Genomic DNA, 144,179 nt, shown 5'->3' with positions numbered 1-144,179 from the left:
TTTTGTGGTCAGGTTTTTTTTTCTCAGCACCTCTACAGGTAAAAAAACAAAACTGAAGAAAACAACAACACTAAGCTCAAATACTGCTGCCCTGTGTGCTTTTTCTGTGTTTGCTGTAATTATTGAGTGGTGACTCCAGTTAGAGGAGCTACTTTTGAGGCACAAGACCAGATTTAAACCAGGACAGCAGGAGCCTCACGGCGAGCTAACTTGTGACTAATGTTTAACACATTAACATCCAGAGACAGAGTTTCCAGAGTAATCCACTGTTTTTTTAATCTTTGAACGTGTGTGGAGCTATTTAGTGTAAAATTCACAGTTTGGCTCTACCTGTGAGTATCAGTGCTTGGAGCTGTATTATAACACCAGCATGCAACACTCAGCAGGGGCCGGGTTCTGAACATAGGTCTGACCTGAGGGGCTAACACTTTAGAGTCTAAATAAATAAATAAAGATAACAGAGCACATATTGAACTATAAAATGTCAACCTTATTTTCACCAGAAATGAATTATGGGGGGAAAAAACCTGGCACTGATGAAAAATGATTTTGAGATTAAAAGGTGAACATGATAATTTAAAAACTCAAAATCTGAGATAAAAAGTCAAAAATATGAGTTTAAAAGGTACAAACATGACATTTAAAGTCAAAATAATGTTTTTAAAAGGCAAAATATGAGACAGAATATTGAAACCATTAATCTGAAATGTAAAAAACTGAGATAAAATTCAAAATCATGATTTTTGAAAGTCAAATTATGAGATAAACATCGAAATCATGAGTTTAAAATGTCAAACTATAAGATAAAATTTCAAATTAATGAAGTTAAAGTCACATTATGAAATTGAATTAAAACTCACAGGTTTTTAAGGTTAAAAATGACATTAAAGTCAAAGTTAGGAGTTGGAAAAAGTCAAAACGTGACGTAAAAGTCAAAGTCAAAAGGTCAACAAAGTGAGATAAAATTAAAAATCATGAGTTTTAAAGGGGAAAAATGAGGTAAAAGTCAAAATCATGACTTTAAAAAGTCAACAAACTGAGATAAGATTAAAAATCATGAGTTTTAAAAATGGAAAAAAGTCAAAGTTAGGAGTTGAAAAAAGTCAAAAAGTGAGATAAAGTTCAAAATCATGACTTTAAAAGGTCAAAATATGATATAAAATTTAAAGATTATGAATCTTAAAGGTAAAAATATGAGATGAAAATCGAAGTTATGAGATGTGAAGGTTAAAATATGAAATAAAAAGTTAAAACCATAACTTTTAGTCACAACTGTGAGATGCAAAATTGAAAATATAGAGAAAACACAAATTTCTTCCCCATGTTCCTGACTTTTTTAGCAAATTATTTTTTCTGTCTGCTTTTTCTAATTTTTATGACTCAACAAGGATGTTTTAAATCATAAAGGTTAAGTTCACATTTTTATACTGGAGGAAATCTGCAGACCTCATACTGGTGGGACAGTCATAATGAAAATATGATATGATCAGGTGGGCCGGGTTTAACTGCACCATGGACCTGGTTTGGCCCCCGGGCCTTGAGTTTGACACCCTTGTTCTAAAGCATCCCATAGGGGAAAAGGATTCTTCAGAGTCTGCGGCACAGTGGATTTAAACTCTGATGCTAATGCAAACAGCTGGCAGTGTCCTAGACTCAGTCATTACTGTTAATCGACCAAAGAGGATTCACTAATTAGCTTATCAGAATCCGGTTAGATCGTTGCCTTAGATTCAGTCAGTGTCCCTGCATTCCCAGTTCTCGTTTTTTGCCTGGTCCAGTTACCTGGTAAGAGATGAAATCACATTCCTTGCAGACATGATGAGTTAAACATTATAGAAATCAACCCAACGTTCATGGATGTGATAAAATTAAAGTTCTCAGGTATGAGGAGCTGACTACATGCAGGTGCATCTCAAAATATTTCATGTTTTTCTTTTTGGTTAAATAATGGTGATTACAGCTCACAAGATATTAGAATTTCTAAAAACATCAGTCCAGAAAAAGGTTAAATGATAGAGAAATGCTGCCCTTCTGAAACACTAGGCCTATTTATGCACTCAGTACTTGGTCGGAGCTCCTTCTTCACAAATTCAAAGTTTCTTATTAAAAACTTCATTTTCCCAATTTTTTGTGACATTTTAACACACCATAACATAGAATACAGTCGTCTAATTTACTGAGGTTACCTGAACGCATCATATTTTCTGTCTTCAGCTGGTAAAGTTCGCCAATTCACTTCAGTTTTGCCGATTCCACCGCAGATTTCTACACTGGATTAATATTGTTAACAAACAGGACTGTCTCAAAGTTTTGGAGCACTTTTCATCATTTATCTGAGCAGCTGAAGAAGAAAATTGTCCTGAAGCAGCTGAACAGAGTGGTATGACCATGGCTCGATCCCGTGTTGTTGTTAGCGTCTTTGCTAACATTAGCACAGATGTGCTTTACCTGAAGGTGGAACTTCAGACTGGTTGTGCTTCAGTGTAAAGACAGTTCATCACTGCAGCATGTACCCACAGTTTTATCTTCACTAATATTCTCCAGCTTTTAAAAAGAAAATCACCGTGAATCAGACCTGGGTCTGTCTCCTCACTCATCACTGCTGGCTGTGTCTGACCCTCTCACCTCTTCACTCCCACTGGGGGACTATGGGGGCAAGATGTGGTCAAACTTAGTCATGACTTTAAAATGTCAAAAAACTGAGTTAAAATTAAAAATCATGGGGGCGCGCCGCTAGTCAAGTGGCTAGGGCGCGCACCATGTACGCAGGCGGCCCAGGCTCGAATCCAGCCTGTGGCACCATTCCCCGCATGTCTCTCCACGCTCTCCTCCCTGTTTCCAAATTTATCCACTGTCCTCCTATCTCTAATAGAGGCACGAGAAAAGCCCAAAAATAAATCTTTAAAAAATTAAAAATCATGAGTTTCAAAGGGGAAAAAGAGATAAAAGTCAAAGTTAGAAGATGAAAAAAGTCAAAACATGAGACAAAAGTCAAAATTATGACTTTGAAAGGTCAAAATATGGTTTACAATTTTAAATTATGAATCTAAAAAGGGAAAAAATTAGATAAAAGTCAAAATCATGGCTTAAAAAGTTCAAAATATGAAAAAAAAAAATAAAATTATGAATCTAAAAAGGGAAAAAATGAGATAAAAGTCAAAATCATGGCTTAAAAAGTTCAAAATATGAAAAAAAATAAAATTATGAATCTAAAAGGGGAAAAAATGAGATACAAGTCAAATCATGATTATAAAAGGTCAAAATATGGTATGAAAATTAAAATTATGAATCTAAAAGGGGAAAAATGAGATAAACGTCAATGTTAGGAGTTGAAAAAGGTCAAAACATGAGTTTAAAGTCAAAATCATGACTTTAAAAGGTCAAAATATGATGTTAAATTTTAAATTATGAATCTTAGAGGAAAAAATGAGATAAAAGTCAAATTATGACTTTAAAAGGTCAAAATATGAAAAAAAATTAAAATTAGGAATCTAAAAGGGGAAAAAATTAGATAAAAGTCAAAATCATGACTTTAAAAGGTCAAAATATGAGAGTAACCCATATAATTAAATTGTGTTATTATTTTATATAATAATTTTTTTAACGTGTTAAAGTTCCAAGATTAATCTCAAGCTTTAAAGTGTTACTGTTAACAGCTAGTTTAAAGCTAACATTTGCAGAATGATCATCAAAACTTAGTCTGTTAAAATGTTTTCACATTTATTTAAAACTTTTGAGTTACCCAAAAAGTTTCACGGTTAGCTGCATGCATGAAGGCAAACAGTAGCTTTTTTATATAATAGCCTTACCTGGGACTTTTCATGTCAGCACCCTAAAAAGTTTCCTGCTTAAAGTTTGGCTAAGCTGATGTGAAAGGAGAAGAAATTTTTTTTTGCTGCAAGCAAGTGAGGGGGTTGATGATGCTTATATCCTGTGACTGGCATGCAACCAGAACTGTGCATGTAATAAAACTGCTTTATTATGTTTTCCTGTATGTCTCTGCTCCTTTGAAGGACATGCTGGACTACACGTCACATTGATATATGTGAGAACATGTTTAAACAACTGACTCAGGAAGATTTCAGGGCAATTTCCTTGAAAAGCTCAGTAGAGCATTTGTGGAAGCAGCTTTGTTATTGCTGGCATGGTTGAAAATGCAAGAAGTAGTTTATTTCTTCCCAGTGTTTCTCAGTGTTAGCACTCTTATAAAAATGTTTAATAGACAGCACTTTTGTGTGTTTTTGTGTGCAGGACTGTCGCCAGCGGTTCCGGGCGGTGCTGGTGGAAGCAACGGTGAAGCTGGACGAGCAGGTGAAGAGGATTGGACGAGCCGTGGATGACTCCAAACCCTACTGGGAAGCCCGCAAAGTAGCGAGACAGGTACACCTCGCATTCACCGGAGTAAGCTGCAGCGACTGGGAGGTCTGCAGAGTGATTGTGAGGGCAAGCTCACTGAGGCTTAGCTGTGAGAAGTTTAAAGAGCTCAGCTTATATCTACTTAAAAGGAGCAGCGTCACGTGACGTCTATTTTTAAACTCCGTCTCACCTCTGTATGCAAAGCTTCATGCACACATTGACTCAGCATGGGGAGGAGGAATTTTGGATCTGCCATATTTTTGCATAGTCTGGCTTGCTTTCCTTTTGGGGTCTGTGCTTCCATGCATACTGCTGCAGGTATGCACTGTGGGGGATTTCCATCCTAAAGTGTCCTGTCCCTGCAGAGGGTCATGTCCTCTACCGTCTATTTCCTCCAGTTTGATCTGATTGGACTGCCGTGGAAATTTGGTGTCCAGCACTCCTCTCTCCTCAGCCAATAACGAGGCAGCTTATGAGTCATTCATCATAAGGCTGACATTTGTGTGTCAGCGCTGAGCTGTTGGGCTGAAATAGACTGTGTGTGTCTTTGTGTGTGTCCCTGCTTATCTCCATATGACAAACGGCTGTACCTGCCAGTGGCTTCTGCTTCTGACAGCAACACGTGAGCATCAGGGATTACTGGAAGGTTTGAATTTTGATGGGAGCTGCGTTCACGTGAAAGGATCGGGAGCTCTGCCCACTTTTGTGACTGTACAAGTGTGTGTGTTTGTGTGTGTGTGTGCATGCTCCAGGGGGGGTTATGTACAGTAAAGCTGGCGAAGGCCTTTGGGTTAAAGTGGCTTATTGTCAGCTAATGATTTATGGATGAATATTTAATATTTAATACATGACCTACTTTAAAGGGATTCAAATGCCTACCCTCACTGACCCCAGCAGAATTAAAACACACATACACAACACATACACACACAGTATATCACCTACCCCCACCCATAAACCCGTCTCAGCCCCCAGCCCTCCTGTGTTTATCCCCCCTGCATTCCAGCAGTCTGGGTGGGGGTGTGGAGGAATTTGCCTCTACTGTCCCATCTTTTGTCCTTTTTACCCAGCATTCTCTTCTGCATGGCTGACTGTCTGTCTGGCTGTCTGTCTCCTTGTACCCCCCTCTCGCTCCCACCCTATCTGTTCAGCCACCTAGAGATGGAATGATGCACTAAATTCACACTAAAATACTCACATACAATTTCACCAGTTATTAACCATTTTCACATTTTCAGAAAGACAAAACTGAAGTCATTTTATGAATAGAGTGATGCTTTTAATTCTATTCTCTGATGATAAAATGCTAAATTTGACTCTGTGCAGGCCAGTCAAGTTGATCCACACCAAACTCTCTCCTCCATGTCTTTATGGACCTTGCTTTGTGCACTGGAACAGAACATGTTGGATACAGGAAGGCCATCCCCAAACTGTTCCCACAAAGTTGGGAGCATGGAATTGTCCAAAATCTCTTGGTATGCTGAAGCATTCAGAGTCTCCTGACTGGAACTAAAGCCAGCCCAGCTCCTGAAAAAAGCAACCCCCACATACACCTCCACCAAACTTTACACTTGGCACAATGCAGTCAGACAAGTACCGCTCTCCTGGCAACCATCAAACCCAGACTGGTCCATCAGATTGCCAGATGGAGAAGCGACATTGGTCACTCCAGAGAAGGCGTCTCCACTGCTCTAGAGTCCAGTAGCAGTGTGCTTTACACCACTGCATCCCACAAGGTTTGGAGTGTGTTTATGGGAATTTTTGCAGCTGCTTCCATGAAAACTAGGGGTGCACACTGATGTTCAAGAAGGCCTGGCTCACCAATCACCGATCTTTAAAAAGCCTGACCTGCCGATTCTGATTTTGGCCGCTACCGATTTTTTTATAACTGACAGCATACACCTTCAATGTTCCAATCTTATTTATTGAATAACATTGAACAATACCCGTGAACCAATACAAACTTGTTGTTTTAACTTCAAATGAGGTAGTTCTCTCAAATATAAATGAAAAGTTTAAAGCATTGCTGTCCAAACTACTAAATTATATCAGTTCCTTTAGTCTTTCATTTTTCACATTTTAGTAGGTAGAAACATATGAAACCGATCTTATTTACAAGGATCGGCCGATCACCAATCTCCTAAAATTAAGGAAATCGGCACAGATACCGATTTTGGCCAATTGATCGATGCACCCCTAATGGAAACCCGTTCCATGAAGCTCTCTACGCACTGTTCTTGAGCTAATCTAAAGGCCACATGAAGTTTGGAGGTCGGAAAGCACAGATTCTCAGCTCTCTGTCAGCGTTGGAATTTTTTAGATTGAGCAAACTTTCGAGGAGTTACAGTGTTGAGAGTCCGTGTAGTGGTCTCGCGATACTTCTGGTGTTTTGCTTTGAATGCCCACATCATATGGTTGTGAATACTGTAATGAATCATATATGTGTGCATGCCCACAATTCTCAGCTTTCCAACGTCACTGGAATTTTTCTGATCAGACAAACTTTGACAGAGTTACGATAATAATACTCTGGACATGTAAAACACAGCGCCGGCGCCGGCTCAGTAGGTAAAGGGTTAATGGCCTATATCTATATAATACAAGGGCAAATCACTGTGTTTAAAGTGAGGTTTCAGCACGAGGGAGAGAGATGTGCATAGAAAGAGAGAGAGGAGCTGCAGCTGCTGCTCTGAGTAGTCAATCAAATGTCTAAAAGACCTGGATGCATGCAGAAAAAGTCAAAATGAACCTATGAACTGATTGAACTTATGTAGTGCTATGCCTGTCATCTGACTACTCAGAGCCTTTCTACGCCACAGGTCCTACCCATTTACTAACACATTCACAGACTGATGGTGAAGCTTGCTATGGAGAATTGGCCATCAGTGTTAGCTAATTCCACGATATAAGGCCCTCTGCTGGTTAAAATAGGATTGCATTATCTGTTTTTGTCGAACTGATTCAAATGTTTATATTTATTTTGTTGTTAATTGCAGAGCTACATCATTACATCTCTACTGCATACTTCATCTGTCTTCATCAGATCTATAAACTGCGATAAAATCATGGAGACAGAAGCGTGAGGCGGTATGACAGAGTCTGACACGGCATGCAGCATTCAGTCAGATGATATGAGCTAGCATCATGCTTATATGAAGTGACAGCATGTCATTGTATCTCAGACCAGAGTCACTGCATTGTTTGCCTCAGGTGGTCACATGCTGTGGGCTTCATGACATCATTAGAAATAAGTGATAGCGATGCTGGTAATAAGCACACTGTCCTGTAAGGAGACAAACAGCATCCTCCACCTGCAGAGCATGCAGCTCAGTAAGGCACTAAACATTTTCATTTGTTCATTCTTTCTCTGTGAAAGCTTTAAATAGTGGCGTGTTTGGTCAGCTCTGCTCTGACAGCTCTATAAAGAAACAGAAGCTCTGTATGAGAAAGGAAACGTGCTGCAGCTCTGTCCACAACGTCCTCTGCACATTTAAGCACGACAAAAAGAAACGATGGTGATAGCATTAAAATCTTTGCTCTTGTTTTCTCTTCATCAAATATCCATCATCCTCCTTCTGTTATCCCTGCACCCCCTCTCTGCTCGGAGCCTGGGAAATGGGTCATGACGGGGATGAAGAGTGAAGATTCATCTTCACCAGTCAAACAAACAGATCACCAGTGAGGGGAATTATCGCCCTCCCTCCTCTCTGTATCCCCACACCTCTCCATGCATATCACATCAAACCACTGCAACTCTCAGATATCATGACACAAAAGATGTCAGCTTTGGGTTCCCGCTTGAGCGAGAGAAGAAGCAGACGTGTGTTTAACTACGTCACAGTTTGACCCCTTATCATAAACATGGCCAACAGTGGGAGGGGGTGGTGTTACAGGGGTTTATGTGACAGAAAGCCCGGAGAGGTCGTGAGAAAATGTGTAACAGCTGAGAGAACCATGCTGACATTTGGGAGTCAGTTATGTAAAGCTGTTTATGTTGTAGCTGCTGGTGATGAACTTTCTTTAGCAGCTTCCCTGCTCTTAGAGCGTCCAATCATGTTTTAACGGACGAAAGACTTCCACTGTTCAAAAAGGAAGCTGATGTGGAAGTGCTCAAATCCAGTCCATCAGAAGTCCACTGGAGGCTCGCTGCAGAACCACGAGGAGAGAGAGATTTTTTTCATTACTTTCCTCAAAGTCAGAAGTTTACAGTAAGATTACTAAACCTTTACACAATAGATCAGGGGTGTCAGACTCAATCACAGCAGGGACCGGATTCTGACTTTGGGTTTAACCTGGGGCCTTACAGGGTTTATATATAACCATAAATATCAACCTCGCTCTCACCAGAAATGAATTATGGGGGGAAAAAACTTAGCACTGATTAAAAAGTCAACATGGTAAGTCTAAAGGCTCAAAATCTGAGATGAAAAAGTCAGACTTATTGGTTCAAAAGGTAAAAAGGTGACATTTAAAGTCAAAATAATGTATTTAAAAGGCAAATATATGATATAGAAAGCTGATATTATGATTTTTGATGGTGAAGATATGAGATAATAGTCAAAATCATGAGTTTAAAAGGTCAAATATAGGATAAAATACAATATTTTTAGTTTAAAAAGTCAAAAAATGAGATAAAATTCCAAATCACAAGTTTTCAAAGTCAAATCAATGAAATACAATTCTTAATCATTAGTTTTTAAGGTCAAAATAAGATATAAACGTCAAGTTAGGAGTTGAAAATGTCAAAATGTAAGAAAAAATGTCAAAATCATGAGTTTAAAGGTCAAGGTATGAGATAAGATTCAGAATCATTAGTTTTGAAAATCAAAATATTGCTCAGAATTTAAAATTGTTGATCTGAAAGGTCAACATATAAGAGAAAAAGTCAAAATCATGAGATGAAAAGGTCAAAATATAAGAGAAAAAGTCAAAAGTTTGACACCCCTGATTCAGACAATTCATACTGAAAACTATGAAAGGGTCTATCTATAGCTATAACATGAATAGCTGGCCTCTGAGTCTGGAGCGGTGCTACAATAATCCATTCAGAACGCTGAGGCATAGAAAAACAAACCAGAGCAGCTGTAGTGTTCAGACGGGCGTTCTCACAGAGCTAACATTTGAAAGCTGATGAAATCTCAGAGTCACATCCACTGACTGTTTTAGTTTGAAGGGTATTGTGTCTGAGTGAACAGTTAGACTGAACAAAATGTTCTCTAGTCCCAAAGATTTTTAAAGGCGGTGAGTTAAAGTCAGTGGGACAGCCTGATGTTGCATAACTGCTGGATGTGTCTGACATAAAGTAAAATGATCTGCCAGAGACGCTGAATAATTGTTCACAGATGCGTTAAAGTAACTCCCACAAAATTTGGTGGGGATGGAAAATGTTGTTATGTTCTTCCTTTTTATCATCCCACTCTTCTTCACAGAATTGTTTTAACTCAGCCATATCGGAGGGTTTTCCAGCATGAACTGCCTGTTTAAGGTCACACCACAGCGTCTCAGTTGGATTTAAGTCCAGACTTTGACTTGGCCACTCCAAAACCTTCATTTTGTTTATTCTGAGTCATTCAGTGTCCGGGCGTTCGCCTTCAGGATTTTCTGGTAGACAGCAGAATTCATGGTTCCATCAATCACAGCAAGTGGTCCAGGTCCTGAAGCAGCAAAGCAGCCCCAGACCATCACACTGTTGGCATGATGTTCTTTTTATCAGATGCTGTTATTTTTACTCCAGATGTAACGGGACACACACCTTCCAGAAAGTTCTACTTCTGTCTGGTCAGTCCACAGAATATTTCCCAGAAGTCTTGGGAATCATCGGGATGTTTTTAGTCAAATGTGAGATGAGCCTTTGTGTTCTTTTTTGTCAGCAGTGGTTTTGGCCTTGGAACTCTCCCATGATTCCATTGTTGCCCAGTGTCTTTCTGATGGTTGAGTCATGAACTCTGACCTTAACTGAGGCCAGTGAGGCCTGCAGGTCTTTGGATGTGGTTCTGGGTTCTTTTGGGACCTCCTGGATGAGTCGTCGTTGCACTCTTGGAGTCATTTTGGTTGGCTGACCACTCCTGGGAAGGTCCACCACTGTTCACAGTTTTCTCTATTTGTGGATAATGGCTCTGACCGTGGTTCTCTGGAGTCTCAAAGCCTTAGAAATGTCTCTGTAACCTTTTCCAGACTGATAGATTTCAATCACTTTGTTTCTCATTTGTTCTTGAATCTCTTTGGATGGTGGTATGATGTGTTTCTTTCTGAGATCTTGTAGCCTACTTCACTTTGTCTGACAGCTTCTATTTAAGGGATTTCTACATTCAACTAATCTGGAGGAAATCAGGCCTGGGTGTGGCCAGAGAAACTAAACTCAGCTTTCAAGAACTGTAGTTAATCACAGTTAACTCATGATTTAACAAGGGGGGCAATTACTTTTTCACATACGGCCAGATAGGTTTGGATTTTTATTTCCCTTAATGAATAAAATCATCATGTAGAAACTGCATTCTGTATTTACTTGGGTTGTCTTTGTGAGATACAAAATTGGTTTGATGATCCGAAACATTTAAGTGTGATAAATATGCAAAAACATCAGGAATCAGAGAGGAGGCAAACACTTTTTCACAGCACTGTATCTGACCTGATTTTATATTTATGCCTGAATCATAGACACAGCTGCTTTAGTTGCTGTTTTGTTCCTTTTAGATCTGTTATCATGCTTTCATTTCTTCTTTTTTTGGCTTCCTTACATGTGAAAGGACCTTCTGAGTGGATTTCTGTGTCTGAGAAAACCACTGTTAGCTTTCCAAAGATAACTTTCTTTATAGGGTTAGAATTTTAAAATGACCACTGTAGCCTGATTGTTTTGACCCATTTCAACCTAAACCAGATTAAAGTGTCTCTAATTGCTTTATCTTGGCCTTCAGCCAGTGTACTGACCTTTAAAGTCATGTCTGTTGGAGTGGAGCGAGTGGGTCCAAATATGTTGAGCATGACGGGAATAAACCTTCTATTGACAGTAATGGTGGGAAGGAAGAGCCCACTGACAAAGTGTCAAATCCTCAGTGACAACGCTTCTGTTTGTCTGTTAAATCAAGGAACGGTTGTCTTTCTGTGAGTGTGGCCAAGCCAGATCTCTTTGTCCCTCTTTGTCTGTCATGAAGAATCAACTATGGTTCCTCAAAGAGGAAATACAGCTGACAAATACACGGAGACACACAAGACCAGCATTCATGACATGTCAGAACAAACGCGGGTTGACATCAGTGACGAAAAATGAAACTGAGAGGTTTGAAGTTTTAACACAGGGGTGTCAAACTCAAGGCCCGCGGGCCAAATCCGGCCCCGGTACAGTTACACTCGGCCCACCAGATCCTATCATATTTTTATTATAACTGGCCCACTGGTTTGAGATCTGCAGATTTCCTCCCGTTTGAAAATGTAAACGTAACCATGACGATCTAAAATATCCTTGTTAAGTCTTAAAAATTAGAAAAAGTTCAAATAAATAGATAAAAAGTCAGGAATGTGGGACAACACATTTCTGTTTTTATTTCATATTCTTAATCTTGCATCTCACAGTTGTAGTTTTGACTTTATATTTTCTATGCTGACCTTTTCAATTCACAATTCTGACTTTTTATCTTATTTTCTAACCTTTACATTCCCAATTTTAAAATTCTAGGTAATATTTTGACCTTTAAAATTCATGACTTTAATTTTTTTCTCATGTTTTGACCTTTTTAGCTCCTTGCTTTGACTTTTGTCACATAAATTGACATTTCATATCTTCAATTGTAAAATTTTAAGTAATATTTTGACCTTTAAAATTCTTCATTATGATTTTTTTTCTCACGTTTTGACCTTTTTAGCTCCTAACTTTGACTTTTATTTCATAATTTGACTTTTTAGATCCTCAATTTTAAATTTTAAGTAATATTTGGACCTTTAAAACTCATATTTTAAATATTTTTCTCACGCTTTGATGTTTTAAACCGCTGACTTTGAATTTAATATTTTGACTGTCAAGAATCATGATTTCAACTTTCTAAAACATTTAAAAATATTATTTTGACTTTAAATGCCATGTTTTGAACATTTTGAGCAAATAACTTTGAATTTCCATCTCAGATTCTGAGCCTTAACACTTATTCTTTTAAACCCTTTTCAAACTCAAGATCATTTATCATCAGTTTATCAGGTTTTTTCACCCATAATTCATTGCTGGTGAAAAGGTTGGACCCTAATTCAGAATTCGTCCCCTGCTGTGATTGAGTTTGGCATCCTTGTTCCAACAGTTTAGTACAGAAACTCTGAAACCCTGAGCTCTTCAGCTTATGTAGGTAGAATATTTATTATATTTATGCTGCCCTGCATTTATGTTTAATTTCACTGTAGCTACCCTTGTGTTTGACCTGCAGGCCCAGATCGAAGCCCAGAAGGCCACCCAGGAGTTCCAGCGGGCGGTGGAGATCCTGCGGGCAGCAAAGGAGACCATCGCCCTGGCCGAGGAGAGGCTGCTGGAGGAGGACAGCCGGCAGTTTGACTCCGCCTGGCAGGAAATGCTCAATCACGCCACACAAAGGGTGTGTAAAAGAGACAATACAGCTGAAAATATTCACTTAAAGATGACGCGTTAGTGAGAGGGATGTTTGGACTTCTGCTGATGTTTGTGAGAGGAAGAAGTCAAAGCTGCCATCTTTAGTTAAAATCAGCCTTTCTGGATTGTTTCAGGTGATGGAAGCTGAACAGGCCAGGACTCGCAGTGAAGCAGAGCACAGGAAAACAGCAGCAAACTACAACTCCTGTATCAGCCACATGAGGCAGCTGGAGAAGAAACTAAAGCGCACAATCAACAAATCCAGGTCCGTGCCTTTGTTTCTTTCCCGATTGTTGCTTTGACTTTTCCCCTCTTTGGGCCCCGCTGTATGTCAGGATGAAGAAGGGGGGGCTACATTCATGTCATCTGATGCAGTCCAGATGTTTCATGTGTGGATTTTGCAATGTTGGGGTGTGCTCCCTTTGTAAGAGCCAAGGAATGTGACTGCTCACAGAGGAGTGTTTTTCCCCCAGCAGTTTCTCCAGCGACAGTTGGAAAAGTTTCCTTTCCTTAAGTTTTTCTTGTTTTTCCCTCCCTGCAGGCCGTATTTTGAACTGAAGGCCAAGTATTATCTACAGCTTGAGGTATGTATGCTCGGAGGTTTTTAAACACTTACAGAGATTGTTGACTGATTTTAAGCCTTATCTATATCTACATGGTCCCAGCACATTCCCCCCCCCCAGCTCCAGCTTATGCTCCTTTTGTGTGGGGCACAGCTGTGCACAGATGCAAAACCAGTGGTTTATTTGGCAACAGCTCTGTCATTTACTGTAGTTTAAACTGTAGTTTAAAAGGGCAACAGGCTCTTTGAGCTTGGATTTTCTTGTGCTGCAAATGAGACACATTTTCAAAGTAAAAATGAAATGAAACCGAACTGAGGATTCCGAAAATGTCACTTCGGATGTTTTTGCATTTTTAGAGTTTCCGCGTACCCTAACATTAGTTATTCACTGGTGGGTCAGGGCCCAAAAATGGGTCACAAAGCTGTTTTTAGTGGGTCACAGGTGTGTAACTGAAAAAAATATGTGGAAAAAAATCTATGACAGGCTCTTATTTTGAAGGATATGTCTCTATTCTTGTTTTCTATCATATCTTTTGGTCCATTTTGAGTCAAACTGCCACATTTTTAATGAAAAACATTTGGTCATAATTGCAGAATGTAAGAAAATTTGGGTTACAGTTTGTCGTGAGGGAGATATTGATTGGCCCTGACGTTAGACCAGTTGAGAACCAGACCAGAGGAAATGCAGAAGACTGAGGCTCCAGATGTTGGCATCCAGTGAATTCTGGCTCATGTAGAATCTGCCAGCATGGGTTTGGAAGCAGAAGGATTGGATTTACTGCATTTACCTGCAACATTGACAAGACATCCTCATGAATTATAATAAAATATTTAAGGCTGTTAGCTACCTCATGGTAACACTTGGGAATCCTTCTAATTTCAGCTCACTCACACAGTCAAAATGTGAAACTCTCATTGTGAACAAATCTTTTCAAGCTGAAAAACTCTTATATAGTGCCTTTAAAATATATTCACCCTCTTAGATGTTTTAACAGATTTTATAAATCAGTCATTGTCGATATGATTTCTTGACCAGAAAAAAAAATGCTTAAATGTCTGCGTGAATACAGATTTTTTAAAATTTAAATAAATAAAGTATTCAATCAAAAAAAGCCAGATTATAATGACCATGATTGATTTATCAAATCAATAAAAGGGTAAAACATCAAAGAGGGTGAAATTTTTTATAAGCACTGTATACTTTCTTGGCGTATAAATACTGCTGCATAATTAGGTTTAATGTGCAATTGCAATGATACTGAATGATATTGCAAATTATGATTGCAGTTACAGTATAATACATGAATGGTGTCATAAGTCTACTTGCAGCATTATCAAGGAAAATACAGCAAAAAAAGATAGTTTGGAAGTGTGTATTTTCCCAATTTGTTTCTTTGAATATTTTACCCTTAAAAAAAAAGATAAATAAATAAATAAAGGTACTAAGCCAGGGATGTCAATCTCAGTCACAGCAGGGGCCAGATTCTGAATTTGGGTCTAACCTGAGGGCCAAACAGGGTTTATATTTAACCATTAACTGTCAACCTCGCTTTAACCAGAGATAAATTATGGGGGGGAACATAGCACTGATGACAAATGATTTTGTTATTTAAGAAGTCAACATGATAAGTCTAAAGGCTCTAAATCTGAGACAAAAAAGTCAGACTTATTGGTTCAAAAGGTAAAAACATGACATTTAACGTCAAAATAATGTTTTTAAAAGGGAATTATATGAGATAGAAAACTGATATCATGATTTTTGATGGCGAAAATGTGAGGTAAAAGTCAAAATTATGAATTTTAAAGGTCCAATGTGGAACAAAATTCAAAATTGTTAGTTTAAAGGGCCAAAAAAGAGATAAAATTCCAAATCACAAGTTTTCAAGGTCAAAACAATAAGATACAATTCTTAATCATTAGTTTTAAAGTTCAAAATAAGATATAAAAGTCAAAGTTAGGAGTTGAAAATGTCAAAATATGAGATAAAATTCAAAATCACGAGTTTTGAAAGTGATGATATTGCTCAAAATGTAAAATTGTTGATCTGAAAGGTCAAAGTATAAGAGAAAAAGTCAAAATTATGAGATGAAAAGGGCAAAATATAGAAGGAAAAGTCTAAATTATGAGTTTTAATGGGAAAACTTTTACTTCAATTTTTAAATTGTGATTCTAAAAGGTCAAAATATAAGACAGAAGGTTAAAACCTTAACCTTGAGTCATAATTGTGAGATACAACATTGAAAATATGAAATGAAAACAAATTTCTTTTCCCCGTTCCTGACTTTTTATTAAATTAATTCTACTCTTTACTATTTCTAATTTTTATGAGTCATCTGGGATGTTTTAAATCATCAAGGTTAAGTTCACAGTTTTATACTGAAGGAAATCTGCAGACCTCAGACTGGTGGGCTGATAATAATAAAAATATGATATCATCTGGTGGGCCGGGTGTAACTGCACCACGGGCCAGATTTGGCCCCTGGGCCATGAGTTTGTCACCCCTGTACTAATACAAAGTACAATAGCAGCACTATTATAAACTTAAAGGCCTTTCCGCAGACATTTTTAACCCTTTCAAGGATTCCTTAATACAAAAACAGCAGCCTCTTATGTATTTATGTAATTGCACAGTCTGCCAACCCAGTTGCAATTGTGATTAGATTTTTTGTGCAGTATACTTTTATACACATTTAATTTCAGTCTTATATATGTAGAGATGTAATAACCTATAAAACTGTTTTGTAGCAACTGAAACGTCAAGTGGATGAGCGCCAAGCCAAACTCGTGGCTGCTAAAGCAGAATACCGCTCAGCGCTGCGCAACCTAGAGAGCATCTCTGAGGAGATCCATGCCCAACGACGGTCGATCGCCATGGGAACCAGGGAGCAGGGTGTTGGTGCAGAGGGAGACAACGAGGACATCTCTAGTTTTAAGATGGAGTCAGACAGTCTGTCGAGTGAGTGAAAAAGTTTGATATTTGATAGTCCTCCACTTCATCCACATTGTCAGTGCTTGTTGTGTTGATGCATCTGTGTGTGTGTTTAATGTGTGTGTGTGTTTCAGTGGTGTCCGTATCAATTGATGAAGAGGGCAGGCATAGTAGCAGCTCAGAAGACGAGGCCGACACTCACTCCATCTCCTCACCCCAAGCCGTGCCCTCCTCACCCTCCACATCCTCCTCCACTCCCACCCCACTGGACATGCCCTGCCCTTACCCCTCCTCCTCACTCTACAGCCCCGACTCCTACCTCTCCTCCCCTCCCTCCGCCTCAGTCCTCTCCACTTCTTGTCCCGGTAGCCTGGAGGTAGTGATCCCCTGTAGCTCTCATGACCCAGACTCACTGTGCGGCTCTGGGCACGCCTCACCTCTCCTGGGCCCTCGCAGCCAGTGCAGCGGAGCTTCCTCTCCAGACTGCGACCAGGAGAGAGGTGTGTTTTATCGTGGGGTACATGCATTGTGAATTCTTCATCCACTGAGTTGTAATGTTTCTAAAATGCTTCAATGTTTTAAATACAGTGATAATTTTCTGTCTAATAACAAGATTAATAGCTTGTAGAGCAAAAAATTGCAATACAGCGAGTGTTCACTTGAGGCTGGCGCAGGAACACTGGAAGTCATGTACACAACATGTGTTATAAAGCTGTTTTTAGACTAGAAATAAACTGGTTTACTGCCTAGTTAAAAAAAACAAACGTGTCTCATTAGCTAACGTCTCCCCGTCCTCACTGTACAGGGGGGTTATACCACAATGGTTTAGATTATAATTTGTTAAAACCTCACTGCACACTGATTGGCAAGTCTACGTTTCTGTCAACCAGAATGTAAGCTAGCTAGCTGACAGGAAGTTGAGCTCAGTGGGCGGGCCGTAAGGTTGATCCAAAGTTTGGTTGAGACAGCGATTTCAATATGGAAGCCATCGCGGATTGGCTTCCAAAGCTGTTTGAGTCGACCTGTTGTAAGCAGACGGCTGACGTCACACAGGCTTTGTCCAATTCTTTCTACAATCTATGGTCCTTTTCTTGGGATATAAACCTATTATTTGTTTAAAACAAAACTGTCTATCTTGCTTAAATGTTTTAGTTTCTCCAAATGTCTTGAAAACAAACTAAATGTACATCTTATCATAGGACAGAGGTTCCCACAGTGGGCCCTGGGACCCCCCCCCAGTGGGGGTCCCGGCCAGTCCAAGTAACACCAGCTGATGACTTTAGCACTGTAGAGAGGAGCATTACATTAAAATCCCCTCAGATTCAACAATATTATTGCAGTTCAAGTCTAAAACATTTTAACATTTGGATTGGAGTGGGAAAGGAGTAGTAGTAGCCAGGCATGAGAGCCTTTGCCACCCTTTTCCTTTTGCAACATGCTGCCTGTGTGAGGATGGTGACAAAAATGTGTGCAAAAATTATTTTCATTTTCAGGGAATTGTTCATCCTCAGAAAGTCAGATTTTAAAACACAAAATCTTTAGGTTTAATGTAGTAAATTCTAAAAAAAGGGAGTTTGTTAGCATAAATTGTGAGTAACGGTGTGTTTGTTGGACTTTTACATGTTTTAACTTGTGCATACGTGTGGTGAGGGGTGGGGGGTGGGGGTGAAAATATTTTTATCTGCCAAAGTGGGGCCTGATAGAAAAAGTTTGGGAACCACTCTCATAGGAAATGCAATATCCGTGCATGCATATCAGTTTAGGGTCTCTGTAATAACAGCTAGCTCTCTTTCTTTGGTCACATTATATTCCAAATAATTCCACATTCATTGCTGAATAAATTTGATTTGTTGAATATCTTTTTTAGAAATTTGGGAAGCGATTGCTTGTTCATGAGGTGATGATGGGTCCTGAATTCAGATCAGTTGAGAACCACTGAACTTTTCAGCCCACAGCCCCTAAAATGATATCTGAAATGATAGTCTGGGGACTCCCACTGTTGCCGGAGGGGCTTGCACACACTACAAACTCACCGATAGGCCTTTCATCACACACTAGAAAAATATAGTCTGACAAATTACTATTGCTATTTGGCCAATTTTAAAAAATAACTAAAAATGTACCATTTTATTTGATCATTTTATGCAAATCTGACACATTTTAAGCAATGACTCCGTTCATTGGGAAAATAAAGTGAAGCCCCTTACAGAGTACCGGGGATGTTAGTGATTCTGTAGCAACTGAATGCTTCAGGTCACTTTCTTGCTTGCAAGTTACCCTCTTACTTTACAAGCCTTAGAAGCATCCCCAAGCATGATGCTGCCACCACCGTGCTCCACAGTGCAGATGGTGTGTTTGTGGTGATGCCAGTGTTCGGCGTCTTGTCTGATGGCTGAGAACGCACCGTTTTGATCTCATCAGACCAAAGAACTTTCTTCTACTTGACCCTGGAGTTGCCCACATGCCTTTGGATGAATTTTTGTCCAGATAAAGCTTTGACTGGTGAAGAGTCTACGCAACAGTTGTTGTCTGCAGAGTCTCTCCATCTCAGCTGCTGAAGCTTGGAACTCCTTCAGAGTAGTTGGTGTCTTGGTGGGCTCTCTCACTAGTCTTCTTCTTGCACAATCTCTTTTCACTCTGACTTTAAGAGTTTTTTTGGGGGTGAAACATCCAAGGGTGGTGAATACTTTTTAATGCTGGTTAAGTGTCCTTGTACTTACATGCAGGTTTATTCACCGTTACGTCTGTTTCTGTGTTTGTGGCAGGTGACAGAGCAGAGGGAGCCGAGGCGACACTAGAAGCCGGTTTGAACAAGCTCAGCTTGGCACAAGAAGAAGTGGACTCTGAGGACGAGCGAGACCCCCCTTACATCAACCCCGACATCTCCTCTTCCACCTCTGCCGCTACCATCCTCATACTCAACAGTGTCTAACAAACGCCTGTCATACGAAAGACTGCGGTCGTGCATGGCTTGGAGCCTCAAACTGACATTTGGCAGAAGATCTGAAGCCGACTTGGATGAAGAGAGCAAACTGCACACTCAAACCTGACACAGTGTCTCCAAACATAAACATCAGATGGTGCTATACATGTTGTATTTACATATCAAACCAGTATCATTGTAAAAGAGAACCCATAAGTATTGTAAATAAGCAGACCGAGATAACTGGATGGTGACAGTGTTATTTAAAGGCTTCATTTCCCGTAAACCAAACTGTCGCTGTGTCATTGGGCTGATTTCACTTTCAGTTTTTCTGCTAAAAAAACATTGTGCCATAAAGACATTTTTATTTATGAGCAGAAAAAGATAATTTCTCTTCTTTGGCATATTTGGGTCGTCGATAACCTCAGCAGTGGTGTAGCTAGTCTAATGTTTTTGTGATGTGTCAAAGACAAAAAGTGTTAACTTCCTGCTCTTGGATCCAAGTGGAAACTTTGTTATTAATGTGAAAAGTCAGCCTGTTATTCAGATATGACAAAAAAAAACCAGTCAGATGTGGGAATGTTGTTATCCTCCTGTAACTCTACACTTCAGGGTGAATGAAATGTAGGTCGTGGAGACGGTGGTTGTGGTTGTGGAGGAATAATCGTCAGAAGGAAATGGAGTGAAACCACACTCCCAGCACTAACTAAAGAAGAGACTGTCTTCAGATGGGACTAGAGACAATAGTGGTCTTCCATTTGGTTTTGTAAATGAGTGAGTGAATGTATTTTTAATGCAGCCCACGATCTGATGTGGTGTTTGTAGCCATTGAGTGAATGCTTTTCCATGTCTTTGTGCATTAGCGTAAACTTACATCCTACCCCGTAGCACAGATATTCTATATTTATAATCCTGTATTCTTGTAAATGAACATTGTTTTGGTTACTGTTGTTGTGTAACAGAAAAAAAAGCATTAAACATGTGCCTGATGTAAACAGCTGTTTTCTAATGCTTACACCCACCTCCATCCATTCTTGTAACAGGAAACGTTTTCCATTACAATCTGTCAAAAATGTCTTAGCAATAACGAATTTTTCTCTCCTTTTATGCCCATAGCAGCCAATGACACAGAGGGATTCTTTGCTGCATGAGATGGTTCATTGTCATGCATGAAGATTGTGTTGCTACAGAAGGCACTGTTCTTCTTTTTGTACCATGGAAGAAAGTGGTCAATCAGAAACTCTATATACTTTGCCGAGGTCATTTTCATATCTTCAGGGACCCTAAAGGGGCCTACCAGGTCTCTCCTCATGATTCTGGCCCAGAACATGACTCCGCCCCCTCCTTGCTGATGTCACAGCCTTGTTGGGACATGGTGGCCATCCACCAACCATCCACTACTCCTCCATCTGGACCATCCAGGGTTGCACGGCACTCATCAGTCAACAAGACTGTTTGAAAATGAGTCTTCATGTATTTCTGGGCCCACTGCAACCGTTTCTGCTTGTGAGCATTGGTTAGGGGGGGCTGAATAGTAGGTTTATACACGACTGCAAGCCTCTGGAGGATCCTACACCTTGAGGTTGGTGGGACTCCAGAGGCACCAGCAGCTTCAAATACTTGTTTGCTGCTTTGTAATGGCATTTTAGCAGCTGCTCTCTTAATCTGATGAATTTGTCTGTCAGAAACCTTCCTCATTATGCCTTTATCTGCACGAACCCATCTGTGATCTGAATCAGACACTAATTTCTGCACAGTACGATGAATCCTGAAATATCTCATGTTTTCATTCGTTGTCCAAGGCATTACACTATTTGAGGCTTTTCAGCAGCAGACATCCTTTTTCTTTCCCATATTGCTGAAACCTGTGGCCTGCTTAATAATGTGGAACGTCCTTCTGAAGTGATCCAAACAGCCCTGAGACACAATACCATCCATGAGTTTAACTGAAAAACAAAAAATTGAATTTTACTACACTAAAATCCAATTTGTATAAAAATTTGGAAAGTGGTGTAGTGCATGGAGCTCTTGTTAACAGGTGCCGGCTCTACTAACAGAGCTAAACTAAGTATAAGTATACTCCATGCTCATTAACTGGTCTGGTAACTCTGAATTGCCCGTAGGTGTGAGCATGCACAGTTGTCTGTCTCTATGTGTCAGCTCTGGGACTGACTGGCAACCAGTCCAGGGTGTACCCCGCCTCTCACCCCGTGACAGCTGGGATAGGATCCAGCCTAGTGGTGCAGAAAATGGATGGATGTAAGCGCTGCAGGCATGCACTAGGAGGCGTGGCTATTCATGATGTGACTGCTGATGGGAGTAGCAAGATGTGTTCTGAGGTGAACGGCATGAACTCTCTGTTCACATTCAGGCACACTGAACCGTACATGGATACTCACTCACAACATACCTGTGCAAAAGCAACCAAAGTGTTTCTAAAGGCAAAGAAATGGACTATTCTTCAAAGCTAGCATTGATCTGATCACAGCCTAACAGAGCATGTCTTTCAGTTTCTGAAGACAAAACTGAGGCAGAAACCACAATCAAGCAGCTGAGTGAAAGCCGGAGAAAGCATTTTCAGGGAGGAAACTCAGAGCTCGGTGATGCTCATGGGCTCCAGACCTCAGACAGGTATTGTCTGGATGAACTTTCCTCCAAGTATTAAATCTGCAGTCGTATTTTCTTGTCCAAGCCACTGATAAAGAAGGTAAAATAGCTGCAACTCCCAAATGGCAGATATGATGACGATTTTAAGCTTTTAGAATTAGACAGACAGTCTGATTTAATCCTGCATGATTACTTATTTTAACTTGAACCCTCTATTTTAATTTTCACCTTAAACTCTGTTCTTGAATCATCCCAGGAGGCGTTTTTGCCGCCAACTTCCACATCTCTGTCAGCTGCTGCACACACTAGTTTTCATGTCCTGCTCACTCAGCTGTTAGTTGATGCCCCGTGACTTCTGCCTGACTGTCAGTGAAACTGTCTTCCTGCCCTTTCTCTTTTCTTCCTGTAGCCACATGTTCCTGACCATATTCAGCTCTTTACTTGTCCTGAATCTCATTTTTGAGCTTCCACTGTACAAAGAAGCTCAATGCTATGTGCATTCTCTGTAACACACTGACATCTAGTTGCAAGTTTGGGTTTTGCACTCTATTTTCTTAGTGGTAGCTGCAGATGGTGAACGATGAGCCAAAAAAAAAAGCAAAGAAAAAACTGCAGAGCTCAGAGACAGGATTGTTGCACTGAGTAGGGGCTTCCATGTAGCAAAGTGCAATAAAGCCCAGATCAGTGGGGGGCTGCAGTGATGGTTGTCCTTCTGGAGCTTTGTCCCATCTCCACACAGGATCGCCTTAAATTAGTGTTACTCAACGCTGCTCAACCAAAGAGCCAAAACATTAAAAAATACCTTTTCAACAGTCACAAAAACAGCTTAAAGTACAATAACAATGAGTTAAAGATGGCAAAAAGGGTCGAAAAGCAACAAAAATTGGTGAAAGGGGTGAGAATGGGCCCGAAATGTGGAAAAGGGGTCAGAGAGTAGCAAAAACTGGGTGAGAAGTGACACAAAGGTGAGTTAAAGGTGACATAAAATGATCCAATTGTGGCAAAAAATGAGTGGAATGTGACTCAAATGGGCAAAAAGCAGTCAAGAGTGGCAAAAATGGGCAAAAAATAGGAAACAAATGGTATTTAGTAGCAAATATGGGTGAAAGGTGGAGAAAAGGGCAAAAATTGGATATAGTGGCAAAAGGAAGTGTCATAAACAGGCAAAAAAGAGGAAGCAAGTGGTATTTAATGGTAACAGGTAGCTTAAACAGGTAAAAATGGCAACAAAAATGGTGAAAAAGGGGCAAAAGTGGGATAGAAGTGGCAACAAGAAGTGGCTAAAATGGGCAAAAAACAGGAAAAAAGTGGTACTTAACGACAAACGGTAGCTCAAATTAATGAAAATTTGGAGGAAATGGTGAAAAGGGGCAAAAATGGGATATAAGTGGGAAAAATGGGTAAAAAGTTGCAAAAAATTGTCAAAATGGGTTAAAAAAAAGGTAGGAAAAGATGTAATTTAAAGGCAAAAGTGGCTTAAATGGGTGAGAAGTGACAAAAAAGTGACTTATAGGTGACATGAAATTTTCCAAATTTGGCAAAAAAAAAAAAAAAAAAGAGTGAAAAGTGAGTCAAATGGGCATAAAGCAGTCAAGAGTGGCAAAAATGGGCAGAAAATAGGAGACAAGTGATATTAAGTAGCAAAAATGGGTGAAAGGTGGAGAAAAGGGGCAAAAAATGGGCCACAGTGGCAAAAAAATGGCAAAACTGTGCAAAAAAGAGGAAGCAAGTGGTATTTAATGTAGCAGGTAGCTTAAACAGGTAAAAATGGCAACAAAAATGGTGAAAAGTGGCACAAATTGGATAAAAGTGGCAAAAGGAAGTGGCTTAAATGGGTAAAACTAGGAAAAAGTGGTACTTACAAAAGCTTCAAAAGGTAGCTTAAATGAGATAAAATTGGGAGAAAAAAATGGTGAAAAGGGGCAAAAATGAGTAAAAAGTTGCAAAAAATTGTCAAAAATGGGTAAAAAAGTAGGGAAAATGTGGTATTTAATGGCAAAAGGTGGCTTGAATGGGTGAAAAGTGAAAAAAAGTGAAAAAAGGGCAAAAAAGTAATATTTTTTTAAGGTTTTCTATGGGAATAATATTTAAAATTCAGACATAAAAGAGCCACATGTAGCTCCAGAGCCACACGTTGAGTATCACTGCCTTAAATGCTCATGGTTTTAAATGCTCAGGGTGACCAGCTGTTGGAAGAGTCCTGGTTGTGCCAAACTTCCTCCACCTGAGAATCACTGAGGCCACTGAGACATTTTCATATAGACTTCTCTGTGCCTGTCAACAGTCCTGTCTCTGTCCTGTTGCTTTGACCTCATGGTTTGGTGTTTGCTCTGATATCTCTGTCAGCTGGGAGGTCTTCTATAGAGAGGTGTGTGTCTTTTTAAATAATCTCCATTTATTTTCATTTACCAAAGCTGTTTTCTGGTCAATTGTAGAAACGTCTCAGGAAAGTTCCAGAGAAATGGGAGGAACCTGAGCTAGATTTAAAGTGTTATAAAGGGTCTGAATACTGGTGTCAGTGTGATACTTCAGTTTTTTATTTTTAATTTATTTGCAAAAAAAATCTAAAATCCTGTTTTCACTTTATCATTATGGGCTACAGAGTGTAGATTAAAGAGAATAAAAATGATTATAATGACTGTAGAATCACGCTATATCATAAAAACATTGAAAAAAGAGATTTGTATACTTTCAGAACACATCTTACTCTAGTCTGTTTCTGCTTTTAAATGACAGACAAGAAATTTCTACAAATTGTTCTGAGTTCTTCTGTCTATAAACTTGTATACCAGAGACCGTTTCTCAGTTTTAAGACTATTTATGTGGAGTTGAGTATTTCTCTCATGGTTTGAAGCTGATGAGGACTGGTCTGACTGGTGGCAGGATAATGTAACATTTTTGCAAGCATGATGGTTATTCTCCAGGCTACATCAGGCTTACCTCACTAAAGCTCTCATGGATGTAAACCAGACCATTATCACCAGGCCTACCCAGTCCACAGGGCCCTCCATGAATGACTCACTAATATCAATGAGTGTTAAATCAGTAGTGTTGACATTAGCCTCCATGCTAACGTTTCACAATCTGGCCTGACTTTAAACACTTTCAGAGCTCTTAGTAAACAAATTTGTAGACAAGATGTTGGGTCAAACCTTATCCAAGGACATTCTTTTAACATCCCAGCTTTTTTGGAAGTCCTGGCATGGTTGACGCTGTATAGATTAATTATTGTTGCAAAACTATTTGCAAATGCGAAGACAGATCTGTACACAAACCTGCAAATACTTAGGTTTGTAAATGTGTGCACAAATCTGCAAATGTTTGCACACATTTGCAGAGCTGTACAAACATTTGCAAATGTGTACAAAGAGCCACAAAAGCGTGCACAAACCTGCAAATGTTTACACCAATTTGGAATTGTGGACTTAGTTTTGGTTTAGAAAACACTCTATTTGGATTTAAGTTAAAATACTCACAAGACATCAATCAAGATTACGGCAGCCACAGTTTGCTGTCTTACACACTTGACTTTTGCAAAACCCAGTCAAAGTACTGGGTTTTGTTGCCCTCAGCGTAAGCTTACAGGCAAGACTGCCTGCCTTATAACATACATATACATCACAGGACCAATATTCAATGCTGAGAAAAGCAGCAGTTTAGACGTAATGAAAGCTCCAAATAACACCAATATGAAAGGAGAAAGATTTTCATATCATACTGTTGAAAGAGTGAAGAAAATCATGATTTTTTCTCCAAAGTTGTATCACAGAGATGGCTGAGTCGTCTATGAGTCATGCTTCTTTGTACAAATTTGCAAATCATTGCATGCTTTTGCAGATGTGTACATGCATTTTTAGATTTATGCACACGTTTGCAAATAGTTTTGCAACTATAGTAGCTCCATGACATTGGCATTACTGGACAGGTACATGCAGAGGGTGCATCCATAATGTTACTGACTTGACACAAACAAACAGATATGGGCTTATGTCACTTTAAGAAGTGGTTTACACTGAAATAGTTAACTTTTTGGGGTAATTTTTAGTGAATATTTTGGTTCTGAAATATCATTTGGTTAGCTTTGCTTAAGTTTAGGATGGACCATGTTTTACTAACCTCCTCCTCTGCTCTGAGAAAGCTTCCCCCCTTTTCTCCCATGATGGGCGGCCCTGGTTATTACTGGTGGATCCCCAAACCCGTCACCTGTTTCAACTGATATGCTAATCATTTAAATGTGTCAGGTGGTTTTTATTAATTGGCTGATTAAAAACAGGGTTTCCTATTCAATTCTAGTATAAGAGTATAAAAAATAAGCTTGTAACAGCTGTAGAAAGTTATTTCATCCATATACTGACACCTAGCTGCCATATGCAGCCATTGTAAAGCAATAACTTAGTGACATAGCTCCCCTGAAGCATTAAAATATAGACTATCTCTGACATTCACACAGAAACATCCTCCTTAGATCTATAACTCCAGTTTAATGTAGTCATATGAATCAGGTCCCATGATATTCTTACTAATTAAACCCATCTTGTATCTGATTGGATCCTACTCTCTCGCGACCTCTTGTGATTGGCTGAGACAGGGAGTGTTTCAGCTGCAGTTAGCTATTTAATTAGTGTTTTGGGGGCATAAGGCTGCAGAGTCATGTGTTTTTGTCGGAGTCCGGTCTGACTGCTTTATTCCCCGTATTTCTGAGCTCTCAGAGGGAACGATGCGTTTGTTCGTCTCTGCTGTTCTAGTGTGGGCTATCTCAGGTAAAGGACGATATTTAAGCTGCCACATCATGTTTACGGTGAGCTAGCTTCATGCTACACCGACAGCTAGAAGTTGGTGTTGTGACAGTCGTTTGGTTTCACAGATTTCAACCATGCTGTTATAGAATTAACCAGGAACTTATGTGTTGTACAGAAACGGCAAACGTGTCCTCAATTAACGTCGCTTTAAATTTCCGCCTGAACTGGACTGGTTTTCCCGCTGATGAAGAAGCTGCCACGCCAAACTTCAGCCATAAATCAGTCAGTTTAGAGTTAGCCGACTTAGCAGGATTAGCAAACAGAGCCTCGGCTGATGCTGATAATCCCAGTCTAAGCTTAAATGTCTTTATTATAATTCGGCATAGCTATAATTATCCAAATATCCTCCTTTTACTAAATAAACACGTATTTGTCATTGCTGCCTCAGTAGGGAACTAGCTAGCGTTAGCAGGAAAACAACATGGCCCATCACTGTCTAATGTTGTCATTTCTACTAACAACTCTGTTTTAACTTTATTTTCCTCACTGTAGATATGTTGATGATAAAAGGAGAGAAGGGCCAGATCAGATATTGTCAGATACTCTTTATTCATACATAACTGTCACATGCAGTAATGTGTGTTTGTTGTAGGTAATGGTAGGTTACGTGACCAGACATGATTTTGTAAGCTCCCTTCTATGTTTGTTTTTAGCTTCAGAGGCCAAAGCAGTCCCCTCTCCTCCAGATTTTGGAAACAGCTATCATGTCAAAGGTGAGCACTGCAACATCAGATAACTTTTAAAGTCACTTTACTTCACTATGTAACCTTTAACATTTCCTCTCCAGGTGTGATTTCTCTTCCCTATGCTGAGATCCATGAGCCATTCGAGGGCTGGTTAGACCTAGCTGCAAAGTCCAGCCGTATAGACTACTATCATGGTAAGAAGGATCTTTTTTACTTTTTTTCTGATTTGATATGTCTCCTTTTTCCTGGTTGATTTAGTGATGTGAAACTGAGAACCCTTTGTTTCAGACCAGAGTGACCAAAGCCGAACATAAGAACAGAGTAGATAAAGAAGTGAAAATGAATGTATAAGCATTTTTGAGAAACTTTTTCTGTTGACTCATGTTTCAGACTCGTGATTTGAAATCTTTAGTGTCTTGTTTTAGCTGATTATGTAAGCTGGGCCTTTTGTTTGCTGACTGCTCTGTTGTCATTGGCTGACATTTGATTTCTTAGTCAACTTGCAGTCATGGACGACAGTATTGGCAACTCAGGAATTTTTCCAGATAATACACCATTTCTTCCAGAAATGGTTGTAATTACAAATGTTTTGGTATTCACGTGTTTATTTCCTTTATGTGCATTGGAACAACACAAGAAAAACAGAAGAAAAAACAAAATTGATATATTTTTACACGAAACTAAAAAAAAATAAACAGGCCAGACAAATTATTGGCACCCTCAACTTAATATCTGGCTGCACACCCTTGGGGAAAAAACAACTGAAACCAATCACTTCTATAACCATCAACAAGCTTCTTACACCTCTCAACTGGAATTTTGGACCACTCTTCTTTTGCAAACTGCTCCAGGTCTCTCAGATTTGAAGGGTGCTTCTTCAACAGCAGTTCTGAGATCTCTCCATAGGTGTTCAATGGAATTTAGATCCGGATTCATTGCTGGCCACATCAGAACTCTCCAGCTTTGTCTCCAACCATTTCTTGGTGCTTTTTGAGGTGTTGGGGGTCATTGTCCCGCTGGAACACTCATGACCTCTGACCCAGACCCAGCTTTCTGACACTAGGCCCTACATTGCGGCCCAAAATTTTTTGATAGTCTCCAGATTTCATGATTCCTTGCACACAGTCAAGGCACCCAGTGCCAGAGGCAGCAAAACAACCCCAAAACATCCTTGAAGCTCCACCATGTTTGACTGTAGGTACTGTGTTCTTTTCTTTGTAGGCCTCATTCTGTTTTCTGTAAACAGTAGAATGACGTGCTTTTCCAAAAAGCTCTACCTTAGTCTCATCTGTCCACAAAATGAAGGATTGAGGCTTACTCAGGTACATTTTTGCAAACTCCAGTCTGGCTTTTTTCTGTCTCTTTGTCAGCAGTGGGGTTCTCCTCGGTCTCCTGCCATAGCGCTTCATCTCATTCAGATGACCACGTATGGTCCCCGCTGACACTTTTGCACCCTGAGTCTGCAGGACAGCCTGAATTTGTGTGGAAGTTGACTGAGGATGTTTATCCACCATTCCAACTATCCTGCGTTGCATTCTTTTGTCAGTTTTTCTCTTCCGTCCACGTCCAGGGAGATTAGCCACAGCTCCATGGTTATAAACTTCTTGATTATATTACACACAGTGGACAAAGGAATTTCAGGATCTCTGGAGATGGTCTTTAACCTTGAGATTGCTCATATTTTTCCACAGTTTTGCTTCTTAAGTCCTCAGACAGTTCTGGGCTCTTCTTTCTCTTCTCCATGCTTGGTGTGACACACAGACACACAACACAAAGGCTGAGTCAACTTTTAGACATTCTAACTGGCCTCAGGTGTGATTTCTAGATTGCCAGCACCTGTTACTGCCACAGGTGAGTTTAAATGAGCATCACATGCTGGAAATAAAATGACTTACCCACAGTTTTAAAAGGGGGACAATCATTTTGTCCAGCCCATTTTTTGAGTTTTGTGTAAAATTATGTAAACTTTGGCTTTTTTTCTTCTGCTTTTTTGTGTTGTTCCAATGCACATAAAGGCAATAAATGCATGCATACCAAAAACATTTGTAATTGCAACAATTTCTGGGAGAAATGGTGTATTTTCTGGAAAAATTCCAGGGGTGCCAATACTTTGGTCCATGACTGTATGTGTGTTAAATAAATGTACCAGGGGAAAAGGGACTTGTAAACTTCTTTTCTTTTTTGCACCGGGGAAAAAAAGAGGTTGGGCTGCTTAATTCGGGGGAAAAGCACTCCAGGTATAGGGCTGAACGACTTGCAAAAATAATCTAATTGAGATATTTTTTGTTTTCCCAAATATAGTGATTATGATTTAATATGCTATTATTATTGTTATTATTATTAATATTAGGTTCCTCAGCTTGTGCATTTTTCAACAAATTCAAGAAATAAATCAATCTATATAATAACCTACAGTCAGGAACACTCATCATACATTTAACCATTTTATTGCAAAATGGATATAGTACATTTTAGCTTTGCGGAGAAGACTCTGCTCTAAAGATGCTCCCTGGGTTAGTCAAGCAGCTGCTTTGACTTTTCAGGGAGTGTGTAGCTAGAAACCCCCATATGAATAGGTACATAAATGACTGTGCATTGAAAACAAATTATTTTAGTAGCAATTAATCCATAGTAGCATGAATCTGAATATGAGGGTGAAACAAGCTTTAAGCTATAAAGGAGGCGGCTGGGGTGGAGGAGGTGAAGCTGGCTATAAGCTGACCGCAGCTGGGGGTATGAGCTAATGCTAAGCTTCATTAATATTAGAATGAACTAGTTATTTCTGCTCATATTGCAAATTTGATACCCATTGCTTTATTGAAGGGAATTATCATTTTTATGTCACTCATTTTGACTAAAACAAAAACATTCATAAAACACGAAAAAGAGGATTCTTGTAAATTATTTTAAAAAATCGACTCTTGAATTTTTGCATCATGTGCAAAAAATGTATGCATTAAACTGATATTGACAAAATTCAAGTTACAGTAATATTGCAACTTCTGTGATTTGTAAATTGCAGCAGGCCTTATTGTGATTTAACTTAATTTGCTATTAATTGCCCAGCCCTAACCAGGAACCAGCAGATAATCTGTCTGTAAAAATGTTTGAATGAAAAATTCAGTCAACATGCACAGAACATGTTTAACTGTTCTAATGCAAAGCATTTTATGTAGTAATAAATCAGGGTTTAGGTGTCCCCAGCAGAGACTATCATGAAGGGTTAGTGCTGCTGTAAGAACTGCACCCAACTAGTTCTCCTCTTAAAATTAAGCTGGTGCTCTTGGTACAGTAATTAGTGCCAGGTTAGATGAGAAATTAATGTCTTATTTCACATCTCATCAACAGGCCAGGTTTCCACATTCCAGCTGGGGGCAGAGCAGCCGTGGGGAGTTTCTTATAAAATCTCTCCTGAGACCACAGAGGTAGAGCTGAATGTGATGAAGTGTTTCGAGGTCAACGGAACAAAGAATGAAACGGTGACGCCACAGGCATCGCTGCCTGATGTGCAGGGCTTCCAGGTCTGTAAAGAAATGCTTTTTGTTGTCTTTTAACATAAACTGCACTAGTTTCAGTTAGGTTGATCATCAACAGTAACCAACATGAATACCACCATTTACACTGATATTTTAGAAATCCTAAGTTGGAGTACTGCACCCCCACACAGAGAAATGGGGTAAAGAGCTCAGAGCGGCAGGTGCAAAGACAGACCAGTCTGAATTATGAAGTTATAATGGCGGCATTTGATTTATTGACTTTAACAGACTTAAACGACTAAGACCAGTATATAGTGTAGACTTAAAGCAGCGGAGATAATTTCAATGTTGACGAGGCTGCATTCTGTATTAAGATATTTTAATGAGTGCACCAGCTGGCCACACGCCTGGTTGTGATGTACGGTTCAGCTTACAGCTAGAAGTTACAGCTAACTTAAAGTTGTCCCCTTTGCACCAGCTGGATTTGTAATTTAAAGCCCAGTTTAGACCAAAGATTCGCGACCAGACAGTTCTAGAATATCTCTGGTGAGAGTCGCAGCAGTCTGAACTAAGTGTTGCAGCTCGAATGAAGCCGTCTGATGTAGTCACCAGGGATTCAGCTTGTCAAGTCAGAGAGATGGGCTTTAAGAACCCAGCAAGCTGAGAAATGTGGGAAGGGAAATATAGATCTAGTTTTGAAAGGCTATACACCTATTCTGTCAGATACTCGTGCTTTTAATTTTAGAAATGTCTCTTTTCGTATCGATCCTCCTGATAATCACTTGTCATCACTATCACAGCGCGGCAGCAAAATTTCACGGCATATAAACACAAAAATGCTACTTTATAAGCGCAGCTAAGTGAAGTAAAGGGAACCTTTTCTAAACAATCTTTCCATTTCAATTTTTCACATTATCTGCTTCTTGGGAATAATTAGGCTTCCATCGACCTCTTTAATAATTTAACACAGAAACCTCCTGCCTCCTCCATCAGGGGCACACCAGGCTTAACAGGTGATTGAGGAGATGGCAAAGATTTCAGACTGAGATTTAAGTGTGAAAACTAAAAAAAATAGAATGTAGAACTACAGTCATTTTCAAGGAGTACATATATGATAAAGGGAAATGGAAACAACCTTTTTGAAAAGTCTCCCATTCTCCAGCTGTGTTTGTTAGCAGGACGCGCTGCCCTTCATGTGATCATCCATGAAATCCAAGGCTGTAGAGTTGGTGGTGCACACGTCCCCAGGACTGATAATCAAATAATTTTGTTTCTTGTCCCTTACTTTTATACTCGCATGTCTGAACAAGAAAGCTGAGCTTACCCTTTAAAAACAAGCTACTTCATGATTATACATTTAAACAACCATGACTTATAACTGATTGGAATATACTCCCATGTTTTCTGTCTGAATGCTCACAAGTCGAGGTGTTTATCCCCCACAGTTCCTGAGGATGGAGTACTACGGAGGTTCCTTGTGTGAAGTCTGGCAGAACGTGACCACCGTAGGTTACAAGAAGAATACCTACACACTTTGGGTGACTCATTCAGAAAAAGGTGAAGATGGCATGGAAGAGCCTCCGACGCCGCTCCATTATGAGATGATGGGATACAACACACTTCTGGGGTCTCATTATGACAAGTACTTGGTGGACTACAAAGAGTTCAGCACTCATGTGGATCCTAAAGTGTTTACCCTTCCTGACGGTTTGTTTTCTGGCTTGGTTGCTTTCATGCTTTTTTTTTTTTTAAACACAATGCCATTAAACAGACACTTTTTTTTTATCCAAAATGACTGTGATGGGTGTTTAGAAGGACCTTTAGGGTCTACACCGGATACTGATTGTGCCCAGGCCCAGTATCCTGTCCAAAGTTGGTGATATAAACCACTGAGCGATCCTTTAGTAGGGAATTAAACCTGCTCTTTCCTTTGCTTTATTTTTCTCCTGCAGGGATGAGCTGTGGGGGATTTCCTGGTCCAGGAGTGGAGCACCACATGTTGGCCAATCCAATGAAAGATCTAATCCACACCTCAGCATCAGGCCACTCACAGCGCATGTTCAGTCATTTCAAGGAGAAGTTCCAGCGTCAGTACAGCGGGGAAAGAGAGCATGAGAAAAGGGAGCACGCCTTTGTTCATAACCTCAGGTGAACAGAATATCAAACACTGCCGTTTTACTGCTAGATGCCTGCTAACTACTGCTGATATTTGGAGGCTTTAGTTGCTGATATCTGTGACTGTTTTTTTGGTTCTGTAGGTACGTCCACTCCAAAAACAGAGCAGGGCTTCCCTTCTCTCTGGCTCTGAACTCTCTGTCAGATCGCACCATGTCAGAGCTGGCTGTCATGAGAGGAAGGAAACGTGGAAAGACCCCAAACAGAGGGCTGCCTTTCCCTAGAGAGGTCTATGAAGGGGTGGAGGTACCGGATTCTCTTGACTGGAGGCTTTATGGTGAGTGTAATTAATCAGAAATAATTCACAGGATGTATTTTCCTTGTGGGATGTCAGTTTGAGTGTATACTCTGATTCTTTAGGGGCTGTAACTCCAGTTAAGGATCAGGCGATCTGCGGCTCCTGCTGGAGCTTTGCCACCACTGGAGCAGTAGAGGGCGCTCTCTTCCTAAAGGTAAAAACGATAATGTCACTGGCCCCATTCCAGTGTTTTTTAATTGCCAGGGTACTTTGCTGTTCTCTTTGAAGCCCTGGATGTTCAATGTGGCAGCAAAAGGTTGCTTTGCATTACAGCTATGTTTTAGGTTAATATCTTTCTGAGGTTTAAAAAACAGCCTTAACACATAACAAAAAATATTTTGTGCTAAAGAGCAAACCCAAACCTCAGAGGCAGATTTTAGGGGAAGTGAGCCAAGATTTTTTTTTACAAAAAGATGAGCAACAAGAAAAACACAATACCACAGATGCCCATCAAATACAACCAAGTACTTTTCACACAATTCTGAATCTGACCTCAGTTTAAGGCTTCATCCTTTTTTGTCTATCAGATATAAGCGAAGCATCTCTGTGAGTGAAAAGAAGTCCACCCCTTTCGTGTGGGGGCGGGTCCGCTCCACAAGACCGTTCATTGTGCCACTCTCACTCACATTAGACAGACCTGACAGTGTGTGTGAAGGAATTAACTGCTGAATGACTGTCAGCTTTGGCCTCCTTCCTTCTCGTGCAGGCAAAGCTCAAAGGCATTCCTTTTCCCCTGTTGCCGAGCAACTTGATCTAAACATTGGATGGTTTATTATGGGATTCGATGGCACCCCATTGTAGTGACCAAATTCTTTGACTCTCACATTCACACTCAGTTACCTGCTACCGATCTCAACACAGCCGCTCTCTTAAAGCCAAGGAAGGATCCTGGAGCAGAACATTGAATGGATGTAGTGTGGATAAGTGTACAGTAAGCACAATGAAAAGCAATATCTGACATTTGCAGGCTGTTATATTTTTGATAAAAAACTGCTAATTGCTCTGGTTTGATCTGTCAGTAAGTTACAGAACTCACTTATAATATGGACTAATCCATTTTGCAACATGTCTAAAAAAAACCTTTGGATTTTCTCTTTCTAGTGCTAACAAAATAGACGAGCTAATAAATGAAACTGGGTCACACAAAGCTTACAGGTGTGAAGGTGTGAACATCTAAACTTGGCCCATCTCATTTAAATGGCACCTTTCATACATAAAAAAGCCACCCAGAGTTCTCCAAACAATACTGGATAAATCAGAAAATTATACAAAAAGCTAAAAAAAATAAGTAAATGAATAAAAGATTAAGATAGAACAAGATTAAATGTCAGATAAAATATACTTGTATTATGAACATTTTTGAAGTTATGTTTAATGCTTTTATTGCTTTTAAAAAGTCAGATTAAAAACACCCAGAAAGCTTGCTATGTAAATGTTGAAGATATTCCTAAGGGTCTGTTTCCCCATTCGGCTAAAAGCTCATTAAAATTTAGTCTAACTGACCAGTCTAAAGAGGAGAAAATCCTTTAGATAGTAAAATTCCTCACAGGGTCCCTTTGTCAGCAGTTGTGATGTGAGCCTGATATGCTCTCTACAGCATGGCTAACATTAAGGCCTCGTTTCCATGAAGTTTCACGTTTACACAGCAACGCTTTGAAAACAATCTCCGTCTACACGAGAACACAGGAAACAGAAAAACGCTGTAGTAAGGTGATTTACTGCACAATAAAACTGTCTCTACAACAAGGACAGTGTTTTTTTTAAGAATATGTAACGTTTTTATCACACACGTGCATGAGAGTCATTCATTACTAAATCCTCCTCATCACCATTGTAGCGCGGCGTTGAAATTTTACGTTACATATTAACACAAAAATGCATTGCAAGCCCAGTCTTATTATAATGAAATCCTGCTAAGACTGTTTGATTTCTCTTGCATTTTCTGCTCAAGTGCTGTGCTTCCTGCTTTTAGCGCAGCAAAAGAATGATGGCCTTTTCAGAACAATATTTCTACTTCCCCTTTTTCAATTTTATCTGCTTCTTGGAAGTGATTAACTATCTTTTTTAACCTTAACTCGGAAGCTTTAATGCTGTCTCCCCCATCAGCTGCGTACTGATATGTAGCCGGTGGAGGAGACAGGGGAGTCTAGTGGCTGAAGTTGGTTATTAAAACTTTTCTCTGTTGTCAGGTGCCAAAACGCCCTTCTCGTGTAAACGGACAGCCAAAACACTACAGAAGTCTTGCGTTTTCACCTGAAAACATTGTTGTGTAAACGGGGCCTAAAAGCTAGCTTCACCAGCCTTCATTCCTCCATGCAAAATAATGTTGTTTTATATGATATGTTTCCTCTTTCACTTTGGTTGGTGTGAGTTTAATCCTCGACAGCCTACATACCCCTTTATTTCTATTTTCTACCTAAACAGTCATATCGCACTGTTCCTATTACACGCTAAGCTACTGCTAAGCTTCTCATAATTATGTCTGGTGAAGTGCTGGGGGAACGCTCAGACGGGACGGCAGCAGCTATTAACTGAAGCTACAGCAGCCTCTATTGTCTGGAGGTTCATTACAGTTTAAAAGAGCAGTATTTCAAGCCCTTGCTTATAATAAATGATAGGTCTATGTTTAATTGGCTCAAATCTCCCACCAGCTAATTTGATGCATGAATAACATTTTTTAGCTTCTTTCTTACTTTGGAGATGCATCTCAGATGAAAAATGATGTTCTTCAGACATTTTTAGAATGAGAGATATGGGCAAACAAAAGAATAAAAATCAACAGTAACCAAAAAGACCAATTCAAATGTTCCCCCAAAGTTTTAAAATGAGCAAAAGAAGCTGCATAAGAGGCTGCTGCGACCAAAAGACCCATGGTATATTCCCTGGGATGGCTGAGGGAAGAGAGGAGTAACAAAGTTAAAGTTGGAGGAAGTAGACAGTTATGTTTTTCCCTTTTAATCAGCAGACAGTAAACTGAAATCAGGCGTCCACCCATTCAGTAAGTGTTTTACACAGATAAGTGAACCATTTAGTCAGTCATAAAACTGAATGTGCCCACAGAGAAGGATGATATGATCCTCTCTTTGGATAAGTACTCTTTTCTAGTATGTAGCTAATGGCTTCACTGTTTTCCTGTACAGTTTGATTTGGCAAGAAGAAAGTACCATTGTGAAGCCTCAGCAGTTCGTCTTTGTACCTTTGCCAGCGAGAGGCTCGACACAAGACGGGGACCTGCTGTGTGGCAGCCCCGGCACCACGGGCAGCTCGATAAATAAAGCCACTCTCCAGGGGCCAATTTTACATTTCCTCCTTTCTGATCTCAAACATTTAAACAGCTGGGTTAAAAGTGCGGATTGTGAACTTCCTGTGCATCATCTTTAATCATGTTTTTTTTTTTTTTTTTTGTCCTGTGGTTTTTTAAATTTTCTGTTCGTCTTTTATCCTTCAATTCCTTTCTTGTGTTTTTTTTTAGGTTTATTCATTGCCATAAAATACTCTGGTATATAATGCTGCTCTGGATTTTCTCCTTGGTACTCCAGAATCTGATTAATGCAGACCAAGGGAGGTTCCTAATCTCTGTGTGATGTGTTTTTCTCATTTTTCCAGACGGGCTCCCTGCAGGTTCTGTCTCAGCAGATGCTGGTGGACTGTTCCTGGGGTTTTGGCAACAATGGCTGTGATGGAGGGGAGGAGTGGAGAGCGTATGAGTGGATCATGAAGCATGGAGGCATTGCTACAACAGAAACTTACGGAGCTTATATGGGAATGGTGAGATAATTTAAGATGTTATTCCTTTCCCTATACAAGTAAAAACAATCCCTGTCTATTCTTCAAATATTTTCATTTGGGACGCCTTTCTGCTAGAATTACCTGCAAAAATAAATAAAGGATAGGAATCTCAGGGCCCCTTTTACATCTGAACTGAGGCAGAAAAACTCGGCAGGGTATTTATTAAATACACAGCATCCAACAAGATCTGTTAAACACGATCTCATCAATTTCCTCCTTATGGTATTAAAGAAAGGTCTACTATTACATCAGGCCTCTGTGAAAGTTGCATTGTCAGATAAGAAGATGGATAAAAATGTATGTAAACGTTTGACTCTATATGAATAAGAACTAACTACATGGAGTGTTAGCATGGACGTTAGTACCCCGATGATTCAGTACAGAGCTTTACTGTCCCACAGAGGGGAAATTTGGTTTGCAGAGAGTGGTACAAGAACAGTTAAACACAAATTTCCACTAACAGGGTACATCGTAGTAGCAGAAGGTAACCAACAGTGACTGAGAAAGGATCCTCCAGTGAATGGAACATGAGTCAAATTCTGTTTATGTTCAGGGGTACTGTGTTTACATGCAGACAGAGAAACCTGGTTATTCATAACTGTATAACATTATTAACCCCCTATGAACCCCCTTCATTGATTTAAATGTATTTCCCAAAGTAAAGAATTTTAAGTGTTTTCAAACAACCTAGTTTTTTTTTTTGGATGCTGAAATTATTTTACTTTGCGCACAGTAATGAAAATATTCCACAAAAAAAACAAAAACTACAAGGATCAAAATTATTAGCCCCCCCTGGTGCTAATATTCAATAGTGTCTCCTTTTTGCTGGATAACAGCCTGCAGTCGTTTGTTGTAGTTTTCAACAAGTCTCAGACACGTCTCTGAGGAAGCCCAGCCCATTCTTCTTTGGCAAATCTCTTAATCTCCTCCAGATTTGATGGCCTTCTGGCATGGCCCTTCGACTTCAGTTCACCCCACAGATTTTCAGTGGGATTTAAGTCAGGGTTTTGTGCAGGCCACTCAATAACGCTCACTTTGGTCTTCTGAAGGTAGTTCTTCACTAGGATGTTTTGGCGATGACCCAGACCCAGTCTTGTTGCTGACTGCTTCAGGTTTTCTTTCTAAATCTCCACATCTCCTTTTTTCTTCATGGTTCCTTCCACCTGGACAAGGCTTCCAGTTCCAGACACTGAAGCATCCCCACAGCATAATCCTCCCACCACCATGTTTCACTGTGGTGACGTTGTTCTTTAGGTGATACACCTCTCTCTTCTTTCTCCAAACATCACCAACGTCTCTGTGGCCAAAGAGCTCTAGTTTAGTTTCATCTGACCAAAGGACACGCTTCCAGTGTTCATAATCCTTCTGCTAAAGGGGAGTTTTTCTTGGTCTGTAACCTCTCAGTCCATTCCTGCAGGGCTCTAGTGATGGCCTTCTTTGAGACTACAGTTCCTGACTTGTCTAAGTCCTTCTCTAGAGTCTTGTCAGTAGTTCTGGGGTCTTTAGACTCATCTCTCACTAGTTTTCTTTCCAGGGTCTTTGAAATCTTTCTCTCCCTCCCTCTGCCATGCTTGTTCTGGACTGTGTGGCTCTCAATCAATTTCTTGATTTTACTTCTCACTCCAGTTCTTGACTCTTGGAAACTCTGTGATAACTTTGTAGATCCTTCTCCTGCTTTGTGAGCATCAACAAATCCTTTCTCAGTCTAAACTGATTTATTTTGGTTTTGGCATGGTGCCTTCTCCAGTGGCAGCTCAAACTCTTTCTGGACTTTTATACTGGGTGTAAACTGGGAAATCACTGCTGGTTTTAGCTTGATTTTTAGAAGCTTTAAGCATTGCAAAGTTAAGGCACATCATTAACCAACAGTGGTTTTTGCTATGGCTCGACTAAAAGGTCAGTCCTCAAGGGGGCTAATAATTTTGATCCTGGTAGTTTTTGGTTTAAGTGAAATAATTTTGTTTCTGTGTGTAAAGTAAAATAATGTAAGTATCCAAAATAAAACCAGGATGTTTGGAAAAGCTGAATTAAAATCTCCCCACTCTGTTTAGCATCACTTCAAATTTTCATTGGGTGCTAATGATATTGTCCTCAACTGTATAGTCTACTTTTTCCAAAAGGCAAATTCACAGGAAGGAAACCGATACGGGAATCAACTGCCATCCCTATCTGCTAAAGCCTTGATAGCCAGATGGCAGCCGTGTCAGTGATCACTACCCCGGTGGTAAAAGGGGAGGAATACTGTGATCCTAACATGCAGGGTAGTTTCCTGTACCTTCAATCGAATGCTTCAGTTAAGATTTTTCTGTTTCTCTGATCAGAATGGATTTTGCCATTTGAACACGTCCCAGCTGACTGCCCATATCCAGAGTTACACCAACGTCACATCAGGAGACGCAGAGGCCCTGAAACTGGCTCTCTTTAAAAACGGGCCGGTGGCCGTGAGCATCGATGCTTCACATCGATCATTTGTTTTCTACAGCCACGGCGTCTACTATGAACCTGCCTGTGGTACGTTTTTATTCCCAGTGCTCTTAATGGTTTTTTTTACTGTCATTTTCTCTAACTCTGTGTGATTGGTGTTTTCCAGGTAACACACCTGACGACCTTGACCACGCTGTGCTTGCAGTGGGATACGGCACCCTGAACGGGGAGCCATACTGGTTGATAAAGAACTCGTGGTCTACCTACTGGGGCAATGATGGCTACATCCTCATGTCTATGAAAGATAACAACTGTGGCGTCACGACTGATGCCACGTACGTCACGCTGGCATAGATCTGCCGTTTGCTCTTTACAGTGATCTTTGTTAATACCACTATGTGAGTGCCTGAGGATGAATGACACCTAATCTTGTCATGGTCAGATTTAGCTGTTTTTTAATGCATTATTTAAATTTGGCGTTGAATTCAGATGCTGTGTAACTCGCTCTCACAACAAACGTGCTTTTTCAGATGTGATTTGGACATGTGGCTCACGCTGTGGCTACAGTGCCTTCATTTCAGTTGTACCAAGTACGCTCTGTGACACATTTCCACTTTAATTTTTATTTGACAAGATTAAATGCACTGGGCTGGAATCATTGCAATAAAAATGAATTGTTTACAATTACCTGTCATCTCTGGTTCGTGTAACATTGTGGGCAGCAGTAAGGCATGCTTTCTAAAGTCATGCAGTGGAATAACGGCTCATCCCTGCTACAGATTCAAGCATTTAAAGCATTCTGGCCTCCCTTTACTATAAGAGTAAATAAAATTCTCAACAATCACGGTTCTTTTTGCCTGAGGAACACAGCATTTTACATACAGGCACAGCAAACATGGCCTGTGCTTCTCATACAGCCCTTTAACACTTGTAAAAGTTACAAGATATTTCACAGATCCAATGCCAACTAACAAATAATACATGTTATGTCAATAACAAATATCTACAAACAATGCTTAAATCACTTAAATCTTAACATGCTGATAACATGTGCATCCCATGGTTTCCAAACAAAACTACAAATAAACTAAATTAGTCTAATAGAAGGTTACAGAAGGCAGAATAAAGTAAACGTGCATGCAGTCTCACACGACTAGCTTCAGTTCTCTTAAAAACGACAACATAGAAAATGAGGCAGTTTCTTGTTCAGTACAGCAGTAGATTAAAACAAATACATTAGTAATGAAACAATCCCCCAGTAATGAATAAAGTTCAAACAAGCAGCTATAGACTGGGCTGTTTGTACTGCATAAGAGGAAGTGGCAGTCTGCTTATGGCAAGGGTGTCAAAACCATGGCCCGGGGCCCAAATCCGGCCCTTGATACAGTTCTACCTGGCCCACCAGATCATATACTTTTATAACAATCGGCCCACCCAGTATGAGGTCTGCAGATTTCCTCCAGTATAAAAATGTGAACTTAACCTTGATGATTTACAATATCCCAGAGGAATCATAAAAATTATAAATGGTAAAGGGTAGAACTTATTAGATTAAAAATCAAAGTTATATTTTGACCTTTTAGAATCACAATTTAAAATTTGAAGTAAAAGTTTGATCTTTTAAACTTATAATTTTGTGTTTTATCTCACATTTTGATTATTAAAACTCATAATTTTGACTTTTTCTGTTATATTTTGACCTTTCAGAACAACAATCTTAAATTTTGAGCAATATTTTGACTTTTAAAACTCATGATTTTGAATTTTATTTCATATTTTGACCTTTTAAACTCATGATTTTTACTTTTTTTCTCAAATTTTGACATTTTCAACTTTTCCTAACTTTTACTTGTATATCTTATTTTGACCTTAAAAACTAATGATTAAAAATTGTATCTTATTGTTTTGACCTTGAAAACCTGTGATCTGGAATTTATCTTTTTTCTGGCCTTTAAAACTAACAATTTTGGATTTTATCCAATATTCAACCTTCATTATTTTGACTTTTATCTAATATTTTCACCATCAAAAATCATGATATCAGCTTTCTGTATATTTGCCTTTTGAATACATTATTTTGACCATAAATATAATTTTTTTACCTTTCAAACCAATAAGTTTGACTTTTTCATCTCAGATTTTGAGCCTCTACACCTCTGTTGACTTTTTTAATATCAAAGTCATGTACAATCAGTGCTAAGCCCCCCCCCCCAAAATAATTAATTTCTGGTGAAAGCAAGGTTGACATTTTATGGTTAAAGGGATACTTCAACATTTTGGCAAATTCACCCATTGCCATAATTCCTATAGTCTTTGTAATAGGTTCATTTCCTTTAGTTGTCGATGCAAGCTGTTTCTAGATCTGGGGGGACCGATATACCAGCTGCACAGCTAACTCTATGGAAGCAGATGGTATTTTTTCTTTCCCTCATCAAACTCATCAAATACACAATCCAACAACTACAAAACGCTCTCATGGACAAGTTGTGACCTGCACATTCACCATGCTATGAAATAATAACATGTAACTATGTAACATAACAACACATGAAGCAAATACTTGGAACTATTTCTTGAGTGAACCACGAGGCGGAGTGACACAGTGCAGCAGCCATGTCTGGAGTTCCGGCTTTGCATTTAACTTTAAAACATCTCCGTCTCGTAATGTTCCATGATTATTTCATAGTGTGGTGAATGTACAGATCACAACTTGTCCATGAGAGTGTTTTGTAGTTGTTGGATTGTGTATTTGATGGGTTTGATGAGGGAAAGCAAAAAATACCATCTGCTTTCATAGTGTTAGCTCTGCAGCTGGTATATCGGTCCCCCCAGATCTAGAAACGGCTTGCACTGACAACTAAAGGAAACAAACCTATTACTAAGACTATAGGAATTATGGCAATGGGCGAATTTGCTGAAATGTTGAAGTATTCCTTTAAATATTGACCTGTTAGGCCCTCAGGTTAGACCCAAAGTCAGAGTTTGACACCCCTGGCTTACAGGCTGCATCAGACTGCATGTTTTAACTCTTTCAATGGCACTGTGTCAGACTATGCAATACAAAGCTTGTCCCGTATTGGCCGACAGACTGGAATACTCCTGACCACGCCGCTGTCACGACCGCCTGGGTGAAGGTGTGCAAATCCATACGGCATGCGTGAGGCAGGTCAAGGAGTTTCAATCATGGCTACAACAGAAGCGCTCCGTGTGATGCTAGCAGTCCTGATGCTCTCAAAAGAAGAAAAAACAAAGAAGGAACTATTGTGGACTCATTGCTGTTTGTCAAGAAGAGGACAATATGGACAGGCTATCTCTCCAAAAGACTATGGAGGTATAAATGTGGTAATGTCAATTAAGTTAGCCTAGCTATGCTAGCCTCTCAGTATTTCAACATAAGATCTAGATATATGTCACTGTGGTGACGTGATGATGTGGTGATCATGGTGCATCTTGGACGCATCGTTGATTCTGTCAACAACAAGAGTGTTTGTTGTTCCCCACGTTCATGTTTGATATCTGATGATAGGTTGCAGCAATACCCGTCACAGCTGAATTTGTGTGGTCTGACCTGGCCTTTAGCCTTTTTGTCCAGTGTGGTTTTACATTTCAGCCCTGGTTTTGCAGTTTAAGCTAGAACGTATGCTTGTATATTAAAAATTAGTTTACAAATATGCAATCTGTTTTTATGGAATGCCTGGTCCCTTTACACGTGAATAAACTTCAACAAAACATTCCTCAAAACTGGGATAAGAATGGTAACATCTAACCCTAACCTGGCACAACAATGGGCTGTTGATTATAGATAGGATCATAAATAGAGACCTGTGCCCATGCGTACCAGTAGACTGGGCTGGTGAGTGATCTGTGTTTGGCTGTGTTGCATAGAGCTCTTGATCAGGTTATTGCATACAGGATGTTTGAGCCACACAGTACGAGAGTCGATATGTGCCATGTGAAAAACAGAAGATGTGCATCTTCTCGCGCAGTTAGGTCTGCCCCGCTAGATGTCGTAGCTCCTGCTCCTCTATTCTGCAAGCTGATTGGCTAATATCCTCCAGCATCTCAGGGTTCTTCTTCATGGAAGGCGAGCTGTTGGAGACAAAACACAAGGAACACACTGAGCTCTTTGCAGAGGTTTGGTCTTCAGGTGGGAACAGACAGGACTGTTACATCCTGTTAGGGGCTATAGAGGCTGAGAATTGACAGAGTTTGTGATAACACTTCAACAACATGCGGAAAATAAGCCGGTCCAGACCAAGCAACCTCCAGTTGTTGAAAAATGAAGCCAGTGCTGAAGTGCACAAAACTGCATTTCCTAAAGTGTTAACTTGAGGTTAGTTATAAAAGTCCCAGAGGTCCCATGTCTGAATGCCCTTTTTGCCTCAGTCAGCTCTTCATGATGCTGGCCACCTTTGGTGAAATCACCATCATCCTCAGCTGAACATGCGATCACCCCTGCAGTATAATAACCTAAGTCAAGAGTGTTTAATAAGCTTTTCAAGATGGCAGCCGCTTCAAAAAGAAAGAATTTCTACCTAGCTAGTGAAGTTGTTGCCATGGTGCAGGACTCCTTCCCTACTGGTTAGTTGTAAGGTTTTCTATAATAAAGGCTAGGCTATAAACGTTGCAGTTATTTAGTCTTTTTAGTGAGTTAAATAGTAGGGCTGACAGCTTCCATTCGATTGGTCGGTTGTGGTCGGTAAGGATTAGATGACTTAGGCCAATTTATGAAAGTGCCTTTGTGACTTCAGCCAAATTACTTCTGGAATAAGTGACAGTGCACTTCTTTTCTCCCCACTACTGTGACAGACCATGGGGGAGGGCGAGACACAAACATTTGAAGATGTTAGTGGAGCACACAGAGACATGCTGCTCCATCTCTTTAACCATGGTCTCATTGTCATTGTCACTGGATGGAGCCCGATGGGGTAATTATGGGTATTTATGTTCTTTTACGGTCCATGTGCCGTTTGTCTGTTCCTTTTTATGATGAAAATAACAGGCTGTGTAGGAGACATAAGTTTTAACACACATGGGCTACTCTCTTCAAATAAAAGTAACAGGAGAGGTTCATATCATCACCTTAATACCAGGTAGGACTAGTCCTGTGCAAATACGCAAGACTAGCTAAAAAAGTACTAAAACTCTGACTCAAAGTAAGTTTAGTTTTCATCAAGGAGACTAAAACTAGACTAAAACACAATTTAGTTTTCATTAGACAGCCAGAATCCAAGATATTTCTGCTCTGTGGGTAAATCCATAATAACACAATACATCTCGATGTATCTGTAGCTCCTCTGCCTCTCAGCTGTAGACAGAAGGGACCCCATGATGACAGAGAGCACTGAATGCACCAGCATGATTTTTTGGTAAGAGATGCACTAGACCAGTGCTTCTCAGCTGTTGGTTTAGACCCAAAAGTGGGTCGCAGAGCGGTTTTCAGTGGATATATGACATTGACAAAGTCAGAAGCAGATAAAAGGAGGAGCTGGGGCGGAGGAGGGTTGAAGAGCAGCTTGCAGAGAGAGCAGCAGAGCATGGCCAGGCAAGAGTAGTTTATATAAGGCAACATGAGAATGACTGGCCAATAGCGTGCTTAGAGCAAATCAGCTGACCACCAGCTGACGAGGGCTTGCATTAGATGCAGATTCAGATTAGATGCAGACAGGGGCAGAGCTCGACTCCGTGGCCTGCCTGAAATAATGCGAAACGCTTGATCTAATGGCTGACAATGCAAAAAAACAATAATTTCCAGATTTTTGGGGATATCAGGGGGCCCTGTTTAGCCCCAGCTGCTACTGGCTCTGCCCCTGAATATTACTGGCACTGCTATTTGCTGCTGAAACTCATCAGGAGGTTAGAAAACAAGAAATTATTATTTGGATTTCCAGTGTTTTTAGCATGTACAGGACTGTCTCACTTTAGTCACAAAAACATCAATGAAGTCTTCCTGCTGAGTGAATGTTTACAGAATTAGCATGGTAGCAGCATCTTGTGCTAAAAATATGAAGTACAGCACATTCAAGCACAAGCTTCATGCTCAGATGTGGGCAATATTTCATTTTATTTCCACAATTTGCTGTGAGCCAATCAAAACTGGACCGCCATAGTTTGGACACCCCTGGCCTAAGTCATCGAATTCTCTTAAGTTACAAAACTGAAGGTTTTTACATGGGCTGTCAAAATTGGCGTGTTAATGCGGATTAATCCATCATCATGGTTAATCTGATTAAAAATTTTAATGTAATTAACCCATCTACAGTGCAGAATGACTCAAAATCCCTGAAACATCTCTGGCAACGCATTTCGGGCAGTTTGTCCTGGTAGGGTTACTGTCGAACATGCGCAGATGGGCCGTTGATCCGGTAGTGACCAACTCAATATGGAAGACGCTAAACAGCACGCTGGCCCTCTTGATGGGAAATTTGAGTACAAAAAAAAAACACGACGGGACAGTCGACCAACATAAAGTATTATGCACATTCTGCAGGAAGGAGTTTTCTTTTCACCGAAGCACTTCCAGCTTAAAATACCTCATTAACGCGACACATACATCCTTTGGGGATTCTGCTAGCACTTTGGCTAACGCGTCGCCAAGCTTGCAACAAACCACCCTCAGTAAGTCTACCTCGGACAAACTGACTGACACAATTGCCAAGTGGATTGCAACAAACTGCAGACCCATTGATAACATGTCTGGCCCGGCTACATTTCTTGATTTAAAAATTTGGCTCAGTTGAATTTGTAATTGAATAGCCCTGGCATTTATATTCCCTTCTTTCTTTAGTCTGTTTGCTTATGCAAAATGAAACACGATTAATATAGATTAAAAATGAATGATATTTAATCATCATTAATCAAAATTAATCTACAGCAACCGTGTGAATAATCTGATTAAAAATTGTAATCGTTTGACAGCACTAGTTCTTACATATCTAACTAGAAAAGCACTCAGAGAGTGCAGACCTCCGCCATTAGTGCTATCTCCCAATACTACAGAATCTTTTAAAAAATTCCTGGATCCAGACAGTGATCCAGATCACTCCCAAAATCTCATCAGTTCTTCCTTATGCCATTTCTGACATTTCCTGAAAATTTCATGACAATCGGTCCATAACTTTTGAGTTATGTTGCTAACAAATGAACAAACAAACAAACCCACCTGATCACATAACCTTCTTGGTGGCGGTAATTATCTTATCGCCCTCATGTAAGTCTGCCAAAATAAACCATAATAATAAACTGATCAATTCTGCCTTTTTTAAAAGGGGACCCATAAAAAAGCCTGCCCCCCCAATGCCATAAATCAACAGCACAGCTCCACAATGCACAAGGACATCCAGCTCTTAGTTCACCAAAGAAAAGCATCAGAAATGTTGATTTCCTGTGGTTACTCTAAATTCATTCAGTTGTAAATTAGAACAAAGTGCATGGAGTAACAGCAACACATTTCATCCTGTTCCTTAAACCTCCCAGAAACCCAGCTGTCTCCTTTGGATGAAGCTATGTGGCGGACCAGTCAGCTCAACATAAATGAGATCAGCAAGGATGTCTACATTTGCTCTGGGTAAGGCAACATACAGTGCCTGTAAACAGTATTCACCCCCTCGGGTGTTTAACCCTTTCAGTGACTTTATAAATCAATCAAGTCAACATAATTTCCCTTCTTTTTGCAACAAAAAAACCACCCTCTTTAGTGTCAACATAAAAACAGAATTCTTCAAAGTAATGTTAATTAAATAGAATTCTCCATTCTCCTTGTTGTCTTTACACCAGTTCAGTGTCTTTTTCTCTCTATGCTTCAGCTCGTTGTCTTGCTGGAAAATAAACCTTCTCCCAAGCTGTAGCTCTCTGTCAGACTGAATAAGATTGTCCTCCAGGATTTTTCCTATTTTTTGTTGCATTCCTTTTACTCTCTACCTTTACAAGCCTTACTGGACCGGCTGCTGAGAGGCATCCCCACAGCATGATGCCTCACAGTGGGGGTGATGTGTTTGGTGTTCTGTCTGAGGGTCAAAAAGCTCCGTTTTGGTCTCATCAGACCAAAGACCTTTCTTCCTCTTGACACTGAAGTATCCCACATGCCTTTTGGCGAACTTTAATCTGAGTTTTCTTCAACAGTGTCTTTCTCTTTGCCACTCTCCCATAAAGCTTTGACTGATGAAGAACCCAGCCAACAGTTGTTGTCTGCAGAGTCTCTCCATCTCAGCTAAAAGCCTAAAACCTCATACATGGTGTTGGAAACTTCATGTATAACATCACCTTGCAGACCCTTTACTGCAAAACATTGGTGTATGTAAGCAAATTGAAAATAAGGACTAAAAGTAGGTCAAAGTCAGCATTTTCACCATCATTTGGTTTCAAAACACATTTTTAGAAACTAAAGGGTGATACCACCAGACTACGTCCATACAGTCTATGCTCCAAACAAAGGAAACACTGTTCAAATCTTAGAATATCATACTCTATTCCCTAGCAAATAGAAAAGAGTGTCCACCTAGTAAAGATCGACCTCCAGGAAAACTGAGTTGCATTACCTCATGTCCCAGTTCTCTACATCCTCCACCGTGTCAGGAAGAGGTCTGCCTGCAGTTTCAGGAAGTGCCAGAGCCAGGACAGCACCCAGCAGCGGGGAGGTACCAAAGATGATCAGCGGTGTAGCGGGGCTGTTGTTATGAAGCATGTTGATAACAGGTGCTAACACGCCACCCATCCTTGCAAACATACTTGATACACCTATTCCTGTTTGCCTGCAGGAGCACATGAGAAAACAGAAGGCAGATGTTTTGAAACAGAACCTGAGATCATGTGAGTCCAAGCAAACAAATGTGGAGGCATGTCTCACCGAAGCACAGTGGGGAATATCTCAGCAGTGTACACATAGATTATAGCAAAGGAAGCCGTGATACCAAACTTCCCCACCATGGCAAGACCAGTCAGGACATTTGGGTGATCTGCAGAAGGAGGAATATTAATACCAGAGCAGTTATCTGCATTTTTAGTCATTGGTGATTGAGATGAAAATGCACATTTCCGTCTGAACAATGAACAAATACACAGTGGTCATCATACCTGCAGGGACAGTGAGCATGAGCAGACATGCAACACCTCCGACAGCCAGGAATCCACTTTGAGAGAGTCGGCGACTGCAGGGCAGGACAAGCAGGACAAGAGAGCGAGCCGGGATCTCAACCAACCCAAAGACAAACTGGGTAAGGTAGAGGTCTGTGCCTAGCCTGGAGACGCCCAGAGAGAGGCCGTAATACACCAGCACATTCACAAACCTGGAGGGTAAATAAAGGACAGTGGCATAGAAGAGAAAGGAATGAAAAGGACATCCATTTTCTACATCGCTCATCCTGGGGGTTGCTGGGGCTGGAGCCTATCTCAGCCGTCACAGGGCGAGAGACGGGGTACACCCTGGACTGGTCACCAGACAATCACAGGGCTGACATATAAAGACAGACAACCAGTCACACTCAAACTCACACCTACGGGCAATTTAGAGTCAACAATTAACCTAATGAGCATGTCTTTGGTGGTGGGAGGAAGCCTGAGTACCCAGAGAGAACCCACGTGTGCACAAGGAGAACATGCAACTCTGCACAGAAAGGCCCTGACTGGGAAGTGAACCAGGGACCTTCTTGCTGTGAGGCAGGGGTGTCCAGACTTTTGCCATAGGGGGCCACATACAGAGATACACAAGGATGGTGGGGCCACTTTCATATACCTCATCTTGATATTAAAGAAAGCAAAACAAATCTAATACAGGTAAAGATATGTGCAGTGATTGGGTATGCTTAAATGGCTAGTTCATGTCTGACAAGGCAAACATCCAGTGATTTTTAAGTATTTTGGGGAGGTCAATCAGATTTCAGGTCAGCTCTGGCTACCACTGGCTCCGCCCCTGGAACATCACTGGTGCTGCTTTTTGCCGCTGTAATCTATCAGAGTGGTGTATATCAAGATATCTTTATTATTTTGGTTGCCAATGTGTTTTAAAGTGTCTCAGTTTAGTCCTTAAAAAATCAGCATAAAATCTTGTCAAAATGTTTGTTTACAGTGTTAGCATGGTAGCACTGCCTTCTGCTGAAACTAAGAAAAGTAATACAGTCTAGCACAAGCTTCATGCTCTGTTGAGGGCCATATTTCATTTAATTTAAAGATTTTTGGGGGGCCAATCAAAAATGTGCCGTGGGCCACATAGTTTGGACACCCCTGCTGTAAGGCAACAACGCTAACCCCTGCACTGCCTTGCAGCCCTGAAAAGGGCACGATAAAAGGAACCAGCTAAAGAGCATATGCATGCACACACACACATTGAATTTACCAGATGTAAAACAGGATGACAGCCCTCTTCCTCATCTGAGGAGTTCGGACCAGATCCACAGCAGAATGGTTTTGCTTGGCTCCACCTGATATCTTCTCAACCTGGACACATGGAAACCCAGTTCTTTTTTTAATATTAACCTCTGATGGATGAGATTGACCAGCTACTAATCCAAAGTCACTCCAAAAATGTCATGTGAGGCACATCTTTCTTTTTCATAGAATAATTTTTTTGAAAAGATCTGTAAATGGAAATGAGTGTGTATTTCACTTTTCTAGTCGTCTGACTCCTCAAAGCGCTTTCACACTGCAGGTAACACAGTGCCGTGAAAAAGTATTTGCCCCCTCTCTGAGTCCTGATGTTTTCGCATATTTATCACACTTAAATCTTTCAGATCATCAAACCAATTTTAATATTTCACAGAGACAACCCAAGTAAATAGAAAATGCAGTGTCTGAATGATTATTTAATTTTTGTGGGGGGGGCAAACCTATCTGGCCCTATGTGAAAGAGTAATTGCCCCCTTGTTAAATCATGAGTTAACTGTGATTAACTACAGTTCTTGGAAAGCTGAGTTCAGTTTCTCTGGCCACACCCAGGCCTGATTACCTCCAGATTAGCTGAATGTAGAAATCCCTTAAATAGAAGCTGTCAGACAAAGTGAAGTAGGCTACAAGATCTCAGAAAGAAACGCATCATGCCACCATCCAAAGAAATTCAAGAACAAATGAGAAACAAAGTGATTGAAATCTGTCAGTCTGGAAAAGGTTACAGAGACATTTCTAAGGCTTTGAGACTCCAGAGAACCACGGTCAGAGCCATTATCCACAAATGGAGAAAACTGTGAACAGTGGTGGACCTTCCCAGGAGTAGTCGGCCAACCAAAATGACTCCAAGAGCGCAACGACGACTCATCCAGGAGGTCCCAAAAGAACCCAGAACCACATCCAAGGACCTGCAGGACTCACTGGCCTCAGTTAAGGTCAGAGTTCATGACTCAACCATCAGAAAGACACTGGGCAACAATGGCATCATGGGAGAGTTCCAAGGCCAAAACCACTGCTGACAAAAAAGAACACAAAGGCTCGTCTCACATTTGCCCAAAAACATCCTGATGATCCCCAAGACTTCTGGGAAATATTCTGTGGACTGACCAGACAGAAGTAGAACTTTCTGGAAGGTGTGTGTCCCGTTACATCGGGCCTAAAAATAACACAGCATTTGGTAAAAAGAACATCAGACCAACAGTCAGACATGGTGGTGGCAGTGTGATGGTCTGGGGCTGCTTTGCTGCTTCAGGACCTGGACCACCTGCTGTGATTGATGGAAGCATGAATTCTGCTGTCTACCAGAAAATCCTGAAGGCCAACGTCCGGCCATCAGTTCATGACCTCAAGATCAAGCACTCTTGGGTTATACAGCAGGACAACGACCTGAAACACACCAGCAAGTCCACCTCTGAATGGATCAGAATAAACTAAATGAAGGTTCTGGAGTGGCCAAGTCAAAGTCTGGACTTAAATCCAACTGAGATGCTGTGGTGTGACCTTAAATGGGCAGTTCATGCTGGAAAACCCTCCAAAATGGCTGAGTTACAACAATTCTGCGAAGAAGCGTGGAACAACATTCCTCCACAGCGATGAGAAAGACTCATCAGCAGTTATCACAAACGCTTAATTTCAGTTATTGCTGCCAAGGATGGAACAACCAGTTATTAGGATCAGGGGGAAATTACTGTTTCACACAGGGACAGATAGGTTTGGACCCCTCCCCCCCCAAAAAAATTAAATAATCATTCAGATGCTGCATTTTGCATTTACTTGGGTTGTCTTTGTGAAATATTAAACTTGGTTTGATGATCTGAAATGTTTGTGATAAATATGCAAAAAAGTCAGGAATCAGAAAGGGAGAAATACTTTTGTGGTGTTCACTCCACATTCACACACTAATAGTGGAGGTTGCAGAGAACAGCCATCAGTGGCTAATCCCATTCAAATGCATCCATACCTTTTACACAGGGGGAGCAAACCGGGGTTCAGTGTCTTGCCTAAGGACACCATGACATGTGACTGCAAGATGACCGACTCTGCCTACTGAGCTAAAGCCCCCCCCCCCACAAAAAAATACACCATTTATGTGCCATAAATTCTCACTAGAGCAGTGGTTTTCTACTGGTCTAGCATTAGGATCCAGCATCATTTCCTTAGAGGCAAATCGCAACCCAAAGTTTCAATCATATCTCAATGCTATTAATGGCAAAAATAGTGCCGTACGGAATAGAAATGGGACAAAGGGGCTGAGACAATTCCCTCAAAATAAAAGCACATCACAGGTGTTTTTGACTCGTATTTTGACCCACTAAAAATGGCTTCCTGACCCACCTTTGGGTCCCAACCCATCAGTTGAGAACAACTACACTAGAGCAGTTTATCTATAATTATTCCCAGTGTCTAAAAGTATGACCAAAAAAATATTTTTTCTACAAACTACAGAGAAATCTAAACTTTCTGTCCAACTCAACCAGATTTACCTTGCAGTAGGTCTGGTTAAAGAGTAGAAAGCAGGGAAGATGAGGTTAAAAAGTGCTAGGACATTAATTTCTATGTCCCTGTTCATCTTTTCTTACTAAAACATGAGTATGAAGAGAATGGGAGTGTCTAGAGTTGTGTATCAGAAGATAATACCTGAACAACAGGAGGTAAGACACGTCCATTCACAAGCGCTGCTTTGCGGAGAAGTGCGATAGCCTCCTCCTTTCTGTTGTTGGCCAACAACCATCTGGCCGACTGAGGAAGCACCCTGATGGGAGAAAGAGGGAGTAATCAGGAGAGAGGAGATAGAGAGGACAGAAATAAAAGAATGTGATGGAAAAAAAGGGGAGAGAGCATTCATATCTTAATGTATCAGTGCACAGCGGATCTAATGCCCAGTCATTATCCCACCATATATAAAAGATGAGCAGGAAGCCAGGGACTGATATGGCCAGTTGCAGCATTCTCCAGTCACGTATCAAGTATGCTATGCCTGCGAGCGTCATGTAGCCGAGGCCAAACGCGTAGTCTGTGATGATGCCTGCTAGCATGCGCCTCTTGGTGCACGTCCACTCTGTGCCTTTAGGGGAATAACACACAGGGTTTGGAGGGAGAGGAGGGGAGGAAAAATCACGGGAAGAGGGTTAAGCTCAGGTGGTTTAGTAGAGGAAAGAGTGGAAAGGATGTGTTTTCTGGGATTGGACAAAAAGCACAAAATTAATGAAACATGAGATCATGACACATGCACGGTTTCTAACAAGCTGTGGTGACATTTAAGTTTTAACACGAGGTACAAGTCAGGCTGACCTCAAAGTTTGTGCATGCAAAAACAAAATGCATTGAGGCTCTTGGACTTGAGAGCGACCTGAGGTCAAAGGTCATTGTGACCTTACATGTAGTAAGACTGCAGTGACCTCATACTATACTGAGGGATATCATAGCTTCTCTTAGGAGCGTCACTTTCCTTTTTGAGCACATACAAACATTTCTGTGTGTTTTCTCCCTGGAGACTAACGTAAACATGAAGAAACCTACAGCAGGACACCATCCATGCTTAGCAAAGCCACAGAGATAAATACCCACATGGCAGCAGCTCTAGTATGAATGCTTAAATAGGTTTGGGAATCATTTAGAGCAGTGGTTCTCAACTGGTTGAGATTTTTGGCCAGTTAGATGTATTTAATTAAAAAAAAAAGTAGAGATTGGGCTTAAGACAGTACAAAAGACAATGAAACAGGACAAACATACATGTTTATAGCCTCATAGACAATTTGGTGCAATTTCTTTCCATGGCTCACATCTGTGACCCACTGAAAAGGGTTTCGTGACTCATCTTTGGGTCCTGACCCACCAGTTGAGAACCACTGATTTAGAGAGCCTAAGAGGCAGCAGAATTTGAAAAGCTTCTATGAAGGTTAAAAGGAAACGGAAGAGTGCTAGATGGATATCAGCTGATTACTCACATTAAATGTTTAAAAACACTCTACAGAACAATTAATAATTCTAAGTTCCTTTCTTCGGAAAATGTTACAAGCCTAATAATAAATAACATTAATTTTTTCATCATTATTACATAAATATACAATAATGCTGCATTTTTCTTACTTTTTAGTGATGCATCTCAACCTTTCCTTCATTTTAAACTAAAATAAAAAAGGAAATCTATGAAGCATTTACATGCTGCTGTTTAAAGAGTGTCTGTTTCATAAGTACCCAGCACAAATGCATTGATGATGACCCCAGAGATGGTGGTGCCAACTATAAAGCGAAGAATCACATAGACTGGGAAGTTGGGTGCAAAGGCCACAGCGACTCCAAACACAGTCTGCAGAGCGATGGACAGCAGCAGGACGAAACGGCGGCCGTACCTTCCACACAGAGAGAAAGCATGGGTTTACTGTAGAAGCACATGCATTAATGGGTGAACCACTGTGACCGTGTTAAATCAGTCAGGCACGTATGGAGGCGTTAGCGTATGAAAGCTGCCACACCTGCAAACACACAGGGGAAATCTCTCCGTCTGCCTGCCTCTGTGTCTGTCCCTGCAGCCATGTTTGATGCTGAGGACTCATATCAGTGCAAATCTGAGGTTACTGAGCGTAAGACTGAGAGAAAGCATCAGCCTACCTGTCAGCCATGGCTCCAAAAACAACAGATCCCACCAGCAGACCAGACATATACACAGATGAACCAAGACTGTTCAGCCCAGCCCGGTCACACACCAGGTCCCACTGGAACAAGGAGAGAAAACACAGACAGCAGGTGTGTTAGCAGAACATGCACACACCCACCCCACGTTGTTTTCCACACTGACACCTGAGAGAAACTCTAAGCCTTTCCCTTATCTACTATTTCTAAGACCTTATCAAACAGAAAGTTAGCTTAGCCTAGCATAAAAAGTGAAAACAGTGTGGGCTGCTAGCTCAGCCCTGTCTGTACCTGCTTCATTAACGTGATAATGTTTGATAAGCTGTATTAAACCAGAGGCCTAAAAATAACATTTTTCTTACAGAGTGTGGAACTGCCTCTCAGCCAGGGGCAATCATTTCCTGAATCCTTCTCTGGTTGCCTAGCAACTGCACAAGACTTGATAAAGTTACTGCTGTAACATGCTCATAACTTTCCCTTAAATTGTTAAATTTAGAGGTTACACTTGGTGGATTTTTCCCCTCTGAGTGGAGCAGGCTGAGTAGTAGGGGAGAGTGGGGTAAGATTAACTGGTGAATAAACTGACCCAACCCTGTTTCTAGACACTATGTTTATTTCTTGTCATGTGACCACTCATTGAAGGGGAACCTTTCACTTCTGTCATGTTGTGAGGCAGTGATGGAAAACCCGAGACCAGGACTGGCCAAAAGTAGATATTTGATTACTAAAATGCTGTCGAAAAGCAATCTAGTTTTAGACATTCACAATCCAGGATATTTCTCCACTGTGGATAAACCTGTCAAAACACAAAGTATCTGTTGCTCTTCTGCCTCTCAGCTGTAGAAAGCTGGGACCCAGGTTTGCTGGGTGTATTTGGTAATGATGTGTACCCCCAGGGGCTCAAAACAAGAGTCAATAGCAACAGCAGAATCAGCTGTTTGGCATTGGCAGAGAAGATCTGATACATTTTTCATGGGTGCAGACCACATGCTCAGCTCTGCTGCTCATCCCACAAATGCATGATCCCTACAAATGTGGCCCCATTTAAAAGGGTAATAAACAGGCTTTCCAACGGTATAAGATTTATTACCAAGAAGCATTGTTACAACAAAGAAATAATGTACCAAACACAAATTTCCTTACTTTTTGTTCTAAGTTTATCTATTACCTCTTATATACTTTTCACCTATACTGAAGCCAGCCACCAGGGGGCGATTGAGATATTTCAGCTGCATATTTTTGGAGCCCTCTTGATGTCCATCACTGAGTTTGATGCTAATAAGCTGTGCTGTGATTGGTCAAATACGCATGCAGGAAAACGATCTTTTGTGTAGATTCTCAGAAAGAAAAATTGCACTCTCAATGAGCCTTAAAACGCAGCTTTAATCAAGACAGGAATGACAAGTATTTCTTTACCATGCCAGATTACACAAATACAATACCTATTTGATTCTTGTTTGAAAAGTTGTTTAGTTTAAGGTCTTATTTCAACTTTAAGAAAAAAGTCAATCAATAGCAAATTTTCCTAATTTAATTATCCTCCAGGGGCCAGATGGGAAGCCATGAGGGGCCTGATGTGGCCCCTAGGCCTCCAGTTGAGGATCACTGCTATAGGGTTTCTTTAATAACATGAACTAAACTTTGCTCCATGGTTTCCAATCAGATGTTCCTGCAACACATTAAGAAAATATGGGAGGTTTTTATGGAAGATTATGGCTGTGGATAGTGCAGAGAAGCCTGTGTTCACAGTGATATTGTTCAGTTATAGGCCATTAAGACAACTGGGCCACAGAAATTCTTCTAGACGTTGGGGATACGTCTAATTGTAGGCTATAACAGTGCAACTCAACATGTGGCTTTTTTGTGATTATTTGTGGCTCTTTTATGTCTTACTTTTTAAATATTATTCCCCCAGAAAACCTTTAAAAGGGGATTTTTTCCCGTTTTCACCATTTTTGCCACTTTCCACCCATTTAAGCTATCTTTTGCCATTAAACATCCCTTTTTTCCATTTTTGGCCATTTTGCAACTTCTTTTTTGCCACCTTTTCCCAGTTTTTTCCACTTTTATCCAATTTTTGGCCTCTTTTTACCATGTTTTTGACACTTTTTGTCCATTTCAGTGACCTTTTGCCATTAAATACATCTTTTTTTCCTATATTTTGCCCATTTTTGCAACTTCTTTTTGACACTTTTCTCCATTTTCCCCCTTTTTTTTCTCCATTTTTGCTACTTCTTGTCCAAATAAGCTACCTTTTGCGTTAAATACGACTTGTTTCCTTTCTTCCTAGATTGTTGCCTCTTCTTTTAGCCATTTTTTTGCCCATTTGCCATTTTTCTCAATTTTTTGCCACATTTTGCCCAATTAAGCTACCTTTTTGCATTATATACCACTTGTTTCCTATTTTGTTTGTCCATTTTTGCCACCCTTGACTGCTTTTTGCCCACTTTTGGACTTTTTTTTGTCACCTGTAACTCCTTTTTGTCACCTCTCACCCATTTTTGTCATTTTCTGACCCTTTATCCACTTTTTCTCCCCATTTTCTTCCCTTTTCACCCATTTTTGCTGCATTTTGACCATTTTTGCCACCTTTAACTTGTTTTTATTGCTACTTTAAGCTGTTTTTGCCACTTGTCACCACTCAGATTGTGGCTCTTACAAAGGTATTTTTCAACAGTTTGGCTCCTTGGTTGAGCAGGGTTGAGTACCACTGGTCTATAGTGAAACCATTGTGATTATTCTGAACTAGTTTATTTTACATTAGTAGATGTATTTTCATGAGCTACATGGAGGCTGATTGTATGTGTTGTATTAAGGTTAAACAGATTATATTCCGTGTGTGCAGCAGCATCTGTGGGTTATTATTATTATTATTATCATTACCTCTGTGACTGTTGTGCTCTGGAAAGTGTCGTTGCTGTACACCCAGCCGTGGCCACACGGGACGCGCTCGGTCCGGTTTTCCTGCAGCGGGACCTCGGAAGAGAAGCAGGAGGAATCCGAGGAGAGGCTGAAGTTCAAGCTGAACGTCCCGGGAAACAAAGACCGTGTCTCGGCTATTGTGTCCGGGCTCTCTCGGCAGTGGTGGGGCGGCGTGGCTCCGGTGAAGATGCTCACCATCATGTGGAAGGCGAGGAGGACCTGGGGTAAACAAATCCATATGTAGAGAATTTTCTGGTATTTCCCAAAGCCTCCGATGGCGGAGAGAAGTTGGTCGAAATTCATTTTGAATGCCAATTTTGAGATTGGCTGTATTCCAGTGGAGGAGCCAGCTGGAGGGAGGAGGGGGTTTCTGAGTGTAAACACCAGGCAGACAATAAATCAGAGCTGTGCTGTGATGTTCAGGGTGAACACGGCAGATCTGGCATGTGCTTATATTCTTCTCCTGTGACCGTCAGCTGTCCCGGAATGACCTGAAGAAATGATGAACCGAAACCATCCTCTTGCTGAGACTGCTTTACACAACACTTCTCTCCATGCCACACACATTCAGGATCCAGTGTGAGATCGGAGTCCCAAAGCTGATCCGAGGCACCATCAGTGTGAAGCACCAGAAAAACAAGCTCCTAGAACCCCCAGCTTACAGAGAAGAGTCAGACATCCACGCTGTTTCAGGGCTGTTGCTGTTTTCCACGCTGATCTGGATGTGGAGCAGCAGAGAGATGGTTTGGTTGGATGCAGCATATGTGTTACTTATAGGGCAGGGCTATAGCCTCATTAATAAATCCCATAAGAGACGCTCCGGTCTGAGACTTACATCACATCTGAAGGCGAAATGTTTTATCACAGACCTCCATTTTTATATAAAATAATGTAAAAGCTCCTAAAATCCCACCTGTCTTTAGAGTGAATTACAGTTTTCTTCCTTTTGCCAATTTGTGTTGTGTTCATGTAACACCTGCTGTAGGCTTGATTTAAAACGGTGGCTCATGTCTTCAGAAACCCTCTGCTGCCCTCTTCTGGTAGAAGAGGGAATTACACACTACACTTCCGGTCTTCGTACGTTTCCCGCCAATGATTGCTGATGCTCAGCACTTGTAAAAGTACTCACCCTCTCAGAAGTTTTTACCCTTTATTGATTTTATAAATCAGTCATGGTCAATATAGTTTGGCTATTCTGGAAAATAAATACACAAATAAAAAACTCAACTCTCCCAATCAGTGAAACAGGAATCATCTGAGTGTTTGGAAGGTCCAGTCACTGGTTAATCAGTATTCCTGGCAACCATTACACCAGTGGTTCTCAACCGGTGGGACGAGACCAAAGTTATAATAGTTTTGGATTTTTCATTAGTTTCTAATGGGCTCTATGCACGGCAGGGGGTGGCGTATTTCCGGTGGAAAATAAGACCGTTCCAAAACTTCCGCCCAACGATAGGTGCTAAACCAAAACGGAATCTAAACCTTCCTATTCTGCCTTAATTTGTCCGTTTCGTTGGTTTTTTTGTTTCAATTGTTGTTTGTGTTTACTCTACCATCATCACTTGGCATCCAAACATGCTAAAATGATTTTTCAAAAACAGGTGAAAAGCACTTCTGGACGTCGTTGCTGCGTGCTGCAGTGTACATCTACAGCTAAATTTAACTCCTCATTGACAGTCAGCTCAGGTAACTCATGCAAACAACGAGTAAACCGCAATGAATTTGCCATCATACGCCTTTCTCTTCTCCAGACTGGAAGTGTGGGAGCGGTCTAATGCCAAATGCAGAAGCAGTTCATGCATAGAGCCCATTTTATTTTTATTTCACTTTCTGTGTTTAATTTTAGTTTATTTTTTATTAGTTTTGACTGCTGGTTTGTTAGTTTAGTTTTTATTTTGCAAAAATGCTTCATTTTAGTTTAGTTTTTAGTAGTTTCGGGGGTTTTTCAGATAGTTGCCGGGGCTAGGTGAACATCACACATTTTTAAAAACATATTCAAACAGGCTACTCTTCACTTATCATTTTATTTATTTAAATATTATATTTGAATACAACTCCAGACATTAAACTACAACTATGTGAAGTCTTAACCAATCAATTCAGGCCTTTTTATATTCCCCAGACTTGTGTGTAGATGCCAGTCAGTCTGGCTGTGTCAAAGACTAAAACTAAGGATAATTTGTCTCTATTTTTATTTTGTTTTAGTTACAGTTGAAACCAGAAGTTTACATACACTATATAAAAAGGCACATAAACTTTTTTTTTCTCACCGTCTAACATTAAATCAGATTAAACTTTTCCTGTTTTTGTTCAATTAGGATTACCAAAATTATTTCTATTTGCTAAATGCCAGAATAATGAGAGAGATCATTTTTTAGACAATTTTTTTATTATTTTCTTGAGAGTCAGAAGTTTACATACATTTCATTAGTATTTGGTAGCATTGCCTTTAAATTGTATGACTTGGGTCAAATGTTTTGGATATGCTTCCACAAGCTTCTCACAATAGTTTGCAGGAATTTTGGCCCATTCCTCCAGGGAGAACTGGTGTAACTGAGCCAAGTTTGTAGGCCGCCTTGCTCACACATGCCTTTTCAGCTCTGCCCATAAATTTTCAGTGGGATTAAGATCAGGGCTTTGTGATGGCCACTCCAAAACATTGACTTTGTTATCCTTAAGCCACTTTGTAACCAGTTTGGCAGTATGCTTAGGGTCATTGTCCATTTGGAAAACCCATTTGCACCCAAGCTTTAACTTCCTGGCTGATGTCTTGAGATGTTGCTTCAGTATTTCCACATAATGTTCTTTCCTCATGATGCCATCTATTTTGTGAAGTGCACCAGTCCCTCCTGCAGCAAAACAACCCCACAACATGATGCTGCCACCCCCATGTTTCACAGTTGGGATGGTGTTCTCAGGCTTGCAAGCTTCCCCCTTTTTTCTCCAAATGTAACGATGGTCATTATGGCCAAAAAGTTCAATTTTAGTTTTGTCAGACCACAGAACATGTCTCCAAAAATTAAGGTCTTTGTCCCTGTGTGCATTTGCAAACTGTAATCTGGCTTTTTTATGTTTCTTTTGGAGTAATGGCTTCTTCCTGGGAGAGTGGCCTTTCAGCCCATGTGGGTACAGGACTCGTTTGACTGTTGATAATGACACACTCTTACCAGCTTCAGCCAGCATCTTCACAAGGTCTTTTGCTTTTGTTCTTGGGTTGAGATGCACTTTTCGGACCAAAGAACGTTCATCTCTGGGACACAGAACCCGTCTCCTTCCTGAGCGGTATGATGGCTGGACAGTCCCATGGTGTTTATACTTGTGTATAATTGTTTGAACAGATGAACGTGGCACCTTCAGGCATCTGGAAATTGTACCCAAGGATGAACCAGACTTGTGCAAGTCCACAGTTCTCTTCCTGATATCTTGGCTGATTTCTTTTGATTTTCCCATGATGTTACACAAAGAAGCAGTGTGTTTCAGGTGTGCCTTAAAATACATCCACAGGTGTGCCTCTAATTAACTCAAATGTTGTCAATAAACCTATCAGAGGCTTCCAAAGACATGACATCATCATCTGGGCTTTCCCAAATTGATTAAAAGCATAGTAATCTTAGTGTATGTAAACTTCTGACTTTGAAGAAAGTCATAAAAATTGTCTTTTCTCATTATTCTGGCATTTCGCAAATAGAAATAATTTTGGTAATCCTAGTTGACCAAAAACAGGAAAAGTTTAATCTGATTTAATGTTGGACGGTGAGAAAAAAAAGTTTATGTGCCTTTTTATATAGTGTATGTAAACTTCTGGTTTAACTGTAGTTTTGTAGTGCACTATACAGTTTTAGTTAGTTTCCAACACATACTGGTGGGGAAAGAGGGTTTAAATTAGTCAGCTTTGTTCGTCTTCTTTTTTATATCAGGTGTGTTTTGTATATTTGTGACACAGACTAATAAACTAAGCTAAGCATGCGCTGTTGAAATGTTTTTGGAAACTTGGGTTGCTATCTGTCATAAGACAGACTGCGGGGTCCTGAGGTCAGACTGCTGGGTCCTGAGGTCGGACTGCTGGGTCCTGAGGTCAGACCAGTTGAGAACCACTGAGGACAAAAGAACACTTCAAGCAACTCAGTGAAAAGTTTAAGTCAGGGGATGAATGCTAAAACATTTCCAAGGCTCTGAATGTCTCCCAGACTTTAGTTTAACCCATCATAAAAAATGAAGGAGTATGACACACGTGTGAATCTGCCTAGATCAGACCGTCCTCACAAATTGAGTGGGCATGCAAGAAGGAGACAGTAAATCCTGAGTCTACACACCTCTGCACTCACCGCTGATCTGAGTCATTACAAAGGAATCCTGGAATTTACAAACAGAGGTCTGTGTGTGTGCTGGTTCATAAGAACAATAGGAAAGGCTTGTGCTGTTTGTTAAGATTGTGGGAGAGTGAGCATTAAAACACTCTTACAACACTCTGTTGGTAAATGGTCTGCCTTACTGAAAGCAGCCGCATAGGCAGCTGATATCACTTCCCATAATGTGTAAGGATAAATTATGTAGAGCTTCAAGGCTTAATAGAAAACAGCAGGCCTGAAAATTAGCCTTAGATCATCCTAACATATAAAGAGCCACTGCCACAGGCTGAGACTGGAGTCAAAAATCTGTGTGTTCAAGAATTTCAGAATTAGAGCTTTCTTCAGTTACGTTTATGCTTTAATAGAATTACAATTAGAAAAGAGTGCGATCATGAAGTTCAGAGTACTGGGCGTGGAGGAACCGCTGACTCAGCTCATCTTCAAAGAACAATGGCTTCTCTCTTCTGCTCAAGTGGGAGGATTCATCGCATATTTATGGATATCAGATTTATTTCCGTTTATTCAGTGTTAAATTCAGTTATGATAATTCTGCACTGAGGACGAATGTCTGTGTTTTATAGAGACACATTAAAGAACTGAGTTTACCCTTTAACCAGTGCATCCTAAAATCTTTATTTATCTTTGTCTTGTTTGCATATTAAGTCAAATAAAACTATTACAATTATCAAATCAGGGGGATTGGGACTACCATATTCAAAGTATTACTTTGGGCTGCCCAGGTGGGACCCCTGATTTCATTGATGAGGGATCATTCATATGCTCGCTGGGTCAGTACAGAAAACAGTCTCTGCTCAATCCATGCATCCATCATCCATCCATCCATGCATCCATCCATCCATGCATCTATGCATCCATCTATGCATGCATGCATGCATCCATCCATCCATCCATCCATCCATCCATGCATCTATGTATCAATCCATCCATCCAAGCATCCATTCACCTATGCATCCATCTATGCATCCATCTATGCATCCATCTATGCATCCATCTATGCATCCATCCATCCATCCATCCATGCAACTATGCATCCATTTGCATGGATAGATGGATGGATGGATGGATGCATGGATGGATGCCTAGATGCATGGATGGATGGATGGATGGATGGATGGATGGATGCATACATGGATGCATAGATGCATGGATGGATGGATGGATGGATGGATGGATGCATGGATGTATGCATGGATGGATGGATGGATGCATAGATGGATGCATAGATGGATGCATAGATGCATGGATGGATGGATGGATGGATGGATGGATGGATGGATGGATGATGCATGGATGATAAATAGATGCATTTATGGATAGATTGATGGATGGATGATGGATGCATAGATGGATGCATAGATGGATGCATAGATGGATGGATGGATGATAGATGGATAGATGGATGGATGCATAGATGCATGGATGGATGGATGGATGCATAGTTGGATGCATAGATGGATGCATAGATGGATGGATGGATGGATGCATAGATGGATGCATAGATGGATGGATGGATGCATGGATGGATGCATAGATGCATGGATGGATGGATGCATAGTTGGATGCATAGATGATGCATAGATGCATTTATGGATAGATTGATGGATGGATGGATGGATGGATGGATGGATGCATGGATGGATGCATAGATGCATGGATGGATGGATGGAAGGATGGATGGATGGATAGATTGATGGATGGATGGATGGATGGATGGATGGATGGATGCATAGATGGATGATAGATGGATGCATAGATGGATGATGGATGGATGGATGCATGGATGGATGGAGTGATGGATAGATGGATGCAAAGATGGATGGATGGATGGATGCATAGATGGATGAATAGATGGATGGATGGATGGATGGATGCATAGATGGATGCACAGATGATGGATGGATGCATAGATGGATGCATAGATGCATGGATGGATGGATGGATGGATGGATGGATGGATGCATGGATGTATGCATGGATGGATGGATGGATGGATGCATAGATGGATGCAAAGATGGATGCATAAATGCATGGATAGATGGATGGATGGATGGATGGATGGATGGATGGATGGATGGATGGATGGATGGATGATGCATAGATGATAAATAGATGCATTTATGGATAGATTGATGGATGGATGGATGGATGCATAGATGGATGCATAGATGGATGATGGATGGATGCATAGATGGATGATGGATGGATGGATGCATGGATGGATGGAGGGATGGATAGATGGATGCAAAGATGGATGCATAGATGCATGGATGGATGGATGCATAGATGGATGCATAGATGGATGCATAGATGGATGGATGGATGGATGGATGCATAGATGGATGCATAGATGGATGGATGGATGCATAGATGCATGGATGGATGGATGGATGCATAGGTGGATGCATAGATGATGCATAGATGCATTTATGGATGGATGGATGGATGGATGGATGGATGGATAGATTGATGGATGCATAGATGGATGCATAGATGGATGGATGGATGCATGGATGGATGGAGTGATGGATAGATGGATGAAAAGATGGATGCATAGATGCATGGATGGATGGATGGATGGATGGATGGCGGATTCATAGATGGATGCATAGATGGATGGATGGATGGATGGATGGATGCATAGATGGATGCATAGATGGATTTATGGATGGATGGATGGATGCATAGATGCATGGATGGATGGATGGATGGATGCATAGATGCATGGATGGATGGATGGATGGATGCATAGATGGATGCATGGATGGATGAATGGATGGATGGATGGATGGATGCATAGTTGGATGGATGGATGGATGGATGCATAGATGGATGCATAGATGCATGGATGGATGGATGGATGCAAAGATGGATGGATGGATGGATGCATAGATGGATGCAAAGATGCATGGATGGATGGATGGATGGATGCATAGATGGATGCATAGATGCATGGATGGATGGATGGATGGATGGATGCATAGATGGATGCATAGATGCATGCATGGATTGATGGATGGATGGATGCAAAGATGGATGCATAGATGCATGGATGGATGGATGGATGGATGGATGCATAGATGGATGCATAGATGCATGCATAGATGCATGGATGGATGGATGGATGGATGGATGCATGGATGGATGCATAGATGCATGGATGGATGGATGGATGGATGGATGGATGCATGGTTGATGCATAGATAATAAATAGATGCATTTTTGGATAGATTGATGGATGGATGGATTGATGGATTGATGGATGGATGCATAGATGGATGCATAGATGGATGGGTGGATAGATGGATGGATGGATGGATGGATGCATAGATGGATGGATGGAGGCATGGATGGATGCATAGATGGATGATAGATGGATGCATAGATGGATGGATGGATGCATAGATGGATGCATAGATGGATGATGGATGGATGCATAGATGGATGGATGGATGCATAGATGGATGGATGGATGGATGCATAGATGGATGCATAGATGGATGATGGATGGATGGATGGATGGGTGGATGATGGATGGATGCATGGATGGATGGATGGATGGATGGATGGATGCATAGATGGATGGATGGATGGATGCATAGATGGATGCATAGATGCATGGATGGATGCATGGATGGATGGATGGATGGATGGATGGATGCATAGATGGATGCAAAGATGCATGGATGGATGGATGCATAGATGGATGCATAGATGGATGCATAGATGGATGCATGGATGGATGGATGGATGGATGCATAGATGGATTCATAGATGGATACATAGATGCATGGATGGATGGATGGATGGATGGATGGATGCATGGTTGATGCATAGATAATAAATAGATGCATTTTTGGATAGATTGATGGATGGATGGATTGATGGATTGATGGATGGATGTATAGATGGATGCATAGATGGATGGATGGATAGATGGATGGATGGATGGATGCATAGATGGATGGATGGAGGCATGGATGGATGCATAGATGGATGATAGATGGATGCATAGATGGATGGATGGATGCATAGATGGATACATAGATGGATGATGGATGGATGCATAGATGGATGCATAGATGGATGATGGATGGATGCATAGATGGATGCATAGATGGATGGATGGATGCATAGATGGATGCATAGATGGATGGATGGATGCATAGATGGATGCATAGATGGATGATGGATGGATGCATAGATGGATGCATAGATGCATGGATGGATGGATGGATGCATAGATGGATGGATGGATGGATGCATAGATGCATGGATGGATGGATGGATGGATGCATAGATGGATGGATGGATGGATGCATAGATGGATGCATAGATGCCTGGATGGATGGATGATGCATGGATGGATGCATGGATGGATGGATGGATGGATGCATAGATGCATGGATGGATGGATGGATGCATAGATGGATGCATAGGTGCATGCATGGATGGATGGATGGATGCATAGATGCATGGATGGATGGATGGATGGATGGATGCATAGATGCATGGATGGATGCATGGATCCCTCAATCCATGCATCCATCCATCCATGCATCTATGCATCCATCCACCCATCCATCTATGCATCCATCCATCCATCCATCCATCCATCCATCTGTCTGTCTAAAGAAGACCCAAACAGATGAATGGACAACATAATTCTCTGAAAGTGTGGAGCTCTACAGCCATTTTGTAATCCACTGAAAAATATCATGTATGTCTTACAATTGTTATCTTGGAAGCGTTGCACTAACTTCATGGAGATGTAGGGTTTAAAACGTTACCTCACCATGGACCAAGTCCAGGGTATGAAATAATCCCCACCAGCCATATGCTGGTATTTTTGAGCAGTCTCAGGTGAATTTGCTCATCCTACCAGCCCCTGGGGCAGGTAAATAAAAGACACATTACAGAATAATATTGTGATTTTTGTAACAGAATGCTTACAGAAAAAAAAAACAAAAGCTTGTCCTCCACAAACATTTTCTAACCTAGCAAATGCAGCTTATGTAGCTTAAGTAGCATAAGCTACCTTGGTCATCTAGCTACATAGCTAACATAGCTAAAGCTAAAGCTCATGAATCTCATAAATATCTATTCTAACAAAGCTAGCATAGCTAATGTTAGCTACATAAGCTGTGTAGCTACATTAACTTTTGCTGTTAGCTTTAGCTACACTTTTTTTGCTAGAGAAAACTACGAACTGACTTTGTTTATAAATTAAGCAGACTTAAAAAAAATTCTAACACTGGAAATACGTGGTACTGGCAAACTACGGCACTTACATTCTGACAGAGACGGTGTCTCACAGCAGTGGTCTGCAAGAGGAACTGTCTCAGATCTACAGTCTGCAGCTGGAAATTGTCCACAAAATATTTAAATTTTGCAAGTTTGACACTCAAAATGCAGTAAAATTCCATTAAAATATTTCAATTTAATGAGCAGTCTTTGATTTGAACTACTGTAAGCCTTGATTATTCTATCGTACATTATTACCTTACACCACTTTCCACATTATTAAACAAATGACATTTTTCTCTTTCCTAAATATTCATGCAAATGACAGAATATTTTTCAAGTCATCAGCCATTAGAGCATAATTCAAATGTTTTTTAACAAACTTCATAATGATAACCATTATATATATTTTTTTTAAATAAAAACCTCAAAATGCACTGTTCCACATTATTAAGCAGGCCACAGGTTTCAGCAATATGGGAAAGAAAAAGGATCTCTGCTGCTGAAAAGCCTCAAATAGTGTAATGTCTTGGAGAAGGAATGAAAACATGAGATATTTCAGGAAAAATTAAGCATGATCATCGTACTGTGAAGAAATCTGTGGCTGATTCAGAGCACAGATGGGTTCGTGCAGATAAAGACATAATGAGGAAGGTTTCTGACAGACAAATACATCAGATTAAGAGAGCAGATGCTAAAATGCCATTACAAAGCAGCAAACAGGTATTTGAAGCTGCTGGTGCCTCTGGAGTCCCACCAACCTCAAGGTGTAGGATCCTCCAGAGGCTTGCAGTCGTGTATAAACCTACTATTCAGCCCCCCCTAACCAATGCTCACAAGCAGAAACAGTTGCAGTGGGCCCAGAAATACATGAAGACTCATTTCCAAACAGTCTTGTTGACTGATGAGTGCCGTGCAACCCTGGATGGTCCAGATGGAGGAGTAGTGGATGGTTGGTGGATGGCCACCATGTCCCAACAAGGCTGTGACGTCAGCAAGGAGGGGGCGGAGTCATATTTTGGGCCGGATTCATGAGGAGAGAGCTGGTAGGCCCCTTTAGAGTCCCTGAAGATGTGAAAATGACCTCGACAAAATATAGAGAGTTTCTGACTGACCACTTTCTTCCATGGTACAAAAAGAAGAACCGTACCCCCTGTAGCAAAGTGATCTTTATAATACATTAATACAATACAAGAACTTTATTTATCTCTGAAGGGAAATTCAATTGTCTGGGAGTCTCATCTGTTTACTTTAGAATTATAAAGTCTAATAGCTGATGGTATGAAAGATTTTCTAAATCTTCTTGTCCTGCAGCGCAGGGATAGGAGCCGTCCACCCCCGTTGTTTCTTTGCTCACTGAGGGAGATATGAAGTAGATGATCCGTGTTTCTCAGAATGGCCTCCACCTTGCTCAGTGCGCGTCTCTCCACCTCATCCTCCAATGAGTTCAATTTGATTCCCAGCACAGAGCCAGCTGTTTTAACCAGTTTGTTCAGACGTCTTGCATCCTTGTGTTTTACACTGCCTCCCCAGCAGACTGCAGCATAAAACAGAATACTTGCCACCACAGACTGATAAAACATCTGCAGCATCTTACTGCAGATGTCTATTGATCAGAGTCTTCTGAGGCAAAAGAGGCAGCTCTGCCCCTTTTTGTAGATGAAGTCTACGTTTTTAGACCAGTCTAACTTATTATCCAGGTGCACACCTAAATATTTATACGATGTCACCACCTCAATGTCCACGCCACAAATGTTCACTGGCTGAAGAGGGGGTTTGGACCTGCAGAAATCTATGATCATTTCCTTTGTCTTTGAGGTGTTGAGTAGGAGGCAGTTTTTGTGACTCCAGTCACTGAAGGCACTTATCAGATCCCTGTATTTGGCTTCATGTCCATTTCTGATACATGCCATGATAGCGGTATCATCAGAGTATTTCTGGATGTGGCAGGACTCAGTGCTGTATATGAAGTCTGATGTAAACAGCGTGAACAGGAATGGAGCCAGGACTGTTCCTTGTGGAGCCCCTGTACTGCTCATTAATGTCCCAGAAACACAGTTCCCCAGCCTGACAAGCTGTGGCCTTCCTGTCAGGTAATCTGTGATCCAAAAAACACAGGAAGCATCCACTCCCATCTCCGTGAGCTTGTCTTTGAGTATGGTGGGTTGGGTGGAGTTGATGCATTTAAAAAAAACAAAGAACATGGTTCTCACATAAACGCCAGGTTCCTCCAGATGAGACAGGGCACGGTGAAGCATGAAGAGGATGGCATCATGCATGCATGACAATGCTCCATCTCGTGCTGCAAAGAATCCCTCTGTGTCATTGGCTGCTATGGGCATAAAAGGAGAGAAACTCATGGTGTGGCCCCCATCCTCCCCTGACCTTTAACTCTACTGAGAACCTTTGGAGCATCCTCAAGCTAAAGATCTATGAGGGTGGGAGGCAGTTCACATCAAAACAGCAGCTCTGGGAGGATATTCTGACATCCTGCAGAGAAATTCAAGCAGAAACTCTCCAAAACCTCACAAGTTCAATGGATGCAAGAATAGTGAAGGTGATATCAGAGAAGGGCTCCTATGTTAACATGAACTTGGCCTGTTAAGATGTTTTTGATTGAAATAGCTTTGATTTCAGTAAATATGACCTCCTAATGCTGCAGATACGACAAATGACCATTTTCAGTTCTTTACAACCAATAAAATGTTTTAAAACTCTGTCATTAAGTCATTATCATTATGAAGTTTGTTCAAAAACATCTGAATTATGCTCTAACGGCTGATGATTTGAAAAATACTCTGACTGTCATTTGCATGAATATTTAGGAAAATAAGAGAAAAATGTCATTTGCTTAATAATGTGGAAAGCGGTGTATATTGAGTGTTAAAATAGAGTGGCTGGTTAAAAAATGTCTGCTAGAATTTTGAATCCATCAGCCGCAGTAGCAGGTAGGCAACGACGCTGTTTTCCAACCCTGACTAGAACATTTGCATCAGATGGTGAACTACAATCCTTCAAACAAATGAGAATAAATTCAAAGTATACTTAAATCCTTAAAGCTGAGACACTTTTAACGACACATCAAGGATTCAAAAAGTTCATCTTTGTAAAATGGTGCTCTTTCTTCAAGAGACACAGTCCAGTGAAGATTTAAAGAGAAGGGTCTCAAGAGTATAAATTCTTTTTTCCTTTATGGATTCAAACAACACTTCACATCCAAACAACAAGTGGGAGACTCAAATCGGCACACACTTCTAATATTTGGAGAGTTTAGTTGGGAAATTTGGACCAGATATTTTAGAGCACCACAAAGTCACAGTTAAATGGAACCAAACAGGGTCAGCTGGAGAATAATCATACTCAGATTTTGTGGTCATGAACAAAATTCCCAGGATCCTGGAGGGATATATCAGATGCTACAAAGAAGTTTTTAATGATAAACCCAAAGACCCGACAGTGGTCCTCCTCGGTGTTCTCACAGAAATGTTGTTAGATGATCAGAATAATCACATCTGGTAGAGTGACTACCTGAAGTAATCCAGGTCCAATTTTGATTGGCCTGCAGCAAATTCTAGAAATAAAATGAAATCTGACTTAGTCAACGCCATTTAACTCGTCTTGTGGGTATTAAGGTGGCCCCAACGTCCTGACACATTTCTGAGTGTGGCCCTCAGTGGGGGACACCTCTGCTGTGTTGGTTATACTGTATGTGTGCACAGGGCACGCTAAAACGGAGAAAATGCTGCAGCTGCAGTTTTAAAAGGAAAAATATGAGCATGTTAAAAGGCTGTATTCTGTTTTTCTCAAGATACATTTTAGGGCTTGTGATGCTTTTATTTACACAGGAGGACAGAGGGTATAAAATGATGGGTTGATTTCAGGTTTTGTCTGAAGATTTCTTTATATTTTTCTCCTTGTCTTCACATAACAAGGCTGTTTTTTTTTCAAGATGACAAAGAAAATTTGGGGTTTTCACACTGTTTGGAGGAAATGGAGTAAAATAAGCTGCATGCATGTTCTTCAGCAATGATGGGCTTTTAAACAGATTAGTTTTGTCCGGCCTCACTGTTCATTTAGCAGATTTGAGAGGTTTAAATTTTTTTAAATTTGGGTCAGATTTCCTCCAGTTCAGGACCACTATAGGAGATCTGAGCCCAAATGGACGGATCATTGAAATGACAAGCATATGGATTATTTTTGTTGCATGTCGGATTTGTTATATTAAATACATTTTAAAAAGTAAAAAAAAAATCAAAACAAACAAACAAAAAAATGTAAAAATCAGAATAGCTACATGAGAGAACTACAGATATTGGCACATGTCGGTCTATAAAGGATGGAACAACTGGGAAAGGAAAATCGAATTATAAAAACAAGATTAACGTAAAAGAGACGGTAGAAATGTCCTGTCTGTTCCCTTTCCTGTTCTAGGTGCTCGTGACGTCACTGACGCTCGGTCCAGAGCCGGATGGGTGCTGATTTGGATGTCTGGATGGCAGCGAGGAGAAAAACCGCTAAACTGGAGAGTTTTCAGCAGGAAGCAGCAGGCAGGAGGGCGCTGATTTCAAAATAAAAGCACAAAAATAACATTTTATAATGTCAGAATATAATCTTCAAAAATGTTGGGAAAATAGATCATGAGATACCTGCTAGTCACACCAGTAGATGCCTCTGTATTCTCTGAATTATAGCAGTGAAGCTAAATGAAATGTCCAGTATGAAGCAAAAGCCCAAATATATTAACAAATCTTTGTTGTTGGCATCGGTCTATATTTACTGTTTTTGGTTAATTCAGAAATTCAAAGGCAGCAAAGCAATGAGCCCTGAGTAAATATATTAAATCTAGACGGTTGCATGGTCAGAAGCTGAATGAGGGGTGTCAGACTCAATCACAGCAGGGGCCAGATTCTGACTTTGGTCTAACCTGTGAGCCCGAGAGGTCAATATTTAACCTTAAAACATCCACATCACTTTCACCAGAAATGAATTATGGGGGGAAAAACTTAGCACTGATTATAAATGATTTTCATATTAAAAAAATCAACATGATAAGTCTGATGGCTCAAAATCTGAGATGAAACAGTCAAACTTATTGGTTCAAAAGGTGAAAACAAAACATTTAAAGTCAAAATAATGTATTTAAAAAGGCAAATATATGAGACAGAAAACTGATGTCATGATTTTTGATGGTCAAAATGTGAGATAAAGCCAAAATCATGAATTTAAAAGGTCAAATATGGAATAATATTCAAAATTGTGAGTTTTAAAGGTCAAAAAATGAGATAAAATTAAAAATCACAAGTTTTCAAGATCAAAACAGTAAGTTATAATTTTAAATCATTAGTTTTAAAGGTCAAAATAAGAAATGTCAAAGTTAGGAGTTGAAAATGTTAAAATGTGAGAAAAAAAGTCAAAATCATGGGTTTAAAAGGTCCAAATATGAGTTAAAATTCAAAATCACGAGTTTTGAAAGTCAAAATATTGCTCAAAATTTAAAATTGTTGATCTGAAAGGTCAAAATATAAGAGAAAAGGTCAAAACTATGAGATGAAAAGGTCAAAATAAAAGAGAAAAGGTCAAATTTATGAGATGAAAAGGCCAAAATGGGAGATAAAATAAAAAAGTATCAGTTTAAAAGATCAAACTTTTTCTTCAAATTTTAAATTTTGATTCTAAAAGGTCAAAAATATAAGAGAAAAAGTTAAAACCATAACTTTGAGTCATAATTGTGAGCTAAAACATCGAAAAATATGAAATGAAAACACATTTCCACATTCCTGACTTTTAATCAAATAACTTCTACTCTTTACTATTTATTTTTATGACTCATGGGAGATATTGTAAATCTTCATGGTTAAGTTCACATTTTTGTACTGGAGGAAACCTGCAGACCTCATACTGGTGGGACAGTTATAATAAAAACATGATATGATCTGGCGGGCCGGGTTTAACTGCACCAAGGACCGGATTTGGCCCCCGGGCTTTGAGTTTGACACCCCCGATTATGGAATCACTCTATTTTATTTTGAAGGCGATGACCGGAAGTCGTGTTTTCGTCCCTCGGAGTGACTTCACAGCTGTTAGGGAGGCTCCGGAGAAAGTGAGAGACAGAGGACAGAGATAGAGGGAGATGGCTGAAGGGAAGGAGGAGAGGGCCGGGTCAGGAAGCAGCCTCAGGTCACCTTGATCATCCGGACTATCAGACTGTTGGAGCCGGGACCCGGGAATCATCACCGGCCACAGAGAGTCTGACAGAGACGGGTTCTGACGGGCTCATCCGAGGGACATTCATCAGTATCTGAACACGGTCTCCCTGCGGGGTAACGGAGCTGCAGCACCGTCTGTTTGGGGTTTTAGTCAGGGAGGACACGTTGGATCTGTGCTGGCTGTGAGTGAAGAGGCTCCGTGCCTGCTGCTTTCACGAATGAATGATTTTAATGGCGATGTCATACAACATCAGGTCAGCTGATCATGCTCTGGCACTTATTGTCTGCCTGTCAGGACGCGGTTTACGAAAAGCCAGATTCGCATCCGTGACGCAGATGAAGCCACGCCCTCAGAGAGCATTCAAATAACATTGTTTATGCCACATGCATGAATGAACTCCGGCCTATTTAGCGGGGATACTGCCAACAGTAGCAGCTAACAGCACTCACTGCACGGTAGCAGGCATATTTCTGAATGTAGGACAAGCAGCGCTGTTTCCCGGCATGCAACTCACAGATATGCTTTTTCTTTAAATAATGTGACAGACCAGCCACTGTGATTTTATGTTTCTCTCACATCCATCTACATTTCAGTTATTATTGCATAAGTATCAGAAAAGGCAGTTGTTTACCTGTAAGACATAAAAAAGGGAATAACGATGAACCTGACTAGCTTTAGCTCATCCTCTTTGCCCTGCAGATCTGAGGAGCAGATTCACAAGTTGACAAACAGATGAGCTGTGTCAGAAAGGGACAGATGAATGACCTTTTATCCCAAATCTGCAAACATGTTGACAGTTTGAACGGTAAATCTTCTTTAATCTGCAGATTATAGTGTTCCACATCTGACCTTTCCAATTTCATTACATGCTAAGCACATTTCCAAACACAGCAGTCAGAGTGCTGCAACCAGAAAGACATCCCAAGGTTGTAGCGCTGCCACACAGAGGACTGAGCATAGGTGAGCTGTTACGTATTGTTTGGCCATGCTTTTTATCTCTCAGCCTCTAAATATGTCATATCAGATGCACTCGTCCATTGCCAGGTGTCTACAATCTGCACGATCTGCTCTTTGTCTCTATTTATATCCTCTAAAGCACATTTCTATCTGTTTGATCTGGCACCTAGTTAAAATTCAGGATCTGTGAAGTGTTCCCTGACTGTCCTCCATTCAGCATCTGCAGCGACACACTGAGCCCTGCAGAATAAGACAGAGCTGCAGAGGCCATGAGCATGCTGTATCTGTGGTCTCACTGGGCTGCTTCAGCAGTTTCTGCTGAGAGGAAGCTCTCTGGGTGACTGTAGTGTCAGGAGATCATGGTTGCAGTGTTGCCTAGTGGTTTGAAACTTTTTCCATGACATCATACCTATGCTAGCTGCTTTATTGTTGCTGAAGTTGTCTGAATAATTAAGCTTTTCAAGCCTAAAAGCCAGTGTTCTGTACTTTAATGTGCAATGCAAACTCCCAAGGAAAAACAGTTCCCCTTCAGCACATAGATCTATTAAGAAGTGAGCTCCCATTATATCAGACTAATATCAGGAGTTGCTTTTAATTCCCATCTACCATCTTCTTTATTTCCCAACAGTGGAAAAGTGATGTCTGCAGAGCTCTGCTGTGATTTATTCAGCGTGCTGGCAGGCAGCATGATGCCGACTCAGCAGCAGCACTTGAAGTTAAAGACTGTAGGGAGCAGACGCATTGATTTGTGTGGAGATCAGGTTCAAAAGTATGTCTAAGGCTGCAGTCATTATGCAAGCCTTCAGGATCAGTTCAGATGTTTTGCTCAGATCTGATTTATTTATCTGTCCACATTTCTTTAAAGTGTGGCGTGTTTGAATCAGACTCCTGTTTATGGATCCACATATGAAGATGTCCCAAATCTGATTCAAAAAGATCAGATTCCTGTTCCAGATCTGAGTTAACCTTGCAAAGACAGATGGATATGCTCGTTTCCTTGTTTCTCACTGGTGAATCTATCTTGCAAAGCTCCCATCTGAAACGTTAGAGAGTGACAGGACCAATCAGCGTCAGGGGCAGTACTTTCAGGGGCAGCAGAGTCGTGACGTTAACAAGCAGCAGCGAGAGCTGGTGCAGTTATGGAGGAAGAGCTAACGTGGATGCTGCTAAAGCACCAGTTTTATCAGAACTTGACAACATTTCTTCATTAAAAGAAGAACAAAGAACAGCAGTGAGTTGTTTTCTTTTCAAAAAAAACGAAAGTCGAGTACTTACATGTCTATAGTTGCCATGTTTTGCGTTATTCCTCAGTAGCTGCGCACACGCAGCTCGATAGTGGCTACATCACGTGTTTTGTTGCTCTGATTGACCTGAAGAGATGTGACAGACAGAAAATTCACCCAATCATACTCTGAGTTTTTTCAAAACCTCTGCCTTTTCTCAAACGTTTCCTATTGAAGCTTTCCCAGATGGATGTGTGACACATATCCATCTGGTGTGTCAGGTTAGATCTGAGTCACGTGGACTAAAAACTCAGGATCAGGTCACTTAAAGTCTCTTCTCCTCTCCCCTCCAGGTTCCTTTGCTCCCTGTCCATCAGGTAGACCTGAAAACCTCCTCAGAGCTCCAGCTCCAGAGGCCCATGGCCGCCGTTGCTCCCCTCCAGTGAGAGGTGAGCCAAGCTGGCCTCCCCGGCCCCCTCCCAGCCCCCCGCCCCAGACCTGGACCCGGACCCTGACCCCGACCCTGACCAACGTCACGCCAACGAGGAGCAGTATGTGAGCGAGGGCGAGCTTCAGCTTGACGCACAGCCGGCGCCCGACTGCAGGGATGCAGAGACCATCACAGGTAGATGTCAGCGTTTTAGGAATCAAAGGAACAAGGCAGTTTTTTATTAAGGAACCCTTTGGATTATCAGAGAAGACGGCTGTCACAGTATTAAAGGACTGTGACTGAACTCAGGAGATGAAAACCTCTAAACTTAGCCACAAAGTCAGCATCAATATAAAACTTATTTTCCTCTGGCAGACATGTGCAGTGGAGCTTCTTTGTTCTTCTGGATTATCTGTGTCCTCAAGTAATGCTAGTCTTATGAAGAAAAGAAAGTGTTTGGTTGTATTTGTTTTGTTCCAGTCTGTCCAACAATCTGGCCACGGTGACAGTTAACATTTCACTCTACTCAGTACAGCATACAAAATATTTTTTGTCTTCTCTAAATATTGGATCAAGCTTTCCCAGGGATGCTGGTAGTAATTATGAAACTTTCAAGATCCTTAAAATTATTTTTCTGAATATTGTGATCAATATTTTGAATATTACATGCGTTGAAAGTGTGCTGTCTTTACCTTATATGCTGGAAATGCTTGTGTAATCTCCGCTCCCCACTGGCACAGTCAGTTCAGCAACTGGTTGATAATTTTCCTCCACAAGCTTTTCAAATTTCATGGCAAAGTCAATTTTGTTTCCATATCCTGTTATAGCCTCATGCCTTGGATGTGCTTTGACCACACCGACTCCTCAGTGGTGCAGTCAGTTAAATAGGAGACTTTTGCTCATGAGACCTGGGTTTAAAGCCAGCTGGTGGTCGTATATTTGCACTAACACCTAACTTCATTGTGCAGGTGAATGAATGCAACAAGCATTTTAAGTTTATTGACAAAAAAGTTTATTTTCATGTTTGATTTGCCTCTTGTTCTTGAAATAGCTGCACAGACCACACTCCTTCAGTGGCTCAGTTAGCTAGGCACTTACCTATCAGTCATGAGATCCACGGTTTAAAGCCAGGCAGTGTCCATGCTTCTGCTCCAGTAAAGGCTCAAGGAATGACGTCAGTGGATTCCAGCAATTTCCTGAAATTGCTGCATTGTAGCTACAAAGAAGGTTTCCAGAAGAGCATCCCCGAGTGCACAACACGTCCAATCTTAAAGGAGATGAACCTGTCAGCTATGAACAGGAAACTGAGGCTATAGTAGCAGAGTGAAACTGTCACCTTGTCTGATGAGTCTCAATTTTTGCTACAATTTAAATAGTCAGAATTTGGCATGAAAGACCGCCAAGACCACCAACAGCCATGGCACCTTAAAAGTCACTTTAAAGACCTGTCTGCCCGTTCTGGTGGCAGCAGCAAACACATTTCTACACGTCTGACTGCATTTGTTGCTGCCATGTGAATGGCTTTACATTACAGAGCAGTGAACAGGTGTACCTAATAAAGTGGCCTGTGATTTTAGAGCTCCACACTACTGTAGATAAACACATCTATATCTCTCAGTGATGGCTTGGGGTCCACATTATAACTCTTATGGCCCCAAATGATGCATTTATAATCATCTTAGATCAGAAAAAGATTTGTCAACTTGAAATCGTGTTGATAAACATCAGCTGATTGGCCGATTGAATAATGTCAAATATTTCAACAGAATCTTTATGGACTGAACACACATCCCTGTCCTGTGTGCTCTCCTCAGATGTGTGCAACAGCACCGACCTGCCAGAGTTTGAGATCATCAGTCTTCTAGAGGAGCAGCTGCCGGTGTATCGGTTGCGGGCTGACACCGTCTACGGCTACGACCACGATGACTGGCTGCACACGCCTCTGGTCGCTCCGGACACCAGGTTTGACCTGACCACCGAGCAGATCGAAGAGACGCTCAAATACTTCTGTAAGTGACCACAGATGGTTTTCTAGATCCTTCAGAATCTATGAAGAGAGCAGAAACATTAGAACTACCTTAGATCAGATCCAGACAGTCAGAATGTAGCAAGGACAACAGGAACACTTGAGAATAAACTTTATTTTAACCATTTTTTTTCATCTTTACAAACATGGGGTTGAGATGACAGCAGAATATACAGCTTCAGGTCCGAATCATGGGTGCCTGGTTAACAAAAACAATAATAAGGTGAAAAATATGCATACAAAGTTAGTATACTAGCATAGGTAAATAAATAAATGTGTCTAACACAGACTCATACATCCAGGTAAATGTTAAGACTAGTTACTGAGATGAAGCCGATTCAAAACAGGAGCAGCAGAAATAAGCAGAGGAGGGTAAAGCTGGAATCTCAACAAGCTAAATAAGCCTGACTTACTTTGGCATATGGTCAGTACTTATACCAGTAATAGAGGTTATCTGTCTGAAAAAATGTTATAACATCTCCCCATTTCAAGATAAACTCTTCTGGTATGCCCCTTTAATCGTATGTTATCTTTTCATGATGCCACTCCATTAACCCACCTCTTAAAGTAGGTGGTTTTTCCTCTTTCAGGTACATTGCTGTGCATTTGTTGGCTGTAGTGAGATCTATTCTTATGAATTTGAGTTTGCTTTTACTGGTTTTATATTAGAAGTGTCATTCAGAAGAGTAACTCTTGGTTCTGAATCCCTGTACCTGATATTGTTAGGTAGAGTAAGAACAGAGGACCAGAATGTACTCAGTAGTGGGCATGCCCAGACCATAGGAATCAATGCACCAGTTCCTGTTTAACATTTTGGCTAGAACTGGGAATTCTCAGGTTTCATTCTGCCACTTTAAAAACACTTTCCCCTCCCAATTTCCCCACTATTATTGGCCACATTTCATCAATTTTGCGCAATTTGGGCATATTTTTTTTTTGCCAATTTTTACCCATGTTTGCCACTTTACACCAATTTTTTTATCCTACTTTCATCACTTTTCCCCACCAATTTTTGCCACTTATAACACATTTTTGCCACTTTAACCCATTTCTGCCACTTTACAATCACATTTCATTACATTTGCTGCCCATTTCTTTCACTTTTAAGCAATTTTTGCAACTTCTTTACAAATTTTTAACTCGTTCCATCTACTTTTGCCTCTATTGACCCATTATAACCCTTTTTCACCACTTCTTATGCCCATTTTTGAAATTTCCTTAATTTTTAGGGGATCTGTGATCGGCCGATACTTAGATAAGATCGGTGGATAAGATCGGTTTCACATGTGCCTCTACCTACTAAAATGTGAAAAATGAAAGACTAAAAGAACTGATATAATTTAGTAGTTTGGACAGCAGTGCTCTAAACTTTTCATTTATATTTGACAGAACTACCTCATGTGCAGTTAAAACAACAAGTTTGTATTGTTTCACTGGTATTGTTCAATGTTTTTCAGTAAAATAAGATTGGAACATTGAAGGTGTATGCAGTCAGTTATAAAAAAAATCGGTATTGGCCAAAAATCAGAATTGGCAGGTCAGGCTTTTTAAAGATCGGTGATCGGTGATCAGCCAGAAAATTGCAATCGGTGCACCCCTCATTCAAAACATATTTTACTATTTGTTATTCCAACTTTTGCCAGTTTAAAGGGATGTTTCGGTACTTTTTAACCTGAGTCTGAAGTAGGTGTCAGCAGTAGTGGCGTTAGCTTCCAGGGATTTCAGTGAGCATTGCTCCTTAAAGAAGAACATCTCTGGTTGTACTGGCCAGAAAGCTGTGCTATACAGTGTAACAGATGGGTACAGTTTCTCCACGAAATGTAGCGAGTTTTTGGTAAAAATGGGCCACGAAACAATGTTGGCTGAAACATACACACTATCAAATATTTTCAAAGCATTTTATTTTATACCCAGAAAGCTTTTGTGTTTTTGTCACTTTCTTGCAAATGCAAGAACACGGTAGCCAAAGCCTGCACTTCAGAAGTTTTCAGTAGTGCATATATTTAAGCCAGCATTGTTTTGTGGCCCATTTTTACCCAAAACTCACTAATTTACACAGAGAAACTGTACCCACCTATTAACGCTGTACAGCCTTGCTTCCTGGCTGGTACAACCAGTGAGACCTTCTTTAAGGAGCAGTCCTCGCTGAAATCGCTGGAAGCTAATGCCACTTCTACTACTAGTTACCTCTAATGGCCCAACTTCAGAAATACTAAAATATCCTTTAAACAAATTTCTGCCATATTCTGCCTATTTCCCTGCCTTAGTTAACCTGTTATTGCCAGTTTAAACCAAATTTTCCACTTTTAAATCCCATTTCACAACTTATTCTGCTCATATTTGCCACTTTAACCCAATTTTGGCACTTTTTGCCTGTTTTTTTTTTACACCATTTTTTGTACTTGTAAAATCCCATATCACCACCTTTTCTACCATTTTTAGCCATTTTTAACCTATTTCAATTCTGTCCTTCAGCAAAAAGTGATTTACATTTTAAGATGGCTATACAGTACACTCAAATGAATAAAAAATATATTTGTTGCTTTGATAAGAGTGGTTGTTGTTCAAAAAAATGGATATCACAGCTTAACTTTACAATAGACCACGATTTTTCAGACCTTCATGGTCCCCCAGTTTAACTGGGTCCCAGAAAGTTCTCCCCTTTATCCCCCTTATGAACGGCCTTGTCTGCACATGACTGTTCTAGAATTTTCATGGCTGTTCATCCACCTTCAGGGACAGTGGGGGTCCCGGTCTCTGGCACCTTTCTTTTAGGGGTCATGGGCTGAAAAGTTTAAGAACCCCTGGTTTAAACAGTGGAAACCTATTTTCCTTACTTTGTTTTTAGCCTGTTTGTTCACATAAACATCTAATGTCAATTCATGAGATGTGAATTTATTTTTAAAAAGCATTCCACACTAAACTATTGATTATGCTTTGTAATGCCTTTATAATGTACCATACTCCATTTTTAGCATAAAAATGCTTTGTGTTGAATTATTTCAACAGTTTCCAACCTTTTGGGTGTGACTTGGATAAATCATTAGGTCAGATGTCAAATGTGATGAAAAATAACGACCCTGATAGCAGTAAAGAACTTTATGACATTAAACCAACAAAGAAATAAACTTTAAAAAGCACAAAAGATGGATAAAGAAATAAAAGCAAAGAAAGAGGTTGCTCTAACAGACCATGACGATGGATTTTGTTTGCTCTAGTTGGCTCTGAAATATCAATATATGCTCTGACCAGGTCATTTTAATTCTCATCCCACCAATTCAGCGCTAATGCACCGGCTCAGCAGATGTATGAGAGAGAACAGAGGCTTTCTCATAGACAGGAAATCAGAATTTTAAAGAACAAATGAAAGTCCTGCTTACCTGAGGTTGAAGCTTTTGTTGTTGTTTCACATACAATAGTTTCCTGTTCTGTGTTTCACTGACATGTTAGCCTCCCTCCATACGCTCCAGTCCACTTTTTGCTGCTTATGTTTTTGGGGTGACTTTATGAGTGCATAAATACACATGGAGGTTCTTCTTTAAAGCTTCTCATGTATGTTTACATTGGGGGCCATTCTGGAGTCAGTCTATCCCTCTGATGGTGGATGACCTGTACATTTTTATTTATATGTTTCTGAAATTTTAACTGCTTTACAAGCGGATTGTTCTGCAGAAAGCACAGGCTTAAACTCCAGTCTCAGTTGCTGTTACCCCCCCTCAGTAACAGTGCTCATGCAGTAGTAGTATTAGTCCTGTTAACAGTCACAGTCTAGGTGGCTTGTACACATCTATATGTGTGTTCTAGGTAGTCAAAACTGGTCAAACTCACTGTAAAACTCAGATGACTGAGAACATTCTGAATGTTTAAGTAGTCTGATTTACATTCTAATAACTGTTTGTTGATATATTGCTTAGAATGCATGTTTATGTGTGAAAGATGTTTTCATTTTACTAGATATAAACTGGGAGTCTCCTACAGTAGATAAGAAATGTATTGAATCTCGCCGAGATTAACTTGTTTCTTATTTTATTGATAGTTTGAAAGCATGCATATTTTTTATTGCATGCTTTCACCAGCTGATCTGCTGTACCACAGCTCAGTGCAGTTTTTATTTTTGCAGCTATTTACGAATTAAATGTCTGAAATATAATTGCACAAATTTCATAAAGATAATTTAATTAACTTACACTTTTAATATAAATACTTTTTTGGGCTTCTGGAGAGACTTGGGCCAGGGATCAGGGAAAATTCAACTTTTTTGGTTCTGTTTGCTAACTCTCAGCATCTTCATTCATCCAAAATGAACATTTTTATCAGTAGTTCTACCTTTTAACATGTATCTTATATTTGATGCAGACTTACGTCAACCATATCATTGGAACATGAGGCCCCAGACAGCTGCCTACAGCCATAAAACCACCTATGTATGTTTATAGTCAATGAAAACTTTTTGGTCCATAATTAAGATTTTAGTTAATCTGGATAAATGTCTTATCATCATACGATGACAGCATTAATTTATTATAAATGAACTCTTAGAGTTTTTTCTCATTCAGTGTTGTAACAGTACTTCTACTGCTACCTTTGGTAAACGTTTCATCATGAAAGCCACAGTTTTGACCAACTAAACAGCTTTTTTTTACATCCTTAAATGTATAAAATCACTAATAATATGACACCACATGGACTCCACTACATCACTGTTTGGGGAGACCGCTGTTGGCCCATTAAAGCTCGATATCCATCAGCTCATGCTCCGTCAGACCCACGGCTTCACACGCTTGTGCAGACACGTGCTTCTCCTGCTCACTGCCAACAGCTGGCACGCACCGCAGAGAGGAGGGAGAGTGTCATCGTTCTTCAGCAACATTTACATTATTGCACATTTTAACTCTTTCGCAAAAGTTAAACAGTTTTAAATCAGCAATGAATCTTCATCATTATGGAAAATAGATGAACACTTTCTGTGAATGAATTTAAATCTGTCTCTCAGTATTTGTATTCAAAGACTTTGAGATTGACTTTATTAGGGCTGTATAATCTGTTACTAAAAGATTCCTGGTATTAAAGGTCACATATTATGCAAAAATCACTTTTTCAGGCTTCTCTGTTAAAAATATATGCCCCTGGACTGTCCACAATCCCCTCAAGTCCTAAAAAAATCCATTCCCTCCTCCCCTTTCTTTCTCAGCTTTCAGAAAATGTCCTGAAACAAGCCGTTCTCAGATTTTACCCTCATGATGTCACGTGGGGAATTGGCCCTGCCCCTAGGTTAGTTGGCCCTCCCCGCTTGGAAGGAAGTTCCACCCTCCTCTCTTGATCAACCAGGAGAGCCCAATCCCTTTTCTGAGAGGGGAGTGGTCAGGGGCGGAGTCAGACAGCCCATTAACATTTAAAGCCACAGACATGGAAACAGCTGGTTCTGAGCAGGGCTGAAACAGAGGGGTTTTTACACATGCAGTAATCCAATACTGGAGTGTTGTTTCACCAACCAACTTCAAAGGCATGTTTTAGGGACCTCTGAGAACAATATAAAATGGTCTTGGTTCATTTTTGGTGATTACATGACAAAATTTACCCCCAAAGTAGAACAAAGAAATGTCATAAGAAGAAAGAGTCAACAAGAGAAAAGTAAATACACCGATAAATCCCAAATCCTAGATTTAATGACACATTTCATGGGTACTAGAAAACAAAGTTTATATGTATAAATTTCTACATTAATGCCAATAGACAGGCAGTCTATCCATAACAAATCAGAACTGTAACATGACACAAAGATTCATGGGAGAGTGGCATTCTGAAGAAGACTTATTTTAAATCTGGACTGGAGTTCACTAAAAGGACTGTGGGAGACTCCATAGTCAAGAGGAAGAAAGTTCTTTGGTCTGATGAGACCAAAATGGAGCTTTTAGGCCATCAGACGAGACCCTAAACACTGACATCACCACAAACACACCATCCCCACTGTGGAGCACGGTGATGGCAGCATCATGCTGTGGGGATGCTTCTCAGGAGCTGGCCCTGGAGGGCTTGTAAAGGTAGAGGGTAAAATAGATTTTGCAAAGTTTAATAAATCCTGGAGGACAATCTTATTCTGTCTGCAAGAGAACTAAGGTTTGGGAGAGGATTTATTTTCCAGCAAGACAGTGACTAGATGCTTACAGAGAAAGCTACACAGAAATGGAGACAGGGGGAATGTTCTGGAGCAGCTGAGTCAAAGCCCAGACCTCAATCCAATAGAGAATTTGTAGCTGGACTTGTAAAGGGCTTTTCACACCTGATCGCTGTGTAACCTGACAGAGCTTGAGAATTTTTGCAAAGAAGAATGGAGTCAAATTGCAGCATCCAGATGTGCAAGGTTTAAACCTATCCACACAGGGACAGAGCTGTGATTGCAGCCAAAGGTGACGCTACTAAACACTGACTTAAAGGGGGTGAATATTTATGCAGTCACTTATTCTGCATTACACATTTCTGTTTAATTGGCATTACTTTTTTACGATGTAACAACAAATCCACACTTAATTGACCTTTTATAAAATCAGTTAAAGGGTAAACAATCCAAGGGGCTGAATATTTCTATAGGCACTGTAGAAAATGGATGGATGGAGTTTGTTTTTTAAGCACTCAGAGATCTACTTGTTCTTTCTATAGATCCTCTTGTTTGTTACCATCAGTCTCTTCACTGTTACATCAGTATAACCAGGATTCTGTGAAGTTAAGAGGAAGTGCGTTTCAAAGAAGTCAGATAATTGCTTCCCAGTCTATTGAGTTCCATTTTTAAGCCAAGTCAATGACATAGGGCTCGACCTATGTGTGAGAGCGTGCGATGGCCTCAGTATGGCGCTGGTTCAATAGTAAAGAGTGCCTCTGTTAGTGGGTTGCCATGGCAACAGTTGCTAGAAGCAGGTAGATGTTTTGCAGCCTTGTACAGAACCAGAGGTGTAGTGAGGGGAGGTGATGGCAGAAAGAGGAGAGTTCTGTCAGGACTTCACATCTCTGATTGGCTCTGCCCTGCTCCCTGCTTTCTCTTTTTACTCTACAACTCTAAAACACTCTCTCTCTCTCTGCCTCCCTCACACTCGCTCACAGGGGCTTCCATGTAGGCGGGTAATCCAGTCCCTCGGGCGTGTTGTGCAGTAGCTGAGCAGTAAGACAGGGAGACGGTGAAAGTAAATGGACCAGTGTTTGGACTGTTTTTTATCAGTGGTTGTGGAGCTCAAGGAAGAGATGGAGAGCAAAAGCGGGATGGAGAGTTTAGCGATGGATGAGTGTGAGCTGAATGACTGGTACTATAAGAAAGGTAAAGAGGTCTTTTCTCATGCTAACTTTCATGCTTGAGTTATCTTTGTAGTACAGCTTCTTTACTTAAAGAAGAAGTAGATAAACTGTGCTGTCATGGTTGAACTGTTCTGGATAGTTTGGTGTGCTTTTGGTGCATTTTGAGGAGAAGAGGAAGCCTGCTGATTTTGAATTGCCTCTGTTTTGACACATCAGCCCTTGGAGCACACGCAAATCCACACAGTCCATTAGCACGCCTGAGAGGATCCCAGTTTGTAGGAACCAAAAGGTGATTTAATGAAACAGCAGTTAAATGTTTTGTGCAGGTGTCAGAGCTAACAGGATTACAGAAGTTTGCACAATGTATTCGATAACTCAGTGCAGAAAGCCATCGATTCCAGCTCTGAAGTCGATGAGAGCCTCGGGGTATCCGAGCCAAATGTGGTGCACCATGGAAAACAATTACTACTCTATCATACGCTAACATTTAATCAATGAGGGTGGATGTCACAGCCTGAAAGCGACCCATGTGCCACCTCTGAGAGGATGACTTTCTAAGCTTTCTGTAACTGTGCATGTAGACATGTTTGCTTCTTCCCTCACACTGATGAAGCTCTCTCATTGTTCTTTGTGTGTTCTCTAAATCTCCACAGTGCTATGTGCAGACAGAGTGGGCCAGATGACGAAGACCTACAATGACATCGATGCAGTCACACGTCTGTTGGAGGAGGTGAGGCTGTCCATTTTGGTTGTCTTAAGCAGCACCAGTGGGGTTGAAATAGTGTAAACTGTACAGCTAAAGCAGAGCATGCTCATAGGTATGACTAGTCATAAAACAGAAATCATCAAATAAGCAGAAAAATACAGCAGCAGTGAATGGACTCGGCTTCTAAATTTAACCACAGTGGCTGAACCTCCACCCACACAGGGCATCAAATGTAGCTCAACAGTGTTTCATAGTGGTATAAATGCTTAACCTTTCACTCCTCTCTTTACTCGACCAATAGAAAGAGAGAGATTTGGAGCTGGCAGCAAGAATCGGCCAGTCTCTCCTGAAGAAGAACAGAACTCTGACGGAGCAGAATGACTACCTGGAGGAACGAGTGGGACAAATCACGGAGGAGGTTTGTTCACTCACACATGAGGATCCACATCAGTCAGACTCTAAACACCGATGCCAGCTCTAGAGCGACTTTCTAGTTTTAATAACAGCAGTTATATAGGTCACTTTAAGAGAGCTACCTAATCCTCATTAAATCAGCAACAAAGCTGCACTCATGTCTGATTTTACATCATTTTAGTGCTGTTCTATGTGCTTTTTTATGTTTCTCGCTGTACTTAGATCACATATTTTACCTTTAACTTTTGATTTAAACCTTTTTGGCTGGCATGGCTCTGCATGTGTCTCACTGACTGACAGACTGACTTGACTTCAGAGCCATACATATGGAGTTGCGCTATGGGCGGGGTTTAGCCATCAGTGATGTCTGCCTCCACTGCGGTGATTACCTCAGATGTAGCGTTAGCATTCTGTCTGTTTTACCACAACTAGACCACGACTCTGTTGGAAATAACGAGTAAAAACAACCCTAAAAGATTTTCATGTTGTGGAAGATGTTTTATCTCTTCTGCCGATGTATTTTGGCATGAGTATGTGATAGCTACGGTGGTGTTCTCTAGGGTATCCAGTAGGGTTGTTCCGATTCCGATACCAGTACCGGAAATACGTCAGATACTGCTTAATATGCAGGTACTGGTATTGGCGAGTGTACGAGTTTATGCACCGTTCGGATGCTGTTTGGTTTAGCTTTATATTTTGCTTCATTTAGCTATGCTAACTGTTAGCACTATAAACCGGAAATCAATTTTTCTTCACTGCCGGAAAGCACGTCATGCATGGGCTACCGTTTTTAGAGCAGCAAAGAAGAACCAAAGGGCCCACTGCAGCAGCAAAGAATGGAGGCTGTGTGACAGTTTTCTCTGAACGTGATCATTAAAACGCCTTCCAGACCAGCGCTGTCGTACTCGACAAGAAGTGACACAGTTTGTCAAAGTTAAAGAACTTTTGAGCCATAAATCGTTTCCTCTTACTTGTTTTTCCTCTTGAAGCTAGCCATTGTTCCTTCCCATTGACACTATTGATGCCTTTGAATCCCGTGCAGCAGCATTTCAGGGAGCCTGGAACTCATGTGACTTTTGGGGACTTTACTGATCAGAGCCACACCAGTAAACCTGATATTGAACATCTTTTTATCCATTTAATCAAATTGCGATTGTTTATTTCCACAAGCTTGAATGCTAACGCGTATGCTAACCGCCATATTGTGCACTCTTTGTGAGGGTCTGTCAGCCAGTGAGTGTGATGCAGCCCCCTGTTTTACTGTTATTTTAATATTTAGCAGTAAAACTCAATAATCAGCAGAAGAACAACTCTAGGATCACAGAGATGCTCTACATTATGATTCTATTTGTTGAGTCAAATATAGGTCTAAAATAATTTTCTACGCTGCACACTGGTATCGGATCCGTACTACGGAAGGAAAAAATGGTCTTGGATCATCGCTAGTATCCAGGAGCTGCTGCCACGGTAGCTGTTAGCTTATGTAGCAGTAGGAAAGCAGCAGTTTAATGGGAACGGGACCCCATTTCTTTATAAAACAAGAGCAGAGAGCCACACCAAAAGCTTGTCTTGACAGAGCAGCAGCCCAAGCGACTTTGACATCAATTTTAGAAGGCAGCAGTAGCCTGCACAAGAGTAGCGCATGCGCACAACGCAACTTGTCGCTCTGACTGTCCGATCATGAATGCGACAGACAGAACATTCGTCTAATAACCATCTGAAGGTTTTCTGAAAAGTCTTGCCCTTCCCAAACACTTTCTTTGGGAGCTTTCCCAGATGAATGTCAAATATACTCATGCAATGGATAAATGAGTCGGTCTGGCGTGTCAGGTATTTCTACAGGCATCCCAGATAGCTGCGATCAGCCGTATACTAGGTTTTAACCTCATCTTGTTCTTCTTATAAAGCCTTTCTGGTGATACGTGCATGGAACAGATGCTCCCAGTGTGTTTATGTATGCTGTTTCTGTCCCTAACCAGTAAACCTTAAATAGATGAATAATTACAAATTCTGATTCCAGGAAAAGTTGCATCAATGTGTGAAATACAATTAAAAACCAGAAAACTGATTTGCAAATCCCCTTCCAACTATATGAAGTCTGATGCAGCACAGAGACAGGATATTTAACATCCAGGCTGAAGACCTTCATTGTATTATTTAGAAATATACCGACATTCTTAATTTGAAGCCTTGTCTAGCATCATCTATACGTTTCTTGATAACAGATGAAAATCTTCACATGCTAAAGCAACATGTGTTAAGATCAAACATGTAGAAATAGAAGCATTTAAGATTCCTGTAACTGGTGATTGTTTTGGATGAGTTTCCATCTGTAGAGGGCAGGAGGATTTACACATACATTATATGGACAAAAGTATTTGGCCACCTGACCATCACACCAACACGGACTGTAATGACATTGTATTAAAATACATGAGTGTCTCTCCACTCATGGTGAACAAGAAGACCCGGCTCACAATCTCCATTCTGTTCATCCCAAAGGTGCTGGATGGGCCAAGTTCTTCCACACTAAACTCATCAGACCAGGTCTTTATAGTCCTTCTTTGCGCTCTGGTGCACAGTCATGTTGGAATAGAAAATGGCCGTCCCCAAACTGTTTCCACACAGCTGGAAGCATAGCATTGTCCAGTATGTCTTGGTATGGTGAAGCATTAAGATCAGCCTTCAGTTCACAGTTGGAATGATGCAGTCAGGCAGGTAATGTTCTCCATCCACAGTTTGGACTTAGTGATGTGAGGCTTCCATGCAGCTGCTCAGGCATGGAAACCCTTTCCATGAAGCTCCTAATGCCAGTGGAGGTTCAGAACTCTGCAGCTGCAGAATCAGCAGAATGTTGGTGACTTTTACAACCATTAGCCTTAGCAGTTGTTGACCCCCCTCTGTGAGTTTATATGGTCTGAGTCAATGTTGTTTCACTTTCTTATAATAACGCTTACAGTTGACTGTGGAATATCCTGCAGGAATGAAACTTCACAAACCATGGTAGCATCCATCACAGTACCACAGAGTCACTGAGCTCTTCAGAATGACCAGGTTAGGATCACAAATGTTTGCAAATGGAGACTGCATGGTTAGGTGATGATACCTGTGGAAATGGGTCTGAATGAAACGCCTAAATTCAGAAATCGACAGGTGTGGCCAAAAACTTTTGTCCATATAGTGTACGTGAACAGCAACATTTTGCGCTGAAGTGTCAGGAGTTGGACACAAATTACTCATCAGTAGAACGTAACACCCATAGGTTTCCAGGGGAAAAGTGGTCTGAGGGTTTAGAAACTCTTCCATGTCCCTCACATGAGTATTAATCCACTTCTAAGTAGACCTCCAGGTAGTTTTCTCTTATCTGTAAATGTTTATCAGTGATGGTTAAATAATTCTCCCAGCCTTCTTGTTTTTTGGCTTCAAATATACCAGCTATGACAAAAACATCCTCCTGAGACCTGGGCTTTTGTTTGGAATGTGTTTAGTTCATCCCACTTATTTGGGATGAGTAAAGGTTCTGAATTTTTGGAAATTTTCATTTCCAAAATCCACACAATTTCCCAAACTTACCTAAAATTTCTGTGAACGTTCCTAAACATATTTTAAAAAATTCCCCCAAAAATGACCAATTTTTTTTCTTTTTTTTCCCAAGTTTTAGTTTAACTGTAAATTCAATAAACCTAAAATTTAAGGCAATTCCCTAAACATTTTCTTATACATTTCTCAAAAGTGTATGGAAGAGCTACCCGAAATTCCATGAAGTAGATGGAAAATTCCTAACCTTTTAAAGCAGATGGATACACCTGTTTCCGTGTTTCTCACTGGTGAATCCATCTTGAAAAGCTCCCGTCTGAACCGTTTAGGCCCGGTTAGAAAGTGACAGGAACAATCAGCGACGAGGGGCAGTACTTTCAGGCACGGCAGAGTCATGATGTAAACAAGCAGCAACAAGAGGCTGGCGTTATGATGGAAGACATTAGCGTGGATGCTGATAAAACGCCAGTTTTGTCAGAACTTGATGACATTCATTAAAAGAAGAACAAAGAACAGCAGTGAGTTGTTTTGTTTTCAAAAACCACAAAAGTCGAGTACTGATATGTCTACAGTCGCCATGTTTCGCGTTATTCCTTGGTAGCTGAGCACGCATACATTGGTAGCAGCTATGTCACGTTTTGTTGCTCTGATTGGCCCGTAAAGATGTGACAGGCACAACGTTCATCCAATCACCGTCAGAGTTTTTTTCAAAGGCTCTGCCCTTCCCAAACACTGTCTATGGAAGGTTTACCAGATAGATGTGTGAAACAAATCCATTTGGCATATCAGGTTAGAAAATTCTCCCAAATTACAAATACATTTCCCAAATTTCAATGAAAATCCATGAAAATTTCTATACAAATACCTACCAAACCAATACCAAACTTATCAACTAATCTCACAAATTCCCATGAAAATGCCCCAAAAAATTCAAAGCAAATTCACTTTTAAACTTTCAATGAAACACTCAAAAATATACAACCATATTCCATAATTTCATATGAAAATACTTGAAATTTTTCTAACAAATTTTCCAAATATCCAAATTCCCTAAAATTTCCATAAAATTCTTGAACATTTCAAAGAACATCCCAACCGGAATTACCGAACAAATTCCTGATAAAACTACATATAAATTTCCCAAGTGTCAATGAAAAAATCTTAAATTATCTTGGCAAATTCACCCTAAAAACTCATTCAAATTCCTTCAAATCACTTTAACTGTCTTCCAAATTTATGTGAAAATACCAGAAAGTTTCCAAACACCTACAATACCAAACGGATTACAAACTTCTGTATTAACGTTGCAGATTCCCATGAAACAGTCTGAGGCAAATTTCCTTCTCCAAAATATCAAACATATCACCAAAAATTCTATGATGTTACTTGAAATTTCCAAGGAATTACCCCCAAGATATCAACATGAAGTCCCTAAAATTTCATTTCATAGTAAAAATAGCATTGCAGATTCTCTCAATATTTTTGATATTTTACTTAAACATCATTAGACACTCTGGACAATTATCTGAAAAATTCTAAAAGCAGAAATTATTACTGTGAAAATGTCGTGTCCTTGTGTGTACACGCCTCGGTCTTGGCTCGCCTCGGTCTCAGGAGGTTAAGATAGAAAACTTCATTTTTGCTGCACGCATGCATGCATGCATACACAGAGGGAACATGTATGTAATCACATACAAGTATTAAACACTATAATTTCTCTTCCAGGTGGCCCAGCTGCACCATGAACTGAACCTGAAGGATGAGCTGCTGCAGTTTTACACCAACGCGGCCGAAGAGAGTGAGGAGGAGTCCGGCAGCTCCCCAACGTTAGCATCCTGTCTTTGTTTATCATCATTCCCCTTTCTGGATATCATTCTGAATATTCATGCATCAGGGATTAAAGCCAAACAAATGTGTATGAAATCACAGCAACATGTAGATAAACACTAAATCTGCACAGTAGGAAAGTAAAAGTGGACTGTTGCAAAGAGTTTCAGGCTGGTTGTGTATTTTCTGTCTTAAGGGGGAAGAAAAGTAAAGTGGAAAGTGCTGCAGGAGGCTTCCTGAGTGATACGCTCCAGAGGAAGCTCAAAGATCTGGAAGAGGAGAATCTGTCGCTCCGCTCAGAGGTATCTGAGTAACACAGACACACACATGTAAATAAGAGCATGTATTTGTTAGGCTGTGTGTTTTAATCATGGATGTGCACACCCAGGCTAACCATCTGAAGTCAGAGACTGAAACCTATGAGGAGAAGGAGCAGCAGCTGGTCAACGACTGTGTCAAAGAACTCCGTAAGCCTATGTCTTCAGCTATTATGTGTTCACACAGGGAGGGTCTCTTGTTCCTGTGTTTTTGATTGCTCTAACCCTCCTGTTTCTGTTCTATCAGGATTGTCCAGTCTCCAGATTTCTGCAATAGCTGAAGAGTTAGCGAGAAAGACAGAGGATGCATCCCGGCAGCAAGAAGAGATCACACACCTCCTCTCTCAGATAGTAGATCTGCAGAAGAAAGCCAAATCTGTGAGTGAATACTCTTCAACTTAAGGCGATTGTTCTTAACCTCTGCTCGTTTTAATCCGGGTGTTGTTTTTCTAGTTCGCAGTAGAAAATGAGGAACTTTCTCAACACCTGCTGGCAGCTAAAGACGCCCAAAGGCAGCTCACAGCAGAGGTAACTTTGTCATGGTTGCTTTTCCCTGCCAAGCTGATTCCAAGCTGTTTGATTTTGATAACTCTAAAATATTAAATTTAATGATAAACAGCTGCAAGAGCTGGAGGAGAAGTATTCAGAGTGTATAGAGATGCTGCATGAAGCACAGGAGGAGCTGAAGAACCTGAGGAACAGAAACTACCCTGCAGGAACGCCTCGGCGCTTCCATCCTCTGGGGCTTTACCCAATGGTGAGAGAATGTGCATGTATGTATGTCTATATCAGTGACTGCATGTGTGTTTGTGTGTATGATCCATTTATTTGTATTCTTCCTGTGTTACAGGATTCTCTGGCAGCTGAGATTGAGGGAACAATGAGGAAGGAGCTGAGTCTGGATGAGCCAGACTGTGAAGAGCAGAAGTATGTATGAACACAAAAAACTGATAAATGCGAGGCTTTACTACTCCAAATATTCTCAGATTTTATACTCTAAAGCAACTTTTCAATGTGTGTGATCCCTGGAGAATGAGTCTTTAAATTTTCTTTAATTAAATTAAAATGATTTAAATTTAAAAATAATAATAAACATTTTTATTATTATTATTTTTATTTTTATTGATTAAGAAATATTATTGATTTTGATTATTAAAATTATTAAATGGTAATATTAATTCAATTATTTAATAAATTAATCAATTAACTAATTAAATAATGAAACATAATAATTTAACATTATTATTATCAATAATTATTTATCATTAAATATAAATATTTCATTTTATTGTCTTTTTTGTCTTATTTTATCATGAATGGACTGATAAATCTGTGTGTTTAACATGCATTTTATTTATTAATAATGGCTAATAATGGTTAATTGTTTTAATCGCAGTTATTTTGGGAGTCATTTTAATAACTCTAGGGAGTTTAAAAAAAACACACATTTTGAATTTGAGAATGTTTTGGAGGATGGATGGAGAAGATATAGAGCCTGATATGACCCCCTTGAACAAAAACTCCCCTGACACAAAAACCCAGGCATCATGATGGGAGGTCTAAGGCTCTGACTGGGCCCAGTGTCTGCTTTAAAATACATAAGTTTGCATCCCACTCCTTATAATAAAACATGACCGACCTTATTACTATTTTAATCAATTAATCAATCAATAACCTCAGACTTGTCTGAGTTAAGAAGCAGCAAATTTCTGGTCATCGAGGTCTTAATGACTTTAAGGTATGCTTCTAGTTTAAATAACTGACTTTTATCATCAGGCTTCATGGATACAGTTGGGTATCATCAGCATAACAATGGAAGTCTATGGCACAATTCCTCATAATGTCCCCTACAGCACTGGTTCCTAATTTTTTCCTGGGGCCTCCTACTTAAATCTTAGGAAAGCCGAGCCCACCCAAGACCCACACAAACTAAAGAGAGATCAATTACTGTTTAAAAATCAACATCAATTTTAATTGTTTCATAAACAAAACCCAGAGACACTAGGTGAATGTATGCTATATTGCCAAAAGTATTCACTCACCCATCCAAATAATGTAAGTCAGGTGTTCCAATCACTTCCATGTCCACAGGTGTATAAAATCATCACCTAGGCATGCAGACTGTTTCTACAAACATTTGTGAAAGAATGGTTCACTCTCAGGAGCTCAGTGAATTCCAGTGTGGTACTGTGATAGGATGCCACCTGTGCAACAAGTCCAGTGGTGAAATTTCATGGCTCCTAAATATTCCACAGTCAACTGTCAGTGGTATTATAACAAGGTGGAAGCCATTGGGAACCACAGCAACTCAGCCACCAAGTGGTAGGTCACGTAAAATGACGGAGCGGGGTCAGAGGATGCTGAGGTCATAGTGCACAGAGGTGGCCAACTTTCTGCAGAGTCAATAGCTACAGACCTCCAAACTTCATGTGGCCTTCAGATTATCTCAAGAACAGTGGTAGAGAGCTTCATGGAATGGGTTTCCATGGTCGAGCAGCTGCATCCAAGCCATACATCACCAAGTGCAATGCACAGCGTGGGATGCAGTGGTGTAAAGCACGCCGCCACTGGACTCTAGAGCAGTGGAGACGCCTTCTCTGGAGTGATCAATCATGCTTCTCCATCTGGCAATCTGATGGACCAGTCAGGGTTTGGCGGTTGCCAGGAGAACGGTACTTGTCTGACTGCATTGTGCCAAGTGTAAAGTTTGGTGGAGGGGGATTATGGTGTGGGCTTGTTTTTCAGGGGCTGGGTTTGGACCTTAGTTCCAGTGAAAGGAACTCTGAATGCTTCAGCATACCAAGGGATTTTGGACAATTCCATGCCCCTAACTTTGTGGGAACAGTTTGGGGATGGCCCCTTCCTGTTCCAACATGACTGTGCACAAGTGCACAAAGCAAGGTCCATAAAGACATGGAGGAGAGAGTTTGGTGTGGATCAACTTGACTGGCCTGCACAGAGTCCTGACCTCAACCCCATAGAACACCTTTGGGATGAATTAGAGTGGAGACTGAGAGCCAGGCCTTCTGGTCCAACATCAGTGTGTGACCTCACAAACATGCTCCTGGCCATAAACACACTCCTAAACCTTGTGGAAAGCCTTCCCAGAAGAGTTGAAGCTGTTATAGCTGCAAAGGGTGGACCGACGTCATATTAAACCCTATGGATTAAGAAAAGGATGCCACTTAAGTTCATATGTGAGTCAAGGCAGGTGAGCGAATACTTTTGGCAATACAGTGTATGCTTATTATACCAAAAAATGTTTGTGTAAACTATTTAAGTAAAGTTTTGCCATGAGCTAGTTAATATATACCAATCTAATCTTGACAGCCTCAGAGCAGAAAAGCCTCCTGCCCACCCTGGGATCTCTGGCGACCCCCCCAAGGGGTCCCGAACCCCACTTTGGGAACCTATGACCTAGAGGAAGCATGTAAAGAGTAAGAAGCACAGACCCCAGAGGAACACCATAGCTAACTCTGGTGTGAGTAGAAGACTGATCATTCACATGAACAAACTGAGATCGATCTGAGAGATAGGATTTATACTAGCTTAATGCTACTCCTGTAATTCTCTGTAACAGGATCTGATGGTCAGTAGTGTCAAAAGCAGCACTGAGATCTAATAAAACAAGGACAGGGAGAAGAGCGCTGTCAGAAGCTAACAGTAGATCATCAGTCACTTTATTAATACAGTTTCAGTGCTACGCTGGGCTCTAAATCCTGATTGGACGTCGTTAAATAGACTGGTATTTTGAAGAAAGTCACTTGGCTAGCACCAAGGATAGTAGAAATAAAATACTGATACTGAGCTGGTGAAGTTAGCAATATATACAAATGTATGACATCTGAGACCATCTCTTCATATCTCTCATCCTTTAATAATGTAGTAATAAAAGAGTCTGAAGAATAATCGCATTATCCCATTTCAGGGTCAACAATGTACACCCCTGAGCTATCTAGCCACATGTAGGGGTGCTTAGGTAGAAAATAAGAAGGTTAGCTTAATTCAGTCACAAGAGTAAAAGTGTAGGGTTTTATGGTGGAGGCTCAGCGATAGCATGGATGCCAACCTAGCTGAGCCATAATGACACACATGAGCAACAGTGCCGTGTATAAAAAATGTAATTCTAAACAAATCACCAATACGAAATAACTACATACATTTTTGGCTAATTCCTCTGTGTTTTGTTGTGTGCAGAAGCCATAGGAAACGGGTGTTTGAGACAGTCAAGACTGTCAACAAGACGGTCCGTCAGCGTTCTCTGACTCCAACCAGCTCCAACATCCCGGGCTCCAACCAGTCTCTGTCCACCCGTACATCCCCCCAGTCCAGTGGCCTCTCCACCCCACACTCCAGCATCTACGGATGTGACATCAGTGGGGACAGTGTGGCCCTTGATAACCGAACGCAGAGCATCCTGATGGAGACGACATCCAACCAGGACAAGTGAGAGGGAGCTTACTTTATACAGTAGCACAGGGGTGTCCAAACTTTTTCCACTGAGGGCCGTATAGAGAAATATATAAGGATGTTGGGGCCACTTTAGTATCAGCAAGGCAAGGTATATGACATTGATTACGTCAGTAGAAGAATAAAGGAGGAGCTGGGGTGGAGGAGGGTTGAAAGAGCAGTTTGCAGAGAGAGCATGGACAGGCAAGGTAGCATGAGAGTGATTGGCCAAAAGCGTGCTTAGGGCAGATCAATTCCAGGTTTTTGGGGATGCCATTCAGATGTCAGGGGACCCTATTTGGCCCTATCTGCCACTGGCTCCGCCCCTGGGATATTATTGGTACTGCTGTTTGCTGCCAAAACTTATTAGGGAGTTAGGAAACAAGATGTTATTATTCCGATTGCCAATAGTTTTACTTTGGACAGTGTTGTCTTAGTTTAGTGGCAAAAGAATTAGCATGCTAGCACCGTCTTATAATGAAACTATGAAGTGAAATACAGCCGAGCACAAGCCCATATGTTATTTTATTCCTAGAATTTGCTGCAGGCTGATCAAAATTGGCCCCCGGGCCATAGTTTGGACAACCATGTGTAGCAAATCCAAAGGAATCAGAGAGTGAAAAGTATTTAGAGTTATTTTAAGTTTATTAACTGAAAAATGTTGATTTCTGTCCTGGCAGCAGCTCAGAGGTCCGAGAGAAGAAGTCCACCGGAGCTGAAGACCTCCGCCTCGCCCTGCGCCGCCTGTCTCTACGGCGACAGAACAACCTGAGCGAAAGACGCTTCTTTGAAGAGGAGAGAGATCGAAGACGGGGAGGTCACGGAGGTCTAAACGATGCCCTGGGCCAGGAGAGCGTTATGACCCCCTCAGAAAGTATCATGTCCCTCGGGAACATCCACGTTTGGGCCTCACGAGGGCCTTACCTCCCAGACAAACTCCAGATCGTCAAACCTCTTGAAGGTGAGGGAGGGAGGGAGAGCGGGAAGGCCTGCAAGGCAGGCAGGAAGTGGGAAGGTGACAGACACAGAGGGGTTGGGACAAAGAAAGGGAGCAGGCGCAGCTGGGGGAGCGAGGGCGAGAGGAGGCGGGAGAGTCGCCTCGGGAGGACACTCGAGGGGGAAAGGGAGAGAATCTGGGGGTGGGCGAGGAAGACGGGAGCAGGGATAGAGAGGGAGAGAGGAAGGAGGTGGGCTAGAGACCGAGCCGGTAGCCAGAGAATGAAAGCAGCGATAGAAAGGAACGAGAGGCCTCTGTCACTGATGCTCTTCAACTCCTTCTGGTCTCTGATGCATCATCACAAGTCAGGCAGTTTTTCCTCTCCACACAGCTATTACAAAGACACACAGCCCAGAGGATGGCTGTAGACGGGGAAGGGTGTAATTTGTGCTGAATTAGATTAAGATGTACTCGTAATGGCTGTTCATTTGTTAGTTTTAAACTGATCAAGTCATCCATATTTACAGGGACTGTTCATGTTATAAACATGACGTTAAACATATGGGATGCTCACATAAAAGAAATGCCAGGAAGTCAAAAATACAGGGAGATATTTCTCATTCTGGGAAATTTTAATGAGACTTTGGGATAGGCTTCTTATTCTCTGAGTGATCTGAAACCATCCCCCTGTCTCTGTGACATCCACATTAGCAGAGGTCGCTTCACTCAGCTGATGGTGGGATGTCCCATGAGTGTATAGGGAGGAATCACATTGTAATTCAGTGTGGGTTGAACCTTTTGAGATTGTCTGTGCTGCCCTCTGCTGGTGTCATCTTGTATTTCACTATCCCGTAATACATCCCCATTATATAAAAACCTTGCCATTTTTTTATTTTAACCCACGTTTGCTTATTTTCCATCTATACTTTCTTATTTATTTTGTATTAAAAATCTTGTCTTTATGTTTTTCCTTCACTATTATTTCAATTCATCATTTATTACCTTTGTTCTTGAATAATTCTCATTCTGTCACTGCTTGTTTTCTGTTCTAAATAAACATTTTGACTAATAAAAACCTTTCTTACTCTCATTACTCCTCCATTTCATTTTTATCACCACTCTCTGCTCACTATCATCTTCACCTGTCCCTGTATTCTTTCTCATTATTTCTGATCACTTACTCTTTCATGGCAGCTCATATTAGACAGACTCCTGGAAAGATATGTTTTTTTTTTTTTTTTTATTGAACACATACGTTTATTTACCCTTGCCTGGACTGCTCTGCAGACTTCCATAAGATCAACTGATTAATTGCATTTAATATCTAAATTATATGAGATCCAACATAGATAATAGCTGTCCCATTGGTCCTGCAGCAACATCTCAGAAGAAAATGTTGACATATGCATAATAGTGAATGAGTAAAGTCTATTTAACTATAACAGCTGTAACAGCTGTCCTGTAAAGTCAGTGAAATATAAAAGTTTAGTGATATAAAAGAGCATGGTTTCTATCAGACACATATGATCACATTTCTGATTTGTCCTCTCCACCAGGCTCTGCCACCCTGCATCACTGGCAGCAGTTAGCTCAGCCTCACCTCGGTGTCATTCTGGATCCCCGGCCCGGAGTCGTGTCAAAGGGCTACAGACCCCTGGAACTGGAGCTGGAACAGGTGTGTGTGGCCGCATCTGCAGTGAGACCATCTTCATGTAAAAACACTTCTATGGTAGAGAGTCATACGTTTCAGTGGGAATTAAACAGCTTCTGTTCTGGCAAATATCTGTGTGATTTAAAGTCTACTTTAAGTTTTAATGAAGTCCAGTCTAGACTGACTAGTGTGCAGGACTAATGGCAGCAGTTTATCACAGGGAAGTAGTCTTTTTGCTTAATTAACCATCCATCTCTCTTTAACCTTAATGGGAGCGGACAACTAAGGAAGAGCTTGTTTGGTTTAATTCAACTTGAAAGGGATGGGTTAAGAACTACATTCGTTTTCAGGGGTGTGCCTGAACGTAGACTCTGCTCTGCAGCAGTTGTGTACTCCCTCCTACCTTATGTAATGCAGTGGTTCTCAACGTGGGGGTCGGGACCCCCTTGGGGGTCACCAGATGCCTTAAAAAAATGAAGAATATTTTTCATTCATCTCATTTTTTTTTATCAATTCCTGTACAATTTGGACCCATTTTTGCCTCTTTTGCCACGTTACACCAATTTTGCCAAATTCTAACCGATTTTCATCACTTTTTCCTGCCATTTTTTGCCAATTTTGACACAGTTTGCCACCTTAAACCCATTTTTTTGTCAACCTCAAACCCTTTCCATCACTTTTTTCTGCCTGTTTCTGCCACTTCCAAACCAATTCTTAACACTTTGCACCTATTGTTGCCTCTGTTGACCCATTGTTACCCCTTATAATCCTTTTTTTAACCACTTTTACTCTTATTTTTCCCATTTCAACCACATTTCACTATTTGTTATGCCCATTTTTTCCAATTGAAACCACTTTTTCCCTCTTTCAAATCCCATTTCACCACATTTCCCACACATTTTTGCTTCTTTTAACCTATTTCTGCCACTTTTTGATCTTCTTTTGCCACTCTGTGCCCATTTTTGCCATTTTAATTATTTTTTGCATTTTTTTGCTTATATTTTTGCCACTTCTACCCCACTCCCATTTCACCACCCTTTTTTTTTACTTTTTAACTGGTTGTTATTCTGTTTTTAAGAAAAGGCATTTACATTTTTAAGATGGCTATATACTATGGCACAAATGACTAAAAAAGATACACTGCCTGGCCCCCCAAAAAAAGTCGCCGCCAAAAAAAGGTCACACACTCTAATATTTCGTTGGACCGCCTTTAGCTTTGATTACAGCACGCATTCGCTGTGGCGTTGTTGCGATAAGCTTCTGCAATGTCACAACATTTATTTCCATCCAGTGTTGCTTTAATTTTCATATTGATGATGGGAGAGTCTGACCACTTCGCAAAGCCTTCTCCAGCCCATCCCAAAGATTCTCAGTGGGGTTAAGGTCTGGACTCTGTGGTGGCCATTCCATGTGTGAAAATGATGTCTCATGCTCCCTGAACCACTCTTTCAAAATTTGAGCCCGATGAATCATTGTCATCTTGGAGTATGCCCGTGCCATTAGGGAAGAAAAAGTCTATTGTTTAAGAAATGAGAAGTTACTCATTGCATCAGCTGGGGTTAAATAACTTGTTGCCAGCTGAAAGATAATCGCCCATGCAGTAATTATCCAATAGGAGGCCCATACCTATTTGCTTAGTTAAATCAAGGTGGCAACTTTTTTTTTGGCCAGGCAGTGTACATTACAGACTGTATTTGCACAATGTAGTGTTGGATAAATGTGAATTAACATAGACCCTACAGTGAATTTTACACTACACCCACACGTATGCATCTGTGATAAACTGAACTTTTCCTCCTTTGCCATCCTGGGTTGTCTACAGGTTTATCCATGGGGGGGCTTAGAGGAGGATGAACCAGGAGAACAGTACTTCCAGAATCTTCCCACTTCCTCCGCAGTAGCCTCACCAGCAGTGCCGCCCACATCCAGCACAAGTGACCCCAACCTCGGGCAACCTCCGACCAGCCTTGCCCCACTTTCTCCACCTTCTCCATCACCATCGCCACATCTCAGCAACACTGACGTCCTGGGTGAGTGCACACCTTACATTTTCCTACACTTGTTATTGCTGAGCCTTTTTTGAACACATGCTCAGTATTGTTTTATTGATGACTTTTGTATCTGTGGCTTGCAGCTGCATACTACCCTGGTAAATGCATGGCCCACACCAGCTCTACCTACACCTTCACAACCTGTCGGATCCTCCATCCAACTGACGAACAGACGCGGGTCACACCAAGGTTGGCAGCATGATTTGTCATGTGTTTCTCAGCGTTTCTCTTTAAATCAAAGTCTTTCATGATGTCCGTTAAAGTTGAGGCTGATTTTATTCAATCTGCAAAACCAGTTGTGCGACTCAAAATCAGGTCAGAATCAGCTTGCACACCTGGAGTGTGTTTATGGGAATTTTTGACCGTTCTTCCAGAAGCACATTTGTGAGGTCACACTCTGATGTTGGACAAGAAGGCCTGGCTCTCAGTCTCCACTCTAATTCATCCCAAAGATGTTCTATGGGGTTGAGGTCAGGACTCTGTGCAGGCCAGTCAAGTTGATCCACACCAAACTCTCTCCTCCATGTCTTTATGGACCTTGCTTTGTGCACTGGTGCACAGTCATGTTGGAACAGGAAGGGGCCATCCCCAAACTGTTACTACAAAGTTGGGAGCATGGAATTGTCCAAAATCTCTTGGTATGCTGAAGCATTCAGAGTTCCTTTGACTGGAACTAAGGGGCCAAGCCCAGCTCCTGAGAAACAAGCCCACACCATAATCTCCCCTCCACCAAACTTTACACTTGGCACAATGCAGTCAGACAAGTACCGTTCTCCTGGCAACCGCCAAACCCAGACTGGTCCATCAGATTGCCAGATGGAGAAGCATGATTGATCACTCCAGAGAAGGCGTCTCCACTGCTCTAGAGTCCAGTGGCGGCGTGCTTTATACCACTGCATCCCACGTGTTGCATTGCACTTGGTAATGTATGGCTTGGATGCAGCTGTTACCATGGAAACCCATTCCATGAAGCTCTCTACCACTGTTCTTGAGCTAATCTGAAGGCCACATGAAGTTTGGAGGTCCGTAGCCATTGACTCTGTCTATTTAAAAAATGTTGACTACATCCTGATCATGACTTACCATGGCATTCTTTTGTTTTTAAGGACAGGTTTTCCAGTTTAAAGGTCCTAACCCTAACCCTAACCCTAGGCACGTTTTAAAATTTACAGCAGCTTTATACTGTTGTTGTGCTTGTTAGCAATGATGGCTCTTCCTGTCTGCAGTAAACTGATTTAGTGGGTTCATCACAGAAGAGACACATAGTGATATTTTACAATATCTAATATTTAAAAAGAGCTCATCTATTTGTTTGACGGTGGTTTGCAAAGTGTATGTTGGGTTTTGTGCTGCATATCTGATAGCTAGTGCTAGCTTACCTGTGTCATCTTCACCTGGCACATTTACATCAAGCTGCAAGCTTGCAACAATAATAAGAAGAAGAAGAGGAAGAAGAAGAAAAGCTTTGCATATTTTGCTGCGTCAGCTTCTAAAGCTTTCCATTTTTTAATCTAACTATTTCACCAGCTTTCCTCTAGTTATAACCCATCATTCTCTCCCCATTATCACCTTGACTGTCTTGGTCAAAGGAGGAACAATGGACAAGGAGCACGCCCAAATATGTTACGGTAGTGTTTCCAATCAGACGGACACTCTCGTTGACCAAGCTAGTGTTGGCCACTGGAGTGGATGACATGGGAGATGCAGGAAGAGAGGGAGACAGAGAAAGAGAGATGCAGGAGAGTGACAGAAGTGGTGATGAGCTTCCCTGCTTGTTTTTATTTCTGGCACATGCAGCCTACATTATCTATTTATCATCACTATATATCAGCCCTTACAGGTCCAAGAACCAGCCAGGACCACCAGGAATTCACCCGGTTCTCCAGATTAGTCACTCCAGGCCTGATATCTGCTGGGTTTAGAATCCTTTTTAAAAATTTGATTTAATCCCAATGGCCATGTAAGATCCAAACAACAGTTTTTGAGGTATTAACATGGCCAAACAACAATATTTGTCTGCTATGTGTTTAGATAGAAATTTAAAAAAATCTGAGCGATGGATTTCATGCCCATGCAACCACAAATAATGCTCCTTTTTTCATTAATGAAAGTCTCTTTTTTCTATCATGTTGTTTATCTTCTTGACAGTCTTAACCCAGTCCCATCATCGTCCTCATGTGTGATGACCAGCTCCTTATTGGGCACTCCAGCTGCTACACCCTGCACACCCCGCAGGCTCAGTCTCAGGCCATCTGAATCCTCAACTAACCTCAGGTAGGGTCCCTTCTTTGTCAAGAGACTTAACAAAGCCAGCCACTCTAAATCACACAGAGTTTGTTGCTGTTTCCGTAAATTAACAGTTAAGTTTGTTATAAAAGGCATTGAAGGGAATTCTGTAGAGTTACCAGTTATTTCGTTGATGGTTCAAAACTTCCCCCCTTTGTTTTTGCAGAGATGCAACACGCACCACCAGCACTTCCCTGGGGTTAGTGCGCCTTCTCCAGGAGAGAGGGATCTCTGCAGCGATGTATCACCAGAGCCCAAGCCTGGAGCAAAGTCAGGGCAACGGAGGCGTCTTACTCAGTACCTCCATCGCTCCTAACAGAGCACCAAACCCTGACCCCCTGCGCCCTTCTACCCCTCCCAATTCACCTACAGGAGAGGGAGCTTCAGCTGCACCAACACCAGCTGGATTCGACTTCAAGAGCCCATCCTATGACAACTTCCTTGCTTCCAAACCGGCTCGCTCGATCCTGAAGGAGGTAACAGGCAGAATGAGGGGCAGGCAGAGAGGGAGGGACTGTGAAAGCCAAACGGACGTTAGCGTGACCGTCCACAACCTCAACTTGCTGGACAAGGTGAAGCGGCTGGGTGTGGCTGGAGCTCCAGGGGGCAGAGCAGTGAGTCCCAGTCCCATCCTGGGGCCTCTCGGTGGGCTGCGCAGATCTGGCTCCCCTTTTGGGCCTGATGGAATGAGGAGGAACCGGAGTTATCCTGGTATGGTTGGTGCCAGCATGGCAATGAAAGCCCCAGGACCCCAGGAGTAGTCTGGACTGCTGCTGGCCATCGGGGTCAGGTAGGAGTCAGGACTGACTGGCTATTGAAGCTCAGACTGATACTGTTCATACTGTACATCTGACAACAACGTGTCACTACTGACCAGTTTTTAAATCACTGCTGTGGTTCCAAACAGACACTGTCCATTATTTAGAGCTTTAACATCAGGCCATGCTTAGATTAGAAGCGAAATAGTGGGTTCAAAGGAAACCACTTCTGATATGTAGCCATGCAGAAAATGTTGGTTTTATGTGCCCAGATTTTAGATATGAAACTGATGAGCTTGGCTAAATGAATAATGGGGAAATCCCTTGACATCCATTACCATTAAAATAACCACAGGAAACTGCTCCCTGATGTAAGGATAGGCACTCAGTCGAGAAAACCATCCCATGATAAGTACTCCATCGCCCTTGGTTGCCACCACTTCTGAAATATCATTGTCATCTTCAACCAGCACTGATACGAGCTTACCTACCACGTGGCCCTCACTGGCTCTCAGAATCTAATGGGAGATGGGCAGCGAGAGCTGGTCCTATCAAGTAGCCATCTCACTTCACTGGTGTTCCATCCAGAGTTAAGCCCACGACGCCTTGGCATGTCTCAGCAGTAAGCTATGGCATCCCAGAGCCACCCCCATGCTAGCTCTTACATACCATTGTATGCCTCTGCCAAAGACATTTGTGCTATTGCATCCTTATGTAAAGACTAATGAAAAAATGCTCTTGGCAAGAGTAAGATCACACATAGAAAATCATTATTTAAAAAATATATAATCCATTTCACTTTGTAACAGAGGTGCTGTTTTCTAAATTTTCTGAGGAGGGTCTAGCAGCCGACCGCCAATCTCAGACGGCAGTTTCACTTATGAAATAACCACTCTGGAAACAGGCTACAGTATTACTATATTAGCCAATGTAGCTACGTTAGCTCTAGCTTTTGAAATGTGAGCTTTAGCAAACATAGCTAAAACTATCAAAGCTAGTGTTGCCTGGTTAGCTTAGGCTACATTAGCTACATAGCTGACATAGCTGTAGCCTTAGTTGCGTTAGCTGCGTCTGAGTATTTTCATGGAGGACAGGCTTTTCTCCTGTTTACTCAGCTTCATCAAACATTCTGTAATTCTGTTTTGCAGACCAGGTTTTTAATGAACGAATGAAAGTTTAATCAGCTTTACATTCAAATGTTTAGCATGTATTTCTGTTCTGACAGAGGTAGCATCTCACAGTAGTGGTCTGCAAGGGGGGGTGTCTGAAATCTGTGGTCTGCAGCCTCACTGTCTTAAGTGTTCTTAAATTGGGAGAAAGTAAGGCTAGCTATTCACCCTGTCTCAGTCTTTATGCTAAGCTAAGCTACATGTCATCCAGTTCTACATTTAATTTAAATACAACAGTTTGGTTGGCCCTCCCTGCTTGGAAGAAAGGTCCACCCTCCTCCAGTCACACTCATTTCCTGAGAGGGGTGGAGTCAGGGGCGGAGTCAGACAACTCAGTAACATTTAAAGCCACAGACACAAAAACAGCTCGTTCTGAGCAGGGCTGAAACAGAGGGGTTTTTAGACATCCAAAAATCCAATACTGGAGGGTTTTTTTAGCAACAGACCTCACAGGCATGTTTTGAGGACCTCTGAGACCAATATAAACTTGTCTTAAAGGATTAAAATATGTGACCTTTAAGTTCTTGTGCAGCCACAGCTTGATCCAGAAAGGGGAAACTGGACATAGTTAAGGTTCTTGAAGATATTTCACGTCTTTAGTCCAAAACTGAGCTATGAAGCCCTTTGGAGGAGAGGCATAGTATCTTCTAGAACCTTAACTATGTCCAGATGCCAGATAGATTTTCATACAGTACTGTGCAGAAGTTTTAGGCATGTTTGGGCCAAAAGTTGAGGCTAGAGTAAGGCGTGTAATGGTGAGTACACCCACCTGAGGGCCCCATCAGGCAGGAAGGAGGATTGACACAACCCTGGTCCTGCTCTTGATGTCTTTGTACATGACCAAGGGCATGGGAAAATAATCTGATGAAAACAAACAAAAACCACAGCTTTAGGGCGGAGTTATGGGTAGATGTGACGCTTAAACATAGCCTAGGGTACTGTTAGGGCAGGTAGGAGGGTTGCCACAACCCACCTGAAAACTGTTAGTGGTTGCTGGGTGTACTACCAGGGGGGCAAAAGCCCAGACAAAAGAAATGCTGTTAGGCTCAACCTTGACTGCTGAGCGACACACGTACATGTCAAATGTGTTGACACTGATTCTGGCTGCTCTCCCTCCTCTCTTCAGCCCGGGGTTGTGGAACATCAGGACCTGTGAAGAACCATTAGCGCTCTACATGCCTAAAACTGCTGCACAGTACTGTGTATCTGTGATTATACAGTGTGGCCAATCAAACTCTTCCCAAGTGGCATTAACATCTCTGAAGACACTGATAAAATCTTGAAACGGAGAAGTGAGTGGCATAGCATAATGTCTGAGTGTCACCAGTTAGTCCAACACCAGTTAAACCTTGACACCAGACGTACACATCGGAGAAAATAACTGATAAAAAGGTGACATGGGTCAACACTTCTGGCTGTGTATTGTACATCTGAGAGTTAAAATAATAGGTATTTAAGTGTTTTATGGTAATTTAAATCAGTGTGTTTCGACCGTTTTTCCTTGTAACCCCCATACATGTACCTAAGAGAACCAGAGCCCTCCCCAGCACCCAAGAGAGAAGAAAAAGTGACACACTGACACCAAAAATCAACATAGATTTGAATTCTTTCACTGACAAACCCTTAAAAAGCCTTTTTTTGCTTTTCTTACCAAAAGATGTTTGTATAAACTTCTTGATAACTGCTTTTTCAAAGTTTTATGCAATATTTACAAATTTAGTCCTGCAGTGCTACTCTTTGCTCTTTATTGTATAAAGAAATGGTGTCCAGTTGTGATAAAACTGCTACTATAGTCAATCAAACTAGCCAAGAGTAGCATGGAAGTTGCTGTTGGCTCAGATTACAACTAAACCCCCGCTAGAATGATGCTGATTGGTCCAAACAGTGTCTGGTTCAAGAGCTTTGTAAGATGGATTTGCGTGGAGTCTGGCTAATCAATCGGCTTTGCAGGGATAATGTCCTGTTGCTCATTTTTGGATCAAGCTTTGCATAAATCTGACCTCAGAGACTGGGAACCTACCCATCTTTAAACTCTAAAAAGTCTCTTTGGTATGATAAACTAAGATGACATTAATGCTCAGGATGTACCCAAAAACGATAATTTCCTGTCATTGTTAGCACACTGATGCACATTTGCTTCCAGTCTAGCGATGTCTCTGGATGGTTCTGGCTCTTGTATCTAAAAGTGTTGGCACATAAAACCAATTAATTGCCATTTCATCTAATTTGACTGGGTGAAATTACCCGTTATGAGGCAAATATCTCTAAAGAGAGCTATCTGTCTGGTGAAAAATCCTCAAAATATATCCCACTGCTGTCAACTTTCATCCCTGCTTTGGAGACTGACTCTGCTGGCTAGATGTAGTACTCCCACTCTTGCCTTTTTGGAAACGTGTCCACAAAATCCCCCACACATCCAGACAAACACTGACATACTCTGTTTAATCTGCCACCGCAATACTTGGCTATTTGTAGACGCTGTAGCACTAAATCATGCCTTTCTTCTTCTCTATTATTGGATAGAATAAGATCCACTTTTACAGAAAACAAAATACTAAAAACATTAAATATGCCATCCTTCCCCTCACTCTGTCCCCTTAGTACGACTCCTAATTTACTAAATTCCACCTGAAGTTATTCCCTGTGAGTCACCGAGTCCTTCCAACCATCATTGAAAGATTTTATGTCAGTATTAAGATGCTTTGGTTGAGTTTCTAATTGGCCATTAGACAGGGAAGCTGATGGTGCTTCCACTGAACTGGACGGATCAATAAGCTGCAGCCGCAGCTCACAGAGAGGGCAGAGACGGATGAGTGATGTGATTGTTGCTAATCAGCTGTCGTGGTCAGAAGCTTTTGGATAAATGAAGCAATATAGTGCCTCGACCATCTTTGTTTGAAGATTTCTGTTCTTCATGTAATGGGTAAAGGGTGTGAAGAGCTGTTTTTGCACTTTCATTTATTTATTTATTGTTAAAAATCCTATAATTTAAACTCATGAAATGATGTCATACATGTGTTCACTGTATATACAGCTCATTTTCACCATACCGTCAGTAATGACTAAGGAAATGTTATGTGTAGTGCATAACCAAGAACATTATTGTAAGTACTGGGAAAAGCATGTAAGAAGGGTTTTTCAAATAAACTTTCAACTGTACATTAATCATGTGTTTTCTCTCTGTGTTCTCCTCTAAAATGAAGTCTTGTGCACTCTTGAAAGTTCCGGACAGGAAATCATTATTCGCCGTTCTCCAGCAGATGGTGCTCATGAATTACTCAGCCCAGAAAACACTTGGTATGTGAAGCACTTTGCATTTAATCCGTCTCCTCATTGACGCAGTCTATTACCATCCACCATCTGTATCTCCTCTGCTTTGAGTGCTTTAATGAGGGCAGCTTATTATACCTCTATTAGCCACAAGCTGAACCAGACGTGAACAATAACCCCAAAAATGCCCCTCCAGCTGCAGGACAGTCTAATTGGAAGACATGATTGAAATGTCAGAGACCAGTTTTAAAGTGGGTATTTCATTCCCTAAAAATAATTTGTCATTTATTATACTGAGGAAACTACAGTTTGATTGCACACTGAGATGATGTATGAGTAATTCCAACCTCAAGTTTAAACAGGACTAAGATAAATCCTTGTTAGGATATTACTAACATAGCATATGGCAGGGGTGTCAAACTTAAGGCCTGGGGGCCAAGTCCGGCCCGTGGCACAATTAAAATAAGATCTTATCATATTTTTTATTATAACTGGCCCTCTGGTATGAGGTCTGCAGGTTTCCTCCAGTATAAAAATGTAAAGTTAACCTTGTTGATTTAAAATATCTTTGTTCAGGCATGAAAATTATAAAAAGTTAAAATAATTAGATAAAAGTCAGGATGTGGAAAAGAAAATAATTCTTGTTTTCATTTAATATTTCCAGTTTTGCATTGCAGTTATGACTCCAATTTATGATTTTGTTTTTTTTAATCTCATATTTTGACCTTTTATATTTAGAGTTTTACATTTTAAGTCATGTCTTGACATTTTTAAGTCATTTTTTCATGTTATTTTGACCTTGTAAACTTGTGATTTCAAATTTGATCTTATGTTAACTCATAATTAACACATGATTTTGAATTGTTGGCTTATTTTTGACCTTTTAAACTCACATTTTTAAAATTTAAACTCATAATTTGACCTGTAAAAATCACAATTTCAAAGTTTTTCCTTATATATTTGCTTTTTAAAAACATTATTTTGACTTTAATTTCATGTTTTGACCTTTTGAACCAATAAGTTTGAATTTTTATCTTAGATTTTGAGCCTTTTAAGTTATCTTTTTTACTTTTTTTAAATCTCAAAATCATGAGCATCAGTTCCAGACTCTATTTTCCCATAATTCATCACTGGTGAACATGAGGTTGACAGTTAATGGTTAAATGTTGACCCTGTTAGGCCCTCAGGTTAGACCAAAATTCAGAATCCTGCCCCTGCTGTGTTTGAGTTTGACACCCCTGACATATGGTAATGTTTTAAAGGGGACATATTTTACCCTTTTAAGACAAGTTTATATTGTTCTCAGAGGTCCCTAAAACATGCCTGTGAAGTTTGTTGCTGAACTAACACTCTAGTGTTGGATTTTTGCATGTCTAAAAAAACCCTCTGTTTCAGCCCTGCTCAGAACAAGCTGTTTTTGTGTCTGTGGCTGACTCCGCCCCTGACCACACCCCTCTCAGGAAATGGATGTGGCACTCCTGATGTTACAGACACTTTTATCCAACATTAAGGACCTGACTTGGATTCAAACCATCAATCTTCCAAAAGTCAGCGGGGTAACCCACTGAGCTATCCAGCATCTCAGCTGGCAGCTGAGAAGAAGACCAGGAGATGAGGGTGGAACTTTCTTCCAGGTGGGGTGGGTCAACCAAAACCTGGGGGTGGGGCTAACTCCCTACATGACATCATGAGGGGAAAATCTGAGAACAGCTTGTTTTAGCACACATTTTCTGAAAGGTGGAGAAAGAGAGACTGGAATGGATTTTTCTGGTACTTGAGGGGATTGTGGACAGGACAGGGACACATGTTTAATATGTTCCCTTCAATAGTGATTAGCAACACTTATCAAAGGAAAAATACTGTCACATTTCTTTTATTTCGTTTTTCTCATTATTTTCCTTTTATAATGGTTTGGATGTATTTGTGTATACCAAACCTTGACCCCTGAACCATGGCGGTTTGGGACGAATACAAAACCCCTTAAACCCCTAGTAACCATAGTGTGATGATATGCTGACTGGGACCCAGAAGAAGAGCATGAGCCAAGGTAGATGGTGAAGGAGTTTAATAACTAAGGAACAAACAAAGGTGAGTTGGCTGGCTGGTGGAAGGCAGATTTACTGGCAGGGTGTTGGAGGCACTGCAATAAAAAGACAAAGTATTAGGAACCAGAAGTTCAAAATGCACGGAAGAACTCACTAGTAAAGGCACAGTGGTGGTTGAGAGTCAGGTTACCCCTCAGTAGCTGAAGGAATACTCTGACGTCTGAAGCCTCAACCCAGGGTGGTAAAGAGGAGCTCCTGATTGCCTCCAATTAAACACCTGATGATGCCACTTCTGCTCTGCCCGACCAGCCTGCAGAGAAAGAGAAAAAAAACAAACCAAGGAGCCTCCTCTCCAACACTAAAGTTCAAAAACACAGGTCAACCATGACACGTAGCTCACACTCCCAGTCATGGCTAATTGCTCTATAAATGTTAGAACCTGACCAACATAAAACCCCTAAACAATACCAAATTTAATCTCAGCTTTTTTGACTAAAATGTCTTTGTTTTTTTATTTGTTGCTGTGTTTATGCATTGATTTTACTGTTTTAATGTATTAATATTTTTGTGTTTGACTGCATATTTTTCTGCCTTCATTCTCTGAAATCTGAATCTTTCTGTTCAACTTGTGTCTGCTTCATTTCTCTGTTGTCTTTAGGCCCCATCCACACGGAGTACTAGTATATGCTAAAGTTTTTTGTGGCATCAGTGTTTCATCCACATGGAAACAGCGTTTGCAGGGGCTGTTAATGCTACTTTTTGAAACCGGGTCCCAGAGTGAAGAAATCTGTAAACTAGAGCTCTGTCTATCCAAATCTCCTTGTGACTTTGAATTAGTTTTAATTTGTGTTTCTTGGGAAAATGTGATATTTAGTTTGTACTGTTGTTGGGATTAATAACACTAAGGAAGTTACAAGTACAGAGGGACAAACATGTACCAGTAGAAACTCATTTTAATATTCATCTCCCAGTTTAATGTCAAAGTAAGACACCTGGGTGTGATGAAAATTTTCTTTAACATAATTTCAGAATGTTAGCACAGGAGGCTTGGCATTTAGTCTGTTTTATAAATAAGATCAAATAAACTTAGATTATCGTGAAATTATCTTGTTTTCCCCTTTTCTGCTATTTTTTGTTAAAGCAAAAAGTTATTTTGATTTTAGAATCAGATTGTACTGGATTGAATTGGACTGAATCGTTCTGTATTTTAATGAATCGTCAGTGAATCGAATTGTCTTGAGAAGGAAAGATTCACACCCCTACTGTAAACGCTTACAGTTTCGTCTTCGTGTGGACAGCCATCTGCATCTTTCTTGAAACGATTACGTCACACATATCGTAACTCACCTTCGCCGCGTGCGCTGTAGAACCAAAACAACAATGGCGGACTACAGGGCTGTGTTGGTGCTGCAGAAGCTACTGAGCTTATCATGGCTTTTACAGCAAAATCTGATGCTCCTTTACCACCACTGTGAAACACACACACCATATGTTCTTAAATCCACAGCGGAGAACAACCAGAAGGGCAACTAAGAGAAGGTTTGGGGCAGTTTGGTGTGATCTTCTTCTCTCTTTTGGTTCGTTTTCGTGACAGCACCACTTACAGGCTTGGCATATGTACTACAGCGTTTTCAGTCGTTTTCAGTAGTTCTGTGCTGAAACAATCCTGTATTTACAGAAAACTTTTTCAAAACGAAACAGCAATATATTGTTTTTGTTTTGTGTGGACAAGGCCTTAGAGCCACTGAAGAGGAGGGTTATCCCTCAGTGTGTCTTCAGAGGATTTAAATACACTGATGAAGATAACTCAGTAACAGTTATTCATTAAAAACTAAGCATCTTAAAGTATAGCAATGCCCTGGCTGCCATAAATGTTCACCTACCCCATTTTGGTGAAAAAACTTTGGGTGCCTCCTTTTCTGTATTGTTTGGAGAAGTTCCTCTAAATCAGGGGGCGTTTCCCTGCGTTTCACACATCCATCAGAGCAACAAAACATGTGACATAGCCGCTATCGAGCTGCACGTGCGCAGCTGCCAAGGAATAACGCGAAACATGGAGACTAAAGATATGTAAGTACTCGACTTTTGTCGTTTTTGAAAAGAAAACAACTCACTGCTGTTCTTTGTTTTTCTTTTAACGAAAAAATGTCGTCAAGTTCTGATAAAACTGGCGCTTTAGCAGCATCCACGCTAAGCTCTTCCGCCAAATGCACCGACCTCTTGCTGCTGCCTGTTTACGTCACACCCCGCCACGCCTGAAAGTACTACCCCTCAACGCTGATTGGTCCTGTCACTTTCTAACCGGGCCCAAATGGTTCAGATGGGAGCTTTGCAAGATGGATTCGCCAGTGAAAAACAAGGAAACGGGCATATCCATCTGCTTTGCAAGGTTAGCGTTTCCCTCTTTAATACTGTGAAACATGTAAACACGGCAGTGGAACAAAAAAAGCTTGAATCACAGAGAAGAGGTGCTCTTGGCTTCAGTCAAACCCTTGTGCGTTTTGGTTGCAGTGAGAATCAATCCAGCAAATAATTGTTGAGTCAGCGGTTGTAGGCCGAGCTGTCAGTAGTAGTGATAGTAGAGTATGTAGTAGAAGGAGTAGAGCTGTAGTAGTATTCACCCTAAGCTAGTTGTATTAAACGGCTATAAGGCTATTATATTAACAACTTAGAATTAGTAGGCAGAAATAGCCCTAAACTGCTAAACCTGTTTACTGTTTCCATCCAGGACAAAACCAACCAGACATGGAAGGATTTGACAACATCAACAGGTCTAAGTACAAGAAATGTGTCCACATCTCAGCATCAACATCCTTTCATTGCCTGGTTTATTGTTTATTGTTTATTGGGATCCCCATTAGCATTGGCACATGGACGCAGCTATTCTTCCTGGTTGGACTCGAGGATGAAGTTCTCAGTTGCTAGGACAGGTTTCCAGATTAGCATTGATGGTTATTTCCTGACATGAGAAAAAATAAAGCAAAGAAGAAGAGTTGGTGACAGCTGCAAATATCAGTTTTTACTGTGGGGCTTATGTAAATGTACGGTGCAGTAATCTTTTACTGTCATTTTGATGTGCCAATCAGAACCTGGTCTCATCACATCCTACTCTTGATGTAGGATGTGATGTGGCTATTTTGGTAACAAATATCTGTTGTTTTGTCCCTGTCGTGTCCAGACTTGCAACAGATAAACGGACTTATTCTCTCAGAGTTAGTCATATGCAGTAGAATGATGTCAGCTTTGACTTTTACATAAAAACCAGAGAGTCCAGTGCTACACGATAGAGGTAAAAACTACCCTTAGAGAGCCAGTGCATAAATATGCAAACTAGAGTCTGGACCCTTTACTGACACCTGCTCTGGCTTATAGGAGGCCTGTCAAGCCGGTTGAGGAGTACAAGTTCCTGGAAATCATCTTTGACATTTGACAAGGTTCTCAGGAAATGCCATCAACAGGAGTGCCTCCTAAGGAAGCCCTTTGGAGTCAGTGTTTTGCACACTCCATCCAGGCTTTTATGCACTGAGGAGAGGCTCCCGTCTAGCCACTTTGGCATTAAGCCCAGATTGCTGCAGTGATGGTTCCCTCTGGTGCCCTCTGCCCCTAATAGCTCAGGCTTCTGGGCTGGACCACCAGGTCCTGGAAGAGTCCTGGTTATGCCAAACTTCTTCCATTTGAGAATTATGGAGGCAACTGTCCTCTTGGCATCTTTCAGTGCAACAGAACTTTTTTGTAGCCCTCCCCAGATCTGTGCCTGTCAACAATCCTGTTGGTGGTGGCAGCATCATGTTGTGGGGATGCTGCTTGGCAGCTGGCCCTGGAAGGCTTGTAAAGGTAGAGGGTAACATGAATGAAGACAATCTTATTCAGTCTGAAAGAGAACCCCAGCTTGGGAGGAGATTTATTTTCCAGAAGGACAATGACCGGAAGCATACAGAAAAGAATAGAGTAAAATTTCGGTGTGAGCCTGACAGAGACCTATCCACGCAGACTCAGAGCTGTGATTGCATCCAAAGGTGACTCTACTAAATACAATCTTATGTTTAAAAAAAAAAACCAAATGATATCGGCCATGACTGAGTTATAAAATAGATGAAGAATAGATCCAAAGGGGTTATTACCTTTTATAGGCACTGTACTTGTTTTATAAAGCCTAATGAGTGAAGCAGACGTCATGTTGGTAGCTTGTCGTCAGAGAGAAGCCTTCTAAACTTGCTGTCGCTGCTGCTGCTGCAAACAGTGCTTTCTCTGGATGTATACTATGGGTGTGAGACTCTAGTGCAGCAGATGGCTCGTAACAACGATACGGGGATGGCAGCAAAACAAAAACATAAAAACTCCAGAAAGGATAGAAAGTGAGTAAAATGATTAATGGGATAGAGAGAAAGGATGAGAGGTGAGCTCTGTGTTCTGAATCTTTCAGTGCTTGAAATGTAATGTGCCATCTGAATAGCTTTGAATATTCATGGGCTGTTTCGTCATGATATTACCAGGTGAAAGCATTAATAAGGTGGAAGAACTGGTCTTCCCATCGAGGCCCTCTATGACCCATTTGGGCATTCATAGAAGATTCATGCTGAATGTAGAAAGTGAGATTGACTTGATAAATTAGATTTAAATCATCCTCACATGGTTCTTTTAACGCTAATTAAGTTTTCCAGGATTTAAAAGTCATTTGTGTCAAATGCTGCTCTGAGATCTAACAGGGCAAGTAGAGACAAGTCCTATCAGAAGAAATGAGCTTTTATTTATGTCTTTGACCAGGGCTGTGGTCGACTGATTGTTGTGAAACTTACTTTTTCACCGCTGCTTCTCATCATTATGGATAGTAGTGAGAAATGGGACTTGTACCAAACGGCCCTACAGATGTTTGCAGTGGTCAGCTCAAGTCAAAAGAAGAAAGAGGGAGAAAAAGAAAAGACCTTTATAGAGGAATGCAGGCAAAACAACCCTTCTCATCCTCACTGATCTGAGCACCAGTGGTCACTTTGACAGAAATCTTTAGTCCACATTTTAGGTGGCTTTTACACTAGGGGCCCAGTCCCAGATCTGAGTGCATTTGAGCCCCAAATCTGGTTTATTGTGGTCAGTGTGAATGCAAACAAACTGTGCCAGGGCCCACTTGGGGAGGTGGTCTCAAGTGGACTCTGGCCCGATTTGCATGAGATGTGAATGCAACCACGCATTGTCATATAGCTCATACGACACTCTGTCTCCTGTTCTTTGTTCTTCGTTTAAAGAAGAAATGTTGTCAAATTCTGATAAAACTGGCGCTTTAGCAGCATCCACGCTAGTCTCTTCTTCCATAATTGCGCTGGCCTCTTGTTGCTGCTTTCTTACGTCTCAACTCTGCCGCGCCTGAAAGTACTGTCCCTTGTCGCTGATTGGTCCTGTCACTTTCTAACCGGGTCAAAACTGTTCAGATGGGAGCTTTGCAAGATGGATTCACCAGTGAGAAACACGGAAACAGGCGAATCCATCTGCTCTGCAAGGTTAACTGGATGCATGATGGGAAATAATCTCAAAAGGAGTCATATTCTAGTCTTGTAGTTGGTGACCCACAGTCTTTGCAAAATCTGAGTCTGAGACTAAAAACTCAACGGCTTGCTGGCTGATTGTCTTTAGATGTGAGAGGGTCTCAGATGTCAGTCTTTTTAGTCTTTAAACAGTTTTAGTAAAGTCCTCTGGTGTATGGCTGGCACTAGTCTCATCTCCCTCATGGTACAAAAAGGTTGTTGACTAGTTTAGTCATACTTTAGTAAACATAATACACATTGCTGTTGGTGGCCTTTGGCACCATCCCCCACATTATAATCCTTGACAGACTGGGCTGGTTTGGAATAACAAACACGCTCACAGAATGATTGAAATCATATTCCTCAGCCACACTCAGTTCACCAAACCAAGTCTTTCCGATCCTAGCTTTTTCCAGCCTCTAGGTGTTCCTCAGGGCTCTGTCCTTGGGCCTCTTCTGTGCATTGCTTATTTTCTTCCTCTTGGCCATAGTTTCCATGAATTTAACATTAATTTAATTGCTGTGCCAATGACACCCAGCTCTACCAAGGCCTGGAATGGCTAATCTGGAGAATCGGTAGAATTCGGGGGATTTGGGCCATGTAAATAACTAGATCATCCAGACTGCACTCACGAGCTGTGGGCATGAGCGCTCATTGTTTGAGCAGTGTTTTCTCGTCTGCATCTCTTTCTCTCTCTCACTGCATCTCCCAACATTAATGTTTTATGTCCATAAGCCAATCAGCGCGCTGAGTCAAGGTGGTCTGTCTGACTGGAAATGTAAGTTTATTTGTTTTGTTTTTTTTGTTTATTTCCTTAAAAACAGCTAATCCCTCCACCCAAAGAAACTAAAAATCATTATAAACAGAAAAGATGGACCATAAAAGAAGAGGTAGATCATTAAAGCTAGATAAATATCAGGAAGCTTTAGAAGCACACTCCCACAATAAAGTGGACTGGACTGAGTCATCCCACTCCTGCCCTGGCTCTACCTGTCAACAGAACCTGGCTTCACCCTGCCACCCGCCTTCCTTCCTGGTTTTCTACTGGTATTATATCCTGGTTTTCCTGCAACTTTCCTGAAGTCAGCACTGATAAAACTGACATTTTTCTCATTGGCACCAAATCCGACTCAACACAATCTGACATTTTTCCCTGACAACAGATCATTCCTCAGCTTTTCCTTCTCAAGGTTAAGGGTCTGGATGTTCTTTTTGACAGCACACACCACTGCTACTCCCATACTTCCAACCATGCAACACTGACGTCTGTCACTTGCATCAACAGTGCTGCTTTTCTACATCACACCCTGTTCACTTCTCTCAACAACTACTGTAGCAGAATTCTGCCACTCCCAACGTCTCCAGAGCACCCTCCAATAATCCACAGATCACGTCTCTGCTATTCTCCAGCAGCTGAGAACAGGAGAACAGGCCAGCTATCCCCTCGTACTGAAGATTCTTCTCCTCCCCTTTAAGGCCCTGCTAAACCTGGTTTCTCTATACCCCTCTGAACTCCTACACATCAGTTCACTCTCCCATACCCTCAGGTCTTCTTCTTCTTCTTCCCTCCACCTCACTGCACCATTCGCCCGCTGGACCATCGTGGGATTTGGAGCATTCGGCCGCTTCGCTCTTGCCTCTGGAACACTCTCCTATCAGACATCCATGATAACGTTTCTCTCTACATTGTCAGACCCTGTCTCCCAAAACACATCTTTAAAAAAATGGCATGTTGTAACCCACATGGGTATCGAACCCATCTATGTCATGTGAGGTAATTGCCGTGCCCTGTCACACGATGGTGCGCTAGCCCTGTTGTGAGTTGTTATCGCTGAGCACTTTCTGAGACTTGCACGAGGCGCTGACGGAAGTCACTGCTCGTGAGTGAGCTGACGAATCCTGGTATGAAACATGATGTAAAACTCATAAACTGATTAATCCTTGAATAGTGTTGACAAATCTCTTGTTATCAGGAGAGAGTCTTGAGGGTTGTAAGGAGGAAGAGGAGCCGTTTCAACCATATAAGATTCTACTGGACTCCGGTAAGAGCAGTGCTACCTCAGAGGCTAAGCCTTGTTATTAGCTTGTTGATGTTAGCTCATATGAAAATGCTGCTTACTGTGATGCTTTCATAAAACCAGTCGGAGTTACAGATATGTTGTCCAATGTTTTAACCCACCGTGGTACTGTTGTATCATTGTGTTATATGAAAATATGACTTTAAAAGAGATCGCTAGCCACCGTGCTAACGCTAATGCGGCTAGTGCCGTTAAGCAAGCGGCGCTAAGCTAGCGCCGTTAAGCTAGATCAGTATAGTATTTAACCTGGTATTCAACACAGGTGCTAATGGTGTAGCTGGCTAAGCTATCATGCCACCACCATATTAATGAGGGGGACAGAGATTGAGTATGATGCCAGGTTATAATAATATTGTTTTGGAGTACCGTTTTGTGTACATAGTGTGATTTATCTCATTGGGGTTATTTCAATACCCATGTTGTGTAATAAAATGGATGATACAGTTCATTTATAGTTAAAAAGATAAATATTGGTTAAAAAGAAGCTGTTAGAAATATGAATACTGCTTATAAAGATAAATAAGTTTACTTAAAATACAAGTTCATGATAAATAATTGTGTTAAAATATTTCTTGTGTAAATGTAAACATCATCATTGACAATGATTGAAGCAGTGCATGTCCTGCAGATGGATATGTTTATGCAGAGAATCAGAGTAGGAGTAGTAGAAAGTCGTGTAATGAATATTGATACTGTAGTAATTGAAATGTTTTTCTGCACCATGTGTGTAGATTGGTTTTATGCTGGACCAGGGATTGATCGGTACGGTTCTGGACCTTTGGCGGTTCAGTGGCGAGCCAGGAAATCGACAGCGAACGGAGCTCAGGATCCACTCCAAGGACTACAGACATCTACTCACTTCACTTTGACACAGATAAGAGCGTTCATCACAAAAACCTACCCGGGTAGTAGTTAGACAAACTTATACACATAACACAGGACTGAACTCTATCTTTTGATACAGAAGAACGGACACTCGTTGAAACTTTTGTTTTATTTTATTTTGGTGTGAAAGAGCTCTATTTTTGTTTTTTTCCTAATTCCATGCATTCCAAGCTAATAGTTGTTGGAAGAAATAAATGATCACTGTTCAACTTCCAGTCAGAGTCCAACATTCGTAACCTAGAAGAATGTGGGTTGCTTTCTTCCTTTGAGGTTAGGGGCGCTACAATGTTATTATTTTTCTTGTTGGTATACCTGCACAATGTTTTGATTCATGGTTAATTTTAGTACCATTTACAATATAGTACGCTACAATGCACCTTATTCACTATGTAGTGTACTATATTCACTAAATAGTACACTATATAGTAAATATAGTAGACTACAGTGCACCATATTCACCATAAAGTGTACTATATTCACTATATAGGGTACTATATTCACTAAATAGTGCACTATGTAGTGACTATAGTGCACTATATTCACCAAACTGTGCACTATATAGTGACTATAGTAAACTACAGTGCACCATATTCACCGCGGTGTGTACTGTATTCACTTTATAGTGTACTATATAGTGAATATAGTACACTATATGGTGACTATGGTGTGACTACGGTGTGAAAGTGCTTTGAGTTGTCAGGTGACTAGAAAAAACACTGTACAAGCTCAAGTCCATTCAATACATTCAAGCATGGCTGAAAAATCCTGTTGTTTTGGTAGAATTGGTTCAGTTTAATCCACTTACCTGTGTTTTTCTATCTTTGGCTAGCTCAGCCTATGACTAAGAATAACATTTATTTATCAGTATTAGTGTTTGGTAACAGATGTTATCTCAGAGATCCAACAATGATCCTTCAAGAGCAAAGCACATAACAAAGTTAGAGTGGAGAGGAAAACACTGCCTTTTATCAGGCAGAAACCTCTAGAAGGACCATGTTAAACAATCATCTGTTGTGACTGTTTGACTTGAAGAAAGAAACATGGGAAGAGACAAACAGACAAACAACAACACAGAAACAGCTGTGACAGATGGATTTAAAGCTACAGTGGCAGTAATAATGGTAAAAGTACAGCATGAGTGGAATTAGCAGGACAACAATCATCAGATCAATTAGATATTAACGACTATAATCACAGTAAAACAGAGGACGGCCTGATGTTAAGCAGCTCTTAGATTCAATTGAACATTACTGAAAAGGTGAAAACAGATTTTTACAAAGTAATGCCAACCAAATAACACAATCTAATGGGAAATAAGTGACTACATAAATATTCCCCCCTTCTAGTCAGTATTTAGTAGAGCCACCTTAGGCTGCAGTCTCAGCTCTGAGTCTGTGTGGATAGGTCTCAGTCAGGCTCAAACATCTGGACTCTGGAATTTTTCTCCTTTCTTCTTTGTTAAAGTTCTGTCAGGTTGCCCAGGGATCAGGCACAAACAGCCCTTTTTTCAAGTCCAGCCACAAATTCTCTATGGGATTGAGGTCTGGGCTTTGACTGAGCGCTCCAGAACATTCCCTTTGTTGTCTTTAAACCATTGCTGTGTAGCTTTCTGAATGCTTCTGGTCGTTGTCTTGCTGGAAAATAAATCTTCTCCCAAGCTGTAGTTCTCTGTCTGACTGAATCAGATTGTTCTCCAAGATTTTCCTGTATTTTGCCACATTCATTTTACCATCTACCTTTCCAAGGCCAGCTGCTGAGAAGCATCCCCACAGCATGATGCTGCCACCAACATGCTTCACAGTACGGATGGTGTGTTTGTGGTGATGTCAGTGTTTGGTGTCGTATCTGATGGCCTAAATGCTCCATTTTGGTCCCAAAGAACTTTCTCCCTCTTGACCATGGAGTCTCCCACAGTCCCTCTGGTGAACTCTAGTCCAGACTGAATCTGAGTTTTCTTCATCAGTGTCTTTCTCTTTGCCACTCTCCCATAAAGCTCTGACTGGTGAAGAACCCGGCCAACAGTTGTTGTCTGCAGAGTCTCTCCATCTCAGCTGCTGAAGCTTTTTACTCTGAGTTCCTGGGGTGTTCTTTTGTCTTCCTGGTGTAATGGTAGCCAGGAATACTGATTAACCAGGGGATGGACCTTCCAGACACAGGTGTTTTTTATGCTGCAATCACTGCACTCAGGTGACCCCAATTTCACTTCCTGTGAGACTACTAGCACCAGTTGGCTGGACCTCTGTTGAATTAGGTCAGACACTTTAAAGCAGGTGAAAATTTATGCAGTCACTTATTTTACATCACATATTTTTGTTTAACTGACATTACTTTGTAGAAATCTGTTTTCACTTTGACATTAAATACGTCTTTTTTTGTAAGTTTTCTGTCAATAAAAGCCAAATTATATTGACTATGATTGATTTATAGAGTCACTTAAAGGGTGAATACTTTTTATAGGCACTGTCAGGGTGATTTGAACAGTTGTAGCAGTTGGATTCAGACAGATCTCCTGCAGTATGCACTTATATAGGTGGTAACTTCAATTGTTCACGAAGATTTCTATGTATCACTTACAAGAATATGATATGAATGCATACAGCAGTGTTACTCAACCCTGCTCAACCAAAGAGCCAAATTATTGAAAAATACCTTTGCAAGAGCCACAATCTAAGTGGTGAAAACGGCTTGAAGTAACAATAAGTTAAAGGTGGCAAAAATGGTCAAAAGGCAACAAAAATGGGTGAAAATGGGGAGGAAAAGTGGAAAAAGGGTCAGAAAGTAGCAAAAATGGGTGAGAAGTGACAAAAAATTATTACAGTTGGCATAAAATGGTCCAAAGGTGGCAAAAACTGGCAAAAACAGGCAAAAAAATGGGCAAAAAATAGGAAAAAAAGTGTTATTTAGTGGCATAAAATAGATTAAATTGATAAAAAGTAGCAAATAAAATGGTGAAAAAGGGCAAAAATGGGATACAAGTGGCAACTAGAAGTGGCAAAAACACTCAAAAAAATAGGAAGTAAGTGGTATACAATGGCAAAAGGTAGTTTTAATGGTCAAAAGTGGCCAAAAATGATGAAAAGGGGCAAAAATGGGTAAGAGTGGCGACAAGAAGTGGCTAAAATGGGCAAAACTAGGAAAAAAGAGGTATTAAATGACAAAAGGTAGCTTAAATAGGTGAAAATGGGGAGAAAAATGTTGAAAGAGGGAAAAATGGGATAGAAGTGGCAAAAAAATGAGTAAAAAGTTGTTAAAAAAAAGTGGTATTTAATGGCAAAAGATAGCTTAAATGGACAAAAATGGGGTAAAAGGGGCAAAAATGGGAAAAAAGTTGCAAAATATGGGTAAAAGGTTGAAAAAAAAGTGGCAAAACGGGCAAATAAGTAGGTAAAAAGTGATATTTAATGTTGCTTAAATGGATAAAGAGTGGCAAAATAAAATTGTGAAAAGGGCAACAAAGTTTCCCCTTTAAGGTTTTCTGGGGGATTAATATTTAAAATGAAGACATAAAAGAGCCACAGATCATCACTAAAGAGCCACATCTGGCTCCAGATGTTGAGTATTACTGGCATACAGAAAGAGGAGGGGTGCAGCAGCACATCACTGTCGCGCTGGTATTGTATAAGAAGGCTCCAGAAAGTTTTGCTACTTCCTCAACATTCGCTGTCGTGATACATGGTAAAGTATTTATATGTGCTTGGAACAGTGTTGTTTACTTGGAGCACAATCCAAAGATTCAAGGAACTCTTTTTCCCATAACTCCCTCTGTTTCAGATGCCAGGATCAGGACTTTGAATCGAACAAAGACGATTGAAGTTACAGAATAGAAATTTGGAGACAGAAAGGACAAGGAATGACAGCGGGTATATAAAGACGGTTTTATAAACGGTCCAGGACCAGCGCTGACCATCTGCTCATCGCTGTTGCTGGATCTTCATTACAGCCACGCTCTTAGAGCTCATGTTCCTTTCATGAGCGTGTGGCTTTCCCGTCAGCACACCAACCCAGAGCACTTACGCATGTATCAGCGTTTAAAGTACTCCACGTTGGACGCTGTAGGCCGTGCATTCAGCTGTCTTTGACCTTTTTTTGCATCATTGGAATCCTATCCACACACGTACATCTTCTGACACACACACAGTGGGGTCATTAACTCGCGTCCCACAGAGGCTTTTAAACCTTTCCAGAGCCTTTAGCTCCCGCGGCTCAGCCTCAGTCCTTTAGACACAAAGTTTGAGTCGATTCCCTCGGCCCTCTCAGAATCTCAAGTCGCTGTAAAATTCTGATTCAAGTGCGACCCCAGTTTAAGCCGGTGGCTTCAGCGTCTAACAACACACACAAACACACAGCAAACACTCTTTTCCCCCAAGGCATTTCAAACCACTTCTCTGAATTATTCACCAAGCCTGCTTTGTTCATCGATCCCTCTCTCCACCTCTCACTCACACAGACACATCTTTCACTTAACACGCGGGGCCAGCAGCAGTATAATGGGCTGCTTCATCACAATTCAACACCGCTGTGGATTCCTCCTCTTTCCTTTGCTAATACATCCTACAGGTCGGACCTAGCAGGGCGTCCGCAGGCGTTTCTGAGACTTGTTGTTTTCATAAAAATCACAACTAAAGGGATTAAATGTCACATAAAGCCAACAACAAGCGTCAATAACACATCATCTGTTCCTCTTTCGCCTGAAGAATTTTAATCACAGGTTTTTCTCAGTCAGAATTTCTTCATTTCTTCAAAACATCCCTGGCTCTCTAAAACGCTGTTGTGGTCTCTCTAGTGGAGCCAAATGCAATTATAAGGATTTATTTTGAGCGCACTTTAATAATTAAATCGATATCAGTATCTCCAAACGCTTTAAAGCGTTTCAATATTTAGCACAGATTTTAAAGCTCATAACGATCGCCCCATTCTTTTGAAGATATTCTTGAACATCTCCGGGCTGGTTTCCTGACTGATGCATTCTCTGACTTTCATCTCCTTTGTGGGGCTGGAAGATAACCCTTTTTTTCTCAGCATCAGAGATCTCACCCTTCAGATTTACCATCCTCCAAAACCATAAACATCCGCTACACATAATCCACCATGGTCAAGATTTTTTATTGTTTGGAATCAGACAGGAACACTGACTTTTAGTGCTGGAAAAGGCCTCTGATTTTTAATTGACTGCTTGAAATATCAGCATATACAGCATATATACAATACACAGCATTCCAAATTATGATGCACAACAGAGATATCACCTTCACTATTCTTGCATCCATTGAACTTGTGAGTTTTTGGAGAGTTTTTGCTTGAATTTCTCTGCAGGATGTCAGAATATCCTCCCAGAGCTGCTGTTTTGATGTGAACTGCCTCCCACCCTCATAGATCTTTAGCTTGAGGATGCTCCAAAGGTTCTCAGTAGGGTTAAAGGTCAAGGGAGGATGGGGGCCAGACCATGAGTTTCTCTCCTTTTATGCCCATAGCAGCCAATGACACAGAGGGATTCTTTGCAGCATGAGATGGAGCATTGTCATACATGAAGATCATTTTGCTACAGAAGGCACTGTTCTGCTTTTTGTACCATGGAAGAAAGTGGTCAGTCAGAAACTCTATATACTTTGCCGAGGTCATTTTCACACCTTCAGGGACCCTAAAGGGGCCTACCAGCTCTCCTCATGAATCTGGCCCAGAACATGACTCCGCCCCCTCCTTGCTGACATCACAGCCTTGTTGGGACATGGTGGCCATCCACCAACCATCCACTACTCCTCCATCTGGACAATCCAGGGTTGCACGGCACTCATCAGTCAACAAGACTGTTTGAAAATGAGTCTTCATGTATTTCTGGGCCCACTGCAACCGTTTCTGCTTGTGAGCATTGGTTAGGGGGGGCTGAATAGTAGGTTTATACACGACTGCAAGCCTCTGGAGGATCCTACACCTTGAGGTTGGTGGGACTCCAGAGGCACCAGCAGCTTCAAATACCTGTTTGCTGCTTTGTAATGGCATTTTAGCAGCTGCTCTCTTAATCTAATTAATCTGATTAATTTCTGCACTGAAATATCAATATTAATTTAAAAATGGACCATTTTGAAACATGGAAACCCTCCCACACTCACCGTTTACAGGAAGTGAAGACCAGCACTGCTCAGTGCCGCCCACTTCCACATGCTAGTTCTGGTTTTGAACTGAGGACTGTGTTCAATACAAACATCACCTCATAAGGTGATGCCCCAAGTGAAGGAGTTCAAGTATCTTGGGATTTTGTCCACGAGTGAGGGTAAAAGGGAGCGTGAGATTGACAGGTGGGCTGGCGTAACATCAGCAGTGCTGCAGGCATCGTGACTGGATTGTGGTGGTGAAGAGAGAGCTGAGCCGAGAGGCCTTAGAGAGAGGGTAAGGAGTAGAGCCGCTGCTCCATCGCATCGAAAGGAGCCAGTTGAGGTGGTCTGAGCATCTTATCAGGATGCCTCCTGGACGCCTCCCCATGGATGTATTCCTGGCACGCTGGGCTGGAAGGAGACCTCGAGGACGACCCAGAATGTGCTGGAGGGATAACGTATTCAGTCTGGTTTGGGAACGCCTCAGGATCCCCAGGAGTTGGAAAGTGTCACTGGGGAAAGAGACGTCTGGGTGGACTTGCTTAGCCTGCTACCCCTGCAACCTGGCTCTGGATAAGAGGATGAAGATGGATGGATGGACCTCATAAGGCATACTTACTATACAGAAAATCAACATGTGGTTTTCACTGATGAATTTCTTATAATGTGGGAGAAATTATCTGAAAAAGTTACTTCCTTGTTTGTGCTGGCGGTGATGCTTAGAGTGCATACACATCCTGGGACCATATGCAGTGTTTTCTTTTTGAGTAAATGCGCCTTATGGTGTGACCAGAGGGACCAGGACCACTTGGTGTGATTGATGGAACCATGAATTCTGCTCTCTATCAGAAAACCCTGAAGGAGAATGTCTGGCCATCAGTTCTTGACCTGAAGATCAAGCACACTTGCAGCAGGACAACGACCCGAAACACACCAGAAAGTCCACCCCTGAATGGACTCAAAAAACTAAATAAAGGTTTTGGAGAGGTTTAGTCAAATCTGATTGAGATGTTGTGGTGTGACCTTAAACGGGCAGTTAAAACTGGAAAATCCTCCAGTGTGGCTGAATTAAAACTATTCTGCAAAGACGAGTTTGTCCCATAGAGCCAGGTAGGTTTGGATGGCTTTTTACTTTAATGAATGAAGTCATGATGTAAAAACTGTCATATTCACTCAGGTTATCTTTGATTTCATTAAAATGTACTTGAAGTGTGACAAATATTTAAAAGTGTTAGAGTTAGGAAAGAAATCAGGAGGGGGGCAAACAATTCCTCCTTCCTCTGTCAAATAAAGGCATGAAAAAGCCCAAAAATAAAGCTTAAAAAAAAAACCAATGCATCTGTATCTATTCTGCCTCTCAGCTGTAGAAAGCAGGGACCCCAGGTTTAGCAGGGTGCAGAGAACACACTACCATGATTTGGTACCAGATTTAGGCGAGAAAATAAATGCTTGGACTAAAAGTAAAGACTAAAATATGAGGAATTTTTATGGACTAAAACTTGTTGAGTGGCCTGCACACAGCCCTGACTTAAATCACACTGAAAATCTGTGGGGTTAACTGAAGATGAAAGTCCATGCCAGAAGGCCATCAGACCTGGAGGAGCTGGAGAGATTCGCCAAAGAAGAAAAGGCTGGGCATCCTCAGGAGACAAGTCAGAGACTTGTTGAAAACTACAAGCGACTGCAGGCTGTTATCCAGCAAAAAGGAGACACTAGTGACTGTTAGCGCCAGGGGGGCTAATGATTTTGTCCCTGAAAAAGATACTTTTTCAGGGAGTGGCCCCCACTCTGCTGACAGATCCCAAGTGCAACCCTTTTCAACTTAAAATAAGTAGAAAATCTGAGGTTATATGTCAATATTTTATCAAACATTTTATCGGTTAAAAGCTCAGCAAACAAAGTGACTTAAAAAACAACAAAGACATGAAAACAGGTGCCATCCAAACAAGAACAGAACAGCCTACTTTAACTCAAACAGGTAGCCACTGCAATAATAAAACAGTCTATATACTGTATGGACATACAGTATACTGCCAAAAGTATTCACTCACCCATCCAAATAATGTAAATCAGGTGTTCCAATCACTTCCATGTCCACAGGTGTATAAAATCATCCCCTAGGCATGCAGACTGTTTCTACAAACATTAGTGAAAGAATGGCTCGCTCTCAGGAGCTCAGTGAATTCCAGCGTGGTACTGTGATAGGATGCCACCTGTGCAACAAGTCCAGTGGTGAAATTTCCTGGCTCCTAAATATTCCACAGTCAACTGTCAGTGGTATTATAACAAAGTGGAAGCCATTGGGAACCACAGCAACTCAGCCACCAAGTGGTAGGCCATGTAAAGTGATGGAGCATGGTCAGCAGAGGCTGAGGTCATAGTGCGCAGAGGTCGCCAGCTTTCTGCAGAGTCAATGGCTACAGACCTCCAAACTTCATGTGGCCTTCAGATTATCTCAAGAACAGTGGTAGAGAGCTTCATGAATGGGTTTCCATGGCCGAGCAGCTGCATCCAAGCCATACATCACCAAGTGCAATGCAAAGCATCAGATGCAGTGGTGTAAAGCACACCGCCACTGGACTCTCAAGCAGTGGAGACGCCTTCTCTGGAGTGACCAATCATGCTTCTCCATCTGGCAATCTGATGGACCAGTCTGGGTTTGGCGGTTGCCAGGAGAACAGTACTTGTCTGACTGCATTGTGCCAAGTGTAAAGTTTGGTGGAGGGGGGATTATGGTGTGGGCTTGTTTTTCAGGAGCTGGGCTTGGCCCCTTAGTTCCAGTCAAAGGAACTCTGAATGCTTCAGCATACCAAGAGATTCTGGACAATTCCATGCTCCCAACTTTGTGGGAACAGTTTGGGGATGGCCCCTTCCTGTTCCAACATGACTGTGCACCAGTGCACAAAGCAAGGTCCATAAAGACATGGATGAGAGAGTTTGGTGTGGATCAACTTGACTGGCCTGCACAGAGTCCTGACCTCAACCCCATAGAACACCTTTGGGATGAATTAGAGTGGAGACTGAGTGCCAGGCCTTCTGGTCCAACATCAGTGTGTGACCTCACAAATGAGCTTCTGGAAGAATGGTGAAAAATTCCCATAAACACACTCCTAAACCTTGTGGAAAGCCTTCCCAGAAGAGTTGAAGCTGTTATAGCTGCAAAAGGTGGACCGACGTCATATTAAACCCTATGGATTAAGAATAGGATGTCACTTAAGTTCATATGTGAGTCAAGGCAGGTGAGCGAATACTTTTGGCAATATAGTGTATGTGCTTATTTCAGATATTGATTGTAAGTTTTCATACGTTGAAAGTTTGACATGTTGCAGCACATTAAGCATTTCTACTGGGTGTAAATAGCAGGAGATCCCTTCATCAGTTCTTGAAATGACATTTCCTTGCCAAAGGCATCATTATCCCCACTGACTGTCCCTGCAGAGAGGGCTGGGAGTCTTAAATGGAAGGAGCCAGAAAAGAAAAAAGCAGAGGAAGTTTAATCATTTTAGAGCCATGCAACAATTCCACGAATCCCTTCGGTAGGATGGCTGTCAACGCCGCTCACTCCGTCAGGAAGATTAATTTATTTTTTTGTTTGTTTGGCCACACAGGGGAGGTAAACTGTGATTCAGCTGGTTCCAAATATATGAAGTCACACATATCTGAATTCTGAGAGTCAGTCTCTCTGTTGGGCCTGCCAGACAACATTTCCTCCCTGTGTACTGGCTGTCAGGTTCTTTCTTGTTGATGGTGATATGAGGTAAAAGCAAACCCTTTAAGAGTAGAGCAGCTTTGGCACAAGACTAAATAAAAGACTGAAAGAAACGTGTAACTTCTTGATCTAATCTGGAGCAGAACTGAGGATGTCCACTGTTTAAGGACATTTTTCTGTTTCAGTAAAGTGATGTAGACCAGGGGTTCTCAACCTTTTCAGCCCCAAAATAAAGGAGCCAGAGACCGGGGACCCCCACTGAACCTGAAGGTGGTTGAAGACAGCCATGCACAATTTGGAATAGTCATGTGGAGACAAGGGCGTCCATAAGGGGGGATATATGGGAGAGCTTTCTGGGACCCAGCCAAACTGGGGGTGGAGGAGGTCTGCAAAACCATGGTAAAGTTAAACTGTGATATCCATATTTCATATCTAACCTGAAAAACCACTAACCTGACACGCCAGATAGATGTTCGACACATCCATCTGGAAAAGCTTCAATAGGAAATGTTAGAGAAAAGGCAGAGGCTTTGAAAAAAACTCAGTGTGATTGGATGAACGTTCTGTCTGTCACATCTCTACGGGCCAATCAGAGCAACAAAACACGTGACGTAGCCGCTATCGAGCTGCATGTGAGCAGCTACTGAGGAATCCATCTGCTCTGCAAGGTTAAAAAAACCACTCTAATCAAAGAAACTAAGGATTAAAATGGTTTAAAAATTGCTAAAATGGGCTGAAAAAGCCAAAGAAATAGTGAAAAAGCTGCTGAAGTTGATTTTAAAAGTAGAAAAAATTGGCCAAAATTAGACAAGGCAAAAATGGGCATAAGTAGTGGTTGGAGGAGTTCAAATGTGGCTGAAATGGCTTTAAATTGGCAAAAAATGTGTGAAAATTTGGTGAAATGGGATGAAAAATATTTAAACTTTTAAAATTAAATTTTTTTTAATTTAATTTTAAAATTTTAAAAATAGGCAGGTATTTGAAGAAATTGGTTAAACTAGCAAAAATGGGCATATCAAATAGTGAAATGGGGTTAAAATGGCTGTAAAAAGTGGTTAAAATAGTAGCAATAATTGGTCAACAAAGGCAACAGTGGCAAGAATTGGTTTAGAAGTGGCAGAAACAGGCAGAAAAAAGTGGTGAAAGTTTAAAACTGACAAAAATAGGTGTTAAATGGTAAAAATGTGTTAAAATTTGTGGGAAAAAAATGATGAAAAGGGGTAAACATTTGACAAAATTGGTGAAAAATGGCAACAGTGTGATTTAAAACTTATTCTTCGTCTTTAGGGCATCTGGAGACCCCCTCTCAATGTGTCGCGACCCATAAAGGGGTCCTGACCCCAAGGTTGAGAACCACTGATGTAGTCGATCTGGTGTTTGGTGAATGCGCCGTAATGCTTTTGAATCTGATTTTAGCAGCACAGGTACTGAAAGAAGGGATATGCAGAGAGCGATATTTTCAATCTTTATTCAGTCCAGTAACTCTCAACAGACCCTGACAACATCCCAATCCTCCCCACCCAAAAGGATAAAGAAACCATGAAAACCAGAAACAAACATCCTTGGACAGTGAGAGCTTTTCTGCAAAATTTGGCATGTGTATATATTGCATTATTACAGTTTTACAAACAAATGTACAACAAATACATCATAGACTCTTATTGTGAGACAGAAAGGAGCCAGCTTGCGTGGGTTTATTATTTTTTTCTTCTTTTTCTCATGTGCCTGCACGGAGGGTTTGAGCCGTGACTCCCCTTTACGAGGAGTACTCATACTCCTCTGCACTGCGGCGGCCGAAATCCATCCACCCCAAGTAGTCCCTGTCTGCTATCCGGTGGTTGGCGCTCAGAGCGCCGCCTCTGTTCGCCGCCGAGTTTCTGCGCACGGAACCTGGAGAGGGGAGGGGTGGAAGGCGTGGGTGGAGGAAGAAGAGAGAAGGAAGGAAATTAGTATTCCTCAGAGAAAGGAGGGCATGACAGCGCTGGCTGAAAAACTTCACTGGATTGGGCTGCTAGTTTTGGTTTGCCTTTCAGATGGAGCGAGTTAGAAATGTTCAGAATGTGAAAATAAGATGCAAGAAAATGTGCAAAACCACCGGAAATGTGACTTGAATCGCAGATTGTCTCTGTGTTGGTGCAATGTGGCAGTTCAGGGGCAAAATGAGCCACAAAGCATACAGTTGTAATAAACTAAATAGAAGTTTTTCTGCTTCTAATTTCAGCTTTGGTCACATCTCAGGCTGATTTTTCCCCCGAATTGTTAGCTTTTTTTTTTTTCTTCACTTCATAATGAAATTACTCTCTCTCATTTTGGTGTTACCATTCAAAGAAAAGTAAATTATTCAAAAATCCTCAAACATGATGTTTAAATTGTGTGCCTCTTTGTGGTTTTGTGCCTTAAAGCTGCAGTTTTGGCAGCCTAATCATCTGTATTACCAACACTAGACGGACCATGGAGTAACAACATACTATTAACCCCTCATGTTTGCGTGCCCATGCCAGTGTTTTCACGGCTCTGCCCATGTGTGATTGTGCATCTGTTCTTTCAATGACTTGTGCACCCTCCTATTTCCCTCTTCCTCGGCTCGCTGTGACCTCCTGTGTTGTAGAAATTCTGATCTTTGAATCTCAGACTTTTTTCTTGACTTAAAGTGAATAAAAGCAGAACAGCTATCTGTTTGGTAATCAATTGAGCACGCACAGAGATGCTGTTTTCACTCCACCCACATCCTCCTACGCAACACACACACACACACACACACACACACACACGAGTGCACACGCACACATAAACACAGCGTTTCTCCTCCCTGGTGTGCTGAGAAGATTGGCTGCAGAAGGCTCGACAACGACACCTCCTACACCGAAACATGCAAGTGAACAGCAAGCACACGAACACGGACACCCACAAACAGGCACGCGCGGTGGAGCAGTAAACTTTGATGCACATTTTCCCATAGGTATAACTTATTAATTTTAATGTGCCCTTAAACATTTTATTGACTTCCTCGTCTGGTATCAGCTGCTCAGGCTGCTTTGCATTTTTATGTTCTTGAGTAGCGAAGACTTCACAGCTTTAAAAAAGTAAACGGAGCCATAACGCTGGAGGGTTTTATGTGTGGATGTTCCATGTTTAACATAATTTAAGACCAAGTCCACTCCTGGTCAAATAAAGCTGACAGCCTCACCGTACGGCGAGAATATGACTCTGAAAACTTGACTTCTGATAACACTGTGCTTTCAGCTGTAGTAAAATAAAGTGACTGCTGAAGAGCTGTGTAGAGGCATGTCGACTAAAACTATGACTATAAATGTCAGTCCACTACAAGGGCGGAGCCAGGCGGGGTAAATAACCAGACTTTAGCCCTAGCTTAGCTTCCCCATCAATGTTTGGCTCATCAGGCTGTTTGCAGGCAATTTTAAATAAAAACTAAGATTTCATATGGCAAACCAAATCTATGGGCAAAATGAAACAAACTCCTCTGGAGCAGTGATACTCGACGCGTGGCTCTGGAGCCACATGTGGCTCTTTTATGTCTTAATCTGAAATATTATTCCCCAGAAAACCTTAAAAAAGAGAAACTCTGACCTCAGAAATCCTCCACTGTAAGTCACATTAACCAGCTTGTTGCCCACTCATCTTTCCTTTTTTTTTTTTTTGCCACTTTCATTAATCCTTGCTGCTTTTAGCACACTTTTGCCACTTCTTTCTGCGCTTTTCACCCGTTTTGCCACATTAATCCTGCTTTTCCATTTGTATTTTTTTTCCCTTTTTGCCCATTCAAGATGCCTTTTACCATTAAATGACACTTTTCCCATCTTTTTCTGTTTTTGCTACACTCTCCTGCTTTTTTCCGATTTTTCCCACACTTTGCTGCCTTTTGCCCATCACTTTAAACTATTTTTTCTACATTATTGCCACTTTTTGACCATTTTGCCACCTTTTACTTATTTTTATTGCCAACTTAAAGTATTTTTTGCTGATTTTTGCACATTTTTGCATAATTCTTTTTGCCACTTTAATCCTGCTTTATGCTATTCATAGTTTTTTTTCCCTTCTTCCCCTTTTTCACCCATTTAAGCTGACTTTTGCCATTAAATGCCACCTTCTCCCCACACTTTGCTACTCTTTGCTGCTTTATCCTATTTTTTTCCAATCCTTTTACTGCTTTCACTAAGTTTTTACTATGTTTTGCTGCTTTTGCACCCATTTCTGCCACTTTTTTGTCGCTTTCTGACCGTTTTTGCCACCTTTATTATCTTTATTGCCACTTCAAACCCTTAGATTGTGGCTCTCACAAAAGTATTTTTCAACAGTGTGGCTCTTTGGTTGAGCAGGGTTGAGTAACGACGCTCTAGAGCAAACATAATTTTTAAATTCTAAATCAAAGGTGGGCAACTGGTGGCCTGTGGACCATATGCAGCCCTCTGCCTTACTCAATGCGGCCCATGTCAACACCCAGTACCACTACAATATAAACTTTAAAACAGGACAATCTGGCATGAAAGCAGCAAGCAGAAACATTAATGGTATATGTTAGTTTTTACATGCATCACTAAAAGAACTTATCAAAAATCAGTATGCAAGTAAAATATACTGAAATAACAAGCAACTAGCATGTTAGCTGCATTTAAAGAACTGCTTCAAATTGATTTTATTCTATTTATCTTATTAAACTCATTTCTATTTGCACTTGAGTTTAAAAACATAAATGTTGATGTAATAAATGATCATAAAAAAGCAACATATCTGCCCTTTCATTAGTTATCACACTGGTTGAATTGAAAATATTAGACACTTTGGCATCGTCAGTGACATCATGGTAACCAAAGTTGTCCATCTTTGATCTAAAAGTTCTCAAAGTGTCACCAAAATGATCATACGACATCTGAAGGATGATTCGTTTTGACTCCTGCCTTCTGAAAAGGACAGGAAGTGTCTGGTGTTTGTTTTGATGTTACATAACAAAGCTAGGGTAGGAATTATGCCTAAAAGTTTATTCAGGTTAGAACTATTCATTTAAAAAAGAAAATTCAAAGCAAAATTAAAGGTCACAGATAAAAATGCATAAATGACACAGTGTGATTAGGGCTATTTGTTTAAAATAATCTTTTGCATTAATTAATCATAACACTCAGCAGCAGCGTATTCACTACAACCTGAAAGATTCAAGGCTTTAGAGAAGATATTAAGCTCTGAAAGCCAACCCCTCCCTCTGCCTGGAGTCGACTAGGTTTGTCCATGAGGAAGACGTGACGAAGATGAGCTAAAAATAGATCTTTGATGCTAAAACCTCTGACGAAAAACAAGTTCAGCCAAAAACAACTGGAGTTTTGGGCTTCAGAGTCAGTATTTCTCCAGCGGTATAATCCGTAAAACCGGAGAGATTAAGGATCACTCAGAGTTTTTAGAGGACTTTTACACGATTACACTTTCTAAGAATTTCTGTAATTAATCATGATTAATCGCACCCTTTTTTATCGCATTTTAAACTGTTTTTCTACAGTCTTAAATTAAATGTGATTGGCTACCTGTTTGGATGCTGACCTGCTTTTATAGATCATATATTTTAACCCCTTAAAGCCTGTTGTATCATATTTGAAACATACTTTTATGATACCCCTATCTCATCAATAGGATCAATAAATTACTAAAAAGAATTCTGAATACAATCAAATAAATGATAAAAATGGAATCTCAGGTACCAAAAACACCTAACGTGTCAAACGAGATACAAAAAAATATGTTTATGTTAAATTTTATGGAAATTTGGAATTTTTTAGATTTCAGTAGAAAGTGAAATAAACATTTCAGTTCCAAAAAATGAGAATTTTCCAGCTATAATTTGTGTTTTCAGGCTTTAATGGGTTAAAATTACCTTAAGCATGGAAAAAGGAGCTTGGTATGGATAGAAAATGAAATAATAGATCATAAAAAAGACGTCTGATTTTTTTAAAGTGAGCTGAGACATGAAGGAGCAGAGGTTTGACGGGGCTCAAACATGGTGAGAATGAAGCATCTGAATAATCACAATTAAAAAAAACCCGTGCCCTCATTGTAGTCCTTAATTAATCAAGATTAACTTGGTTAATCAAATTCTTTTTTCAGTATATTTAATTAACGTATTGATAGTGCATTAATATGACTGTCCTCGTTAAGAGAATACGGCTAATAAAATTAGTTCAAAGAAAATAATCTTATTAAAGGTGAAGACTGAAATGTGAAGACTTTTTACTGATAAAACTGGACTAAAATGTTGAGTTTTAGTCGACTAAAACCAGATAAAGCTTTGAGTCTAAATCAATAGTGCTGTCCAAATAAATGTTGGTGCCAAGTTTAGGGCGTAAGTTTTGGTTAAGCGTGATCGGATTCTGAGAGCCATCTCGGCCCTGAGCAGAGCTCTGAGCGTTGTGTTGTTTCTCCACAGATCCTTCTTATTGCACTGGAATAAAGACGAGAATGCTATAAAATGTGTATAACAGGTTGGAGGGCTTGTTTTCAGACAGAAAAACTCAGCAGGGAGAAAAAAGTGAAATAAGATGGTATGAGCAGATTGGCCGGAAGGCTGCGCTCACTAAGACTCGCTCTTTAAAACCACAAAAGCTTTTCAGAGCCACTAATTCATTTTACAAAGCAGGCTGTGTGCTGATTTCCAGTAATTAGCAAAACCAAGGGGAGGAGAATGCCAGCGTGAAGCACTTGTCTCTGAAAATGAACCTTTATTGGTTATATTGCTGCTGCCAAATGCTTTGCTTTACAAACACTCAACAGCTCCTTGTGTCCTCTTCGATTCTGCAGGTGCAGCGAGAGGGAAATGAAACACTCAAACAGAGCCACAGATAAATACTCATCCTCACACACCTTTCCTGGAGGAGATGAGTCTTGCCAACAGCTCACCGAGGTTGGCTCGGGAGTCTGCGTCCTCCTCCGCCAGAGGAAGGGCTTTCAGCTGGGAGGCAGAGCGGCTGTGTTGGAGGTGGGTGTCCCCCAAGCTTTGGGTGTCAGCGTGGAGGAGAGCTGCTCGACAAGGACAAAGAAAGACACACAGGAGAGTAGATGTCAAAAACGCAACACTTAATGAAAGTTCTGCTTTTGTTTGTCTTTGCCTGCGGGGGTGTGTACCTTCAGAAGGAACAGCGATGGAGCGCTGGCCCTCCTCGAGGAGATGGGAGGAGAAAGGGAGCCCCAAACAGCTCGTACACAAGACTGCCAGCACGACACACACACACAAGCCTGCAGTCATCTGAAACACAGAGAGAGAGAAGCACAGAGGGAAAGTTTAATCAGACCCAGTTGGAGATGGGATCCAGTCTGGGCTCCCAGCACACGCTCTCCTGACTCAACTGTCATCTTAGAAACTACAACTGAGACAATCCGCCATCTGCTAGACGACCGCTCTTTTCACAGTGACCGATCACTCGACTGCACGGAAGAGGAGCGTGAATCAGATTCACACTGTCATCCAGGGCACCATCGTAGTCAGAACACTGACGATAGGAGGAAATTATTTTAGATCCAAACTGATCCCTACTGATAATGAAGGAAGGATTTATCTTTTCCTCTTTGTTTGAGAAAAATATCTGGAAAGAAATTCAAAATGTAGAACAAAACATGCACACAAGTCCATTCTCCTCAATGATTCATACATTGGTAAGAAACTTTAAAAGAAAATCGAGTCAAAGTGTGGTTCATTCAAAAGAAAAAGGCAAAAAAAGGAGAAATATTCTGAAAAATTCCCTCCTCACATGCTGAAATATCTGCTGAGAATAAATACAGATAAAAAGTGTCTTCCTTACCTTGAGAGGAGGTTCAGCGCCTTCGACGTGTATCTGAGAGTAAGGAGAGCACTTCTCTGTTGAGTGGGAAGGATGCCCCTTTTATACTCCCCGCTCAGCGCCCTGTGAGTGTGTGTGTTGGTGTGTGTGTGTTGCCTCAGCGTACATCCTGTGTATTCCTCCGTGTGCTCAAAAGCCTTATGGTAGTGAATTTGTTACAACCTTAACAACACAGCAGCATCCTTCAGTTTTATTGTGTTTGCTGATCATAAAACTCCTCGCCAGGCGCTGCCGTGTTGACATGGATTGATCATGTCTGTAAAAGTCTGCGTGAATCACCTTCATCAAAACCAGAGATTTAAAATGACTGTTGAAATATCAGTAACTTCTTTATTCAGCAGTTTTCAGAATAGTTAAAATTATTATTTAAAGGGATATTTCTGAATTAACTGAAGTTGGGATTGCATAATGTTCTTAGCCTCCAGTGATTTCAGTGAGCACTGGCCCTTTAAGAAGGATGGGCTTAGGGAAGCTAGGCTATACAGTGCTACAGATGGGTACAGGTGCTCTGCGTAATTCAGCGAGTTTAAAATACAGATGGACCAAAAAGCCATGCTGGCTCAATTGTTAACTAAATTGAAAATTTTCAAAGTGTTTTATTTTTCACCTTTGTGTTTGGCACTATTGTGCAATGCTAGCTATTGCTACTGGCTACATGCTCTTCAGCCTCGGTGTATCTGATCAGCTGTTTGGGTCTGCAAACTACACTAAAACTAGTTATTTCAGCTCAGTTTAACACTTCCACTGCTCACACACTGTTTCCATAAGGTAAACAGTGCAGATAAAATATTCAGCCCTGTGGATTAGTGGTGTAAAGATAATACGATACGGATCGGTTAACCGATCTTGACATCAGTGGTCCGAGTGCATCAGTCCGTGGAGCGCTGGATCAGTAAAAATGCAGCAGGAACCTAACCTTACAAAGCAGGTGGATACGCCTGTTTCCGTGTTTTTCACTGGTGAATCCATCTTGCAAAGCTCCCGTCTGAACCGTTTGGGCCTGGATAGAAAGTGGCAGGACCAATCAGTGACGAGGGGCAGTACTTTCAGGCCGCAGCAGAGTCGTGACATAAACAGGCAGCAGCAAGAAGCCGGTGCAATTGGTGGAAGAGCTTTGTGTGGATGCTGCTAACGTGGAATCCGAACTTGACCACATTTCTTCGTTAAAAGAAGAACAAAGAACAGCAGTGAGTTGTTTTCTTTTCAAAAATGACAAAAGTCGAGTACTGACATGTCTTTAGTCACCCTGCTTTGCGTTATTCCTCAGGAGCTGTTGCTCTGATTGGGTAGAGATGTGACAGAACGTTCATCCAATCACACTCCGAGTTTTTTTTAATCCTCTACCTTTTCCCAAACATTTCCTGTTGAAGCTTTCCCAGGTGGATGTGTAAAACAAATCCATCTGGGTCAGGTTAGCACGAACCAGTCTTTGGACCGGTTTTAGCATTAGAGACCGGTTTATGACGCTCTGCTGCTTGTTTTCATAGTCCGTTCCGCCGTGCTCTGGCTCAGCGTCTGTAATCTCACATGACCTGCGGTGACCTTTTACCTTTAAACGAGAGTTTCGGTTGCTGTAGGTGCTCGCTAGGTAGCTGGATGTGTTTCACCGGTCGTCGCCTGAGCGTCTTTCAGTTCTGCACCTCAGGAAAAAGTTATGTGGACTTTATAAGAAGGAAGGACAACTTTCAAAATGTCCGTCCCTCTGTACGCTTTGGAGAAAAGCGATTAAGAACTAGGGCAGCTCATAAACCTCACCTGTTGAGATGGCGGAGCTAAAGTTTAGCTAAACGCAGCACAAACAGACCTGAATATCAACACTTTTCTGAGTTAAAACTCTTCAGTTATCACTGTAAGAACAGTCCCTTTATTCATTTAGTCTGTTCTATAAATAAGATCAAATAAACAGAGATTATTATGAAATTATCTTGGTTTCCCCTGTTTTGCTGACTGCTGAGGTCATAAACTTTGATAAAAGTGTCTGTAATATCAGGAGTGCTACATCCATTTCCTCAGAGGGGCGGAGTCATGGGTGGAGTCAAACAGCTTATTATTATTTAAAGCCACAGACACAAACAGCTCGTTCTGAGCAGGGCTGAAACAGAGGAGTTTTTAGACATGCAAAAATCCTAAACTGGAGTGTTTTTTCAGCAACAAGCTTCACTGGGATGTTTTGAGGACCTCTGAGAACAATATAAACTTGTCTTAAAGGGTAAAATATGTCCCATTTAAAGGGACACACTGAGATCTCTGTCAGCTAATGTCATTACTATTGCCACATACCCAACTTAAAAAAATATCTAAATATCCCTTTAACTGCCGTCACGAGGAGGATGGCGTTTGTTTGTGTAGAGGAGTGAGAGAGGCGTGGGTGGCTGTGTGCTCAAGCATGTGTAGAGCACACACACCCTCCCACTGACATCTACTACAGGACTACATGTCAGTGCATGTTCACTCTTAAAAACTGGGCTGAACCAGGATGGAGAATCTTCATTTTTGTTCATTTAGCAGGTGACTGCACTCAAAGAGACATCTCCACCTCTATCTCTATTGTCCCTCTCTCTCTCCCTCTCTCTCTCTCACCCCGGATTAGCCCGGCCCATCGATCACGCAGGAGTGTAGCAAATCAGTCAGCCTGAGTCAATAGCTATCGATCAGCTGTTGTGAGTTAATGTTTTTATTAATGAGACAGACAGAGCACTGATGCGTGTCAAGATTAAGATATCTGCCCCAGCGCTGGAGCTGTCTGCACCTGCTGAGATAATGTGGACAGGAAATGTAGCATCAGTGAGGATGTTAAGTAAGGATAACATCCAGAGGGGATTGGCAGAGGAGGGATGCAGACATGCTTTTAATGCTGTAGTCTAATGAGGAGTGATTTATGAATGGCAGATCTGAAACAGAAAGCCTACTGTATACACACAAATAATAATTCATATTTATGAGCGACTCCCCCCTAAAGTACTCACTTTCTATCAAATCTGGGAAGTGTTTACTTGCTGCCAAATAAGTGAAGAAGTCACACTTAATGCTGTGTGAAATCTCTGTTGAAGTTTGAGACGGCTCCATTGAAACTGCACTTCTCTTAGCTGCTGATGTACAGTAAGACACACAGTCCAAAATCCTAAACGAAGACAGCAGAAAAGCTCCAACCTCATCATCTCCAACACTCATCAGGGATTTTCTAACATTAGTTTAAGGCAGGGGCTCCACGCCTTTCTTATTTTATTAAAGTTAAATAGATTGAACCCCCCTAGACCTACTGCATGCTAACATGTCACGTATTAAAAGTGTTGAAGAACAATTTGCCAGTTTCTTTTGTGAAAAAAAGGCTTTGAAAGGCTTTTACTTGTGCAAAATTAATGGTTGGGAGTGCAATCCCCTTGTTGGGAACCAAAGGCCCTGTCCACACGGAGACAAATTCAGGAGTATAATGTGACTAAAACTAAAAAGTTTTTTAATCTAAAGGCCAAGACTGAGACTAAAATTAAAAATACCTGTCAAAATTAACACTGCATCAAAAAACCAACCACAAAGACTTTATTTCAGAAGTCCTGCCCCATCTAAATGCTTCGTAAGGGAAATATACCCCATGCAGTGGATTTATAAAACAGTCTGTCTGGCATCTCAGATTAATGCAGACAGGCAGAACCTTTAAAAAAAGAACAAATGATCAGTCTGTGACACTCTACGGGCAAATCAGAGTAAAAAGAACATAGGATGAAGAAACTGGCGCTGTTAGGAAGTTCACTACAGATCTACAGTCAGCTATTATCACTGTTTTCTATCAGTGGAACCTGTTGTTCATGAAAAAACTACATCCTTGCTGAGTGTTTGCAGATCATTTGCGTTCCCCCAAACCAAACTCGTAGCTACAGACACTTTCTCCTCAAAGACCCTGTAAAGCAGGGTTCTCCAATTACTTTTTCCCGGGGGCCAAAATATTTCAAGGACAGCAAGCCGAGGGATGGACATGGATTAGTTTTTTTTGACACCTTTAAAATGTCTTGGTTGTTTGCATATATATATATGTATTTATGTGTATATGTATGTGTATATATACATACATGTATTGGTTAATTAGCTACTTTAGACAGAGGATTTACCTGCTAGTAATCTAAACAGGTCAGTCATAAATATGCTGTCCTTGTATCGGTAGGATCCTGCGGAGATGTTTCCCTGACTGCTGCTCTATTACTGCTCAAAGAGCTTTAAACCCTCACCTACTGAGTTAAAACTTGACCTATTAACACGTCTGAGCTACAACAGTTATTCTTCTGCATGTCCCTTCTCTCCGAATCCCCCTGACATCCCTGGGCGCGTCATGAAGTGGTGCATCTCCGTGAGTAATCATGTCTTTTCGTGGTGCATCAAGACCAAAAATGCCGACCTCTCAAGTCATAGGACAGCCTGCGTCCAAATTAGGATTAAATGTTCAGTTATAAAGAATTTGTTCTATCATCATGACAGGAATTTTTACCGTTTGAAGAGACCTGGAGTCAGTGCACCACGGGATGTCCCGTATAAACGTAAGTGATCAGGACCATAATTGCACTTTTTGTTGACATAAAATTACATCTTATGTAGCCTAAGTATATTTAGTTGATATTAGTTTGGCATTTCACATTGTTATAGTTTGTGATTATATCAGGCTGGAGATTGAACTAAATCACTCCAACAGTGAGATACGATGTCTGCATTTGTGGCTGACGGACTATTACGCAGGGAAGGTGTTTGCTTTCATGAGAGCAGCTGTTTTAATCCCCCACAAGAATAAATGTTTGGCATTAAAAGGCAAAAGCCTCTTTTGCTAAGGTCTGAGATGCAGAAAATTTGTCAGCGGCGCGGGCAGAGCTGGACTCTATGAGAGTCCATGCAGCTGCGCACGGTGGTTAAATTCCTTATCTTAAAAAAAGAAAAATCAGGCAGGGAGGGCCTCCTTCAGTCTTAAAAACCATGCGGTCTGTATCAGACTCTTTTTGGAAAGCATGTTTGCAGAGTTGAGGTGAAGAAGCAGTTGCGCTGCTGACGCTCTGCCGTGCGTCTGTTTACGATGCTCCTCTCTGCTCCAAGAGTTCAATGTACCATATCCAACTCATTAACTGCATCATATTATGAGCTTTCATTGCTATAATTGTGGAAAGATCACAATAAATGAGTGAAAATTTGTCTTTTAAACACCTAAGAGGGTTAATATTGAAAATGAATATATTTTTTTAAATTTCTCTTTTTTCTCAAATGTCTCGCGGGCCAGATGACACCTGATGGTGGGCCGGAAGTGGCCCGCAGGCCGCCATTTGGGGATGGCTGCTGTAAAGTGAAATCCAAAATCTGTCTTAGCACACTAGATATGTTGGAATAAGGTTGCTGTAAAGGTGAGAAAACACTAAGATCTACATGTGACTGAATTTTGGATTTACACCATTAGAAAACAGTTCACGTCTTTCCTGGCTGGGTAAATACCTAAGCCCATGACATCACCAGTCCCTTATAGGAATGACCACGCCCCCTAACGCTACAATGATGTAAAATCACTGAGCAGTTCCTCTCAGTACAGTCTGTTGTTAGCTGTTTGAAGTTAACAGCTGCATGCTGTTTTTGTGTTTATTGTGAGGTTAATGTCCCAGATCTGGTCTATGGGTCATTAAAAGTAGCATAACAGAGAGCTTTGTAGCAGAAAACAGTAACTTCTGTCTCTGCTCTGGCAGAGCCAGGCAGCTGAGCTCTGATCAGATCATGACTGATATTTTGGCCCGGTGGTTCCTAACACAGTGGCCTGTCATACAAGAAACTGAAAATACTTTTTTTTCCCCATCAATTTACAGGGACTCTAAATGGCTCTGAATGGTCCAGTCTACTGGCATTGCAGGGTTACTACCCAATACCTTCTAAATGGGAAATTGTGACCCAAACTTTACATTTTTATGTGCATTAATCTTATGTATTTGATGAAAATTGTAGCATGTGTTGGACTGTAGATAGGATGAAGTTTGAACAAAGAGGACAGTGCACACATGTTTGAAAAGCTGATAATGATCAGCTCTAAGTGGGCATGCACTGATTCAAACAAATCATAATCCCATTGAGTCAAATAAAATTTGCAGATAAATTTTCCCTTAGGGCTTCTGTAAAACTTATTTTCCAAGAACAAATTTGTGACCTGCTTAAACAGCTCCATGACTTACTGTTAGTACTGACTCATCTGTTGAGAATCACCACCTTAACACACCTGTCTAAAGCTGCACCAGTCAGGGTGCTGACTACATTTTTCATGTTCACCTGTACTCACGTTGGACGGTTACCACCTCAGTCTTTAGTCATCTCCTCCGAACTATATGACTAAAGAATTCTCCAGTATTTGTATTTGGATAGCTTCCACTAGCAGCAGACATCTGTTAGTGGCAAAGAGCTCTTCTCTGCCTGCCAAGCTGCAGGAACAAAGACAAGAGCAGCAAAAACACAGCTGTTTAAAGAGAGGAAATATTCAACAGATCAACTCAGTGAGGTGATAAATATGAAGTGTAACCGGTGGCAATATCTCTGCGTTGTGTTTTTGATAATGACTGAAGGAGACTGCGACTCGGGATCTCTCTCTTTGACCACCTTTATTGGCTGGCAACGATAACCAAATACAGAAAGTCCATTAGTTCTGTCAGCCTGCTCCAGATCCTCTCCCACAGGGAGTCATTCAAAAGGGCTGACATGGATAAAATACATATTTTACATACCTGGCAATGATAACCAAATACAGAAACTCCATTAACTCTGTCAGCCCGCTCCAGATCCTACACAAAATAAAGATATAGCGCATAACATTAGCTCGACATAACGTGCACGTACGTAACTCTCGCGTTCACACAAATCAAATAATGATGAACAGATAAAAACAGTTATAACAAGCAGGCGGCGCTGCCTTGAGAAAAGGAAAAGTCTCTGTTACTCACCGCTCATCTGTTTTTGGAAAGTGAAAATCTCCTTTTGCCCAGCATTGTACGGTCTTGTCTAGACGTTCCAGCTAACCACTCTACGTTCTGCCTTTTTGAGTGCAGTAGCAAAAACCGCTGGCACAGCGAGCGTGATGACAAGTGTTTCTACAGTTAACGTCCACCGGCCCGTATTCGGGCCGTTGACGAAATAATTTGCATAACACCATCTTTACAGAGAAGCAGTGGCAGCAGTAGCATATCACAAGTGTGATCCTCTGTTTGAAAGCTAAGAATCTCATGTTTTCAGCCATATAAACCAATCTCAGATACAACCATAACAGCAAACACAATCCGTCAGACCTGCAGCAAAAAAGACGGAGTAAAATAAACAGAATTACTCACCTTTGAAGCCCTGTCCTGTTCCACTGCATCAGAATATTCCCACAA

At 41.0% G+C, this 144,179-nt stretch overlaps 5 protein-coding genes and 1 long non-coding RNA gene across 7 annotated transcripts in view; 3 read left to right on the top strand and 3 right to left on the bottom strand.

The window, feature by feature from the left end:
- Window positions 1–20,346, top strand: part of LOC121524182 (SH3 domain-binding protein 5-like) — a 24,371-nt gene extending 4,025 nt beyond the window's left edge. Inside the window, exons 3-9 of the mRNA XM_041809457.1 lie at window positions 4,252–4,380; window positions 12,765–12,929; window positions 13,078–13,208; window positions 13,485–13,527; window positions 16,251–16,461; window positions 16,569–16,934; window positions 19,200–20,346. Of these exons, the coding sequence (XP_041665391.1) occupies window positions 4,252–4,380; window positions 12,765–12,929; window positions 13,078–13,208; window positions 13,485–13,527; window positions 16,251–16,461; window positions 16,569–16,934; window positions 19,200–19,366 (1,212 nt within the window). The 3' untranslated portion in view covers window positions 19,367–20,346. The remainder of the gene's footprint in view (window positions 1–4,251; window positions 4,381–12,764; window positions 12,930–13,077; window positions 13,209–13,484; window positions 13,528–16,250; window positions 16,462–16,568; window positions 16,935–19,199) is intronic.
- Window positions 20,347–26,567: 6,221 nt separating this feature from the next.
- Window positions 26,568–40,295, top strand: zgc:110239 (uncharacterized protein LOC550326 homolog). Its single transcript, XM_041809128.1, has 11 exons — window positions 26,568–26,724; window positions 27,417–27,476; window positions 27,551–27,643; window positions 30,798–30,970; window positions 32,371–32,632; window positions 32,878–33,073; window positions 33,184–33,377; window positions 33,461–33,552; window positions 37,005–37,166; window positions 39,509–39,698; window positions 39,778–40,295. Exons 1-11 carry the CDS (start codon window positions 26,682–26,684, stop codon window positions 39,963–39,965), a joined length of 1,653 nt encoding a protein of 550 aa, XP_041665062.1. The 5' UTR covers window positions 26,568–26,681; the 3' UTR covers window positions 39,966–40,295.
- Window positions 40,296–42,521: 2,226 nt separating this feature from the next.
- Window positions 42,522–58,406, bottom strand: si:dkey-166k12.1 (solute carrier family 22 member 13). The gene is made up of 10 exons (XM_041808195.1): window positions 57,504–58,406; window positions 54,600–54,703; window positions 54,186–54,340; window positions 52,884–53,052; window positions 52,626–52,740; window positions 49,942–50,042; window positions 48,684–48,895; window positions 48,457–48,565; window positions 48,149–48,361; window positions 42,522–43,700 (listed from the first exon to the last, which is right to left on the bottom strand). Exons 1-10 carry the CDS (start codon window positions 57,843–57,845, stop codon window positions 43,598–43,600), a joined length of 1,623 nt encoding a protein of 540 aa, XP_041664129.1. The 5' UTR covers window positions 57,846–58,406; the 3' UTR covers window positions 42,522–43,597.
- A 17,600-nt stretch (window positions 58,407–76,006) lies between these two features.
- On the top strand, window positions 76,007–108,492 carry LOC121524461 (trafficking kinesin-binding protein 1-like). Of its 2 annotated transcripts, none has more exons than XM_041809863.1 (18): window positions 76,007–76,165; window positions 77,785–77,979; window positions 85,934–86,010; window positions 86,288–86,404; window positions 91,663–91,763; window positions 91,961–92,066; window positions 92,153–92,231; window positions 92,329–92,459; window positions 92,535–92,609; window positions 92,701–92,838; window positions 92,932–93,008; window positions 96,279–96,527; window positions 97,211–97,491; window positions 99,024–99,142; window positions 100,941–101,148; window positions 101,253–101,358; window positions 103,318–103,443; window positions 103,622–105,738. In XM_041809863.1, exons 3-18 carry the CDS (start codon window positions 85,960–85,962, stop codon window positions 104,214–104,216), a joined length of 2,559 nt encoding a protein of 852 aa, XP_041665797.1. In that variant the 5' UTR covers window positions 76,007–76,165; window positions 77,785–77,979; window positions 85,934–85,959; the 3' UTR covers window positions 104,217–105,738. The 2 variants fall into 2 exon arrangements, with proteins under 2 accessions (XP_041665797.1, XP_041665796.1); XM_041809862.1 differs by lacking the exon at window positions 76,007–76,165 and adding an exon at window positions 106,509–108,492 and having other exon boundaries at window positions 77,867–77,979; window positions 103,622–104,245.
- A 2,209-nt stretch (window positions 108,493–110,701) lies between these two features.
- On the bottom strand, window positions 110,702–112,175 carry LOC121523196. The gene is made up of 3 exons (XR_005993034.1): window positions 112,045–112,175; window positions 110,888–111,007; window positions 110,702–110,792 (listed from the first exon to the last, which is right to left on the bottom strand). It is a non-coding gene; the product is annotated as an uncharacterized LOC121523196 (long non-coding RNA).
- Window positions 112,176–130,440: 18,265 nt separating this feature from the next.
- Window positions 130,441–136,808, bottom strand: cckb (cholecystokinin b). The gene is made up of 4 exons (XM_041809657.1): window positions 136,771–136,808; window positions 136,097–136,217; window positions 135,836–135,991; window positions 130,441–130,864 (listed from the first exon to the last, which is right to left on the bottom strand). The coding sequence occupies exons 2-4, from the start codon at window positions 136,215–136,217 to the stop codon at window positions 130,731–130,733; spliced, it is 411 nt and encodes a 136-aa protein (XP_041665591.1). The 5' UTR covers window positions 136,771–136,808; the 3' UTR covers window positions 130,441–130,730.
- Window positions 136,809–144,179: the final 7,371 nt, after the last annotated feature.

Source organism: Cheilinus undulatus, linkage group 16, assembly GCF_018320785.1.
Source record: "Cheilinus undulatus linkage group 16, ASM1832078v1, whole genome shotgun sequence".
Taxonomy (NCBI): domain Eukaryota; kingdom Metazoa; phylum Chordata; class Actinopteri; order Labriformes; family Labridae; genus Cheilinus; species Cheilinus undulatus.
The sequence above is the reverse complement of the archived record's forward strand: the minus strand, read 5'-3'. Positions and strand labels throughout refer to the sequence as shown.

What these genes read in the sequence shown, in the direction of transcription:
- zgc:110239 (XM_041809128.1), top strand. Translation starts at nt 26,682, where the DNA reads ATGCGTTTGTTCGTCTCTGCTGTTCTAGTGTGGGCTATCTCAG. An exon ending in CCGTATAGACTACTATCATG is followed by an intron (nt 27,644 to 30,797) that starts GTAAGAAGGATC and finishes TCTCATCAACAG; the next exon opens with GCCAGGTTTCCACATTCCAG. An exon ending in AGTGTTTACCCTTCCTGACG is followed by an intron (nt 32,633 to 32,877) that starts GTTTGTTTTCTG and finishes TTTCTCCTGCAG; the next exon opens with GGATGAGCTGTGGGGGATTT.
- si:dkey-166k12.1 (XM_041808195.1), bottom strand. Translation starts at nt 57,845, where the DNA reads ATGAATTTCGACCAACTTCTCTCCGCCATCGGAGGCTTTGGGAAATAC. An exon ending in AGAGCACAACAGTCACAGAG is followed by an intron (nt 54,704 to 57,503) that starts GTAATGATAATA and finishes TCCTTGTTCCAG; the next exon opens with TGGGACCTGGTGTGTGACCG. An exon ending in CTGCTCATCTTTTATATATG is followed by an intron (nt 52,741 to 52,883) that starts GTGGGATAATGA and finishes TTCTCCCATCAG; the next exon opens with GGTGCTTCCTCAGTCGGCCA.
- LOC121524461 (XM_041809862.1), top strand. Translation starts at nt 85,960, where the DNA reads ATGACGAAGACCTACAATGACATCGATGCAGTCACACGTCTGTTGGAG. An exon ending in TCACACGTCTGTTGGAGGAG is followed by an intron (nt 86,011 to 86,287) that starts GTGAGGCTGTCC and finishes CTCGACCAATAG; the next exon opens with AAAGAGAGAGATTTGGAGCT. An exon ending in CAGACGCGGGTCACACCAAG is followed by an intron (nt 101,359 to 103,317) that starts GTTGGCAGCATG and finishes TCTTCTTGACAG; the next exon opens with TCTTAACCCAGTCCCATCAT.
- cckb (XM_041809657.1), bottom strand. Translation starts at nt 136,217, where the DNA reads ATGACTGCAGGCTTGTGTGTGTGTGTCGTGCTGGCAGTCTTGTGTACG. An exon ending in CATCGCTGTTCCTTCTGAAG is followed by an intron (nt 135,992 to 136,096) that starts GTACACACCCCC and finishes CTTGTCGAGCAG; the next exon opens with CTCTCCTCCACGCTGACACC. An exon ending in ACTCATCTCCTCCAGGAAAG is followed by an intron (nt 130,865 to 135,835) that starts GTGTGTGAGGAT and finishes TCCCCTCTCCAG; the next exon opens with GTTCCGTGCGCAGAAACTCG.